The sequence below is a fragment of the Tachypleus tridentatus genome, chromosome 9 (assembly GCF_004210375.1).
Source record: "Tachypleus tridentatus isolate NWPU-2018 chromosome 9, ASM421037v1, whole genome shotgun sequence".
Classification (NCBI taxonomy): domain Eukaryota; kingdom Metazoa; phylum Arthropoda; class Merostomata; order Xiphosura; family Limulidae; genus Tachypleus; species Tachypleus tridentatus.
In genome coordinates this window covers 34489810-34621613 of record NC_134833.1, presented here as the reverse complement: position 1 = coordinate 34621613, position 131804 = coordinate 34489810, and the positions used below count along the sequence as shown (strand labels likewise).

The 131804-nt window shown below is 34.7% G+C and overlaps 1 protein-coding gene across 1 annotated transcript; it reads right to left on the bottom strand.

Moving 5' to 3' along the window:
• Window positions 1-11016: 11016 nt before the first annotated feature.
• Window positions 11017-109859, bottom strand: LOC143225039 (aminopeptidase N-like). The gene is made up of 20 exons (XM_076453705.1): window positions 109057-109859; window positions 64832-64987; window positions 58263-58371; window positions 53648-53768; window positions 50192-50346; window positions 47973-48086; window positions 44619-44753; window positions 44288-44353; window positions 44026-44091; window positions 42669-42844; window positions 37664-37758; window positions 29176-29306; window positions 26684-26739; window positions 20161-20308; window positions 19682-19761; window positions 18704-18817; window positions 17354-17521; window positions 15353-15496; window positions 14462-14543; window positions 11017-12029 (listed from the first exon to the last, which is right to left on the bottom strand). The coding sequence occupies exons 1-20, from the start codon at window positions 109683-109685 to the stop codon at window positions 11880-11882; spliced, it is 2895 nt and encodes a 964-aa protein (XP_076309820.1). The 5' UTR covers window positions 109686-109859; the 3' UTR covers window positions 11017-11879.
• Window positions 109860-131804: the final 21945 nt, after the last annotated feature.

The window sequence follows — 131804 nt, the reverse complement described above, 5'->3', positions numbered from 1 at the left end:
ATTATGCTTGGCATTTACATATTGTACGTGGCGTTATATATTATGCGTAATACATCCATTATGGTTACCACGTGCATGTTATGCATGGGATTACATAGTATGCCAGCGTTACATCGTATACATATGCGTTACTATGCTTAATGATACATGTTAATGCATGGGATTACGTAATTATACGGCGTTACATTGTTATAGCAAGCGTTACATATTATACATGGCGTTACATATTATACATGGCGTTAGCATTATGCATGGCGTTACATATGTTGTTGGCGTTACATATTATAAATGGCGTTACGTATTATGCCTGGCGTTACGTATTATGCCCTAACATTACGTATTATGGTTGGCATTACGTATTATACATGATTACATGTATTATGCTTAGCGTTACATCATACCCTTAGCGTTACGTATTATGTGGCGTACGTAATTAATACATGGGATTACGTATATGCCAGCGTTACATGTTGGTACGCATGGCATTACACATGTTATGTTTTGGCGTTACATGTGCATGGGATTACATGTTATGCAGCGTTACAGTAATTGCATAACGTAATAAATTATGCAGCAGGCGTTACATATTATGCTTGGCATTACGTAATTATACATAAGGTGCATGTTATGGCTTGGTGATGCGTATGCTTGGCGTTAATATGTTATGCATGGGTTACGTAATTATGCTTACCGTTACGTATTAATACATGGGATTACATATTATGTTAGCGTTACATATTAATGCTGGCGTTACGATTTGTTTTATACATAGCGCTGACGTAATTATGCTTAGCGTTACATGATTATGCCTGACGTTACGTATTATGCATGCAAACACATGTTATGCTTGGCGTTACATATACATAGGATTACGTATGTTGCTTAGCGTTACATGTTATGCATGCGTTATGTTATGTAGCGTTACATGTTATACATGGGATTACGTATTATGATTGGCGTTGCTTATTATGTACACGGCGTTATATATTATGTATGGCGTTACGTATTACACTGGCGTTACATATTATGCAGCGGCGTTACACATGTTATGCTGGGCGTTACATATTATGCATGGCGTTGGATGTTATGCTTGGCGATTACATGTTTTACAGAGCGTTACATATTATACACGGCGTTACGTTAATACATGGCGTTACGTATCGTACATGGGATTACATATTATGTAGCGTTACGTATAAACCTGGCGATTGCGTAATTGTACGTGAATTGTTATGCATGTGGCGTTACATATTATACATAACGTTACGTATTATGCTAGCGTTACATGTTAATGCATGGGTCGATAATTATGCTTGAGCTGCATATATGCAGCAGCGTTACATATTGGCGCATGGGATTACATATTTTTACTTGGCGTTACATGTTATGCATGGGGTTACATATTATACTTGGCGTTACATGTAATTATGCCGCGTTACGCGTATGTAGCGTTACATGTTAATACATGGCGTGGATGTTAATACATGGCGTTACATGTAGCAGCTTTGCATGTTATGCTGCGTTGGCGTGATTAACGCAGCTTGGCGTTACATGTTATACGGGTTACGTATTATGCATGGCGTTACGTATTATGGCGTTACATATTATGCGGCGTTGGATGTTATGCACGGCGTTACATGTTATGCCAACGTTACATATGTGCGTGAAACGTGTCATGATTATGGCGTTACATGTTAGTACATGGGATTACGTATACAGTAGCGTTACATAATTACATACCGCGGATTACATGTTATGCTTGGCGTTACATGTTATGCATTAGCATAAACATGTTAATACATGGCGTTACGTATTAATAAAGATTACATATTATGCTTGGCGTTACGTATCATACATGGGTTACATGTTAGCGGCAAAGTTATTACATGATTATGATTAGCGTTATGTATTATGCATAAGGTTACATGTGGTTACTGCGTTCATGTTAATGCATGGGATTACATGTTAATGTGGCGTTACGTATTATAAGCGGCGTTACATGTTAATACCGGGGCATTGTTATGTTAATATGGCGTTACATATTATATGCCTGGCGTTACATGTTAATACCAGGAAACACGTATTATGTGGCGTTTACATGTTATGCATGGGATTACGTATTAATCGCCAGATTAGCGCTTACATTTGCATGTTAATATTTTGGCGATTACGTATTAATGTAGCGTTATGTTAATACATGGGATTACATGTTAATATGGCGTTACGTATTAATGCATGCAGGCGTTACATGTTATGCTTGACGTTATATTAATGTACATGTTATTACGTATTATGCTTAATTTACGTAATTATGCCAGCAGCGTTACATGTTATGCATGGCATTACATAATTATAGATTGGCATTTACATGACCAAACCTGGCGTTATATTACATGTATTAATACATGGTGTTACGTATTTTTTGTGGCATTACGTAATACCCCGCCAACGTTACTACGCCATGTTATGCTTGGGCGTTACACGTAATTATGCGTTGGGATTACGTATTCCTTCGCCATACGCAGCATTACATATTAATGGCATGTTACATACGTTATTGCTTGGCGTGTTACGCGTGTTGTGGATCGTATTATGTAGCGTTACACATGTATGCATGGGTTATGTTAATGCGTGAGCGTGTCGTATTCGCCAGCGTTACAGCATGTTAACTTACATGGGATGCATATGGCCGCTGGCGTTACATGTAATTGTATGGCGTTACGTACTAATACACATGGGATTACGCGCCCCGGGTCCTTGGCGTTACGTAATTATACATGGCGTTACGTCATATAATGCTTGGCGTTACGCGTATTATTACATGGGATTACGTATTATGCTTGGCGTTACGCTGTTAATACGCTGGCGTTACGTGATTATGCTAGGCAGTTACATGATATGTATGGCGTTACATGTTAATACATAGCGTTACGTGTATTCAATAAAGCGATTACTATCATTAATTACATATGGCGTTGCATATTAGTATGCGGCGTTACATGTTATTTGTGCATTAAGCGTTACGTGATATAGATGGCGTTACATATTATGCGCTGGCGTTACATAATTATACATGACACGTTACGTATTATGGTTAGCGTTACATATGTTGCATGGGATTTACATGTGTAATGCGGCCCAAATCGTATGCATGGCGTTACATGTTATGCTTGGCATTACGTATTATGCAGGTTACGTATTAATGTGGCGTTACGTATTATGTACATGCGATATGCAATGTGGCGTTACGTGTTACCCATGACATGAAACGTATTAAGCGTTACGTATTATGTAGCGTTACAGCGTGTTACGTAAGACGTACGTATTATCCAGGCAGGTTACGGCGTAATGCTAGCCGTTATGTATGCGCATGGGATTACGTATTATGCTTCATTTACGCCATTATGCATGGGTTACGTATTAATGCGGCGTTACGTATTATGCATGGCGATTACATATTATGGCATGCGCAGCTGACGTAATTATGTATGCGTTACATGTAATACATGGCGTTACGTATTATACGTTACTTATATGTATGTGGCGTTACGTGATTATGTAGGCGTTACATGTTATGCATGCCAGCGTTACATGTGTAATGGCGTTACGTATGCTTGGCGTTATATCGTTATGCATGGGATTACGTATTATGCTTACCGTTGCAATGTAATACATGGGTTTACATATTATGCTATAGCGGTTACATTATCGGTATGGTTAGCGTTACATATTATGCTTGGCGCGATTACATGTTATTATGCAGCGTTACGATGCATATGCTGGACGTTACCATGTTATGCGCCAGGGTTACGTATTACAGTATGCTTGGCGTTACATAATACGCAAGGCGACGTTACATATTTATGCAATGGCGTTGATATTAGCCTTGGCGTTACGTATCGTATGCATGGGAGTTACATGTTATGCCAGTGCGTTTACATATTAGTACCTGGCGTTACATATTATACATGGTTGATTACATGTGGCGTAATGATCATGCGTTACATATGTACTGATACAGCCTTATGTTACATGTTATTATGCATGGCGTTACGTATTATGCATGTTAAAATTTTGCCGCAGCGTTACGTGATTATGCGTTACGCACGAGCGTTACATATTATGCATGGCATTACGTATTTTGCATGGCGTTACGTATTATGCAGCATGGGTTACGTGTTATGCTTGGCGTTACATGTTATACATGGCGTTACGCGCGTATTATACTGGCGTTACATATTATACATGGCATTGGATGTTATACTTACCGTTACATAATTATGCTTGGCTTTACATATTATGCGTGGCGTAATCGTATTATGTATGCGTTGTGCGTTATTGTATAACATGGGATTACATATTATGCATGGCGTTACGTAACGTATGCTGGCGTTACATGATTATGCATGGCGTTGGATGTTATACACGGCGTTACATATTATACAGTAGCGTAATATGTCATATGTATGGCGTTACGTATTATGCATGGCGTTACATATTATACCGCCAGCGTTACATAATTATGCATGGAATTACGTATTATGTGGCGCGTTACGTAACGTTGTATCGTACATAGCGTTACATGTTATACATGGCCCAAAATTTAATGGCTTTACATGTTATGCATAGCGTTAGCGATTACATGTGTTAATACATGGAGTTACGTATTATGGTTACACCGTTACGTATTATGCATAGCTTACATTATTATGCATGGCGTTACGTAATTATGTTTGGCGTTATATGTTATGCATGGCGTTACATATTATGCATGGGATTACGTATTATGCTTGGCGTTACGCGTATCGTATGCATGGCGTTACATATTATGCTTGGCGTTACATGTAATACATGTTACGTATTATATGGCATTACATATTACATGGGATTACGTTATATGGCGTAATATGGCATTACGTATTATGGTTGGCGTTACATATTATGCATAAAGTTACATATTATTAATTTGGCGTTACATATTATGCATGGCGTTACATATTATGTTTGGCGTTACGTATTATACATGGCGTTACATATTATGCGCCGGCATTACATATTATGCTTGGCGTTACATATTATACATGAGCATTACATATTATACATGCATTACATATTATGCATGAGCATTACATATTATGCTTAGCGTTACATGTTATGCTTTGCGTGCATGTATAATGCGGATTACATGGCGATTACATATTATGCATAGCGATTACATATTATACATAGCATTACATATTATACATAGCGTTACATATTATACATAGCATTACATATTATACTTAGTATTACATATTATATTACGTTTAGCGGCATTTATATATTACGTTACATATACATGGAATTACATATTATACTTAGCATTACATATTATACATGGCATTACATATTATGCTATAGAATTACATATTATACATTATTATTATATACTATACATGGAATTACATATTATACATAGCATTACATATTATACATGGCATTACATATTTATGCATGGCATTACATATTATACATCATAGGTTACATATTATATTATTATATTTAGAAATACATATTATACATTACATACATATTATACATAGAATTACATATTATACTTAGAATTACATATTATACTTAGCATTACATATTATACATAGAATTACATATTATACTTAGCATTACATATTATACATAGCATTACATATTATACATAGCATTACATATTATACATGGCATTACATATTATACATAGCGTTACATATTATGCTTGGCGTTACATATTATACATGGCATTACATATTATGTAGCGCATTACATATTATGCTTAATGCGTTACATATTATACATGGCGTTACATGTTATACATGGCATTACATATTATACTTAGCGTTACATATTATACATGGCGTTACATATTTATTTTTACGTTACATATTATACATAGCGTGTCATATTATACTTGGCGTTACATATTATGCATTAGCATCAACATATTATAATTAGCGTTATATATTATACATAGCGTTATTACATTTACATTAGCATTACATGGCATTACATATATTATACATGGCGTACACATAATTATACATAGCATTACATATTATGTAGCGATTATACATATTATAAATAGCATTACATATTATACACAGCGTTACATATTATGCATGGCATTACGTATTATACATAGCATTACGTATTATGCTTGGCGTTACATATTATACACATATATAGAATTACATATTATGCATGGCGTTACATATTATGCATGTAGCGTTACTATGTTAATGTAGCATTACAGTATGCTTGTAGCATTACATATTATACATAACATTACATATTATACATAGCATTACATGTTATACATAGCATTACATATTATACATAGAATTACATATTATACTTAGCTTTACATATTATACATAGCATTACATATTATACATAGAATTACATATTATACTTAGCATTATATATTATACATAGAATTACATATTATACTTAGCATTACATATTATACATAGCATTACATATTATACTTAGCATTACATATTATACATAGCATTACATATTATACATAGCATTACATATTATACTTAGCATTACATATTATACATAGCATTAGATATACATAGCATTAGATATTATACTTAGCATTACATGTTATACATAGCATTAGATATTATACATAGCATTACATGTTATAATAAGCATTACATATTATACATTTTTTTCTGAATCTATATTAACTTCACTTTAATTTTATTTGGTTTTTACCACTGCAATTCCATATTCCATAAAATAAATTTTGTTCCCTCGTAATCGCTTTATCCTTTTCATTTCTAATAAATCTAGTTTAGGGTAAGTTGTTAATATTAAGATGTTTGAGGTATGTTTTTAGTAAGAATTGATAATTCGTTTCATTGTTTGTACGTATGTATATTATATGTTATATTTATCTAACATGGATTGGGGACAATGAAGTATACAGATATGCAATGTTCATAAACACAATCATAGTTATACATACCCTATTTTACATATCACTGTGTATAATTTATTATGCACACCCCATATTTCATATTCCTACGTATATCTTAGTTATATCCGAAATGGTCAGATGTGTTAAGGCGTTCGACTTATAATCTGAGAGACGGGTTCGAATCACCGTCACACCAAACATCCTCGCTCTTTCAGCCGTGGGGGCGTTATAATGTGACGGTCAATCCCACTATTCGTTGGTAAAAGAATATCCCAAGAGTTGGCGGTGGGTGGTGATGACTAACTAGCTGCCTTCTCTCTAGTCTTATTACACTGCTAAACTAGGGTCGGCTAGCGCAGATAGCCCTCGTGTAGCTTTGCGTGAAATTTAAAAACAAATAAACAGTACCTTAATTACTGTTTTGGGTTAAAATTAACCCAATCTTTCGTATTTTGACATTTCTTTTCCTGTATTCTAACTATGGAGCACTTATTTCTTTCTTAACGTTTACAGTTTGTATGAGTTTATTTTGCTGTAAAACTACACAATCGTTTTTCTGCATTATATCGAACCTAGGTTTTAATAATATTTTCACACAAAGCTATAAAAAAAAGATTACGTTCGCATATTCTACCATAATTTTCAATTGATAGTCCAGAGACAAGACACTTAGTTAACAGAACTCACAGTAAACTCTTAAGATGCTCTTGTATGACCGGTTAGTAGCACTTAACTTAAGATGCTCTTGTATGACCGGTTAGTGCACTTAACTTAAAATGCTCTTGTATGACCGGTTAGTAGCACTTAAGTTAAGATGCTCTTGTATGACCGGTTAGTGGCACTTAACTTAAGATGCTCTTGTATGACCGGATAGTGCACTTAAGTTAAGATGCTCTTGTATGACCGGTTAGTGGCACTTAACTTAAGATGCTCTTGTATGACTGGTTAGTGCACTTAACTTAAGATGCTCTTGTATGACCGGTTAGTGCACTTAACTTAAGATGCTCTTGTATGACCCGTTAGTGCACTTAACTCTTACTCTTCCTGTGCAATAGACCCAAAAGTGCAGAGTTTGTTTTTCGTGGCAACGATCCAAGAATTGGGGCTCTTGGATTCATAATCGAGGCACTCTGACTACGAGACTATGTGTGGTTCTAGTGTAATTTAAAATAAAGGATATGATGTTGTTCATATGATAAAAGTCTGTGATAATGTCTGGTGAAACCTTATCCACAGTAGAAGCAGTTTGCGAGTATATACGATAAACCTTGTTCAAATTACAATCTGCCATCATATTTGATATAACCTTTTCCATATTACAAGTAGTCTGCGATTATATATGATAAACCTTGTCCATATCAAAATGAGTCTGCGATTATATCTGATAAAGTTTTTGTCACATATGTTATAATAAATACGAAATAAAAACCAATAATAACAAACACAGTAATAAAACCAAATAAAAATACTGATTTCCGGTAATTTTACTAAAACAAAACTGGTACAACTAGATGAGAAATGTATTCATATTAAAGTAATAGAAGCACATAATTTGGAGTGCATATTATTTAAGAGTATACAAACATTTAAGCAGTAAATTATGACTTCTTGCAATGTCCGACTGCAAGTGATGACGAAAGGTGTAAACAAAAGCAACGTACATTACAAGCATCTTTTCTGGTTTTACACATATAATAGTTTGGATAGGTTTGAATTTCGCGCAAAATTACGCGAGAATTATCTGCGCTACGCGTTCCTAATTTAGCAGTGTAAGACTACAGGGAAGGCAGCTGGTCATCATCGACCACAGCGTGTAGTGGGATTGGCCATCACATTATAACGCTCTAACAGCTGAAAGAGCGAGCATGTTTGATGGGATGGGAATTCAAACCTGTGACCTGCAGATTACGGGTCAAGCGCCTTATCGACTTTGCCATGACGGGCCCGCAAATACAGCAGATGCTGTTTATTGTTCGCTATAAAGCACAAAAACACACAAAGGGCTATCTGTGCTCTGCCTACAACGGATGTCAAAGTCCAATATAGCAGAAAGCAATTACTAAAACTTACTTCCTTTAAATTTCTTTGTTTGAAACTAAGCACAAGGCTACACCATGGATTATTTGTGCTCTACCCGCCCCGGTTACTGAAACCTAGTTTCTAGCGGTGTGATCTCCCGCTGGTGCAGTGGTAATTCTACGGATTTACAACGTTTAAATCAGGGGTTTGATTCCCCTCGGTGGACTCAGTAGATAGTTCGATGTGACTTTGCTGTAAAAACACACACACACACACAAACTAGCGGTGCGAATCCGCAGACATATCACTGTGCCACTGGGGGGCGGGTCTTTCTATAAAAAATGTTGTTATTGTATTTTGGAATTAATTGTTGAGTAAGTATTAACCTACACAAATATGTAATTTGTTTGTCATGTGAATATTTGTTTTCCTCTGGTTTCTGCTCTTCCAATGATATTTTTACATATTATCTTGGAAATAAATGGTTTCGAATAGGAAATATTAACATTATTTACTATTTTGTAATACAAACTAAAATAGTTGGCAGCAAGGATATCCCCAAAACTATTTAAAGTGAAAAAAGAAATTTCTTTTCAAAATATCGTTGATTAAGAAATGTAATTACATTCAATTAAATATGTAATTAATTAATTAATCCATCGGAGTTTCGCACGTAAAATCTGTTTATGATTCTTCAAATTAGTTTAGTTGCCAATGATATGATACCTGGCTATCATTCTAGACCGTTTTTATATGTTCTCATTGCACTGGAGTAATCCCTTACCATTTTAATCACATGTTCCAGATATAATATTTGTATATTTTTCTCCATAAGCATTGGTTAACATCCATGAAGTAATTTTGTTTGTTTGTTTTGGAATTTCGCGTAAAGCTGTTCGAGGACTATCTGCGCTAGCTATCCCTAATTTAGCAGTGTACAACTAGAGGGAAGGCAGCTAGTCATTACTATTCACCACCAACTCTTGATTCTACTCTTTTACCAACGAATAGTGGGATTGACCGTCACATTATATCGCTCCAACGCTGAAAGGGCAAGCATGTTTGGAGTGACGGGGATTCGAACCAGCGAACCTCAGATTACGAGTCGAACGCCTTAACCCACCTGGCCATGCCGTGCCCAGTAATTTTGCAGCATTTCTCTTGATACTTTAGAAGAAATAAAATACGTAGACACCATAAGTATACGCGTGCTTTATTTTCATGATACATGGTACAGGAAAAAAAAAAAAGAAAGATTTTTTTTCAGACATAAAATCGTAGGGCAACATATAAGACTAATTACAAGTCGCTAAAGTATTGTACAAGGCTGTTCCAACTGCCCGGAGCAAGAAATATCCTAATGTTGAAATCTCTATGATATAAATTTTAGGTACATCGGTACACAAATTGATCAACGGTTTTACGCTAGATATGTGGCTCCCTCTCTTGACAGAAATTAGAGATTAATTTACAGTTCCTATGCGTTAAAAAATTTAAACTTTCTTCGTAGTTGAAGCTTCAAATAAAACCGTTTTGGAAATCCAAGGTACAGGGCACAGAAGCTAAGGAGCAAGTAGCTTAATTTTTGCTCATATAGAGAAAGGATGTAATATAATTATATTAATGCGTATATATGTGCGTCTACATACGTACTGTAAGATACACTTACATGATTGATACAATAACTTAAAATCTAATGTTTAAACCTAAAACGTGATCTATATAATTTTTGTGGATCACGTATGTCCATAGTGGAAAGTTTACGCAATCAACGAATGTATTATATTCAGTTTATAGACACGTAACGTACTGCGACCAATACAATCTAGAATTATCCTGGAGAGATGAGTATATATACAAGTAACATATTATCTAAAATTTATTATGAAAATGTGAATCGTTTTCATTGGATTATCTATTTCTTTAGCTCGAAGGCTAATGTGTAGATAGTAAGCAGATAATCAAATTTAAAGGCTTTATTTTTGTTGGACTTCCATTGGTCTTTACATTAGAAGAGTTATTTCTATTTTAAAGGCTTTATTTTTGTTGGACTTCCATTGGTCTTTACATTAGAAGAGTTATTTCTATTTTAAAGGCTTATATTTTAATTGACTTATACTCTAGTGTGTAGATTAAAAGGGTATTGTAGTTCTGAATTATGAAACATAAAACAACGTTTTATATCACGAGAAAAAGACAGCTTGGCACGATGAAATATTCCAATGTGTAATTTGAACGTAAATATGACTTTGAAAAGAAATTATATTTTTTTAAGACTGATGATTTTCTTAAGAAAGCGATTGGTGATAAAAAAATTAAAGAAACAACTGAATCTACCAATTGTAAAACGGCTTGACCATAATGAGGCTTGCCTGGATGTCTCGAAATATCTACTCATATGTTATGTGAATGATATTGGGTCAATATCCAATGTCATCATATGGTTAGGAGTGGCTGAATATTTAAGATTTAATTTCTCCTTTAAGATTTCTCGTGTTATGTGTTATTAAAATACAAGTTTTAACTGACCTATCATATCAGAAGCTTTACAGAAAAGGATTATATACACAGATGATAGGAAAAAAAACCACGTGAAATTATCCAAGAGAGCAAAAACAAAAAACGACAACGTTATAACTCCAATGTTGTAGTGGCTTAATCTACCTTTCAGCCAATATCAGATGTAACGTGACCAGTTTACCTTGAAAGGTTACAAAGAAAATAATGACCTGCACGTTTCAGATATACTTAACTATTCCACCGAATACCTGGAAATGTTTTAAAGTTTTGGTTTTCCTTTTTGTTATTGTTGTTCAGAAGCATTGATTTTCTTCTGGTTTAGATATAATATTCCTGTGTATGTATGACATCACCCAAATGCGTAGTACTGAGTATGAGGTTATAAGGATATGTTATCGAGCCAGTTGGCAATAATCTCGAAATTGTCTTTCATCCACTGGACATTGGCCCGGGCTTTCTCGATCGCCTGTTTGAATGACCGATGCGCCGTTCCCAACTTGTCCTTATGATTTTCGTAAAACTTCACGAGCTGAAATAAGGGGTTGGGGGAAAAAGAAGAGATTATGTTATGTCATCTCAGTGAAAGAGTAAAACAGCAGCTAAGCCTACAGAAAGATGTGTGTTATTTACCTTATAATAAGTACTTGTCATGTATAACTGTCGGATGAGTTTGTGAGAGATTAGATATACCACCTAAAATACGAATAATAAATAATTACAGTAAATAATTGATGATTATGTGAGTATATATATATATTGTATATGTATACTGTATATATATATATATACCCACATATCCTTTCTCCAGAAGAACATAAATCAGTACAACTAGATAATATATGGATTATAGTCTATTAATTGTTATTTAGCGTATATATGTTATATAAATATATCCTAAGCAACATCCCAAATGATGTTTTCATAAAAAAGAAATGGTACCACGTTCTGTCTGGGAACATTTCTGGAAAAATGTTCAGTTTTATGCAGTAAAAAGGTTCCTTGGCATTTACGTAATGTTCAATGTTAAAAACTCACAATTGAAAAACAAATTATTATTTTATAGAAATTTTAAAAATAACACTTTTCCAAAATTATCAAAAATGAACAAAACCGATGAGATTTGAAAAGAGTTTCATGTACTACATATGTCAACGTAAATCACTGGGTCATCTTCAGGAATATACTCTTCAGGAAAAACACAACACATTTTATATAATTACCAGATCACCAACTTATATTATGTTCACACCATCTACCGACAATATTTCCCATCAGGGCCATCATCCTCATTCAAAAATTTAAATTTACTTTTTATTACATTTACTTATATCAATATATTCACGTGTACTCAAACTAATTAAATTTCCAGGTTGTAATAAAATGACGTGTTTTTTCTTTCATTGAACTGCATGTTTAGTTTCACTATTATATTCTGCTAAAGATGAAATAATAATATTATTGTTTTGTGTGTTTGTTTGTAGAGCACAAAGACACGTTTAAGAAATATAAAACAGAGGACTGTCAGAGACACATTTCTGAAGTATAAACGCGTTGATTGTAACTTAATTAGATGATGAGAAATATCATTGGCCATATCGCATATTATGTTTGAAAAATATTTTCAAATATTCAAATATTAGGTTGTCCAGAAATAAATGCCGTTTATGATCTGCTAAGTTTAGAAGAGTATAAACCAGTGTTGTAAAAGATGCTTTAATCAAAGCAAGTAACATCTGCTTTAATACTCTTTTGCTAACATGTAACGATGCTGTTTATGTCCCTCCTGTAGAAATCAAAGTTTCTATGATCAGTGAACTCCCTAAAAGCTTCTTCTGTATCTGCTTGGCTTTGAAAGCGTTTATCGTTCAAAACGTTGTCAAAGTGGTGGAAAAAAGTTAAAATATGTCGGGGAAAGATCTGGCGAATAAGATGGATGAAACAGAACCTCGATTCCCAATTCGTTCAATTTTTGGAGCATCATCCTTGACAGGTCTCATAACGCCGATTTAGTTGACCTTCACTCAGCTCATGTGGAACCCACTTATTCAACTTTTTAGTCTTTCAAATCGCACTCAGGTGGTTGGCAATGTTTGATTTATTTGTGCCTAGCAAGCACACCTACTGTTGTGCAAGGGTCTGTCTCAACTGCTTCCCTTAACGTATTTTTATCTAAGAAAGGCTTCCTTACACGACCTTCGTGGTATTCAAGACTTGCATCTCCATGTCAAAACTTTTGGAACCAACGCTCAACTATATGTTTAATAACAGATCCATGGTTGGTTGATGTTCCATGTAGTTTCGGTAGTTTTTCGTCCAAATTTGAAGTCGTAGAGGAGAGTCAGACGAAAGTCCTTCTTATCCATGCTGTCTTGGGGGTTGCAAAACTTACTCTGAGTAGAGTTTAAACAGCAAACAATTAAGACACCTTGTAAGTGACAAACGTTGGATTAAACCAACGATAAGTTACTCAATATTCAGCTTCATTGTGACAATTCCGATATTTATTTCTGAGCAACCTTATATTATTTGAACTATTTATTTCATACAAAGTGTAATTATTACAACTTAAAATACATTGTTAATATCTGATCGAAGAAAACAATGAGTTTTAATTTATGGGGACACATATATTACCAAGTTAAAGTGCACTGATATTGCTCTTTGATCCGGACCAAGTATTCAACATATCTACAATCCAGTCAACTTGCTTCTCACTGTTTCAAATATATAATCAAGGAAATAAAACAGATTTGTTTAATACCAACATTGGAACATTGAGCACTCCTTTTTCTCTCTTTTCTTTTTACTTTCTAAAGAAATTTTACAAAGGATGAGCGAATTAAATCATAGAAATATCAAATGTGGATAATATGTCGTTGTTGGTAATTAAAGGGCTAAAGAAACTTTGTGTCTATCTTAATACCATTTTTGTTCGCAAAACACCATAAATTTAAATCTTACCTGATCTAATTCAAACGGAGTGTTAAGAGAAGACGTAACAGTTTGTACGAGACTTCCAAGGGAAAAAAAGGATTTTCCATAGCTTAAACAAAAAGATAAAAACAAACTGCTTTACTTCTGTGGTCTTTGACTGGTTTCTTTAGATTTTTCAAGCACTGCTATTTAAATTTGAGTTTTCCTCAACATTCCAGCTCAAAAATAACAGAAACTTGTTTTGTTGTTTTGCTTTGCAATGGAACTTTGTCAAGATCGATGACTAAGAATCAATATTAGAGATAGAATATTATTGAAATATATAATTGGTTAACCATAACTTCAAGTCATTAAGACAAAGCAGAAAGAAAATGGCGGACGCTTACGTTTTGTCCGGACAGAGTGTTGTTATGTTAAAAAAAAAAACGTTTTTTGCACATGCAAGTAACATAATTGTAAATACTCATTTAAACATTTCGATCACTTTCAAAGAATTTCATACCAATACTAATTTTATTGGAATAATTTGACTTTTCGCAGTATAGTTTCAGAAACAAAGGGAATACATTACAAACAAAACTAAAAATGAATAAACATGCTTAAACGTTGTCTTAAACATTACCCACAATTCCACAGTATTGAGGAATTGAAGTAAGTTTTAAAAGAAATAAATATTTTCATAAGGTACTTCATGAGATGTTAAAATATCTGAATAGTTCCACATGAGGAGATATATTAGACATTGTTTTATCTCTTTTTATATGCTTATAATACATAAAATTAATATAATTTAATCTAAAAATAACTTTGCTGTTATAAACGTCACAATAAATTATCGCTTATTTGTCGCACTTGTCTTGGTCCATTAACGTATTTACTTGTGATAGAAAGGCATTTTTTACGCTGGTTTGTACTTACATCTCTAATAGCGTGTCCCACTTGTCTCTGAGATAGTTGAACGCTATGTCTCGACCGTATATGTTAGAAGCCACAGATCGAAACACGTAAGTTCCATCCTGACGTTTGATTCCGGAACTTTGGTTCAGAGACCACTCCAGATACCTGATATGGGGAAAAAAGGAATTAATAATTACAAAAACTGAAACAAAGATGTACAACAACTAACACTATTGTTTGTTTGCTTTTCAGAATTTCCCGTGAAGCTACTCAATGCGCATGCCCGTCTCTAATTTTGGAAAGGTAGAACAGAGAGAAAGCAGCTATTCAGCAATACCCGCCACTATGTAACTCATGGGTTATATTTTTTCTGAGTGGATAGTGGGTTATTTAACCCTCACTTTATTTTGTTGTACACTCACAGCCCCAAAATGTGGAGAGAGTTTGGCAGCAGTGGGTCACGAGTCATGAATCCTCTTAATACACCTGATACTTAGACTTACAGTCATTAGTTAGGGTAAATGTTTCACACAAATAGTGAATGAGATATATTGTAGTTATGATGTAAAGGCTCTCACAGTAAACTACTATTATATTTGTTTAAACTCCTTTACTGATGGGCCCGACATGGTCAGGTGGTTAAGGCATTCGATTCGTATTGCTGAGGGTCGCGGGTTCGAATCCCTGTCGCACCAAACATGTTCGCCCTTTCGCGTTATAATGTGACGGTCACGGTCAATTCTTTGGTAAAAAGTAGCCCAAAAATTGGCGGTGGGTGGTGATGACTAGCTGTCTTCCCTCTAGTCTTATACTGCTAAATTAGGGACGGCTAGCGCAGATAGTCCTCGAGTAGCTTTACACGAAGTTTAAAAAAAAGCAACAAACCTTTACTGATGACGCAAATATCCATGTTTTATAAATAATACAATTAGACAAAAAATTGAAACATAATACACACTCTCTAACGTGTTGTTAAACATTCAAGATAACATTTGTGTTTGGAACCACTTAGGTAATAAAGATATAAAAGTTTTGATTGCCAATCAAATCGGTAAAAAACTGAATAATACTAAAAAAAGCTTGCATTAAAATCTAAAAGAACTTTGCATTAAAATCTATTTAGATTGCACCCAGTGGTATGTCTACACATTCACAATGCTAGGAATCAGGTTTAGATACCTGTGATGGTCAAAGTACAGATAGTCCATTGTGTATCTTTGTGCTTAACCTCAAATAATATCTCTTTGGATTAAGGATAAGACGATAAATTAACAAAAATATATTTTCTGTAGAAAACTTCTGATTTTAATTTGTTAGTAATAAGATAATTTATGAAACATTGTAGAATGGACGGCAACTGCCTGTTGTGAAGTTTGTTTGTTTGTTTGTTTGTTTTGGAATTTCGCACAAAGCTACTCGAGGGCTATTTGTGCTAGCCGTCCCTAATTTAACAGTGTAAGACTAGAGGGAAGGCGGCTAGTCATCACCACCCACCGCCAACTCTTGGGCTACTCTTTTACCAACGAATAGTGGGATTGACCGTCACATTATAACGCCCCCACGGCTGGGAGGGCGAGCATGTTTTGGCGCACTCGGGCGCGAACCCGCGACCCTCGCCTGTTGTGAAGACACAAATGTAGACGATGACGTTTCGAAAGTCTCCACAATTGTCCATTCATCATGAATACTCTGACTAAACAATCTATCAAAGAATAAGATAACTTATTTCACAACATGGGATTTATAGTATACAAAAAAAAAATCAAACTGAAAAATAAAACATTTGCGTATTAAATTTAATTTCAACCATTTTTAAACTTAAATAACACTCTTTAAAAAGCGTTTAGCTGTTAAATTGTATTTTTTATGGCGAAGCGTAACCTATGATGTTACGAAACCTGTAATTTAAATCATAATTTGGTAAAAATATTAAATGGAGTAATTCAGATTTTATTATCACAAGAAAGACGCTACAAACATTTCCGTTTTAACAAGCTATTTCCCTAAAAACTAATATACTACCTTGAAAGCAGCCATGGTTCACGTGCGCATGCAAGCGCCCTCATTAATTTATCTCTTTCCGACGCAACCTCCTCTTCCAAGTATCTCTCCCAAGTGAAGTCCCACGCCTCTTGTCCTCCATATTGTATCGCAGTGCAATAAACAACGCTTCTCAAGTTTGGTGGAATGCTGAAGAGAAATACGACGTTCTTACGTTTCTCATTTTCAATTAGTGAGGTAAAAAGGAAAACTAGACAATGAAAGAATATTTAAGGCTTTGCACTAGCTACATATAAACATGCAACGTTTATTTAGTCATGATATCAATAGAGTTGTAGCTGAAGTTCCAGTCCACTTCCGTAATGACAGCAGTGCTTATGTAGCCACGACACTAAACTAATACTTCAGAATTGTACCAGAAACGCTAGGTCATATTCATTAACACTTCAAAATTATTTACAATAAAATATCATAAAGTAGTGATAATTTGAGACGTTTGTTCTATGCGTTTCAGTAGGTAAAACAAGCACTTAACGTAAATGTCATATCAAATCAGTGCTTACAGTGCATGCCATATTGATTTAAGGTTAGAAATATTAAAGATATTTCTAACTTATTGTTCAACTCCGTAAGTTAACTATGTTTGTTTAAATAAATATTATAGATCTTACATGATACCTTAAGAATTATATGTCACAGCGAAGAGACATCAAAATGTTTCGGAGTGTACAGTTTAGTCATGGCTAGCATCTCTAATAGCAAGAAACCAACAAAGTATAGCAGCAAAATGACAATCCTTAAGTCAATACAATGTGTGTGTTTAGAGAGTGAATTGTCTACGTGATGTTAGAAACGATGTTTTATTCCTATTAAGCATCACTGTCATTCTTCCATTATTTTCATCAGATAAAACTACTTAATGACTGACTTGTCTGCAGTTGTTTGTTATATTAAATTCTTAAAATATTTACTTACATTGTTAGGTTATTATAGTTATCCATCCATTCTTGAAACTTATACTTACAATATTATGTCATTTTAGTCACCCTTCTTATTTTGTAATATTTACTTACATTGTTATGTCACTGTAGTTATCCATCCATTCTTGAAAGATTTACTTACGTTGTTAGGTTAGTTCAGTCATCCTTATATTGTTGTAGTATTTACTTATATTGTTAGGTCATTTCAGTCATCCTTATATTGTTGTAGTATTCACTTACATCGTTAGGTCATTTCAGTCATCCTTATATTGTTGTAGTATTCACTTACATCGTTAGGTCATTTCAGTCATCCTTATATTGTTGTAGTATTCACTTATATTGTTAGGTCATTTCAGTTATCCTTCAATTTTTTTTTAAAATATTTACTTACATTGTAAGGTCATTGTAGTTATCCTTCCATTCTTGAAACTTGCGTTTGGCGATTTTCACGCATTGCGGGTGCCCGTGTTTACAAGTCCACCCCAGGCTATTGATTCGATTGTACCTAGCGAGATACAAGTTATTAACAGGGTTATAAGTGATTATATTAAATTCATCATCTTTTGTGCATGCTATTACATAAGAAACTACGAAAATTCGCGAGTTTCAAGCTCAACATAAAACATTATATGATACCTATGAACGCAGACATGATAAGTATAGTGACTGGGACGATATAATAAAAAGTGAAATAGCTGTTATTTTGAACTTAGTAACAAGCATTCGTTATATATGTAATATTTAGTATTTATGTATGTAAGAACTGTAAAGATAGAAGTTCTAAATGTACCAATACGTTTTCTGTAAATATTAGTTTAATTGTATATACTTTCTAGTTAGATAATTAACTACAGTTTTTCAACTGGATGTTTAATTTTTCTCAAACTTACTCAAGGAATATCTGCACTAGCGTTACTTATATAGAAATGATATGTCACACATATACATATATATGTATTACTCAGCACCATCCACCGTCTTTTCTTGGGCTATATATATTAGAAAAGTAGAATTGAATATCACATTACTACGCCCCACAGCGGATAGAGCGAGCATGTTCGGTAATGGGATTTTAACCTTTGACCTCTATATTCTTTAACCACCAGCCAATCAAGCCCATCGTTGGTTGATGAGGTTAAGTGATGACAATGCAACAAAACATTTGTGTATCCAATGACGTTTGCTTCAGTAATTTAACCTATTTCCATTTTAAATTCGTACACTTTAGTCATATTTTCACACCGAACAATAACGTGGAAAATTTAAAGAGAATAACCGGAATATTCAACAATATCTCGCCATGCTTTAAATTGAACTATAAGTTACGTTTCAATACTTTATTATTATAGAAACGGTTGTGGGCACTTACTGGATGAGTATGCTTTCCGATTCGTCTTCTTCCCAACCCAATTCGTTGTACATGGAGCTTAGTTGTCTCAGGACGTACTTCTGTATTGAAAATTAAGTGTTTTAGTGAAGTAAAACACCACAATTATTGCAATACTAAATATTTCAGTTGTCAGGTGTACATGTCTAATTATGTCCGTATTATGCATATAACCGAATTAAAAATACATTAGTTCTGTCTTATTGCAAGTCACGTCCGGTACTTGGTTATTAGATAGCATTAGTGTCATAGAAGGGAAAGATTCGACTGACAAAATTACCCGAAAATTAGTTTTATCTCCATGCAAGTCAGATACTGTATCATATTATTAGCTAACAGTAGGATTATGGCTGAATGAAACGCGCGTGACATCAAAATTTAAATTTTAGAACATGATTAAATAAAACTTTAACATCTAATTGTTATTTTACGACTGGCTGTATTATTGTATTATTCTTTACCTCCCATTTCCCATAGATGGCACTGCGTGACAACATCATATCAATGTACGACAGGGATTCCAAAGCTGCGTCCCATGGTAGATAATCTCTCTCTTTATGAATGTAAAGAGTCGTCTTCAAAGCTAAGTCGTACGGTAGCAAGCCGGCTCTTAACAAAGTAAATTAATTTAATTAACAAATAGATCGATCAAAAAACAACTAATTTATTTCCAACTTAATTAAGTTTGTATTTACATATATAGTAGAGACGACTGATGCAGCCATCAAAAAGAAGACAACACCGATACCAGTCTTTGCAATGATGAACATATCATTTTTACAGGTACAAAGAGAATTAATTTCAACGAAATACCCCAAGATGTTTTTTTAAACAACTCGTTTCAGAGAATTCTGAAAAGTTAAAAAGTAACCTATGAAACAAACGTATTCAATGATACAAAACATCAAAATATTAAATGTGCCATCTTATTATTCAATATTCATGAGTACAACCCAAAACAGGTAATAACCATCACACCAGATACAAATAAATTTAAGCCAATTTCTGTATATCCCACAAAATCACATGAAAATCAACTGAACAACATGTTGCTACAGCTCAAAAGCAAATACAATTTCTGAGTACATTTACTCTTACGTACAGAAGATAGAATGCCGTACACCAAAACCATACGAAACTCTAAAACTACACAAGCCCAATTATTCTAAGATACTTAACGTCGACCTATGAATCATTCAACTACAACCTAGTTTAATATATAGCGCGAGTATTTTCCGCACATGTAACATCAGCAGAATCTTTCTTTCAAAGACTCCTTTGATTTCAAAACTGTACCAGATCAACTAAACCAATAAGCCTTAAAAACTAGCATTGACGTTGTGTCTCTCTTCACTGGAGTTCCCACCACTAACTTAAACCAACACCAAGGAACAGTTTACATTTGTACTAATTATTCCTTAATCTTAGCTAACATATAACAGATTAAATATTTACAACGACCCTTTTTATCTTAAACCTATCATTGCTGTCGTCTCCACAACACGTGATTAATAATGGCCGCTCTTTCATATCTCATTCTCAATCTGATAAAGAGGTCAAAACGTTGTTACTTGTTTTGTGCTTTTCAAATAAAAGTATTCTATACCCACTCATAATTCACCCCTGGCAACCAACTATAAACTATTTTAAAACTTACTACCTCTAAAACTAACATGATGGTCAATGATCAAAATTACATACAAATGAATTATTTATGTGTGAAAAATCCGGTTTTACCCATTCTAACCAAACTTTTTATGATACAGAATAAATCTCAAGCTATCAGGTCAGCTTAACACCCACCACTATATTGGTACAGATGTGTAGATGATACATTTACGGGATTCATATCCACCGAAAACACACACAAAGTTCTTTCAAGCATATTGACTCCATACACCCGATTATTATATTTATCAATGAATACGAAAAAGTGCAACAACTAGTATTTCTATGCCTCAATATCATAAGACAAAATACATAGTTTAAAATAAAAATCCACAGAAAAATCACTCATACTGGACTGTGCATTTCCTGGAACCTTGGCACATGAAACAACACGAAAACTCAACATACTAGAAAACTTAATAAACGTAGCCAAGAAACTTTGATCACCTGACAACATTAACGAAGAAACCAATCAACTAAAACAAGGCTTTATGAACTTGAATAAGTATTCTGCACAAACTGCCGAAAAAAACTATTCACTGACACTACAATCCTACAACACTACACAAATTGCACATTCCGGATACTAACGACAAAATAAATCATATTTGGAAAAAAAAAACAACTCATAACCAAACATAAATTCCAGTAAAAACTAAATTAATTGAAAATCCAGAAACAAAATTATAATCTACACTATGTACAAACTACTCTGAGAAACATAATAACAACATTATATATAAAATACAATGTAACACCTGCAATGATTTCTATATAGAAGAAACATCCTGAAAAATGGAAGCCAGGTTTAATGCACATAAAATAATTACCCTTCCATTTTTATGAACATTGTGTCACAAATAACATGCGAAACACTATTATATTGAGTAAAGAGACACAGTAAACAAACAAATAAATTAAAGAAGTGTTTTTTGGATTATGGCCGAAAATATTTTATTAGTGCAATAAAATCATTTTAAATTCTAGTTTTATGGTGCATTAAATGACCTAAATTACGCGTATTTTTTAATTTCTTACATACGATTATTCTTTATAATTTATTAATTACTCTTTATTATTTATTTTCTGGTATGTATTAGCTTCACTTGGTTTCAGAAATCCTAAAAAAATGATAGTTAGTTTAATAGCCATATTGATTTTAAACTATTTGTTTTAATTTTCGCCCAAATTTTTAAGCTACTCTTTTACCAACGAATAGTGTGATTGATCGTCACATTATAACGCCCCACGGCTGAAAGGGCGAGCATGTTTGGTGGGACGGGGATTCGAACCCGCGACCCTCGGGTTACGAGTCGAACGTCTTAACCCACCTGGCCATGCCGGGCCATTTAAACTGTTATAAAACATTAAGATTATCGCGGACTCATGAAATTATTTAACGCAGTCAGAAAATAAAATATAATTTTATAATTTTTACCCGTAAAATAAAATTCTCTTTCAAGTATCTGAACAAAGTTTTATTCCAAACACAATGACTTCCATACCAAAAAAAAAGAAGAAAAAAACCTTTGTTGATACCCCCCTGGTGGCACAGCGATAAGTCTGAGGACATTTTTACGCTAGAAACCTGGTTTCATACTTCTAGTGGACACGACACTGATACTTTGTTGTGTTGTTTTGCGCTTAATTATAAGTAAACAAACTTTACTTTGTCGTGCACACATCTGCATTACCCACTAATGATATTCCTGGTCATTATAAAGAAATACCTATTTAAATCATACGTTAAGCACCCCACTGGTACAGCGATAAGTCTACGGATTTACAACGCTAAAATTAGGGGTTCGATTCCCCTCGGTAAGCTCAGCAGAGAGCCTGATGTGGCTTTGCTATACGAAAACACACACACATACACATTATATGTTAAATAAACTTACAAATTTCCTGACTTTTAATGGGTTTTTTTCTGGTTCTCTGTGTATTTTTCTAATCTATCTAAACGTGTACACATCCAAGTCATACATACAAATATGTAGATATAAGAAAGAGAAAATTGGATTTATTTTATTTATTATTCTAAGTATAATGTTAAGATAAAAAAAGAACGTGATAAGAGCAACCATGGACTTCGTGTCGCTCTTCACTCCGAACCAAGGTCATATATTTTATCTTCGTACATTACCCACTGATACATTAGACAGTTAATACAAAAGGTAATGTATGAATGTCATAGATAAAGTACTAGGTATAAATATTACATTTGATATTGATAACTTAGTCTCTTAACCATTTGCAAGTAAAGTAATTTTTTTATCAATGTTTATGTCAACGTTCCATATTTTGTAATCACGTATCTGAAGGGTATATTTTCACAAAATGTTTTCTCAATTCAATGCATACACAGGGAAGTGGTACAAACAGAAAGAGTTATTGTATTTGTTTGTTTGTTAACCAGAAATACACCGTTGTCGTCAATGGGTTATACAACTAATTGAAAGACTTCTTTCTAAAGCTCAGTTGTTTCTAAATTTAAAATGAACAGTAGAATAAATGCTAAACGTTAACACAATCCTCAGCCTCAAGGGGCTACTTCTAACTTAAAACAGGATTGACAATCAGTCAGTCATAACATAACTACCCCTGAAAGTTCAAGTCTGTTTGGTAACTCCAAATCTCAGATCTTCAGTCCACTGCCTTAACCATAAAGTGAAGTTCGGGCCAGAGGGCTTATTTGTTTTCTGTTTAACCTAATACAGCTACCCAATGGGCTATCAATGCTCTACCCACCGTGGGTATCGAACATGGCATTTTTTCAGACTTCTTGTAGAGCATCCGGAGGAATGGGGTAGTAGGTCAGGGAAGTTATAACTGTACACTGATTATGTGTATAAAATCCTGATTAATACACAACAGTTTCTTGTTATGTGTTTCTCTGACACTTTTTCTTTTAACAACGATGTTTTCTAATTTGATAAACAAATTTTTCATGTAATATAACAGTCACATTTTTTCAAAACTTCTAAACAGTTGTTGACAATTGGGAAGAGGGTGGTAATTCACTATGATACACAAACTGTGTCTGTATCATGTGTTTTGTATGCTATACTTTGGCTTTAAAGTCTAGAAATTAGATGTTTATGTACATTCAAGAATCGAACGATTTTTTTAAAAAATCTCAGTCAAACACGGCTATTGGTCAGCGTTTTAAACAGAGGAGCTGAGATTGGGTAATTTATGTTACGTTATTGTTTTTCAAACAAATTTAAATCACTTTGTAAGTATGTGGGTGCGTTACAAGAGTGACGGTCAAATCCCACTTTTTGGCCTGACAGTATCATTCCAAAGTTGGGAGTAGGTCCAGTCTATCACTTCAAAATTAGGGATGACTAGCAGAGACTATCTTTAAATTAATTTGCGCAAAACTCAACAAGCAAATATTTAAATACAACATATATGTGTATATATATATTTGTTTGTTTGTGGAATTCTATACAAAGCTTTGTTTTTTTTTAAATTTCGCACAAAGCTACTCGAGGACTATCTGTGCTAGCCATCCCTAATTTAGCAGTGTAAGACTAGAGGGAAGGCAGCTAGTCATCACCACCCACCGCCAACTCTTGGGCTACTCTTTTACCAACGAATAGTGGGAGTGACCGTCACATTATAACGCCCTCACGGCTGAAAGAGCGAGCATGTTTGGCGCGACGGGGATGCGAACCCGCGACCCTCAGATTACGAGTCGCACGCCTTAACGCGCTTGGCCATGCCGGGCCACCACACAAAGCTAATCGAGGAATATCTAATCCAGTCTTCTCTAATTCATAGCTGACTATTGAGGTCCTCTTTTATCAGGAAATAATAAGATTGACCGTCACATATAACACCCCATGGCTGAAAGTATCAGTGTGTTTAATGACTGAATTCGAACTCGCGACACAAACATTGTGAGTCGAGTACTACAGCTACTAAACTATACCATATATGGTTTAAGACAAAAAAAAAATCATGTTTCGTTATATTACCTTTATGTTCTTCTAAGAAAGTTAATTTAAGAGTTTTGTTTCAAAAAAAATAATTCGTTATTATTCAGCTTAATAAAAAACAAAATCATGATACTGATTTGAGCTAGGAGTTTAATTTATTACCTTACGTAAGAAAGTACTTGTAACTAGCTGAACGAAACGAAAGTAGTTCAAAGATAATGAATTGCATTTCGAAGAAGTTCTGCTACTTTCATCGCAACCAAATGTGAGAAACGCTGAGAAACAAATGTCTCACAGTAATCAAATGCAGTCTTAATCAGGTCGTAGATTTTAGAATCTTCTCCAAAATAATTAGTGTTTTCATGTCACCACGTGACCCATTTGTTGGTATCTGGTATAAATGCTTGTTTGTTTTAGTTTAAAACTACACTGCGTTATCGGCTGTGACAACTGTGGAGAACCAATCCCTGTATTTTAGCGTTATAAACCTCTAAACTTAACAGTTGGCCCATCTTTGAACAGAGTAAATATACGAGCAATACTTAGATATAAATAAACACACAAGTACAAAGGAACCATTTTGTATTCCATTCTCCTTTAATAAAGATTCCAAAAATGTATTTTTTTTTTGTAATTGTTAGGGAGGAGGGAATAGTGTGTGTGTTTTTCTTATTTAACATCTTGTAAAGATCCTAAAATGCTAATTTTTAGACTTGCTTCTCTAAAGTAAATTATTGTTTATTAATAAAGTTTGATGTTAAACATACATTTAACGCGTATGTAATATACACCTTAGTATAGAGGTGTAAAGATGTTGTTTTGAATTAAGCACAAAGTTGCACAAAGGACTATCTGTGCTGTGTCCACGACGGGTATCGAAACCCGGTTTTTAGCGTTGTAAGTCTGCATACATACCGCTGAGCCACTGGGGGGGGGGCTAGAGGTCTAAAGTGTGTGTTTTTCTTATGTCCTTAAACATGTAACATAGATGATATTTCGTGGTTATTTGCTAGTTCCGTCGTTTCAGTGTCAACGCTAAATAAATTAAAAGTTCACCAAAATACAATTAGAAGATATATATGTTTACTGAAGAATTATTTCAGGCTTTATTTGTTAAATAAAAAATAAATTGGAAGATACATATATTTGAAAAGAAGTAAAAGTCAGTGAAATTTAAGTACACGAGCTTTCTTAGCCTTAAATTTTTTACGTTCTATGATTTTACATCAAACTAAATAGATATTAATTGTTATAATGTGCAAATGAAACGGTAAGCTAATAATACTGACATTTTATGTCCACCTTTAAGAAAATAATTTATGTACCTATATATATATATATATATATATATTAAAATATAAATACAAATTACCTGGCGAGGTCCATAGCATCGTCCATTAACTGGGCCCTATTAACAACATGAATGATCTGGAAATAAATACGTAGAATCATAACATGATATATCTACATGCAAATTATAGCTTATTTCTATGTGATCCAATACTTTCACCCGCCAGTAGATAAACAAAAGGATAATTCATTGCTTTTTTATATAATGGTTTTATTATTTATTAAATCAGCAGCGAATTTGTAATACATTGTAATGAAACTAAAATATTTTAATTTAAATTTGATATTGTGACCAATCTTTATTACTTTCAATAAACTTTCACATAACAATTATAGTAGTCCACAAACTGACTAAACGGCTCGGTAAGAGACCCCTAGGGGTTCAGATATAAACAACTGACCACAAGATATGCAGCCAGAGAGAATAACATGCTATTAAACTCTGTTTAATATAGACATTGACGCGGTTGACTGTCACTTCTATAACGCACCCACAGTTGCCAATGTGAAGCATATTCAGGAGCCTTGTATTTTCGATCCGCAGTATGAAAGAAAAACTTGTCACTAGGTCACACCCGGTGCAACTTGTACGTACTAATATTTTCAATCGTAGAATTATGTGCAACTGTCCATTTCTCTCCAGCGTAATTTGTCTTTTCAATATCCGAACATTCAAAACATGGTATGCAGATTTAATAAAAACACGCACTTAAATAGCGTGAACATCGAAATATCTGATAATTATTACATTAAAGAAAAGAATTTGTTTTTTAGCGCTTCAAATATCCATTCACTCATTTTCTGTGAAATCTTGTGTTACATTTCGAACATATGTGTGACATTACATAAAATACAAGATGCACAGAGACAAAGTGTACACGTATCATAAAATGTAAGAAAAATACCCTGTAATGCAATCCTAAAAGTTAAGTTCCATTAATATATTTTTTTTCGTCTGAAAAGGAAAATTTTAGTTACATCAAGAACATATACATATTGTTATTCCTTATGGCATTTTACACCAACATGAATGATAAATTACTACAATAATGCCTATCATATTTTTGACTAATTCACTCTCAACTGGTTCCTTGTGACTTTCTAATAAAAATAAATAAATTTATTGCGTTTGAAGTATATTTGTCTTGCTCCATACCACAACTAATTAAACCGTCTGGGCTACGTAGCTGTAATACTAAAAAGAAAGATTAAGTTACTTAATACGTAATGCTTAAACTCTAAGAGCTTGAACATTTTTACATGAATTGAAATATTTAAAACATTTTAGTAAAACTAATGATAAATTGATGGTGATGTTTGTTCATACTGCCCTCTTCAAATGGATTTCACGTTATATACTGGTAGCTAAAACTACATTTTATTTCCTGTTAGAAAATCGCAATAGAATATCTGTGATGAATTCTTTAAAATAACAATTAAACGCCTTGTTTCAGAACTAAATAAAAACAAATACATGTTGATACATGATTTTTGGAACTCCAACTAGAAGGCACTCTATAAATGGTCAATGATATCCGATTACCTAATGCATGGAGCTTGCTAAGACCAGTGTTGCTACTTTATAGTTTCCCTCTTAATTGTTTGTTTGTTTTGAATGTTGCGCAAAGCCACATGAGGCCTATGTAGCTAGCCGTGCGTTATTTAGTAGTGTAAGACTAGAGGGAAGGCGGCTAGTCACCACCACCTACCGCCAACTATTGGGCTACTCTTTTACCAACGAATAGTAGGATTGGCCGTTAATTTATAACGTTCTCACGATTGAAAGGGCAAGCATGTCTGGGGTGACGGAGATTCGAACTCGCAATTTTCAGATTACGAGTCGAGCGTTCTAATCACCTGACCATGAAGGGCCAGTTTCCTTGTTAAACGTCATTTACCTTCATATCCCAAATATTAATATTATAAAGTACAGACCAGTCGAAAAACAACTAGTCAGTAGCACTTTTGAACAAAATAACTGGATTAGCTGGCACTATTATGGCTCACCAACACCTGAAATTGAGAAACGTGTTTTACTACATGAAAGTTCAAACTATGGAGCTTATGATCCACATCAAGACACGTTAGCCACTAAGGCCACACCCGCCCATACAGTAATGTATTTAGAAATGACCCGAATAGGATCTTCGTTCAATATCCGTAGTTGCACTTAAATTGTAATGGTTTGTCGCGTTTTGTATCCTAATTGAGTTGTACAACCAGTACAAGAAAGAGACGACATGAGAGAAAAAAACAGAAACTACTAAGAGCCTTTTGACCAAATACGAAACAATCACTTTACACTTTACTAATAAAACTTTGTCGGTGAAAGGTTCAAGCTTTGATGTGATTCGTTTTACAGCTAGCAATTAAATTATGGTAAGGATCTAATCATTTGTGCAACCATGAGGTATGTTGCTGGTATTCACTATGGCAAAGCTAGATTTTAACAACTTGATAAAACAATGTGTGACTTGAATAATCATTGACTTGTTTGTATGTGAAAATACGTACCTCATGGTCCTTCTCCAGTTGGTTTATCACAAGTTTCCAGTTATGAACGTCGTAGTTGACACGATAGTACCCCACTTCCTGGATGTTCACTATTAGCCAATCATTCGGTCCTGGTAAATCTCTCATAGTACCTTTTTGAAAATAATAACACATACCCTTTCATAGGAATAATTACAATTTCATAAATTTAAGAAAGAAGAGATAGTGACCAACAGTTGAGCAAGTGTGCAAATGTAGTTCATACTTATGTTTATTTTCATTATAACCACTCAAAAAAAGACTACCAACAATGAATACCACATTATATGTCTTGCAGTTATAAGCACTGGAGTTTCTTTTGTACAAAATAGTATTAATATTTATTTCATTTCGAAGTACGTAACTCTTTGTTGTTTCGTAGCAGGCCTACAATACGAAATGAGCATAATAGCATTTTAAAAACAGTTTGTACTTGGCATATTCTGACTTTTAGTCTTGACGCACAAACTGTAGGTCACTAGATAAAAATTTGGCATCAAAAATTCATCCCCATTCAACAGTGGGAGAATTATAACTTGATAACCAGTTCAACAATTGGTAAAGAATAGGCCACTTGTACTATTGGTAACAAGTGCTGTCATCCACTCAGGTACCTTTAACAGCGTTTCCTTAAACGATACAATTTGTCTGTCTTTATACTATTTATGGTAGGCCCGACATGGTTAAGTGAGTTAAGGCGTGCGACTCGTAATCCGAGGGTCGCGGGTTCGCATCCCGTCTTGCCAAACATGCTCGCCCTTTAAGCCATGGGGGCGTTATAATGTGACGGTCAATCCCACTATTCGTTGGTAAAAGAGTAGATCAAGAGTTGGCGGTGAGTGGTGATGACTAGCTGCCTTCCCTCTAGTCTCTAGCCCTCGAGTAGCTTTGCGCGAAATTCAAAACATTTGTAAGATGTAAAGTTTTGAATATACGAGACGCAATTTGGCAGTTAAAGTTCGTTAAAGGGTAATAGGTATAGTGTGAATTCAGTAACATTGCTTGTATGTTGGGTCAGCAGTTATCTCCTGGATAACATGTTGATCGATCGTTTGAGTTACACAATAACACTGTACACATTTCGTATTTTCAGCTTAGAAGGTGTTATAAGGACGACAGTTAATCACGTTGTTCGGTTAAATTTCTTTTGAATTTCGCGCAAAGCTACACGATGGCTATCTGCACTAGCCGTCCCTAATTTAGCAGTGGAGGGAAATCAGCTAGTCATCACCACCAACCGTCAACTCTTGAGCTACTCTTTTACCAATGAACAGCGGGATTGACTGCCATATTATAACGACCCCACGGTTGAAAGTGCGAGCATGTTTGGTGTGACAAGGATTCGAACCCGCGACCCTCGAATTACGAATCGAGTGCGTTAACCACCTGGTCATGCCGGGTACTGTTCGGTTAAATGCAGATATCTAGAAAAATATGAAAAAAATCGTTTTGTGTTCCGCTAGTAACAAGAATTAATCAGGCAAGTTATGATAGAACATACACTATAAGCCTTGCTTCCTCATAATATTTTGACGCCATATAAAATGTTGCACACAATAATATATTACTTTTATTAATTTCTAAATATTTGTGTTTGTAGGCGCAAATTGTGCTCACTCAATTTGTTGTTGTTGTTACTGTCCTGGTATTTCAAAACATTAGTGTTATTTCATGAAACGTAGAAAATTCTCATGAAAAATAGAGTGATATGTTCATCTTCATTTATGTCCTACAGATATTTCCAGATGCTCTTATTTTTATGGAAATTTTAATAATACATGAAATCTAAATAAATGCGTGTAAAATCGGTGCACTAAGGTAGACTGTTTTAATTTAATTCTAATTATGGTAGACTGGTTTAATTTAATTCTAATTATGGTAGACTTCTTCAGATGAATTCTAACAAAGGTAGACTGTTTTAGATTAATTCTAACTGAGGTAGACTGTTTCAGTTTAATTCTGACTTAGGTAGACTGTTTCAATTTAATACTAATTATGGTAGACTGTTTTAATTTAATTCTAATTATGGTAGACTATTTTAATTTAATTCTAATTGTGGTAGATTTCTTCAGATGAATTCTCACTAAGGTAGACTGCTTCAGTTAAATTCTAATTATGGTAGACTTCTTCAGATGAATTCTAACAAAGGTAGACTATTTCAGTTTAATTCTAACTAAGGTAGACTGTTTCAGATGAATTCTAACAAAGGTAGACTGTTTCAGATTAATTCTGACTAAAGTAGAGTGTTTTAATTTAATTCTAATTAGGGTAGCCTTCTTCAGATGAATTCTAACAAAGGTAGAGTGTTTCAGATTAATTCTGACTAAGGTGGACTGTTTTAATATAATTGTAGCTAAGGTAGACTGTTTCAGTTTAATTCTGACTAAGGTAGACTGTTTTAATTTAATTCTAATTATGGTAGACTATTTAAATTTAATTCTAATTATGGTAGACTGTTTTAATTTAATTCTAATTATGGTAAACTGTCTTAATTTCATTCTAATTATGGTAGACTTCTTCAGATGAATTCTAACAAAGGTAGACTGTTTGAGATTAATTCTAACTAAGGTAGACTGCTTCACTTTAATTCTAATTATGGTAGACTGTTTTAATTTAATTCTAATTATGGTAGACTTCTTCAGATGAATTCTAACAAAGGTAGACTGTTTTAGATTAATTCTAACTGAGGTAGACTGTTTCAGTTTAATTCTGACTTAGGTAGACTGTTTCAATTTAATACTAATTATGGTAGACTGTTTTAATTTAATTCTAATTATGGTAGACTATTTTAATTTAATTCTAATTGTGGTAGATTTCTTCAGATGAATTCTCACTAAGGTAGACTGCTTCAGTTAAATTCTAATTATGGTAGACTTCTTCAGATGAATTCTAACAAAGGTAGACTATTTCAGTTTAATTCTAACTAAGGTAGACTGTTTCAGATGAATTCTAACAAAGGTAGACTGTTTCAGATTAATTCTGACTAAAGTAGAGTGTTTTAATTTAATTCTAATTAGGGTAGCCTTCTTCAGATGAATTCTAACAAAGGTAGAGTGTTTCAGATTAATTCTGACTAAGGTGGACTGTTTTAATATAATTGTAGCTAAGGTAGACTGTTTCAGTTTAATTCTGACTAAGGTAGACTGTTTTAATTTAATTCTAATTATGGTAGACTATTTAAATTTAATTCTAATTATGGTAGACTGTTTTAATTTAATTCTAATTATGGTAAACTGTCTTAATTTCATTCTAATTATGGTAGACTTCTTCAGATGAATTCTAACAAAGGTAGACTGTTTGAGATTAATTCTAATTAAGGTAGACTGCTTCACTTTAATTCTAATTATGGTAGACTGTTTTAATTTAATTCTAATTATGGTAGACTTCTTCAGATGAATTCTAACAAAGATAGACTGTTTTAATTTAATTCTAATTACGGTAGACTTCTTCATATAAATTCTAACAAAGGTAGACTATTTCAGTTTAATTCTAACTAAGGCAGACTGTTTTAATATAATTCTAGCTAAGGTAGACTGTTTTTGTTTAATTCTAACTAAGGTAGACTGTTTCAGTTTAATCTGACTAAGGTAGACTGTTTTAAATGGTAGATTGTTTTAATGTAATTATGGTAGTCTTATTCAGATGAATTCTAACAAAGGTAGACTGTTTTAATTTAATTCTAATTATGGTAGACTGTTTTAATTTAATTCTAACAAAGGTAGACTATTTCAGTTTAATTCTAACTAAGGTAGACTTTTTCAGATGAATTCTAACAAAGGTAGACTATTTCAGTTTAATTCTAACTAAGGTAGACTGTTTCAGATGAATTCTAACAAAGGTAGACTGTTTCAGATTAATTCTGACTAATGTAGCTGTATTAATTTAATTCTAACAAAGGTAGACTGTTTCAGTTTAATTCTGACTAAGGTAGACTGTTTTAATTTAATTATGGTAGTCTTATTCAGATGAATTCTAACAAAGGTAGACTGTTTCAGATTAATTCTGACTAAAGTAGACTGTTTAAATTTAATTCTAATTATGGCAGACTTCTTCAGATGAATTCTAACAAAGGTAGACTGTTTCTGATTAATTCTAACTAAGGTAGACTGTTTCATGTATATTGTAGTTAAGGTAGACAGTATTAGTTTACTTTTAACTAAGGTAGACTGTTTTAAATGGTAGATTGTTTTAATGTAATTATGGTAGTCTTATTCAGATGAATTCTAACAAAGGTAGACTGTTTTAATTTAATTCTAATTATGGTAGACTGTTTTAATTTAATTCTAACAAAGGTAGACTATTTCAGTTTAATTCTAACTAAGGTAGACTTTTTCAGATGAATTCTAACAAAGGTAGACTATTTCAGTTTAATTCTAACTAAGGTAGACTGTTTCAGATGAATTCTAACAAAGGTAGACTGTTTCAGATTAATTCTGACTAATGTAGCTGTATTAATTTAATTCTAACAAAGGTAGACTGTTTCAGTTTAATTCTGACTAAGGTAGACTGTTTTAATTTAATTATGGTAGTCTTATTCAGATGAATTCTAACAAAGGTAGACTGTTTCAGATTAATTCTGACTAAAGTAGACTGTTTAAATTTAATTCTAATTATGGCAGACTTCTTCAGATGAATTCTAACAAAGGTAGACTGTTTCTGATTAATTCTAACTAAGGTAGACTGTTTCATGTATATTGTAGTTAAGGTAGACAGTATTAGTTTACTTTTAACTAAGGTAATCTGTTTCAGTTTAATTCTCTGGACTGGTCAGAACTTCAGGTTAAGTTCATTTGAATCACCTTGATGTACTTTTGACTGGGATACAGGAAAAAACAAACGCGAAACCTAAAAAAATCTGGTCGCAACCATTTTTACAATACATGTAACAGTTTAATTCCCAGAAATTATACTAACAGTTTGTGACAAATTCATGATGTTAAAAACCACATGTGGGTTGAAGAATGATAGAGATATAAAAACACTATAACCGGAGTGCTTTCGATAGGTTGACCTTTCTTTTTCAGGGGCAAACTGGTTACAAACGTTATTAACAAAGTGCATGCTAGATTTAACATCATAGTTGAATTTATTTTCTAATAAAATGAGTTCCCAGAGGTGAAACGTAACAGTTTCTCTTACAGGGCGCTCCGTCTAAAAACTTTTGATGTTATATTGTACAGGGTGGCCCGTAACTCCCTACCCATCTTTATATCTTATGTATCCAGTGTATCTGTGTGCTGTCCCTCATTCTCGCTGCGCTCATGTACCCACGTATTTGTCACAAGACACTCTTCAAGTGTAAATGGGCTTACATCGGCCATGTTTCTCTGAAAAAAAAACACATTTATAATACATGCGTAATTGAATATAACATAATAACATATGGATGGGTAGAGACTTATGGGCCACCCTGTATATGACTATGTTAAGTAAGCCCACGTGAAGAAAGAATTATATTAATATTTAACCAACACGACTGTGGCAGTAACTCGCTTTATCCGAAAATAAAACAGGTGTATAATATTGCGAAACCATTATCATGTTTTGATATACAAAACTGAAATAATAGAATAAACTGGAATTGTTTCTATAAATATATAAATTATTTTACTACGTAACTTGTATACTCTGTATCATTTTCACCAAAGGCATTCGTTTTATGAAATTTGTGGATTATAATGTTGTTCGTTGATTACATACGTAAGATATGAATCTTCAAAATTGGCCAGTTTAATTAAGATATTCTTAGAGCTACTATAAATGATAATTATTTATTTCACATGAAATTAAAATAGTTGTTGATATTATTTGTCTTAGGTGTTGATTCTAGATGTGAAAATATGCTTTAGAATAAAGTTATTGACACTAAAGAAAACGTAGATAAAACACAAACCCTGAAAATGTAAATTTTATAATTTCAAATAATTTAAATTATTGGGTTTCTTGATTTATCAGTTATAATGTATAGTGATATATATTCATGTAAATTTAATGATGAGAGTTTTTTACTCTATTACAATTTGTGTTAGAACTTGCTCTAAATATATATATAAACACAACTATTGAGATTTTAAAGTATTTCTAACATTTTATTATATCCTTTACTCCTATTGGTTTGTAATATTTCGTTGGTGTTTAAATCATAACTTTATCTGTATCTAACCACAAAGAAGCCATATAGAAGGTATAGAAGTCATATTCAAATATATAATTTTCTCTACAAGTGGGTTTTCTCGTCATCTCGGAAGAAATTGACGTTAGAGAACGCAAATACCTGAGGCATTTATTAGAGCAAAAGTATTAATTAGGTAATGAATAACAGAAACACGTTTTCAGCGTATAAAATTACAAATATAACAGATTATGGGCTGGTTCTTTTTCCGCAAAGCCACACGAGAGCAATCGCTGTTGTCCACCGTGAGAAATCGAACCACAAGAGGAACGTTTTAAATCTGTAGACTTACATTCTCCTATCGGGGACAAAGGAAACTGTTAACTAGCCAAACTACATTAAGACACTCTTTAGTTTATAAATATTTATACTTAACTTGATTAAATAACATTTAATATTATAATTAAATTCATTTAAAAACAATTAATCATTATTATATTAAATTAAACTGTTAACTAGCCAAACTACATTAAGACACTCTTTAGTTTATAAATATTTATACTTACCTTGATTAAATAACATTTATTATTATAACGACAATCGATGCATCTGAGGTAAATATATTTTCACTTATAGAAAATGTGTACTCACACATCACGTATATAAATACTATCGTTCAAAAACAAGTTTGTTTTCACGGATTTGTTTTACTCTCCTACATTTCCTTCTTATTTCAGTCATTTCCAAGCCAACAAAAAAAGTGTTTTTAATAATTGTTCTCATATAACGAGACAGCACTGGTTTCAGTAACATAACACAGGCCGAGCTGTTACTTGCTGTGTTATATTACACAAAATTTGATGTGGCAGTTCCACGCTGAAAGTCACTATCAATGACCCAAGGGTAAATATAAGTTGTACATGTAAAGACATTATAAATACGACATTTTTATAATCGTGCACTGTGTGTGAGGTTATGACTAATGTTTCATATGTTGAAATTCAAAAATAATCACTATTATTTTACTAGTTTTTTTGTAAAACTGCTGTCCTTGAGACTTGGATGGTACCACTTCACGTAAGTGGACGGGAAGTTTTGTTTTGAGATTAATGTTTTGGTTGGAATTTCTTGTAAAGTTACACGAGGGTTATCTGCGCTAGCCGTCCCTAATTTAGCAGTGTAAGACTAGAGGGAAGGCAGCTGGTTATCACCACCCACCGTCAACTCTTGGGCTATTCTTTTACCAATGAATAGTGGGATTGACCTTTACATTATAACGCCCCCACGGCTGAAAAAACGAGTGTAATAATCACAAACTTCACTTTGATAATTAATTTACTTAAAAAGAGAATTATTACTGTTTAAGTATTACTGTATAACTATTACTGTGTATAGTATTACTGTATAAACAGAAAAATACTTTTGGAAAAAGTCCTTATGCTTTTTTTTGTTTATAATCCTTCAACCTTTACGCAATGACAAAAAATTAAACATATAATATTTAACTTATTTTATTGATTTCTCTAAATTTCTTCACAACTGCACATTAATATGGTGCAAAACTGCTTACATCGCATTGCTGTATCATAACTTTTTTAACATTGTGATAATTATAGGGTTAAATGCACCAAACAGAAGAAAGGATACATTTTCAGTTTTAGTTTAACGATGGAGAAACTTTCACAAAGTTAAATGAGGTAAATACGGACCAGTGAACGTTAACAACACTGAGATGGGAACGACGTTCCAAATAGTTAATATAATTTACCTTAAGTTTAGCATTAATAATGCCTACATCAAATGCCACCATTACGTTTCTCTAATGGGTTTTTCATCTTCTTATGTTGTGGCGTCTTGCTTTTCTTTCTTTTCCAGCTATTCATGTAAAACTTTACTTTTTTGCACTTAAAATTACTTTTGCTATGAAAAGTTACATAAAGACCTATTTTCTAAAACAATTTACTTTTAATCAGTGAAAGAAAAGACATTAAATCATTAAACAAATCGTAAAATATACTAGGTTAATTAGATTTACCACACAATGAAAGAGTTTTAGACAGCACAACAAAAGAAACTACGTCGTAAAAACTACTGACGATTGATTTTTCTCCTTTTTATAACCTTACTAAACTTCATTGCTACACATCTACATAGAACAAAATCGTAGGTTTAATTGTATCAGAGATTAAAAGCATTGTTATATAGGCTGAACCAAATTAGTAACTAAAAAGACATATTTAATTTACACATTTACCTAAGAACTATATTACCTTCAAATATTGGTGCGCCAAATAGATCATCGAATTCTGTATTAGGAATATGTTTTTCACAATGTTTATTTTATTATTATTTGCCTACCTGTGGCAGAGTGAAGCCACAGTTTAGTTGTGGTGTTTTCCCAGTCAGGATTCCTTGAATCTGTGTACGTAACTGGAATTTTCCACAGAGGTTCACTGAAAATATAAGAACATTTTAATACGTTATTTTGTGTTTCTGCTGACGTTCAAGGATTTCTTTTGTTTAAAGTATATCCAACGAACTGAAAAGTCTCTTAAAATAAATGATTACATGTCGCTCTATAAAATACGTGTAAAACGTGTAAAAGCACACTGAAGTTTACATTTATAAATTCTTATTTATATTCAAGTTTTATATCTAGAACTTGTAGAATGTGTTAAGCACATAAGATTTGTGGAACCATGATGTAATGTTTCAGGCTACTTTATTGGTGACTTTGAACGTGTGATTTTTGTATAATTTTTAACCTATATTTTTGTATCGCTGTTTCACCAAAATTATGCGTGTGTTTTTTTTTTCCGTTTTGTTTGTAATTAAAGTTACACATGGGCTATATATGATCTGCTTACCATGGATATCTAAACCCGGTTTCCAACTTTATAAATCCGCAGACATACCGCTGGGAGTCCAAAACATTGTTAATGTCAAGTAATGAGATCGTGGTTTAACGTCTGGAACTTTATTAAGCGTAGGAAGTGATTTGATTAATTTAAAACGCATGTTTTACGAAAGTGAATTATTTACACTGTAGACTGATTATATATTTATTAAAAGTCAACTAGCTAGTAAAGTTTGTGTGTGTGTTTCCAATGAATTACTAGGGTTACGAGAAGTACAGAAGGTACGAGAAAAGTGAGTAACTTGTTAAATGATAAGACTTAGCTTGTAGTGGAAGAAATAAAATGCTTTCCTCATATTTGATTTGAATGGATTTTGCACTCTTCTCTTATAATGAATAATCCAAAAAGAGCCCATCAATAGAAATCGTCAAAGTGGTCTTTCAAAACTCTTTTATTTTCTCTACAATCTAAATCATATTTAAGGTATGATTTATTCAAGCACTGTGGTAATGTCTAATTATTAAGAATATTAGAATAAGTAACGCTCAATAAAATATTTTTAAACGTTTTTCTCTGATTTTCTTAAAGTTCATTTTAGAGCAAAATTTTAGTTTAATACATATTAAACTCAATCAAATATGTTTAGAAGTAGCGTACAATTCTTATTCAAATTTCAAGTTAAAATCTGATACTTATATTTTGTTTTTAATTATGTACAAAGCAATATAAAGGGTGAGCTGTGCTCATAACAGGAAGTGAAACTCGGGTTTCTGGTGATGCAATTCTGAAGAATTGCCATTGGGAGGGAAGCAAATCTGGTGCAATAAATATTCTAGAGACTACTAGAAAAAAGGTGGAACACGAAAATTATAAATATTTTTTTTTAATTTCACAAAGTCTCTGAAAGTTGGGTGTAACAAACAAATTGAAAATAATTAAAAATTTATAGCTGACTCTCAGTATTGATTCCTGTTATTTAGTACAGTATAACTATTTAAATCTAACAATAATTTAGCCCTAGTTAAAATGTATGTATTTTTAATGTAGTACAACTTTGTTTAAATCTAACAATAAATTATCCTTAACTAGGATATATATTCTTAGTTTTATTGTAGTATAGCTATTTTTAAAACTAATTATAGGTTATACATAATTTGGATATTCATATTTTTAAGGTGACACAACACTCTGTTTAAAACTAATTATCAATAATTCTTAGTTAGGATATACATATTTTTAGCGTAGCATAAACTGACTATTTTTAAACTGACTATCAATTATCTTTAGTTAATACTTTCATATATTTAATATAGTACAACTTTATTGAAACAAAATATTAATTATCCTTACATTAGGATATTCATATTCTTAATTTAATACATTTTTTAACTTACTATGAATTATCCTTAATTTTGATGTTCATATCTTCAGTGTATTACAAATCTGTTTAAAACTATCAACCTTAGTTAGGTCTCGCTTATTCATATTTTATAGCATTTGAACAATTAATAATGTTGTAAAGTAAACTGGAAACGTATTCCCCTGACATAAGTTAATATTATATGATCAAATAATTAACTTTTCAAAGGTTAAAACAAACATATCAATACAGAATAACTGATTTTGACTTTTCATACATAACATTACAGAATGGTTAATTGAGAAATAAAAAGACGGATCTCGAATATAAAATAAAGTTGTCAGTTTTTAGCTCATTTTTTTCTATATGAGGTTTCCATATAAAGTAAGAACAAGATTAAACAGGACAATATTATACATCTTAAGACATAAAACGAATATTATGAAAAACTGGTATCCAGGTTGCACATACTCGAAGATACAGTGTTTTCATCACATGATGACCAATCTTATTTAAAAGACACGTAACGTCCTTGGATCATATTTTGCACGATACGGTTTATGGTAGGAGAAAGTGATACGAGATATTAATGTGGCTATTTAGATTCGTATGAGGCCTACACATCATTTCGATGAAGGTTCTAACATTTGAGTTTCATTAACCGCCAGTGAAATACGATAATGACGTCAAAGTATTTCAAATTGCAATGAAATAAACATCCAGAAGAAACTGTTTGTTTGTTTGTTTTTGAATTTCGCACAAAACTACTCGAGGGCTATCTGTGCTAGCCGTCCCTAATTTAGCAGTGTAAAGCTAGAGGGAAGGCAGCTAGTCATCACTACCCACCGCCAACTCTTGGGCTACTCTTTTAGCAACGAATAGTGGGATTGATCGTCACATTATTACGCCCCCACGGCTGAAAGGGCGAGCATGTTTGGCGCGAAGGGGATGCGAACCCGCGACCCTCAGATTTCGAGACGCAGACCTTAACACACTTGGCCATGCCGGGCCCCAGAAGAAACTGGTTAGATTATTATTCACAACACACAGAACTAAATAGTTACTTGTAACTACTGTAGTAATAATTCAGCTAAATATGTGTACAGCTAGCGAAAGATTGATTTAGTACAACGCTAAACAATTGGCAACGTACACCGTGTCGTTGCAAGGGAATGAACCACGATTTCTAGGGTCATAAGGGTTCAGGTTCGCTGTTAACTGATTGGGTGACGAAAACTGAAAGAAAAAAGCGTATTACAGGTATAATTTTGTGATATTTCAAATATTCCTTTTTTTGTTATGGGGCACTAAAACCGTATAAAGTATTAAAGTGTAGAATTTTAAATCTGAATGCAATACTATCGAAAGTATTAATTTTTAGTCAGTACGGTCAGAAAGATTAACTGCTTTTTTGTAGTACTATAAAATAACGGCCAATGCTCTTAAAAATTTGTTATTTTATATCCTATTTTTATCTTGTTTAACAGTAAAATATTATTATTGATAAACATTTGTATTGTCTACGAATTTATTACAGGCATCTGAGGTACTGGAAGCAAAACTATTAACAAATGTAAAGGCGTAGGATCATCTAATAGCATTATGAAAGGAAATGTTACTTCACGCTGAGGGAACTTCCTATACAATGAATATAGAAACAACGAAATATGAGAAAAATAGTTTACAAAATTACAGCAAATATCAAGTCCTTATCTCGATAAGATTTTGCATATCTTCAATCAATACTGCAGTTCTTTTTTAATACACAGAATGTCTTTAACTTTCAGAAACAGTTGAAGTTGTAGGTTGTTGTATGCAAAACTCATACCAAGTAACTACACTTCTTTAGTGTTTTCTGCAATCATCCGCCTACTCTACCTATTCTATACAGAAAATAAAATCCCCTAATACCACCTACTCTTCATATTTGCTGCATTAATAACACATTATGCCCGTGTTTTCCTGTTCTCATTGTTTACTTCGTGAAAGAGTTTTCACGTCAAGGGACCACCTACACAAGTATACGTTATTTTATTTCACAGAGGACATGATAGATGAATGGACTATCAGTTGGATTCCCTCATGGAAAATCGCCTCAGGAACTGCTGCTGAAAGGCCAAGAAGGAAAGGCTTGCTGTAGAAGGAATCGTCAAAGCTACAATATTTACTTAGAGGTTTAGCATACAAATAAGTCCAGGGTATACAAGAAGACCATCTATTGGAGGGTGTAAGGGTGAAGGAGAAGGGAATTGATGATTTAGCTCGACTTAATCTGCACGGTGGCTGTACTCGGGTACACATTATAATTCTTTGTTTTTTGAGGGTTTTTGTTATCCCTAACAGACAGGTAGACAAATAAGTAGACCGACAAAAAAGATTTGATGAACACTTACAGGCTGTTTGAAAATTAGACACAATTCAGTGTAAGTGAATGGATAATCTTTTCAGCACACAAACCAGTTTTAGTTATTGATTCACGTAACAAACAAAAACCATAAAAGTTTCGACCACGATGCGGCCTTGTGAATACACAGCGTAACAGGACTGTGAACCCTAAAATTTATGATTGGTGCAACAATGTGCTCTACTCTATGGAAAAAGTTTGTTTGTTCGCTTTGAATTTCGCGTAAAGCTACTCGAAGGCTATCTGCGCTAGCGATTCCTACTTTAGCAATGTAAGACAAGAGGGAAGGCAACTAATCATCACCGCCCACCACCAACTTTTGGACTACTCTTTTACCAATAAATAGTAGCATTGGCCATGATATTATAACACCCTCACGACTGAAATAGTGATCGATCGTATTTGATCTGACGGGGATACGAACCCGTGATCCTCGGATTACGAGTCAAGTGTCCTAGCCACCTGACCATGCCGAGGCTTTATGAGTGAAGGAACTTAATATAAAAGTCTAGTATTCAATCAAAGAGATTTCGATGGGTGCTTTTGGCCAATAACCTTCTCTTTTATCTATCACCTCTAAATCATGGACCGAATTTTCACTACTGTGTAGCTTTCAGTGAAAAAAAAAAAAGTTCTCTTATTGGATTCGTTTAGGTTTTAACAAATTACACCTCACTGTACATATTAGACATTTTCTGCTACAAAATTATGTACAAAGAAGTACACTACATTAAAACTCACCCGCTGACATCTTTAGGTTCTTCCTTCTCAAGCAAAAAACGATTTTGTGCAACTTCTGCAGTGCCAGCTTCATAGTCACGTGATACTGTAAGAACTGGATATCCGGTTTGAAGTGTCCACGAATCCATGACCTCTTTTACTTTAATCCTATCTTCCTCTCTTGTCACTTCTTGGACCTTTGAAACAACAACAAAAGGCTAGTTTTGTTACTGCATCCCTACTGGAAAACTAAGATGCCAAACATTTCGTCTGACCCTAATTCGTTGTTCTGGAAACATTTGTTGTTAGTGTTTTATGAATTTCAAGCAAATCTACACGAGAGCTATCTGCGCTAGCCGTCCCTAATTTAGCAGTGTAAGACTACAGGGAAGGAAGCTAGTCACCACCACCCACCGCCAACTCTTGGGTTACTCTTTTACCAACGAATAGTGGGATTGACCGATACTTTATAACGTCCATAAAGCTGAAAGGGCGAGCATGTTTGGTGTGATGGGGATTCGAACCCGCGACCCTTGAATTACGAGTCGAGTGCCTTAACCACCTGGCCATGCCGGGGCCTTGTTGTTAGTGAAAAAAAAGTGATAAGTACAATGCTTCCTTGTCTTGTATCTTTTTAGATTTTCGAAAAAGAGAATAGATCATACTTCAAAACATTTAGTAGGAAATAAATCAATCCTTGGTTAAGAGAAACTGTTTTAGTCTTTCACATCATTTAAATTTACATACTAATTAAATATCTTAAAAACAATTATCAGTAGAAAAATAATGTATGTATATTTCAAGAGAAGCAATTACACGATCTTAATAAATGAAAATATAATAAGTAAAGAGCTCTTTCACGAACACACTGTTAATTTTTGGCGTTTCTCGGTTTTCGAATGATAAATGTAAACAGAATTTTACTGTATACTGAAGGTTAAAAGTACCCACTAAGAACCTTGCATATAAATGTCAAATGCTGTAAATATGTTAAAAATGTCTATACACATAACTGAAATTTATTAAACTAAGATATATTTTGATGCCCATTGTTGCTGATGGATAACGTGATATATAATTGTTGTTCTTTAATGGTAAAATCGTAGAGTATTCTATCTGCGCTGTAACCATCGCGGGTATTGAACTCCGATTTCTAGCATTAATACATAATTGGTAAATAACGATATGTTTGATAAAAATCTTTCATTGAATGATTAAAAAAATTCTGAACATTTCTTTGTCAGTTTTGCATAGAAATTTTTAAAATATTTCTTACTATTTAAGTTATTCAGAATTTAATGATTCAGAAAGTTAAAAGAGGTTTATAATTCAAATACGTGCGTAATAAATTACAATTTTGTAACTTAAAAAAACGTACTTTAGTTAGATGCCACCAGAGGTCGTCCTGAACAGCATTGCCGTAGGCCTTTGTCCTCAAATAACTCTGAAAAATTTATAAAATCTTCTAATCAAACCTCAGCTGGCAAAATCTAAAACAAACATGAGTATTTGTATAGTAATCTATGACAAAATATTTTCGTATGTTACTGATAATGTATTTCAGACCGGGTATAATTTAGAATAAGACATCTGCAAAATTCATATAAATTAATAAAATATAACATGAAATGAAAACCCACCGTTAATCCCTTCCGAAAGTTGTGTTCACCAAGGTAATGGTTCATCATGCGAATAATAGACGCTCCCTTTTTCATGAAAGAAATACTTTAAGTGGGAAATTAATACATCACCTTCTTAAAAAATCAATTATAGGTATAGATAATTACTCATCATAGAAAAAACACTCTGTTTTGCCTAGTTTACCATTAAAAATTAATTTTCAGTGACTTATAGAAAACATGAACAATTCAAATGATATTGAGACATTTAAAAACGTTTTTGTAAAATTAATGAACACATTTAAACCTTTTGTCTCACAATAAATGACTGAAGTAATTGTTATTTTCTCACCTTTCCATAGGATATCCTGTCAAAAATCTCGTTGATTTCATCAGGATGATGAACTGGAACTGATATTGGATGAGATGTCTTTAAAGAATCAAGTTCCATTACATCCTGAACTTCATCCAGTACAAACTGCTGATCCTAAAAATATGTTATAACAGGTTACGCCATCTTACATCAACTGGATAAAACATTTATGATTCTTTTATAATATATACAACTTTCTTGTCACGTCTTTATGCCAGTAATATAACATCCCAAATACTATTCTATTGCCCACAAGAAGTTTTTCTTTGTTGTTGTTTTCGTCGTGCAAAGCTACACAACTATCTGTACACTGTCCGTGAAAGAAGACATTTGAAAATTAAAACTATAAAGTCAAATATGAATTTATTATAAACGTACTTGCAAATCACAGTGCTTAAAATAATTACCTGAAATAACAAGTTTTTTTTTAACATTCAAATAACAACTAAGCTAAAACAAAAATATATATACAGTATCTTACAAACATCGTTTGCTAAATAATTTAGATGAGTTGACTAATTATTTCGAATTGAGCACAAAGATACACAGTGGGCTATCTGTTCTCTGCCCACCATGACTATTGAAACCCGCTTTTTAGCAATATGAATCTAAAGACATACCGCTATGCCATTGAGGGGCAGTTCAGAAATATAAATCAGTGGTATAAACATTACATATCCGTCAAATTCTGTATAAATATAGTTCACTGTGGTAAGTGAAAGACAACTAAAACACCATATATATTTGTAAGTATTTATCAAAGCGTGTTGAATTAATAAGTGACCTTTTATCTACATTTCATTGATAAATACACATAAATAAAATATCGTGGGTTCTCATTTAACAGTTTAAGCTTGTAAAGTGTGTAAAAGTATCTATGTTGATAACGAAATGAACCGGGATCGAAGAGGAGACTCTGAACTTTTGTTTGTATGTGGATTGCAGTAGCTCGGTTAGCAACCTTTCAAACACAAGTCGTTGCAGAATGGCTACAAATCTCGCGAAGTGTAATCAGAAAAATATGATATCACTTATATCTCACTAATACAGTTGACCTGAAATTCCATGAAGGTATAACATAGAACATCCCCTCAAGATGATGCTATTTAAGAACATAGGCCTCAGACGACAAAACCGGCAGGCCTCAAATTCTTAAATGAATCAATATTTTCAGGGCAGTAACTGAAGAACAAATCAGCAAGCAAACAATGGCTAACAGACTTCATAAGGTCAGTATTTATGTCACTGACGTGCGTTTCTGTATAAACCCATAGGAAAAAAACAAACAAACAAAACGTCTTAAGCGCTATCAAGAACATACGGATTAGCCAATACGGGAATAGCAAACGTAATTTTCACAGTCGAATCATGCTTCACAGTGAAAACCTTATACAAGGTATGGAAAGTTGTATGAAACCAACCAATTCACTTAAGAGAGACACGCATGTGACGCACGACATACAGTTGCAGTCTTACAGCCATAAGCGCTGTCATAAGCAGGTGCGGTTTGAAAAACTTTGTTGTAATGGAATCTAATATGCGTTCCCACTTAGCTGAGCTGCTGAACAAATAACTTCCTGAAAAAAAAACAACTACTTACTTATTGATTATTTCAGCTTAATGAAACCACGTCAAAGCAGAACATACACTAGTATGTATGACTCTACACTTTATTAATATATGTCGATCATTTACTGGGCTGCAAGATTTCTGATATGAAATTAGCATTTGTTTCCATGGTCTCTAATAGTAGATATTGTAATATCAGATCACATGACCGATCACCTGACAATCGTTGTTTTGTATAAAAGTAACTGACAGCTCAACTGACAGTTCTTAAGAACAATAGATGTACCTTGTCATAGTTCGAATATAAGAAACCTCGATCAACTATCAAGTGTTTTGAACAATGTATCTCACTGAGCAAATGTTATTTCCACGTTCCTGAAACTAACAAAGATGTAAATGTAATTACAATCACTTAACTAAAGGTGAAGATATTCGATCATTTAAAGACTGGAAGGATCAGTTTAAAATTGTATTTGTTCTTGCATGTTATCTAACGAATATTCTCAGAATAACGAACAGAACCCTCTTTTACAGGTAAATTATTCAGCAAAAACTGTTCTTGTGTGGAATTACTACATCAATCAGAGTTAGTAAGAACAAGTGAACTGACTTACGTTTTAGTTTGAATAGGTTATTTTACTTTTCTTTCTTTAGTAGAATACGGGCGCAGATTGGCCCTCTGATAGAGTTCTGGATTTCTAAGCTGGCAAGCAGGATTCGAATCCGCAAGATATAAGAATAATACACAGCTTCGGGTGTGTTATAAGAGTAAAAAGTAATTATCATGGAAGTGATGGTAGTTAGTAGTGTGCTGGTTACAAACTGACCTTTCTCTGGTCAGTTGGTCAAAATTGTGGACAACAATTATGGACAGTCTTGGTAATATTGTCATACATACAAAATTCAATACAAATTATTGAAATATTTATTTTCAGAGACAAACGTAACACCTTCCTAATAATCAACACTAAATGTTCAAAATGGCTGAAACATTTATAAATAGCAGTTGTTTATCATCTAAAATGTTGACGTACTTTGTCTACGCAAATAACATTTATATAAATAGGGAGATCTTCTAATCATAGTGTTATAAAAGAAAGATGTCTTTTACCCTCAACTTTTACAAACTCATAGTGATGCAAGACTTGCTTGTTTCTTCGTTTTTGTTTGTTTTTTTATTTCGTGCAAAACTACACGAGAGCCATCTGTGTTAGCTATCTTCTATTTAGAAATGATTGAGGTCGACACCACTCGTCACCAACGAATAGTGATATTCACCGTTACATTGTAACGACTCTACAGTTGAAATGGACAAGCTTATTTGGTGGTGAGATTCGAACCCGGGACTTACAGATCCCAAGTGATGTGTCCTTCAGATCAGACCTCAAATAAAAATTAGTTTAATTCTTAGAATCGCGAAATGTCTCGTGACATATGGATAATCCACTTTATAGTTCTAGTGTTTGCTGAATTCTGATTCGTCTACTCTTTTATATTCATTTTATTATCGTGTTTATTCTAGAAAGTTCTCGCCTGCGCAGATAGCCCTCGTGTAGCTTTGCGCAAAATTCAAAACAAATCAAACTAAGTTATCGCCTTTTATCGAATAAAATCCACCCTATAAGGATATTGCCTGAAATTTACATAGAGTCTCTTCTATTATTGAGAGACATAAAACAAACGAACTATTCCTTAACACTCTTAATGTATATATCCAATTTGTGAATGCCTCTTAACAAGAGAAATTCGATGCATTAACTTTACCATGTTCCAGGCCTTTTCTACAGATTTGACACCTAAGTACTCCACATAACTAGCAAATCCTTCATTCAACCAGAGATCATCCCACCACTTTGGAGTAACCAGATTGCCGAACCACTAAAATGCAAACGAATATTCCAAAAATAGAACGTAAAAAAAATTACATTTAAAATTGTAAACATTTGTTAAAAACCTTAACGAACTAAACAGTAAATTTTAACAGCAGAAATATCAAGCTATCTCAATGTTTATTTCTACAACTAGCTCTATATATTCTACAAACATTGCGAAAGAAAACACAGTTTACAGTTAGGGTGGATGTGAAGATATCTTACAAAGCCAAGCTTTCATTCTGTCAGGAATATATTTCGTCCGTTTATTGTTTGAAATGCAAACTTGTGTTGTAGTTGTAACGGTGCCAAATTTCACCTTTTCTAACCAGCTGTGATATTTTATCGCCAGTTTAATAACGGTTTTTACAGTGGGCAGCGTCGGCCCTAAACTTAGAAACTGTATTTTAGTGTGGTTCCTCTGAACCAGATAGAAGATTACAACACTTAACACTTTAGTCTGATTTCTATTTACAGTTTCCTAGACTTTTAATTAACAGATAAGCCTAAATTGCGCGAGTAAGTCTCCGAACTGACGTATTTGTACGAAAATGCATGATATTAAAAACGCCAATTTCGATACTCACGTGACGCCAAGTTAATCAGAAACCTCGCCAACTGCTTTACATAAAAATTACAAGCAGTAATGTGAAATTATCACTTTTGAAATGTAAAAGCTAGTCCAAAAGTAATTTGTCTCTAGAGCTGATGTATTTTCTAATAGCTGTCTCTAACCATATTGAAATGTAAGCAATGATATTTTGGAAGATATTCTGCGTTTCTGTACCGAGAATTGATTTAAAATGTTAACTTGTTATGAATTAAAATCAGTCTAATTGGCTGTAAAACTATAGTTTTATTAAAAAAGTTAAGAAAGTTAAGCCTCGAAAGTTAACGGTGATTTTTAGGTGAATAGAGCAATTAACGTATTAACGCCAGTTGTAACAGGTAAAACAAATCTCCGTATTGTAACACAGTTGCCTTATTTGGACTAATGATTATTTTATTACGTCTGCAGACTTTGTTGTACCGATTACATTAAATTAAAACACCCAAAATAGAAGGTATTTTTCAGAGTCATGTATACAGATCTCACTAACTCTTGGTTCTCATGAATTACTGATAGTATTCAACAAAGATTAAAATTTATTAACTCTTTGACATGTCTTGTAGACATATTTATTTAAACTTTGTTAGATTTAATGTCCAATAATTGTAAACACACCTGCAAAGCTCATTAATTTTTTTTTCTGTTTAAAGCATATAGACATACCTGACGGGCTAGCTCGTGGGACACATGCATACAAACATACCTGATGGGGAAGCTCGTGGGACACATGCATACAAACATACCTGATGGGCTAGCTCGTGGGACACATGCATACAAACATACCTGATGGGGAAGCTCGTGGGACACATGCATACAAACATACCTGATGGGGAAGCTCGTGGGACACATGCATACAAACATACCTGATGGGCTAGCTCGTGGGACACATGCATACAAACATACCTGATGGGGAAGCTCGTGGGACACATGCATACAAACATACCTGATGGGCTAGCTCGTGGGACACATGCATACAAACATACCTGATGGGGAAGCTCGTGGGACACATCCATACAAACATACCTGATGGGAAGCTCGTGGGACACATGGATACAAACATACCTGATGGGCTAGCTCGTGGGACACATGCATACAAACATACCTGATGGGGAAGCTCGTGGGACACATGCATACAAACATACCTGATGGGCTAGCTCGTGGGACACATCCATACAAACATACCTGATGGGGAAGCTCGTGGGACACATGCATACAAACATACCTGATGGGCTAGCTCGTGGGACACATGCATACAAGCATACCTGATGGGGAAGCTCGTGGGACACATGCATACAAACATACCTGATGGGCTAGCTCGTGGGACACATCCATACAAACATACCTGATGGGGAAGCTCGTGGGACACATCCATACAAACATACCTGATGGGGAAGCTCGTGGGACACATGCATACAAACATACCTGATGGGGAAGCTCGTGGGACACATGAATACAAACATACCTGATGGGGAAGCTCGTGGGACACATGCATACAAACATACCTGATGGGCTAGCTCGTGGGACACAACAGTTGCGACACGTTGTTTATTACTTGCAGAAGAAACGTCGTGATCAAAGAGCATGGTACTTTCCCTGTAGGTGATAAGTCCCCAGTTCTCCATCGCTCCAGCGTTAAAGTCCGGGAGGGCAATCATATCTGCGAAGGATTAAACCAGAACTCATGATTAGAATAAGTGAAAGAGCAAACCAAAGAACCATAAGCGTTACTTCCACATACATGTATAATGTTTAAATTTACGCTAGTTTTTCAAGAAATCAACATCGTCCGTGTACCTGCACGCCATCTGCATCTCGATTGTTGCTTTTAAGTGATAGGTTTAACGTAAGAGTATATCTGCTTTTAATTCATCTACGAATAGTGTGGACAAAATAACACACCAAGATAACAGATCAAATCTGTCGCCATATTAGTATTTTGAGCCACACACCAATATATCTGGAATATACTCATCACTGCAATTACGGGAACTTTTAAGCGTTAAGTCAAAATCATTACAGTAGCGTAGAATCCATTCGTGGCGCCACGTTATATGTAAAGTAATAGAATGATTACGCCTATAACGGCCTCTCAACATGTTCAGTTAACGGTGCAAAGTGCAATAAATGCACCGCTTTCAATTAAGTTGAGTCACTTTAGTAGATAATATAGGAAAAGTTGCTTTAAAAGTATTTCCGTGATGGAAATAAATGGCCTAAATTTATTCCCTTCAACAATATTCAAGGAATTACAAGACACGAGAGCGCCTATACTACAACACCGAATTTACTATGACTAGACATTTACAATTGTCTAAGAAATCCGAGATTATCTTATACTTGAAAGACTTTGAAGGTCTATATTATAGACTCTATAGGCATGAGATATATAACTATCACACAGCTGGTTTTCTTAAGGATTCCCGTTCATACGAATTTTATATATACATATATTTAAAGGAAGTGCAATCATATCAAGGCTCGCTAGGCCTAACTGTATTTTGCATTAGTATTTTATTGTTGTGGCTCTTGTACCATAGCTGTTGTTGTTGTTTTTCTCTTACTCTAAGGAATATGTTACACTATCTTTACCAATCAATGTATTAGTTGAAGACTTATCGTCATATGATATTTTTAACACCAACAACAGGATTTGGTTAAACTTCGCATCACGTGAAATTTTGGTATGTGTTCCACATAGTGTAACCAGCCTTGTGAAATCACGAGTCTCAAAGTTCAAAAAACGTACTTGCAATATCCTCTGCAAAAAAACAACAACAACAACAGTTAAAAGTTGAATACACAGTTAAAAAAAGGTGTTCGCATCCTTTGATGCACTAATTGTGTATTCTTTTTATATGTATCGCGATGTTTTCAAAGCGATACTCTCAAACACGTTTCACATAAATACTCTGTAGTTATGATACACGCATCTTACAACCTGCATAATTCGAAATTTATAGCTTCCTTCCAGGATTCCGTTTATCATTTATTTGAAGATTTGTCATTTCCAAGGCACGTGTTTCAGCTAAAAGAAAAAGCAAATTCGTGGTGCTTGTTCAAGGTACTTTGATACTTATTATATGAGCAAATACATTAGTATATCAAAAATGATTTAAAATACTTACGTATGAACAGTTTTCTTAATGAAGAAGAATATATTCTGTATTCTTGGTAAATACCAATTTGAAATGGTAAATGGTTAAGAAAGAAATACATTATATTTTTATCTATTTATTATGCGTGATAAAGCCGTAAAAATTACATTTGAAATAATGAAACGAACAGTGTATTGATAGAAATAAGTATTTAGTTTTCAACTGTCTGACAGAAGAGTAGAACTCAGAAACTAACGTTACAAAGTGATAAACAAACTTTCATCATGTCTAACTGGGTTAATTGTGGTTGTAGATTTTGTTTGTTTGTTTGTTTGTTTTGGAATTTCGCACAAAGCTACTCGAGGGCTATCTGTGCTAGCCGTCCCTAATTTAGCAGTGTAAGACTAGAGGGAAGGCAGCTAGTCATCACCACCCACCGCCAACTCTTGGGCTACTCTTTTACCAACGAATAGTGGGATTGACCGTCACATTATACACCCCCACGGCTGAGAGGACGAGCATATTTAGCGCGACGCGGGCGCGAACCCGCGACCCTCGGATTACGAGTCGCACGCCTTCCGCGCTTGGCCATGCCAGGCCATGGTTGTAGATATTTAGTTTTAACTCACAATAGTAATTTACTATGTGTTGTTTCTCTAGAGAAAAGTCGATAATTATTAATATACTCTGCATGTTCTGCAGTAATTTAAATATGATAGACAAAGTATCACAATGAATATACATCCTTAAACGTATTTACGAATTATCTTATTACAAAACTATATAAAGACAAATGAAATATTCATATAATGGGATAAACAGGGATTTATTGGCTTTGTAGACTAAATGGAATTTGTGTTTGGTAATTTATTTTTATTAATTCATTTTTGTTTGTTTAGAATTAAGCACAAAGCCATACAATGGGCTATTTGTGCTCTGCCCCCCACGGGTATCGAAACCCGGTTTTTAGTGGTTTGAGTTCGCAGACATGCCGCTGTGCCACTGGGGATCTATTAATTCATTTCAGAATAGCATAGCATCAATACACTACGTATATTTTAGAGGCGTTCCGTACATCAGATATATTGATTTACTGAATTGAAAAATCATCATGTTATCAAATTCATCTTTATCTCTTTTCATTGTTGGTTGTGGACACAAAATTTGATTATATTAAGTCTCTAATTTGTTGTAAGCCATAAAACTTAGTAACCGAAACGTTATTTATATTTCTGTTGATGGTATTTGTGTGTGGGGGGTCTTGAATAGCAAATTTTCCTTTCAAAACTTACAATCGTGTAAGATACTTGTTTCATATTTTCGAGTTTGGTTTGGTTTGAATTTCACGAAAAGCTACAAGAAGGGATATTTAGTAGTGTAAGAATAGAAGGAAGGCAGCTAGTCATCACCACCCACCGCCAACTCTTGGGCTATTCTTTAACCAACGAAAAGTAGGATTGGCTGTCATTTATAACGTCCCCACGGCTGAAAGGACGAGCATGTTTGGTGTGACGGGGATTTGAACCCGCGACCCTCGGATTACGAGTCGAGTGCCCTAGCCATGCTGGGCTATATTTCCAGAATCTTCTAAACAAAACGGAACAAATAAGTGTTAATTCGAAATAATGTTTTGAAATAATAATAAAAACTAGTGATTTATTTATATTAGTAAAATATTATGCACAATATTAACAACCTGGTTTTATTTTATATCTATTATGTCAATTAATAATTGATAAATTAAATGTTTTGTTTTAAAGTAGATTATTCCTTAATAATGTGAAAAAAAATCCAGTTTTCACAAAATAACTTGTAAATAGAATTTTTGGGGATTTGCTTGGTAAAACAATTTATATACATAACCTGTTTTTGGAAGAGGATATGTAATTCCGAAGTAGTCTTGAAAGAACTGTAGAATTTTCGGACCAATTTCCAGTGCATAGTCAGCGGTATCCAAAACAGACGGTCGGGCCCACACTCGAAACTGAATTATAGCAGAAAAAATAAACCACAGTAATTAGCCATTGAATGTTTGCAGTATATTAGTAGTCGAAAATTCTGAACATTGATATTATATAAAGTGAAAAGGTTACACTTTGCTTTTGAAATTTATTAAATAATAATGTTGCAACCCAATTAATTGAATCGTAATTAGAAAACACTCGGTTATTTATTGTTCGTTTGTTAATACGCCTCCCAGACTTCGTATCAACGTCTATATGATAGGCACACATCTGAAGACCATGGAATCGGTTGAATACAAAAGAAGGATACATAACAGAAAGGCGTTTCACTTTCGATTTAGCTCACGGATCCCCAGTGGACATGTAATCATTACAGTTATAGCTTATGCTGTGGTCCGTAATAACTGATATCTTCCGTCGATGTTGATATTTCAATTGAAAGTGATGGAGCAAATAATACACGCATGTCACACACGTGTCTACATGTTTGGAACATCAAACAGGAAACTGATCTTCAATGTGTTGATAGAGTAGAAAGGCAGTGTCGTTCAGTACTCCAAGCCAACGCAATACGTATTTGAACTTACTTACTAAACAACTTGTTGATGAGACAAAAAAATTGTATCTCATTGTCTCCTGAGAGAGAAGATTGGTAAGAAAACTCAATCATTTGACTTTTAAAGTTATTACAGCTTAGTCACTTAAATATTAAAGAAATAAGAATATGACATTTGTAGATTTTTATTAAAAGTTAACTTAAAATGATGTTCAACCGTTTGTTTTAAAGTTAAGCACGATGGGTTAGCTGTGCTCATCACGGGTATCGAAACTCGGATTTCAGTGTTGGAAGCCCACGGACATATAGCTCTGCCATTGGGAGATACGTTAAAATTACAACATTAACTTAAATTTTTTGAAGGAAAGAAGTCTTGCAAAAAATGTTTCTGTGACCCATCAACCCACCATCACAAGGAATGAAAATAGTATTGGGGAAAACACTGATATCTTGCTAATTTGCGTAATGCAAACACATTGACCAATCACAAGACGCACATGATGCTGCCCCCTTTCATCTCTCTCTACAACTCATGTACTCGCATCTCTATTTAGAGTTAAAGTTAAATTCTTAAATATTTCTAACTATTGTATTATATTTAGTTCGTATATTGTTTTCCATTATATATCACCAATTCGATATTGCAATTAACATCGTGAGAACCAGGGTTGTTAAATATAAGTTCTGCTTAAGATCGTTTCATTTATTTTTCCATAGCTGAATTATGTTCTGTAAGTTCTGTAAAGCGGGTAGTAGTAACTGAATAGAGGTATTGACTGTCATTCTTATAAAACACTCACAGCCAAGAGTTGAAAATCTTTCTTCGGTAACAACACGATTCGAACCTCAAACCTTCGGATTCTCCTTTCGATACACTAAGCATAAGGCCTACATCTGGCCAGATGACGCTATAACCTTATTTGAATATTCATAATCAGTTGTTCTGTAGTCACAGCACTGCCCTACAGGCTTGTTATTAATTTTAGCTGTCTTTGTCTTCTCTGTTTGTTCGTTTTGAAGTGCTACACCATGGGCTACTCCCCGCTGTGTGACTATGGTTATTTAAAAAAAATAAATGTTAAAATTATTATGCCTTATTTGTTATACTTTCGCTTCAGTGTTCAGAAATGGGATGTTTCACACCCACACATATATATTAGCAAATAAAACAGTAATTCTTTAAATCTGTTATATTCATATAAACTATTGTTAGTGCGAGCAAAAAAAGAGTCTTGCTTTTGCTTTATCATCCTTATCATATACTTTTTGCTGACAAAATATGTTTAAAGTTTATTCAAAAGAAACTGAAACTCATTATCACTAGTTTAATAGCGAAAAATAAGACAGAGTTTGATAATCATTTGAACTAAAAGTCCTGTCACACTTTCTGAGAATACTCTTTGGGATTAGCTGAACAAAACGAATGTTTTCTGATTATAATGGATTACCTTGTGAGGAGCATATTTTATCTATAACTCTAACACGTGTGTGTTTGTGTCTTTTTCTTATAACAAAGTCACATTGGGCTATTTGTTGAGTCCACCTTGGGGGGATCTAACAAGTGAGAGAAAAATCAAGGAACGAGATCTGTTAGAGCCATTAAAGTCAGTTATAAACAGACCTGCGAAATGAATAAATGGTACCCGGGTCCGAAGTCATCACGTGATTAATTTGTTCCGATATAACATACACATAATAATAACCTGAATAACTGGTTTGTTCGTTTCTTCTTTTATTAATAAGTACTTTGTTTGTTTTACTATTAACTTGGAGTTTCGGAAGTTTATTTATTGTTGTCATAAACTGTAACCACCAACATTTTACTATATTTAACATCTTATAAACAGTCCTAAAATTCCCTACAGTGGCACAGTGGTATGCCTGCGGACTTATACCGCTAGAAACCGGGTTTCAATACCTATCGTGGGCAGAGCACATATAACCCTTTGTGCTTAATATCAAACAACAACAACAGTTCTAAAATCTCAGTTTTCTCTCTAAAGAAGATAACGTATATCAGTAAAGTAAAATTATGCATTCAAAGTGTAATAGATCTTTTAATATCTAGGACTACATATAATTTATTGAAGTTTTTAGCCAAATAATTCAGATAATATTTCGTGGCTATTGTCGATCACGTAATTTGTTCGACTATGGATGTTGTAAACATAACTAACGTCAGTGCACGTGGATACACTAAAATAAACAAACAGAATTAATGTTGATAATGGTTTGGTTTGTTTTGAATTTCGCGCAAGGTTACACGAGGTCTATCTCCGCTAGCCGTTCCTAATTTAGCAGTTTAAGACGGCTAGTCATCACCACCCACCGCCAACTGTCGAGCTATTCTTTTACCAACGAATAGTGGGCTTGATCGTAACAATATAACGCCCCCATAACTGAAATGGCGAGAATGTTTGGAGTGACGGAGATTCGAGTCCACGGATTACGAGTCGAGTGCTTTAACCACATGGCCGTGACGGCCAGGATTTGATAATAAGAAATCTGATGCAAGAAATATAGGTCTATTAACTTTCGAATGAACAGAGTTTTACCTCAGTTACTCATAATAAAGAAAGCTTATAATTATTGACAATTTATTAATTTATAACGAAGAAAGAGACTGATACTAATGACTTGCTAGAACGTAAAAGAAAAAAAAATCATATAGCTCAATTAAGAAGTTACTATATTCCCATTTTATCGTGTAAGAATATTTAGTTTCGTTTTGATATAAACACAAAAGAAATTGAGCGATTTCAGGCTTTACTAATTATAAAAGGAATAAATTGAGAAATACACGTATTGGATCTGATACCTCAGATGTATGAAAAGAAATAATACTAACATTTGTATGATTGGCACATATCTGAAAAACTCAAATTAAATTGGATACAAAAAGGTGGTAAAATATATGAAAAAAGTTGCTTTTCAACTTCACTCCCAGCTCTCCCATCTCCATACGATCAGAGGAGTTAGAAAGTTCGTTGGAGACTACTGTAACGGCTAGCATCCACCTGTCTTGGTATTTCAATAGAAAATAATCAATACCAATCATCGCAAGAGAATCCTACGTCAGTTAACGTGACTTAGTTTCTGGAGTAGATTCGACAGTTTTTCAGGAAATCATTGCGTTAGTAGGTATTGGTTTTAGCGAAAATAATAAGTACAAGCGCAGAGTACATAGAAGCAATTTATAAGATTACTGCATTGAAATACAACAAAATATAGAGATTGGAAGACGTTTTATTAAATTCTAAATCACATCCAATAAGATTTTGTGATACACTTTCCAGTGACCTTGTAGCCAGTAAGCAAAAATTTATCATAAATAAAATACGAAGCATACAACAACACATGAAATAGAAACTGGAATAATACATTTGTAAGTCAGATTGTGTAACTGATCCAAGTAACTAATAAAACGTTATATATATATAACATACTTGACAACTTAAATATATTTTGTAAATATTTTAATTTTCTAAGATAATTATCTGTTGCAGGGATTCGTATTTCAACATTCGTAAACAAATAAACGTGGAATTATTTATTCAAGTGGCTTAAGAAGAATATTTTTTTTAATTTCGCGCAAAGCTACACGAGAGCTATCTGCGCTAACCATCTCTAATTTAGCAGTGTAAGACCAGAGGGAAGGTAGTTATTCACCACCACCCACCCCCAACTCTTGGGCTACTATTTTACCAATGAATAGTGGGACTGACCGTAACATTATAACGCCCCTACGGCTGAAAGGTCGATCATGTTTGGTGCAACCGAGATTCGAACCCGCAACCTTCAGATTATGAGTCGAGTACCTTAACCACCTGGCCATGCCAGGCAGTAAGAGCAAAGATAATTAGGAAATTAGGGTTATTTTTTTTGTACTCAGATTTCTGTATCTGGAGATATAATTTAATGACGTCTCAATACAAAAGACTCAATTATAACAACATACCTCTCCACCAGGTGTTGATTTCATACTGAAGTCGCTAAGAATGAATGCCAGAAGATATGTAGACATTTTAACTGTCTTGCTGTAAATGTCAGCCTCCCATTCATCGCCTCTATAATGAACAGTTCACTGGTTATTTTACGATAAACATTTATCAGTTGTAATATGTACGGTAATTAGTAATTCAGAATTTTACTTTTCTGTTACCTATATATAGTAATATTAAACCTATGAAAATATATATGTTTACTTAATTTTAGAACCACTCTGACAGTTTTGGACAAGATTAATTATTATTGATTATTTGGAATTAAGCACAAAGCTACACAACAGGACATCTGTGCTCTGCCCATCACGGGTATCGAAACCCAGTTTGTAGGGTATCAGTCCGCAGACATACTGCTGTGCCACTGGTGAGCTTTTCGACAAGAAACTCTAACATTTTCAGATAACCTATTCACCCCTCTCCACAGACCATAAACAATAAGGATATTGTAAATATCTGTAAATTGTTCCAAACGAACTGATCCAGTTAAGGATGCTTAAAAACTATGAAACATTGTAGCTTTGTGATTAATTACAAACAAGGAAACTTTTTTGATTTGTTTTGAATTAAGATATGAAGGTATGCGATCTGTTCAGAACCATAGTGTAAAGAAATGACGTAGGAAGTTTTCAGTCACAATTTAAATCTATATAATATTGTAAAAATTAAATTGTTACTGCAGTATAATAAAACAACATTAACAAAATGATGGAAACGTTTGTTTTAGAATTTCACGCAAAGCTGCTCGAGGGCTATCTGCACTAGCCATCCCTAATTTAGCAGTGTAGGACTAGAGGGAAGGTGGCTAGTCATCACCACCCACCGCCAACTCTTGGGCTACTCTTTTACTAACGAATAGTGGGATTGACCGTCACATTATAACGTCCTCACGGCTGAAAGAGCGAGCATTTTTGGTGCGACCGGGATTCGAATCTGCGACCCTCAGATTACGAGTAAAACACCGTAACCCACCTGGCCATACCGAGCCATTGATGGAAACGTAACAGTGAAATAAGTTATTTTTTCAATACCAGAGAAAGATGTCCGACCAGAGAAAACACTGTTAATTGATTATATAATCGTAATATATGTATTACTCATGATAAATTGGACTAGACTAATTACGGTAACTATTAAGTAGGTACATTTATTTTGATAAAGAGCAATCGCTGATAAAAAAAATTAGCATTTAATTTAATATTTTATAGAATAAAATTACGATTTCAAACCTCTTTTTTTGGAAAGGAAAAAAATTTTTGATAAAAGGCTTAACATTGCTTTGTTGTTTCAAGTAACTTGGCTGTGATAAAACTTAACTTTGTAGCGTAAACTGAAAGTGCACTTTATCTTAGCAACCTCCAAACGTATGTTACAGACTTTTAAGTATCGTTGAAGTTCGTAACTTAGAAAACTAAGAATGAAGCAAATTTAAATATCCATACCGAGTGAATCTGTAAAAATACTAAAGGCTCATAAACAAAAATTATTGAACAGTAACAATTATTGAAATTCGATTGTTTGTTTTGTAATGCTCGTAAAAAGCTACGAAAGAGCTATAACCACATAACAGTCCCTAAGTCTGAGTTTATAAAGAGCTATAACCACATAACAGTCCCTAAGTCTGAGTTTATAAAGAACTATACCCACATAACAGTCCCTAAGTCTGAGTTTATAAAGCACTATAACCACATAACAGTCCCTAAGTCTGAGTTTATAAAGCACTATAACCACATAACAGTCCCTAAGTCTGAGTTTATAAACCACTATAACCACATAACAGTCCCTAAGTCTGAGTTTATAAAGAACTATAACCACATAACAGTCCCTAAGTCTGAGTTTATAAAGAGCTATAACCACATAACAGTCCCTAAGTCTGAGTTTATAAAGAGCTGTAACCACATAATAGTTCCTAAGTCTGAGTTTATAAAGAGCTATAACCACATAACAGTCCCTAAGTCTGAGTTTATAAAGAGCTGTAACCACATAACAGTCCCTAAGTCTGAGTTTATAAAGAGCTATAACCACATAACAGTCCCTAAGTCTGAGTTTATAAAGAGCTATAACCACATGACAGTTCCCAAGTCTGAGTTTATAAATTTAGAATGAAGGTGACGAGTCAGCGGCACTGACCAATAATTCTAAAAAAATAGTGGGATTTGACAGTTTCGCTTATAACGTATCCAACTTTGCGAAGCGCGGCAATTTTTAAGCAAAACTTCCAAGAAACCACAAGCCCTGTATTTCACAGTTAGGACATTTTCACATGTAGGTCACGCCTGGCCATTGAAATTTAGAAACCAAGATTCGTAGCTTAGATCGTCTATGATAGGAAATGATGTCGTCTGTTGCAGGTTAACTACATCCTATGATAGGAGTGTGAAATGATGTCGTCTGTTGTAGGTTAACTACATCCTATGATAGGAGTGTGAAATGATGTCGTCTGTTGTAGGTTAACTACATCTAATAAAATATTTCAATTAGCAGCAGAAATGAATCATGTCCACTGGGTTTGATTAGTGTTACAGTTAAGACGTGTTATACGTGTGGCGAATAACGATTTGTTGCTTTCCTCATCTGTGATAAAACTAGTGCCTATCACCAAGAAGTGTAATCTTGGCTACTTTAATAATCCAAGAGATTATGTTCCTGAAAGCTGTTTGTAGAACTAGGGATCAGACGACGTTACAACACACTCACATGTATGTTCGTGAAATCAATAAACTCGGAGAATTGGAACGTCGTATAATTACAGTCCACCAACATTTTTTCTCCAATTTAATAACTTCCATCTACTAACTGCTTATTATTCATGTCTTTAAAACAAATATTAAATTACTATTTATGCTGTGTATTGTATGTGTAATATAGAAATAGATATTACTAGGATCAAGATCTGGAGTTTAGTTATTAATTAGTATCTAACTCCAAATGAAGAAATGAAAATTTTTTGTTGCAGTATGTAACAAATAGTGCGTTATATACATGGGAGTATTATGGCTCCACCTTTTGAAGTTCACTGGTTCGTTTTATGAGACAGTTTTTAAGACAGTGTACTTTGTTTTGTGTTAAAATCTGATGGTATCCGAGTCAGTACAAAGCTGATTATAATAACATTACAAATAACAGAGATAATGGTACAATAAGAACCTTCAATCGGGGGTAGTGTTGAGGTTAGCATGTTGGATTGCGGTTCTAAAAGTCCTGAGTTCGAAACGTCACGCCTCTGCTGAACATGTTCCACACTTTCAACTGTGGTTGTATTTTACAGTCACTTCTGTTATTCGAATAAAAGAGTCGAACAAAGTTGTAGTAAGAGCGTGTGCTACTGATTGTCTTCTCTGTAGTCAGTACTTTAAAATTAGTGATAACGATACCTTTGGTTTAATTTGTAAACGTATTAGATGCCCTTCAGTCTGAAGATTCAAGTTTTAGTTCTAAAATAAATATTTCGAACTACGCACTTGAAAAGTAAGGATTTGAAGTAAGTTAAATGATAAAAAAGTACAATTTTTCTTTCTTTCGGTGAGCAATAAGATGGCTAAATAGATAGATGCTTTGGTACTATTTCTAGTTTGACGTAGATAGCAGCCTTGACTTCTTAGATTGAGTGTATACCATTCTAAGGTTATTTAAATGTCAAATATAATAGTTAGTTTACCTTTAATGAGCACTAACAGATGAAACATATGATGTATACTTCATTATCTTGAGTAAAACATCATTCAATATTTGCTTGTTTGATGAATTTCACGCAAAGCTATTCGAGTGTTAGCTGCGCTCGCTGTCTCTATCTCTGATCTAGAAGTAATAGACAAGAGGGAAGGCAGCTAGTCAACACCACTCACTACTAACGCTTAGGTTTACTCTTTACCAACAAAAATTGGGATTCATCGTAACAGTAAAACATCCTGCCAATAAAAACTACAACCTGCAGATAGCCTTTTGAGCGCCTTAACCTCCGGACCATACCAGACCGTCACTCAGTGAAAGACAGCATGACTCTAAAGAATTGTTAGATTTTCGTAGAACACGAAAAAAAAAACAGCCTGAAAAACATTACACGAACAGAAGGGTAAAAAAAGAAAATAATTCAATGTGACACCAGGTGCCACAACTGCAAAGGTCGTTTTTTTTCCGCCATCTCCATATGCACACGTGTCATGAGTTGACTAACCACAATTAATTAACTGTACTAGCCTATCGTGAAAAATCGGTTACAAAAGGCAAAAGGCAGCAGGAAAAATGTGAATGTGCATACTTAGTACCATGTGCTTCACCCTTAGGAGAAAGTAGCAGTTTGTCTTCTAGTGATTATTTAATCATTATGTGGAGTGCAATGGACCATGAAACCACCATAAATCACCATCAAGTTCTACTCAATCAATTAAATGTTATACTGGATTCTACAACTAACGTTAAGGCTTTCTTAGATGAACACACGAGTTCCTGTTAAATTGACCAATCATGCAACATTGTAAATACAAGATTTTTGATTAAACAGATAAAGGCTCTTCATAGTCAAATGAATTATAGACATTGCAGTTAATTTTATATATTGTGAAATAATTTATGTGACATAAGAAAAACACTGATCTTTTCTTTGTTATCAGACGGCAGACGAACTAACGGTCTTTAAGACACTCACAGCTGTACGTATATGTTCAAAGATGAATTGATATAAAACACAGTAACTTTGTCAAAGATACTTGGAAGATAAAGATAAAACTGTACGTAGATAAAACATTAAGATAAATTGCAGAACTACATAAATATAGTTCTTTTCATATAAAGTAGAAGAACTTGATCGATTAATAGAAGTGACATCGTAGCCCTACAACGTCAGTTTCTCCAATAAAATACCTATTCCAAAAACTGTTAATTCTGAAATAAGTTTACTTTTTCCACATATTATATCCTTAAACAAGAATATTTCAATGTAACTGTCAAATTTCTTTGTTTAGAGGTTGTACTGTCTGTGCTGTGCTTAAGTGTTCTTTTTTCAGGAGTGAGAGGAAGTTACACTGCTTTTTGACCAAACGTGCGTATAAATTTTGTTAGATTTGAAGTTAAAATAAATGTTGGCTTGCGAAGAAACCTGAAATAAAGAGGTCTGGATAAGTGTGGTACACACGTATAACAAGTGTTTTATATCTTCTTGTATAAATATAGCAGTTTTCACAAAACACGTTGGTCAAGAAGGTCATAAGGTTTCGTTTGCTCTAGCTACCTGTTGTTCTGTGTCATTCACTTAGAGTAACACTTTTTATCTTCTCATAAGTAAGATATATATAAGGCTACTTATAGTTTGCAAGTTTATACAGTTAAATGTCTACCAACAGGTAGGTACTCTCTTTGAGTATTAACCTCTTTCATATTTCATTTGGGATAAGTAGTGTCGTGGGTAGTGATAATCACTCTACACAATAATTTAAGTAGGTAACGTGAAATTTAATCAGCATACAAAACGATCCGATCAGATTCTGGAACAAAGGTTTGGCAAGGGTTAAGCTTGGCTACGATCAAAAATGGGGAAAATATCTTCACACCTTACTCTCCAGTTGAGGGAACTGTTTCTTTGTGGTAAGTAACTTACATATTTTCCTAATTTTTTTATTTCTAGAAAAAATTATATATTTGTATTCATTCCTTTTTTACTTTCCAAGAATTTGGTTATTATAGAATACAGAATCACTTCCCGTTAATCTTGAGGGAAATCAGTTGTATCTGAAAATATCAAATAATGATGTTTTCAATACATATAGTTTAATACATATCTGACTAAGTAAAGGTATTTTGTTTACACAGAAGATTGTCAAAAAATGTTCAGATTAAAAATTAAAGATATTTCAGTGTTCTAAGTGATGAGATTTTGATATACGGAAAAAGATTCGAAATGTCACGATAAGATGTTTTAAGCTATATTTTCACTCGAAACAAAATCAAGTACAATATCAAGCAAAAGTTCCGAATTTTATGGGCGAATACATGTTTCCCTGATGTGAAAAGCCTAGTTCAGAAAAGTAGCACAGAGTATGCTAGAGCTGTATGATTAGTAAAGAGTTGTTCTACTGTTACCTCTGAATTTACACATATAATAACAGGTCACGTGAAAGTAAAATTCTTAACGAGGATTTTGAAGGTAATATGGGTAATTATATGATATAAAGCTGATCTTATTTTACACGATTTACTGAAAGTTTTCGGTGCTATACTGACACATAGAGAGACATAAAAAAACGAATAATAATAAGAGATCTGTAATCTTCTTGATGTAGAAATGTACTAGTCACATACTGAAAAAAGCCTGACTATTCTTCTGGCCTGTCAAGTTACAAGAATACAAAAAGACAACGTTAAATTGAATTTCACGTTTCACAGTTACAGCCATAAATCCTAAAACTTCAACTTTATTTAATAAATAATCGAATTCCATAAGTTCACGTGTCTCGCCTAGAAAATATTAGAATTTTTTTTATCATTTTAGGGTTTTGTTTATAAACTGAATTGTTTCCTGAATAATTCTTACCTTGGTTCGGTCCTCAGTTTTGGCATATTAGACAAGGATGTCATATTCTTCCAACGAATCAAAGTTATATTAAAAGTGGACTTGAGTCCAGGTTCATCAAAACAAGGAAAGGCTCTTCTAGCATCTGTGGGCTGAAACTGTGTCGTCGCTAGCCAACTGTAAGAAACACAATGTTTAGTGTTAGAATATTAACTGATTGTTTTGGAATAACCACAAAGCTACACTTAGCACTATCTATACTCTGCCCACGACAGGTATCGAAACCCGGTTTCTAGTGGTGTGACTCCGAAGACATACCATCGTGCCAGTAGTAGGCATTCGGTATTTGTAACAATTTATATGTACATATATTTAAAAGTTATTTTAATCAGCATGGTACTTAGAGCAAATGAGATAAACTACATTAATTATAAATGTCTTCACATTTCTTTAGATATGTCCATTACATTGCTATATTCTTTTCATATTTCTTAAATAGGATCATTACACATCTGTTTTTGGAATCCAGTTGTTCCATTAATAGAAATCACGTGAAGCAATGAGTACTACCAACTAGTTGCCATTCCACTGAGTTACAGTTCTTTATTAGAAATTGTGTGTAAACCATATAAATGGGTAAACATTGTGCAGGCAGATACTATACATATTCTACTTATGTTTATTAAACTTTATTTCGGGTTTATGGAAGACACTACAATAAAACAGTTGTAAATCCTTTCAATGTACTGATAGAACATACTGAAGTAGGTTTTTGATAAATCAGCTTATTGAGTGACATTGCCATTAGAAAGGTGCACGTGTTGTGGCTGTCACATTCTAAAAGTTAAAAATAATCAAATCGTCTTAAAAATTGATTTACATTCGGCATATGGCAAATCAGAGGCTTGTAAGAAACCAGTCAGTTTAAGTGTGATTTATGTCTCTGTCTTCTTGCTGAACGCTTATTGTATTTCTGTAAAAGCCTCTGCTTAGAATCTACCATTCTGAAAGTAAAGAAATTGAATTCAATAGAGTACATCCGTTTCAACCTACTCGTTGATTTGGAAAAGCTAAGAAACTATGGAATTTAATGTACTGGAAATAACCACATAACTTTCAAGTGAACTGCATGGGCACTAGCACTCTGTAGTCTATTGTTTCATAATCAATATATGTGAATGTGTGTTATAGAAGTTGGCCCCACATCCGTGATGGTATTTCCATCTATTCTCAATATAAATCTTCACAAAGGAAAAGTTTTTTCTGTCCTTTCTTTTTCATTGGAGAAAAGTTAAAATAAACCTGAAATTTATTATTTTCTTTCGTTAAAAAAAGTTTTGTTTATAAGTGATAATGCTGTAATAGACTTATAGCATCGATGTATTTCGCCTTTACTTTCCATTTGTTCTCTCTAAAGTCTCAGAAAAATATGAAATCACAAGGATGTAATGGACATTTTGTTCACTTATACAACCGTTCACCTCACCCCGTCAAAGATCTTGGTCTTATGAACATAGAAGACGTAAAACGTTTTCACCGATTGGCAAAGTAAATTCATTAATTAATTCTTATTTGATGTGAAAGCTTAATTTAAAATTATTTTAAGTAGTATTTTAACTCCATTGTCGGTTTTAAAACATTTAGTGAGACTAAAGAACGTAGAAATGATTAAAAAAAGTAATCGTTAACAATGAATGTGAGAGTTATCCACCAATCACAAAGTCCTTTTCAAGTCCAGACATTATTTCATTAAACAGTGTCTAATATTTACGACCTCAGTACAGTCATACATTTTTTATTTCACTACAGCCCGGCATGACCAGGTGGTTAAGGTACTCGACTCGTAGTCGGAGGGTCGCGGGTTCGAATCCCCGTCACAATAAACATGCTCGCCCTTTCAGCCGTGGAGCATTATAACGTGACGGTCACTTCCACTATTCGTTTGTAAAAGTAGTCCAAGAGTTGACGGTGGGTGGTGATGACTAGCTGCCTTCCCTCTAGACTTACATTGCTAAATTAGGGACGGCCAGCGCAGATAGTCCTCGTGTAGCTTTGCGCAAAACTCAAAAGCAAACATGTAACTACAACAAATTTTGAACTTTGTTGTCAAGTATACCGCTATTTTTCATCTTACATAAAGTGAGAAAAGATTAGTTCAAGGTATGTCTCAAGGTGCAAGGTCATAAAAAAACTGTTTTTATTATGAATTCCAGAGGGTACATGAAAGAAAGTGACTTGAGTAGAAGTACATTTTCGATAAATTATGAATAAACGTAGCAAGAACGCTTATTTAGTTTCAAATTAATAAGTCTTATAGATAATATACCTAATGTAAATTAGCAGGAAATGTTAATTACCATAGCCGTAACCTAGACAATTAGTTATTTTTTAAATTAATCGGATTAAGTTATTATCATCCAACGTAATGGTTACAAGTGAGCGTTCGTCACCACGCTAATTGAAATTATATTGTACACACTTAGAAAATACCAAAAACAACTGGTATTAAAAACATACTTAATTAAGTAGTAACAAATGAGGGAAATAATACAGTATGTAGTAATACTAGGAGGACCATCTTTAGCGTTGGTTATGTACGACCCATTTGGTCGATAGAGTTTTGTGTTGTTTTTTTAATTTCGCGAAAAGTTACAAAGACAGCTATCTGCGTTGCCATTAATATATAGAAATACAAAAGGAAAGCAGTTATTAGACACCACCCGCAGCCTACTTGTTGGGGTACTCTTTTACCAAAGAATAGCGGAATTGACCATGACATTATAACGCATTCGCAGCTGAAAGGTCGAGATTGATCAGTGAACGGATTCGAACCCGTGACACTTTCATCTAATGTCGAGTGTTATAACCAGAGTACGAAAGGCCTGGTACAGTTCTAGTTCATTGAAATCCAAGTCTCGCAAGTTTTATTGTTTTTCCATAATGTCATTCTAACTAATCGTTTCTTATTAATTTATTTAAAATTATAAAGTGAAAGTAGGTTGCTTACCATGTATATAATCTGGATATGGCTTTCGTAAGATAGAAAAATAAAACAAGAAGAACGTGTAGGAAAAAAATTACATATGCAGAATTCCCGTGTAATACAATTGTCGCTTATTTTCATTTCAAAATAGAGTAAAGACGGTTTGTTTGTTTTTTGGAATTTCGCGCAAAACTACTCGCCATCCCTAATTTTTTTAGCTACTCGAGGGCTATCTGCGCTAGCCGTCCCTAATTTAGTAGTGTAGGACTAGAGGGAAGGCAGCTAGTCATCACCACCCACCGCCAACTCTTGGGCTACTCTTTTACCAACGAATAGTAGGATTGATCGTCACATTATAATGCCCCCACGGTTGAAAGGGCGAGCATGTTTGGTGTAACGGGGATTCGAACCAGCGACCCTCGGCTTACGAGTCGCACGCCTTAACACGCTTGGCCATGCCGGTCCGAATAAAGATGGAAAAAAAGTCTTTTCTTTATTAGTAGTTTGATTAATTAGTGAAGCTAAGTGCAGTCCATTTGTCGCATATTTTCTACATTCGAGCTAAATGGTATAGCTTAAAATAACGGTTATTTTGGATAAGAGAACATCGAACTTTATTGCGATTAATTTAATTTATTTCATTAATGCTAATCGAAATGCTTATTAGCATTTACAACCGTACCTCCCCCTCGGTGAGTCCGCAGATAGCCCAATGTGGCTTAGCTATGAGAAAACACACTTACAACCGTACCCCTAATTCATCAAAGCAGTAAACAGACGTGGTTACTTGATTTGTATTTATAACGCAAGGTGCTACTAGTTACCGAGGAAAATAAAAATTGAAATGAAACTCCAAAACTAAGAAAATTTTTATCAACATGAATGGTTTATTTGTTTGTTTCTTGACTTTCGCGCAAAAATACACGAAGGCTACCTGCGCTAGCCCTCCCTAATTTAGCATTGGAAGACTGGAGGGAAGATAGCTAGTCATCGCAACCTACCGCTACTCTTTTACCAACGAATAGTGGGATTGACAATCACGTTATAACGCTCCCACGGCTGAAAGGGCGAGCATGTTTTGTGCGACAGGGATTCGAACTCGCGACCCCCAGATTATGAGTCGAGTGCCTTAACCACTTGGCCATGACAGGCAACATGAATGGTATTTACAACCAATACACACACACACATATTTATATTCATATTAATATATGTGTATATGTATGTAAACTAAGTCAAATATGCAGATGAAAGAGAAGGCGGGAAGAGTGAGTGTTTTATATGATACTGAAGTAACCAACCTAGTATTAAAATGTTTGATGTGGTTCTAAGTTGTTCCTGTTGAATCCAGATGCAGTTGAACATAACTGTTTATCTCGCATAAGTTTTTTGTTTCTTCTTCAGAGTCAAGTTCAAACAGGTTTATTCGCTGAACCGCTTTTACTTACCTGTAGGGCCCTGCATGGCCAGGTGGTTAAGGCACTCGACTCGTAATCCGAGGGTCGCGGGTTCGAATCCTTGTCACACCAGACATGCTCGCCTTTTCAACCGTGGGGTCGTTATAAAATTACAGTCAATCCCACTATTCATTAATAAAAGAGTAGCTCAAGAGTTGACGGTGGGCGGTGATGACTAGCTGATTTCCCTCCAGTCTTACACTGTTAAATTAGGGACGGCTAGTGCAGATAGCCCTCGTGTAGCTTTGCGCAAAATTCAAAACAAACAAACTTACCCCACGATCTAGATATGCACTGCAATAACACCATCTATTCCATTAAAATTACAATAAAAATTGTATCGTACATTAAATAACATTCGGTTATGCCTTACTCAGAATCTTTGGTGTTAAACGCAAAGCTACACAACTGGCTATGTATGCTCTGCCCACTGCGTGTGTGGAGTCTCCGATTTTTAATGTTATAAGCTCTCAGGCTGTGATTCCTGAAGGGTGTTTAATTATCTATTGTTGTGTCATGCCGTCAATCGATTTCTCAAATGAATTTTTTATAGATTATAACATTCACTATACTTTATATGTTTGATTGTTTCTAATAAACTATCCATATTGAAGGTAAACCTACTGGTATATACATAAACTTGTGCATTTATTTGGTGCTCTTTACTGTACATATTGATTGCCACTGGCTTATGAACTCGCCAAAACTTTGGTATCAATTTTAGTCATTTCTTTCCTTAAATAAAGTTGTCTTTATTAGAAATAATGCTGTAGTATTCTTATATCATTAACGTATTTCGCCTTTACTTTCCATTTATTCTCTCTACAGTCTCAGAAAAGTGTGAAATCACATAGTTACGTTTATGGAAATGAAGACGTGGCAGGTTGGGCTTTGGCAAATTTTTGCTACTATTTTGAATGTTACATCCAACAAATTCTTAGTTTTAATTGGAGTTGCGAGTTTGAACAATCACGGTAAAAGTATCGTCTGAAAACATCGTAACGACTAAACTTATTACAATCTGAATTAATAATCGTTTGCATAAATCGAGCGTTAAATCGTAAAACTTTCGTCGATAATAAAGATATTAACGTACGTGCACTCTGGAGTTTTGATACATCCGTACTTTAAGTACCTCTGATCGACTGCCCCTAAAAATAGGATAATAGAAATAACAGGAGTTTCTTCTGCCACTGGCAAAACAACTTGATGAAACTTTCCAGAAATAGAAACTCGGAAAGTAAAAAAAACAGGGAAAACTGGCAAGATGGAAAAGGGAAAGTTATTTTCAATCAAATATGAACGATATTGGTACTTTCTTTTACTGCAATGTGGCGAATTTGTCAAGCGAATGATCCGTAGTGCAAGGTAAACAGAAAGTTAAGATTAATTCTTTTATTGGCGCCACTCTGGTCCATATAATGTACGTTACACCGTTACGAAAATAAAACATATATATTTATTTCCTTTTACTCAAAAAACAGACAAGAGGTAAAAAAAGTGCAAGAGTTTGTTTGTTTTGTTGAATTTCGCGCAAAGCTACACGAGGGCTATCTGCGCTAGCCGTCCCTAATTTAGCAGTGTAAGACTAGAGGGAAGACAGCTAGTCATCACCACCCACAGCCAACTCTTGGCCTACTCTTTTACCAACGAATAGTAGGATTGACCGTAAGATTATAACTCCCCCACGGCTGGGAGGGCGAGCATGTTTGGCGCGACGGAGTTGCGAACCCGCGATTCTCAGATTACGAGTCGCACGCCTTAACACGCTTGACCATGCCGGGCTAAGTGCAAGAAAAGAAGTCGCAATTGAAATACCGATGTTTCAAAAATATTGTTTACAGCGATTGAACAAAATTTTAATAATATGAGATATTATTTCCACTCTTAGCACAAAAAACATCTCGAAAACTCATATTTTTAAGGTAACTGTACTATGTATTTGTTCTCTTTTTACTGTTCGCATAAAACTACTTGAAAACTGTCTCCTCTATGGCCCGGCATGGCCAAGCGTTTTGAGGCGTGCGACTCGTAATCTGAGGGTCGCGGTTCGCATCCCCGTCGCGCCAAACATGCTCACCCTTTCAGCCGTGGGAGCGTTATAATGTGACGGTCAATCCCACTATTCGTTGGTAAAAGAGTAGCCCAAGAGTTGGCGGTGGGTGGTGATGACCAGCTGCCTTCCCTCTAGTCTTACACTGCTAAATTAGGGACGGCTAGCACAGATAGCCCTCGAGTAGCTTTGTGCGAAATTCAAAAACAAACAAAACAAACTATGTCCTCTAATCTTATATGTGTGTGTTTTTTATAGCAAAGCCACATCGGGCTATCTGCAGAATACACCGAGGGGAATCGAACCCCTTTATTTAGCCTTGTAAACCCGTAGGCTTACTGCTGTGTCAGCGGGATAATAACCGTTTATCACTCCATAGGGCAATTGACTGTCACGTTATAATGCTCCCACGGATAAAATGGTGAGCATATATTCGGTGTGAAGGGGGTTCGAACTCACGACGATTAGATTGCGCGTCCAGCACCTCTAACCACCTCGTCATATCGGACCAAGAAGTAAATTTTCTAAATTCATAAGTATAAAATTACAATGAAGATATGATTACCTTATTAAACCTAAGTTATTGTAAGTATAGAACCCAGATCATAACTAAGGTTTACTTGTCTTAAGCTGTTATCTTCCCAAGAGATTAAGATTTAATTTTGCAGATTATGAAGCTACAAATCGGGTTTCAGTATCTACGGTGATAAAAGCACGTATAGCCCATTGTGTAGCTTTAGCTTATAAAATAAACAAACAATTTTAAGCTGATATGACATCTTTTACGTCCAGTATTACTTCTCTTAGTTTCGTACGATATTAGAAAAATATTGCTTAAACCTGTATGATCGCACTGAAGGAAGAATTGAGGCTTTACTATAAACATAGAGTTTTAAAAAAAATCCCTCAAGCTTGAACTATTGTTGTGTGTCTTAGCTGTGCAAACATAACTTTTACTGCACTGCTTTACTCTGTCAGATTTAAACCTGTATTATGGCGCATCTCTGCTTTACTAGATATATATTTATAGCACAACTGTACTGCACCATAAGTTTTACCAAATTAAATTAATAATGTAGTAAGTGTTAAGAACGACATCTGATAAGAATTTTGAGCAAGGAAATAAAAATATCATCGAACAACTACAATCAGTGTGAAGTAGCTTTGAAACAAAATGTATCAAAATTATATTTTGACATTGTTTGGGGTTTTGAAAATCTATTGAAAGGGTACGTAGCAGTTCTTTCACACACAAAATATTCAAAACCTCAGGTAATAAAGGTACGTTCAGATTGGAATTACAGAATTTCTAAAACTTAGTAACATTGGTAAACAAAGGAATGTAGATCAATTTAGAGCACCAGGACTATATGCAAAGAGACTGAAAACAAGTCGTACCACAATCATGTGATGGATCTTGTTTTGTTTGCTTGTTTCAGGGCAAAGACATGTTAAACTCTCTGTTGTGTTCACCGCAGAGAATCTAACCTCAGGATTTTAGCGTTGCAAGTCCATAGACTTATCACTGTCACGCCGAGAAACCCTGAGGTCTTTTAACAAGTGAGAGATCACGTACAGAACAATCACTGGCAAAAGTAGTCCTCCTGTCCTAGGCAACATAATCAACAAGGATTTCCGTCTGAAAGAAGGAAATAAGTCATATGTAAACAATTTTCTTCTTCGATGTACACATGTTTTTAAAACGTGACATATCTGTAAAAGCTGAAGAATGAAACGGGTATCCATTTTATTCCATACAGAAACATACCGCTTGGCTAGCCAGACGTATAACCAGTGGACTTCTGTGTGGTGTGAGGTGTTTGTTTTTTAATATGTCGTAATAATGAAATTCTGAAATTAAATAATAAATGACATTTTATAACTACGACTTGTAGAATATAAGCTACAGATTTAAATGAATTGCTATCCTATTACTCACTAAAAAATCGGCCCGACATGGCCAGGTGGTTAAGGCGCTCGACTCGTCATCTGAGAGTCGCGAGTTTGAATCTCCGCCGCACCAAACATGCTCGTTCTTTCAGCCGTGGGGTCGTTACAATATGACGGCCAATGTCACTATTCGTTGGTAATATAGTACACCAAGAGTTGGCGATAGGTGGTGATGACTAACCGCATTCCCTCTTGTCTAACACTGCTTAATTAGGGTAGCTAGCGGAGATAGTCTTCGTGTAGCTTTGCGCGAAATTCAAAAACAAACACAAAAAATCTCTAGTAAATGTTAACACTAGATTAGAAACACTTTTTTATGTTAGCAAGTACTTCTTTGCATTTGCTCAAAACAAATTTTATGAAAAAGACTACATAAGAACGAGTTTGAGTCATAAGATATTATCGAATTATGTCAATTGCAATTACAACACCTACTCATGGTATTACTTCTAAGATATTTCATCTTCTGTTTAATTAAAGTTAGTTCTATATAATTTACAAACCATACGAATAGCCTTCAAAGGAAATCAATTCCAAGCATCGTTAATATATCAAATTTAAATCGAATGTCATTTAAAACAAACAGATGGCGTGTTAATTAAAATCTGTGAATTAATTACACAAGGCTTTACTGCAGCGTCCTATCTGGCTTGCGAATAATACGTTTGATCATCCTTTTAATAGAATTTATCTTTGCGTGCAGTTTAAAATGTCTCGCTTTTTAGGATACACAATACTGGAAACTAAAAGAATGGACGAAACAGACATTAATTTCTCACATAAGTTATTTAAATATTGTTTTCGATAAACACATTTTATTAGAATGTTCACATACAGACTCATTTAAGGGGCATAGCTACCATTAAATTAATAACAATTTACTAATTGCAGAGTGCGTTCTTAATTCATGGCGGTCGTGTTTGTAACATGAAACAAAACGTGACTTAAGCACATGACCCGTATTCGACGAAACAGTAAATGTTTCGGTAATTCTCAAGCAACTTTAAATAGAAACGTTTTCTATAGTTCCACCTAGATGTTTGTTGTTACTAAGCGCAAAGCTACACAAAAGGTTATCCGTGCTTTACTCATCATGAGTTTCTAGCAGGATAAGTCCGCACACTAACCAATGGGTGGTCGCCACTTAAAGAATTCCATTTTATTGATTGTTTGTTTTGGAATTTCGCGCAAAGATACACAAGGACTATTTGCGCTAGCCTTCCCAAATAAGTCTACAGTGTAAGACTATAGGGAAGGCAGCTAGTCATCACCACCCACCGCCAACTCTTTGGCTACTTATTTACCAACGAATAATGGGATTGACCGTAACATTATAACGACCCCACGGCTTAAAGGGCGAGCATGTTTGGTACGACTGGGATTCGAATCCGCGACCCTCAGATTACGAGTCGAACGCCTTAACCCACCTGGCCATGCCGGGCACTTGTTATTGAAGTCCCAAAAACTTATATAATTAAACAAGCAATGATCTACACAAAAAATAGTTTTAACTGCAAACTCTAATCTAGTTTCTACAAAAATATATTTGTGTTTCTTATCCGATATTTGTTAAAACAACAAATAAAGTTTGTATTATTTGAAATACTTACATGTATTCGATTTTTATCTGTCATATTATAAAGCAAAAATATTTATTTAAAGCTAAATGTTTTGTTTCTATTGAGTTTAATATTAACTTTCAATCAGAATAAACTAGCTCGAAATTCAAAATAAACCCGGTAATAGGTATAGCTAGTTAAATATACTGTTCTTACTAATACATATTAGGATATGTTGTTCCATTAGTTGAGTACCCTGAGAAAATTCAGTGGTTACGAACAGACTCTCAGTCTTACACAGTTCTGTATCTTATATATTTATGATAAAGTTACTTAGGACATCTGCTGCTGTCCCTAATTTCTAATTGCTATACTAATGTTAATTGTCATGCTCGGGTTTCTTTTAAAAAAAGTTGCATTGAAATTATCAAAAATATGAGATTAATTAGACATATTTATAATTTATATGATGTACAAAGTTGTAACTGATGGCAGATAAGCATAAGCTGAATTAATGTTTGTTTTTATGATATTTATAGTATGTTTTGCATACGTATCTATTAAGTATAGTTCAATAGTAGCTTTCCTGACAGCTTGAATAATTGCACAGCTCCATCGTATTCCATATAATTTGAACAGTTTGCAGTTATTTTTTTAAAACAAGCTCTTACGGGATCATCAAAATGAATATTTAACGTAGTTATAATGTGATAGAGTACGAAAGTGTTCTAAAGATTATAGTATAATTAAAACAAGGTTCTATCATAAATAAATACATTAATTGAGAAGTAAGCACTCAGAGTACTTTCCGAAATATTTGTGTTCGTGGCTGTATATAAATATCCTCATTGTGTTCGTGGTTGTATATAAATAACCTCACACTTACGATAGCTGAGTTTCTTTCGTTGTCATATCTGACTGAATATCATGAGTGAACCATTCAATTTGTGCAACAAAACAAAAAGTTATGTTACAACTTCTTACAGAAAATAGTTTTAGTTACGAATAACCAAATAAAGAAAGTTTAAAGCATACAATCGTTGGCTGTTTTCAAGAAAGTTTTGAAGAGTCTGCAGAATGCGTGCATTTGGGCTTGCTTTATTATGGATAAATATTAAGTACAGTACCCATGTGCTGACTTACTTTAGTATAGATAAATTTTAAGTACAGTATCCATGTGCTGACTTACTTTATTATAGATAAATATAAAGTACAATACCCATGTGCTGGCTTACTTTATTATAGATAAATATTAAGTACAGTATCCATGTGCTGACGCACTTTATTATAGATAAATATTAAGTACAATACCAATGTGTTGGCTTACTTTATTATAAATAAATAGTAAGTAAAGTACCAATGTGCTGGCTAACTTTATTATAGATAAATGTTAAGTATGGTATTAGTATGCAAAATTTGGCCCAACATGGCCAAGTGATTAGGGTGCTCGACTCGCAATCTAAGGGTCGGTGATTCAAATCCCGATCACTCTAAATATGCTCGCCCTTTCAGCCGTGGGGGCGTTATAAACTGTCGGTCAATCCAAGTATTCGTTAGTAAAAGAGTAACCTAAGAATTAGTGGTGGGTATTGATGAATAGCTTCCTTCCCTCAAGTTTTGCACTGCTAAATTAAGGATGGCTAGCGCAGATAGCTCTCGTGTAGCTTTGCGCGAAATTCAAAAACAAACAATTCCATACAATTATTACTTTTTTTTTTACACACTCGAATATTCACAAAAAAAACGATAAAGAAAACATTTTAAGTGTTAAGCAGAGACTGTATAAACTCGTATTCATGAAAGAAACTGAATAACATTTTGTAGTTGGTTAAGTTAACCAGTAAATTTTACTGAGTTAACCATAATGATGAGCATAGAGTTACAGTATGTAAATAGTGAGAGGGATACCCCAATCTATTGTTGTAACTCCTCCTAACCTGGAAGTGTTTGTATGTAGAAACTTTATGTCTACTTTAATTTATGAGTTTGTCTTACTCGAATCACCTTTACAGCTTTGCAGTTTTGTTCAGTATTACTTATGAGTCTCTGGATTGGATTTGTCCAATCCTTCGTAATGACGCTTCCCAGCTGATCCAGTATGTCTGAGTAGACGTGAAGTACATCTCTTAATATGATTACAGTTGTTTTCTGCAGCGATCAGGTCCTTACTACGGTATTTTCTGACTGGGAGTAACAAGTTCACTGATAGAAATAAGTATTACTTTCTCTCGAATTGAATTAGACACCAACGAAAATTCGGACAATGGTTATAAAAGCCTATAAAGAACAGCATTCAAAGCATCATAGTTAATTATTAAAGACATCAATACGCCATCACAGTAAATTCTATTATATTCTATCAGACAACCGTTCCGAAATGTTAACTTGGTTTAGTTGTCCAATTTTATCTGTGCTGAATTCTTGGTCGCGAAGAAATGAGTCCCATTTAGCCAAATAAATTTTATTTTCATAACATTGGTTATGGTGTTAGACGTGGTATATGTTGGTTAATTAAGCGTTGTTAATGCTACAGATAGGACGTCAGAAGTTAGGGTGGTTATATATAAGGGAACTAAGATTCTAGATTGGATATGTTGGTTAATTAAGCGCTGTTAATACTATAGTTACAGCATCAGAAGTTAAAGTGGTTAGGTATAAGGAAGCTAATGTTTTAAGAATTGTATTCATGAGATATTCTAGGAGTGATAGTGAGGTTTTTAACTCAATTTGTTTTTACTCCTACTCCTATTTGGAAGTGCTGCCACCGCACTCGTTGGACCAGACATAATCTCAACCAAACGTTACTGAAACTTTATGACAGCGGGGAAGAGAACATATGATTATTAACAATAACAAAGAGGTGAAGGAGGGCAGAAAGACAAAAGTCGCTAATCTTATATTTTAAACAACTGCTTATTAATGTTGAGTTTTCTACATATTTTTATTGGCCTGGGCCTGTACAGAAATACGGCACACCTTACGAAAGTGATATGGCCCGTTATGGCCAGGTGGTTAAGGCATTCTACTCAAAATTTGAGGGTCGCGAGTTCGAACCCATGTCACACAAAATATGCTCTCCTTTACGACCGTAGAAGCATTATAACGTGACGATCAATCTCATTATTCGTTGGTAATAGAGTAGCTCAAGAGTTGGCGATGGGTGGTGATGACTACCTTCCCTCTAGTGGTGTTACTCTATATGGATCATCACATTTTGTGGTGTACTTATAACCGAAGAATTGTCAAAACTGCATTTCTTTTGGCGTTCTGGTACGGCCTAACGTTTTGGATGTGCTCGACCTTCCTGTGAACCGCAGGATTGAAACTTGGCACAGAGCATGCCCATCCTTTTAGCCATGGGGATGTTCTAATGTCATAGTCAGTTTCACTAACCGTTGGTAAAAAGAGCAGTTTAAAGGTTGGTGGTTGGTGCTGACAGCATGTTTCCTTCTCTGTGGTTGGGAGTTCAAAATTAGGGACTACCGACAGAAAGCCTTAGTAGTTTTGCATTAAACAAACAAATCAAACCAGTTTTCGGGGGTACTCAAATATAATATCTGAATTCTTATTTTATTTGTGTAATTAATAGCGAATGTATTGGGTTTAAATAGCACAAACTGAAAAAAAACAAACTTAACACAACAGGATACTTTTATTTCGTATTTAATACTTACCTTATAACAGCTGAAGTAAGTTCACGTGTACAAATAAAATTATTTTATGTAATAAGTCTGATAGGTGTTGTTTTTCTTTAGAAATAACTCATACCAAAGTTGTTATTTATTTTTCGTAAGTACTTAAATTTGCTCTAACTGTACAAGTCATTCATGGCACTTACAAGCAAGCACGTCAAACAACAGAAATTAAACGTTGCTAATCGTAGTGAAGACAGCAGCTACCAAATGTTTAGCCAAGGACGGTGCCACCATCAGAGGGGCACAAACCGTTGACCTTAACATCCTTTTCAAACTATGGTCAAACGCTGACCTCGCATTACGAAGCATCACCGTAGACTTACCTGCAGTTGAACAAAACACCAAAAGACATGTAATGAAAGGTTTATATGCATTCCAGGGTCAAAGCAGAACAAATACACTGCGAACTACCACGAAAAGAACATTTCATTTACGAAAACGGAACTACTTATTTCAAGCACTACAAAAATACACCAACTATCATGGTCAAAGTTTATACACACACACAAGAATCACAGGAACATATAGAGTATATCTGAGGTTTGTATTATATGGTAACAGAAAGTTCTGGTCGAAGAAGCTAAAACACCTGTTGTGGTTGTAACTGGACTGGCATAGCCCGGTGGTTTGAGCGCTCGACTCGTAATCTGTGGGTCGACCATTTTCACTCTTTCAGCCGTTGGAGACGTTATAATTTACGTTCAATCTCACAGTTTGTTGGTAAAAGAGAAGCCCAAGAGTTGGCGGTGAGTGTGAAATTAAAAAAGAACCAGTTTTCTCTTATTTGACACTGGATATTTATTTACTTGGATGTGCAATATAGGAGTTCGTAAATAAGTAAGTGGTACGTATAATTGTAATAATATATTTTTTAAATGTTCTACAATGTGCAATGTGATATAATTTTTAAACAAAGAAAATTGGTTTATTTTTGTTTGTTTTGAATTTTTGCGCAAAGCTACACAAAAGCGTCCCTAATTTAATAGCGTAAGACTAGAGGTAAGGCAGCTAATCATAACTTACACCCCCACTCCTGAGCTTTTCTTTTACCAACGAATAGTGAGATTGGCTGTCTCATTATAATACCCCCACGACCGAGAAAACGAACATGTTTGGGGTAATGAAGATTCGATTCCATAACCATCATATTACGTGTCGTGCACCCTAACCACCTAGCCATGCCAAGCTTAGTTAGTAAGAGAAGAGTCATCCGTAATATCAACCACATCGGCAATAAATTAATATTCATGGTCATCATCCTCACAAGAATAAATAAAAATTACAAAAAGAAATCTCGTCAAGTATTTACAATAATAACAATCAAGGATATTAGTAGAGCTACAGCTGACCATCACTTCCCCTCTCCCGCTAGTACAGTGGTAAGTCTACGGATTTACATCGCGAAAATCAAGGGTTCGATTCCCCTAGATGGACTCAGCAGATAGCCCCCATGTGGCTTTGTTACATGAAAAAATACAAACAGATCTATAAAGACCTAAGTTATGATGCCGAGAAGTTGATCATTCTAAGTATTGTGGCGAAAAATTTTATTACATTTCAAATGTAAAAAAATAATACCCGCAAGCGCAAGTTTACAGACTATTAACAACCACAACAGACAGATGTGTTTAAAAATTCATTTGTTTTGCACAGTACACACGCTTTTTTTCGCTTTTTTTACTACAACTAAAACTTTATAAAACTATTGTACAAGTAGCTAAGGCTGGTTAAATACAATTAAAAAAAAATATATATAAGATACGTAAAGACATGGGCATCCCCTGGGGAGTAAGAGAAGACACAATTTCGTACTACTTTAAAATTCACTCGGGAAAAAACTTCGACCTTTCCTGGAATAATTTTTGTAAAGATGGTATTTCATCACATACAAAGCAATTTGTAGTAAATATATGCTAGGTATAACGACTCTACAGAAGACACAAATGTTTGTATTTGATTGTTCGCAGTTAGTGGGCAAACAAATATTTGTATCCAAAGCGTCTAACGAAGAAACATTCGAAGATAGCCAAACACGTAGCGAGCTTTTTGGATCTGTCAAGTAGCTTTACTTGATTTATGTTTAGAGAAACCATATACATTTCCTCTCTAATGGCGACTCCTAATGTATACCTGAAAGAAAAAAATATATCATCAGATAAAATTCGGATCACAAGTTTCTTTCCTTTTGGTTTATTTTAGCCTTTGGATTTTCAATGTACCATAGAAGTATGTTACCTGGAATAATCGTTTATGGAACAATGTAAAAGTTTATAAGTGGTAGACATACGATTTATCTCTCAGCTCATATCATGTATACGAGAATGATAATGATCTTTAAAATGGCATATATTGTTTTATTAATGAGAACTCGTATAAAACACCAGGGAATAACGTGCATAACTTAGAATACTAAAATATTCTCTTGAATTTTCATTAGTTGCAATTATATGTCTTTATGGATGGCACGTTTCTCACGTAATCCGCTTAACCAAATCATGTACCTAAATTGGTGTAGTCTGTGTCCTTGATCAGTGATGCGTTTCACTGAAATTGTGTCAGTCTAAAGCTAACCGAAATATTCGTTTTTCCTCCAAAGATTAGTAAATTTCGATTTATTTAGTGAATTAAATCATTTAGACGTGACAACCAACTAGTTCAATGTTAAATCATTTAGACGCGACAACGAACTGGTTTAATGTCCAATAGATGAAGTTGCACAGTACAGAACTATAGCCCAGAAACAGTTAGGTTTTCTTAAGTTTAAGAACCTCTATTCCTTTAGCGTGGGAACTCCATGGCAAACTTCAATATTCGAATAATTCAAGTGCTCAAATATTCTTATGCTTATGTTATAAGAAGTAATATAAAATAGCACACAGTGCTTTTATGGATGTTAAGAAATGAATGAAGCTTCTGTATAAAAAAAAAAAAGTGTGTTTATTTCACACATGTTACATTACAAGCTACAGCCCGGCATGACCACGTGGTTAAGGCACTCGATTCGTAATCTGAGGGTTTTCAATTTCGTGCAAAGCTACACGAGGGCTATTTGCGCTAGTCGTCCCTAATTTAGCAGTGTAAGACTAGAAGGAAGGCAGCTGGTCATCACCACTCACTACCAAATCTTGGGTTATGTTTTTCACCAAAGAATAATGGGATTGACCGTCACATTATAACTCCTACACGGCTGAAACGGCGAGCGTGTTCGGTGTGACGAGTATTCGAACCCGGAACCCTCGGATTACGATTCGAGTACCTTAACCACCTGGTCATGCCGGATCATAAAATCTTCAAAAAACTTTGTTTGTTTTGAACTTCGCGCAAAGATGTACAAGAAATATCTGGGCCATCTGTACCGAGTTTATCAACGATAGGTTAGCGTGACGGTTAGTTATTCACCACCCGCCGTCGACTCTTGGGCTACTCTTTTACCAACGTATAGTGGGATTGATCGTTACGTTGTAACGCCCCCACTGCTGAATGAGCGAGCATGTTTGGTGTGACAGGGATTCGAATCCGAGACCCTCAGATTAAGAGTCGAGTGCCGAAAAGTCTGGCCATGCTGGGCCTTTTTACGAAAAGGTTTCCAAAATATTCATAATTCATTACGGAAAGAAACGTAACAATTGATAACAATATTGTCCTGCACGTGAATAATTCCTGTTTAATATGAAGTTTCGGTTATTTGATAACATTTTCAAACTGGCATTTTATTGAAATTGTTTATTTTATTTTGAAAGAATGTCATAAATAGATTTTCTTTACTTGCCACCCATATTATGACAAAATAATCGTTTTAGTTTAAATGAAAATATTTTAGTTTCGTTGAGAAGGAAAAAAAAACGTTGCAATCAATAATCAATTTCATTCATTCATAGTCAATATTCTTGTAGAAAATAATATAAGACAATAGGTATATTTGTAAAATGGTTGTTAAATAAGAAGCTTAATTGGTTGAAATTTAAAACTAAATTGTAATCAACAATTAGGGTTAACATTTTAATTAAAACAAGATCCAAATCAAACTATGTTAGTACCAAACAGTACCAGGGTAAAGTGATTTGAATGCTAAATTTTATGAAGGATAGTGTCGTATTTATATGTACATATATGTACATTTCATTATTAAAGCACAATTAATATAAGGTTGGTAGGTTTAACAAGCATAAACACAGATACCAACGATGTTGGACCCTGTAATAAGAATCGATGTTAAGATAAAACAATTTAAATAAATGTTATTTGTAAAATAACGTCGAAAAAATTATTGTTCTGAATAGAAAAAAATAGTTAACATTAGGAAGACACAAAGTAATTATGTAATATATAATATAATGTAATATCTAACAAATATTACTTTAAACATGCAAAATATATGTATAAACTATATTTGTGTTGTTGTGATTATATCTAATTTTTATAATACTTTTAATTTTTCCAAACGATTTGGTTTGTTTTGAATTTCGCGCAAAGCTACACGAGGGCTATCTGCGCTAGCCATCCCTAATTTAGCAGCGTAAGACCAGAGAGTAGCCAGCTAGTCATCACCACCCACCGCCCAGCCATGCCGGACCATTTTCCCAACGAAAAAAGAATTTTGTACTTTTAAAATAAGATTTTTGAAAGCACTAGACAATGTTTTTCTTACGTTTATATTTTACCACCAAATGAAAACAAAAGGTGCTTATTTATCTTAAGCTGCTAAACACTACTTATTTTAATAGTGCAAACAGTATGAAAATAGTAAAATGGTCAGGAGTAAGAAAACATAATTAGTTTCGTTGTTTCGCTATTTTTGTTTACAGTTTAAGAGGAATCTTAAGATAATATATTGATAATGTAGACTTACTTTGAGTGTATTGTGCAGTTCAGAATTCAAGGAACTGTTTTTGTGTGGGTAGTTCACGTTATTTATTGAATACTCTCACGAAAACGTTTCTCGGTTAAAAACACCAAATTGAAAGGTTATTTTATTTTAGTATTTTTGTGCAAACAATAAGTTTTTAGTGTGTTTTTCTTGAGTCCCGTACCAGTTAAACAACTTGGCACTTTTTGTAATAGTTAAGTATAATTAATCTTAACAGAGGCACCTGTATCATAAAAAAAAATAAAGAGATGCTAGAACAGAAAGTTGTGAATATATTTTAAGGGGCTTAATGATTTAGTTGCTAATAAGGTTCTATGTTAAGCTCAAAAACAAATGGCAAGTTTTTCCAAATTCATAAGTCGCATAAGGTGTGAAACTTTACATATTTTAAAAATTATAAAACGGTATTTAGTTGACTGATCAACGAAGAGTCAAAAGCGGAGACATACATATATATATATACATATATATGAACACACACAAACACGTACACACTCTTTTTATATTTATAAAATAGCAAAACTTAGTCATAAGTTAACTGAAACACCTGAGTAAGGATGGATTATCAGCACCGTATGCCAATATTCATAATTTGTCCTTCAAATCTAGTATTTTAAATTTTAAAATGCCAACCATCACATAAGAGCACTTTTTTTTTCAGCATTTTTTTTTCTTTCCTGAGTTGGATCATATTTGGTGAGGTATAATGTTTCTAATATTATTTTGGTTCTATTTACATAAATTTGCTATTCTAAAGTAAATAATAATATATTACAGTTTTATAAATATAACTATTAAACGTGAAGATGTATGTATACCAATAAGTTAGGTGTATAAATTTAACAGAATTTGATTGTTTTAAATTTCGCGCAAAGATACACGAGGGCTACCTGCGTTAGCCGTCCCTAATTTAGCAGTGTAAGACTAGAGGGAAGGCAGCTAGTCATCACCACCCACCGCTAACTGTTGTGCTACTCTTTTGACAACGAATAGTGGGACTGACCGTCACATTATAACGCTCCCACGGCTGAAAAGGCGAGCATGATTGGTGTGACCGAGATTCGAACCCGCGACCCTCGTATTACGAGTCGAACGCCTTAACACGCTTGGCCATGCCTATAAATTTAACAGAAACGCAAATAATGAAAAGCAACTGATATATATGTCAGGCAGTGGATTTTCAGAAAATGATAAGAGTAACTGATATAATCGTGCTTTCCTTGGGAGAAAACACAGTTTAACCTGATGTGTTCGCTGGCAATAGCAAATAACATTTTGACTAAATCGAGTCGAAGTACTTGTGAGTGGATAAAATAATCCATAGACAATGAAATTCACAAACAGTGGTTTGAAGCTTATAATCTGGCACGCCCCGGTATTCACGACGCTCGACTCCCGATCTGCTGGTGATGGGTTCGAATATCCATCGTTCTTTCAACAGTAAGAGTTTTATAATGTATCGTTCAATCCCACCATTCGCTGGTAAAACAACAGCCCAAGAGCTGGTTGGCGATCGTGTTAACTGCTAATATAGGGAGGGCAAATTATAGAGGAGATGAGCGCCACCGGGTAAACTTGCCCTGAATTCAACAACGATTCATTACCACCTAATTGTCATAAGAGGCTTCACGACTTTAAATATAAATTTGGCAAAGCTAGTATTTTATTTGGTTATGATTTAATGTTTTCAATCATACTGATTGAAGTATTTGGAAAAAAGCAGTTCCACTCGATAATGTTTTAAATATTATTTTAGTATAAGTCGCAACTAAAATTCATAAAAGTAAAGATTTTTTGTTATAAATTTTGCGCAAAGCTACTCGAGGTTATCCGCATTAACCGTCCCTAATTTAGTAGTGTAAGACTAGAGGGAAGGCAGGTAGTCATCACCATCCATCGTCAACTTTTGGGCTACTCTTTTACCAAAAATGAGTGGAATTGACCGTCACATTATAACGCCCCTACGGCTGAGAGGGAGAGAATGTTTGGTATAACAGGGATTCGAACCCGCAACTCTCAGATTACAAGTCGAGTACCTTAATCACCTGGTCATACTGGGCGCGAAAATATAAAAGCAAGAAGTAACATCTGAGCGTTATGGCTTCGTAGTAGACTTTAACTTATACTAAACTTGTATCTGAGAGTAGTGGAGCAGGGAGTGAGTAGTGAATATTTAATGAATTTCAATGCAGAAGCTGGCCTGTTTTGGTAATTTGTGCCAGTAGTTTCTCTTTTGCTGACACAAGGAGCAGTTAAAAGAATGAGGTTGGACTACAACACTACTATAAGAAAATGCCATGGTAATGATAATGCCAGAGAAGAGGTGAAGCATAAGACCTGATAAAGCCTGAAGAATCAGGATGCTCACAGTTGAATGGGATACATGTGACATACACATTAGTACATGAAAGCCTGTAGACGTGTCTCTTGACCGCAGCAACAGATCTCACACTGTTTGTAAAGGGCATTTTAAAACAGAAGGTTGTTCCAAACAAGTTGTTTCAACGTGAGTCTACACTTTAGACAGGGTGATAGATTCTGTTGTAAAGAAGCTACTGTATTCAAAGATATACATGTTCGTTGATTCTTATTTACTGCATAACGCCACGTTCTATTTATCACAGCTGTGCTACGACTTCATGCAAGTCTCTTTGTAAATGGTCCTGATACCTCAAGTTAATTCATATTCATCTGTTTTACTCGTCTCGAATCTATCTTTATAATATGGGTGTGTGAATATTTTACGTTGGCACGAACTGTTACATACCCTACTAAGAGTCATCAATTTTAGGTGACACCACGCTACCTATTTAACTTCAAACAACGGTAAAATTTAGTTTTGATAGACTCCGTTCTACCGCAACTTTACATCGGCATTAATAGTCACATGACTTATGAGCCCGTATGCTCAAAATCGTTTTAATATAATGTTCTTTCCTACATATCCAGAAGAAAAAAAAGATACTTAGGTCACATCACTTCTTAAAATACTTTTAATGAAGTCTACTACAAACTAAACATTTTGATTTTTTTTTTATTCGTTATATCTTTAGGGAATCGATGACTTTTCATAATTATGTTTGTTTAAAGTTAAGCACAAAGCTGTGGAATTGAGTATCTGAGCGCTGCCCACCACGTCTGTCGAAAACCCGGATTTTAATGTTGTAAGTCCACAGACATACCGCTGCGCTAGTAGGGGCTTCCAAATTATGATTCTCCATATGCATATATGTTTGTGTGTATATATATACAAATATATATAAACACATTTTACAAAAGATCCAATATTTGAGCTTTAGTTGTTTGTTTGTTTCTTACATTCCATTGTTCATTTGGTGTGTGATCCTACGTGCTAACACTTAACGAAATGTCATCACGTTATCAAAAATAGAATGAAGAATAATTCCAGAATATTCACTAATAGATTTTTAGGGTTCCCACTTGTTATGTTCGTATTCTGATAGAACTGAGACAGGACAGAGCGAGTGCAATTTTATCATGTGAATATTAATTTCCCGCCCGTTCGCCGAGATAACTTCGTTACATCAGAATCGTACAAAAATGTCAGGCCGTTGTAAGAAGTACATTTATAAAATGAGAGCAAATAATCTCAGGAGGAAACCTTGGCGCTCAGTTGCTCATTTTTAATTTATTAACACATTAATATTTCATATCAAGGAGATGGAAGAAACAGCTGTTGTATATTAGTGAGAGCCTAAGTTTTATTCGCACTTTTCCACTTTAATTCCAAGTGACTTGTTGTGCAAACGTTATAAATATAATTATTGATTTGTGTGAAGGCACAACTTCACGTTTATTCTTAAAACGAAAAGAAAATGTAGAAAGTGTTATTACATATGCGTTATTATTGTACATTGCTAATTTTCTAGGAACCATTAATGACAGTAATTGTTTTTTGACACAAAATGAGTAATGGCCTGCTCGTAATTCTCACGTGATGTTGCACCAAAGAGGTCCACGTGGTTGTATAATTAGCTTATAAGATCTCACCAACTGAAGGAGCAGTTTCTTTGCCACCTGCGTGTTGAGGCCCATTTAAATCCGATCGATTGTGTGAATATTTCAGGTGTGCTGCCAGCTTGCCAAGATCAATTAGTATACACTTCCCATTCCCTGTATCTTCCCCATTTCTTCCCGTAGTGTCAGCAAGACAGTTCTATCACACTCTAATGTACGCCGTAATAATAATGAAATACGAATAGCATGAATATGGCGAGAGACGAAAAGGCTTGTGAGCTTTCAGAAAGCACGTGTTTAAATGTACTCTAGCGTCTGAATGGGTGTTCTGCTTCAAGTAAATTTCCCTTCTCTATAATCTTGCATCTATAGTACATTTATTGAAATCAAACCCTCAGTTTATCCCTACAGATCAGGCAACTTCTCTACGTTTTGTTACAAAGTTGTTTTATTGGAAAGAATTATTAGCACGGTAAAACAATGGAGAACTGCTACTGCTAAACACTGCACAAAAATGGAGAACTGCTACTGCTAAATACGGCATAACAATGGAGAACTGCAATTGCTAAACACTGCACAACAGTGGAGAACTGCAATTGCTAAACACCGCATAACAATAGAGAACTGCAATTGCTAAACACTGCACAACAGTGGAGAACTGCTGTTGCTAAGCACTGCACGACAATGGAGAACTGTTACTGTTAAAAATGGCACAATAATGAAGAACTGTTAGTGCTATAACACTTTCAAAACATTTTATCTAAATAAAGCCTTTATAATAAGTCTTCTCCGACATCGTAAATTACTGGTTTCATGCAGAAACACCTTTGTTTAGACATCTTTATAAGAAGAATATATTCAAGGTTCGACGTTATATTCTTCTGGTACAACAAGAAAAACAAACACCTTCACAAAAATATGAACTTTGTAAAACGTTTGATGAAGAAGAAATAAAAGTCTCATAGTTAAATATTTTGTTAATATGATTAATTCCATAATATTCTCTCTGTATAAATATAAATATACAAATATACACTTCAAAACAAGAAACACAAAAGGGATATTTTTGTTATTTTAAAGAGAAATATATGTAAGAACGTTATAAGCTCAGAGTATGTGATGTTACACGTGTTAAGGCACTGATTGTCAGACCAAAATGACAATAAAAGTTGTGCACTTTGAAAACGGAGGAAAACATCGGATTTTTCGCCAAAACGCATTCGTGTCCAATAAATTTGTTTGAGAGATCTGCATGTTCTGCAAGTGCAACATGTGCAAAAGCCCTATAAAAGTTACGGGTTCTCGGTTTCCATAGCTCAGTGTTAAGCCACCGACACGCAATACGGTTACGCCAAGACTGACTGAAGCACAACGCAACAACGCCGTTGGTCGCTTGGAAGCAGGCGACTCTCGATCAGATGTTGCCAGAGCTGTGAATGTCCACCCAAGCACCATCACAAGGCTATGAAATCGTCACCAACAACATGGATCAACTCGTGACCGTCCACAATCTGGCAGACCTCGTGTGACCACGCCCGCACAAGATCGCTACATCCAGTTACGTCACCTTCAGGATAGGACCACCACTGCGACGTCTACTGCCTCAACCATACCAGAGCTGCGTAGGATTTCCGATCAGACCGTACGCAACCGTCTACGAGATTCTTAGGCCCCATGTGCAACCCATCATGGTGAACGTCAACGACGTTTTTCAACATGACAACGCCCGTCCTCACACAGCCCGACTCATCACTGTTTTCTTGAGACACCACAACATCAACGTTCTTCTCTGGCCCTCCAGATCACCAGATTTAAACCCCATCGAACATCTTTGGGACGAGTTGGACCGATGTCTGCGACGGCGACAACCTCAACCGCGGACTCCACCTCAGCTTGCAGCAGCTTTGCAGGCTGAGTGGCAGCCATTCCACAGGATATGATTCGTCATCTCATCGCTTCCATGGGCAGGAGGTGCCAAGCAGTTATTGATGCTCATGGGGGCATACTCGTTATTGACGTTGAGTGACGTTAAACTTCAACTAGTGAGCGTGGACTTCGCCTTTGCAGACTTTGGATGTTCAGCAGTGAATGTGCAAAGTTTCACACATGTCATACAGAACTACCCGGAATAAACTTGTTAACAATTTGTCTCAAATTTTGCCTTTTGCGTTTTTTTTTTTGAAGAGTGGATAACTTGGAGTTTAACGATCTTAAAATAGTTGGAATTTCTTCTATTTGTTTAGCAACAAATTAAAGAAAAATGAATTTTACGCTCTAGATAATAATTTGTTTGTTTAATTTTCAGTTGACATTTCATCGCTGTAATTTAAGTATAACTAAATTATTGTAATATTAGCCTTAGTGAAGCCACAATGACAAAAATGTTGGCTGAAATAAAGTGCTTCTTTTTTACCGTTACTATACGGAGATTAAAACTTTTTATTTTGTCTAAATTTAATATCAAAATGACTAAATCCTTTTAATGTGGACTACAGGTTCTGGACAGTTGTTATAATTATTTAACTCAATTATTATTAACTGCAGATAACAGCAAACTATACACTTACTTAGATCAAAGATTAAAAAAAAACAATCCGATAATGAGCATACCTAATTCCATAAACGGCCCGGCATGACCAGATGGGTTAAGACGCTCGACTCGTAATCTGAAGGTCGGAGATTTGAATCCCCGTCGCTCTAAATATGCTCGCCCTTTCAGCCGTGAGGGCCATTCTAATGTGACAGTCAATTCGTTGGAAAATAGTGGTCCAAGAGTCGATCTGGGTGGTGATGACTAGCTGCTTTCCCTATAATTTTACACTGCTAAATTAGGGACTACTAGCACACGTAGCCCTCGTGTAGCTTTGCGCGAAATTCAACAAACAAGCAATTCGATAAACAATTCGTACGGTTCTGCTTACAAAAGCTATAAAAATTTCCAGCACACATTTCAAACTACAATGGTCGTTTATCATTCAGCATTTGTTTTGTTAGACCGTTCTGGGTTGGCTATTAAGTGATACAAGGTTTTTGTAACTGTTGTTGTTATTTTAATGCAAAACATCACGGTGAGTATGAATAAATGTACGTGAATGTTTAGTTATTACATCTGGCAACAATTTCCCTGAACAAAAATTATTGAATACTTTCTCTTTCTCACAATATTTTAAATTATAACACCCTTTTATTTCTTTAATTACTTTTATTTACCCTGTCTGATAACACTCATAAACACACTACGGCACATAGCAGACCTGTTTATTTATACTGTATTTTAGCCTAGCATGATCTTGTGGTAAAGGCACACGACTTACAATCTGTGGGTTAGAATTCTTGTCAGTGATTATGATTTGTTTGTTTGAATTTCGCGCAAAACTACACGAGGGCTATCTGCGCTAGCTGTCCCTAATTTGGCAGTGTAAGACTAGAAGGAAGGCAGCTAGTCATCACCACTCACCACCAACTCTTGGGCTACTCTTTAACCAACGAATAGTGGGATTAATCGTGACATTGTAACGTGCCCACGGATGAAAGGGCGAACACGTTTGGTGTGGTGGGGATTCGAACCCGCGTCCCTCGGATTACGAGTCGAGCACCTTAACCACATGGCCATGCCGGGCCCACTAATTATGCTCGTCCTTTCATTCCTAGGGGTATTATAATGGTAAGATCATTTCCATTATTCGTGGATAAAAGAGTAGCCCAAGAAACGACAGTAGGTGATGTTGACTTGTCACCATTCTATCACCGCTACATTGGTGAAGACAGGCTTTTGGTGAGTTCTTCGATAAATTTAAACGAAACTAGTTTTCATTTTTATCAAATTTGTGAAAACATTTATTTCCTGTATTTTTTATCAGTTTAAATCGGTTATTTCAGAAAATGTCCCTGAAAACGTTTACTATGGACTTTTAATCATCTCAAAACTCGGACGAATTCGGAAATCTTTTATGTTTAGTTTCACATACTTATCTTTAATAACAAACAACATTTGTTTTGATAATACTGGGATCAGTATTAGAACCGGGAGTATGGTAATTCAACGTAACACTTTATTTAATTGTACGCGTTGCAACTGTTCAAAGCAATGCCTGTAAAGATCCTGAAACAACTTTTCAAAGAAATTTCACCCTTGGAATTATAAATCACTGCCAGAAAGCTAATACTGTCACATCCATTCAATCATGTCCCTTCTAATGCTTAGAAAACATTGAAAACTATTATGAAATTGTTAGAAATATACAGGAAGACCAGAATACCTTAATATACGAGTCACAGAATTAACGATGGTAAGACGTAATTACTAAAAGTTTTAGGCCTAATCAGTTTTAGGCGATTAACGTAGTAAGTGCGTCTAAATACCTTTTGAATTAATGCATCTGAGATCTGGTATATGGAAAATCTACTTTGATGTGCACTTGATAATTAGTAGCAATAAGATAAAATTGATCATTTGACCTGCCAACGAAGGAAATGTGACCTAACTGAATCTTCTCGTCATATAATGTGAAAACGACTAACAAATTATTTGCAATTGCTTGACTGTGACTTTCTTTACAATGATCGCAATTCCTAGAACTATTGTAATATTTAGGATATTTTAAAGATTTTGTCAAGGTGATGTTTTATGTTACTATATGCTAAACTTGTTATGGTAGATTATATGCATTGGAGTTAAATATCAGACAGTAAAATAAACAAACAACCACGCTTTGAAGTCATAAGCGTGTAGCATGTTTTTATGGTACTGGGACGTGAATTCTGGAGTCGCATATACCAATGTGGCACACCACTACCTAGGCCATGCTCGGGGCCAGCATGGGTAAAAGGGCGGGGATTCGAACCCGAGACCTTCAGGTTACGCGGTCAATCCCACCATTTGCTGGTAAAAGACTACCCCAAGAGTTAGCAGTGGGTGGTGGTGAATAACTGCATTCCATCTAGTCTTACACTACTAAATTAGGGACGGCTAGCGCAGATAGCCCTCGTGTAGCTTTGCACGATATTCAAAACAAACCAAACCAAGCCATGCTTGGCCCGCATATATCTGAACAAAACACTTTACTAAAGCTACTAAACTCTGGAATGCAAAAATCTACAATTAAGATGATTGAAAGCTCGATATCCAGTGGATATTTTTTCTAACTATGGAATCATGGGTATTCCTATAAATAAATGTATTTGTTTGTTTGTTTTACTTTCGCGCAAAGCTACACAAGGTCTATCTGCGCTAGCCGTCGCTAATTTAGCAGTATAAGACTAGAGAGAAGGCAGCTAGTCATCACCACCCACCAGAAAGTTCGGGGCTACTCTTTTACCAACAAATAATGGGATTGGCTATCATATTACAATACCCCCACGGCTGTAAGAGAGAGTATGTTTGATGTGACGGGGACTCAAACCAGCGACCCTCAGATTACGAGTCGAGCGCCCTAATCACCTGGTCATCCAGGCGCATACACAAATAAATGCTCCAGGAATCGGGAGATTATAATATAGCATGTTGATGTTAATATAATATATAACTTTTCATATTACTTTAAGAAACTACACCAAGAATGAAGTAGTGATCAATTTGTATCTAAAGCACTCTGAAACAATCCCGCTGTATGATTGGACTTTTACAATGAAAACGAGCACCTAAAATCATTTTCTTATATGTGTATTTTTACCAGATAATATATATATTTTTTAATTCCTAACCTCTCATACAGGCAAATTGGTAACATTTTTTATTAGGAGTAGGATCACTGAAAATCTATCTTGGAATTTGGTTGTGGAATTGATACTCAACGGAAACACTAATGATAAGGGTAACACATCTTTTTATCCCAGGATATTTAGTATGCTGCAAGACGTATCTACATAAATATCGAAGTATCAATGAATATTAGGTATGCATTAAAAACGTTGGATAACTAGCACTGCAGTTATAAACAGCCTCATCATTCGAAATACGTTTACAAGATACTGCATAAAAATAAAATATCGGGTATTTAACTGGGTTTGGGTTTTCATATCGATTTCATACAAATGGAAAACTTAGTTACTTTGTGCACACAGTGGAGGCAATAATTTTCTTCACTGGACAGAATGCAGAGGAAGGGTTAATTGTGCTTAACTCGCCCCAGAGACACAGCGGCATGTATTTGTACTGATAGAAACTAGATTTCGATACTCGTGGTTGGCAGAGAACAGACAGCCCATTGTGTAGCTCTGTGCTTTACAACTGGTACTTCAACTGTATTTTTGTTTAACTTTTTACTGGATATAAAATGATTTATTTGGTTTACCTGTCATCCCCCCCATGTTAAAGTAATAACTGGTTAGATTCACTTTCTCAAGATTTTCAACATGGAAAATTCTTAATAAAAGAAATATTTATTCCGAAAATATATCAGATATTCTTTAAGTTTTTGCACCCTTATATTTGTTTGTACTTTATGATAACTCTTGGGTTTTTTATTGTTAAAATTCACAGTTATTTTTCACACTAAAATCCAAAACCAACAAACTCGTGAATCGAACAATTACCTTTATTGTAAAGCAGCTCACAATGATGTCAGAAATGAACATTTCTATGGTGAATGACTTGACAAACCGGATTTGTCTATTTCAACAAAAGAAGATAATTGATAAAAATTGGTCGATCTTTCCTGCATGTACGATAAGACAGCCAAACAGAAGTAAATACATTCCATGTTTTCACGGGTGTTCTCTGTTTATAATTGCAACCTAGAGCTCAGGTATTCTAGGAACAAGCAAATTTTACTCTACATAAGTGAATGAGTACATACAATAGAGTAACAAGAAAATATAAGTCGTTTAAACAAGAAAATATAAGTCGTTTAAATTCCTTTAGGAGCTAGACCTACAGTGTGTTTATGTTAATACTGAAGGTTTTAACTTTAAAAACTGGGTTTTGATATCTGCGATGGGAACAGTATGATGACCCATCGAGTAGCTTTGTGGTTGAAAAAAAAGAAACATTTTTTTTTTTACAACAACGAACTTTAGAATGTTCAAAAAATCTAATATTTCAAACAAATGGTAGTTATATAATTATCGTAATTCATATATCTATACTTCTGCGTTAGCGAAAGTTATTTCGATCAGACATTTTGAGAATAAGCCATGCAACATGATGGTTATTTTCTACGTAACATTTTTGTAGCTTAAGTTACCAAAGTTTAAACCCCCATAAGACCCGTATTTTCTTTCCAGCAAATATTTATTTGTCCATGTTTAGCAATATTATCCGCACTCACAAAAGTATGGTTTTTATTTAACTGGAAAGGCTTGCTTTTATTTTTTCAATTTCGGTCTGTTTGCTTATCTCAATAAATATTATTTCTAGACAAGCAATATGTGACAATAGTTCAATACAGAAGTAACATTAAACCCGTTTTCTGAGCTTCTGTTTCCAAATGTGTTTATTTATTTCCACTATATTCCTGTTTCCAAGCAACACTATATATTGCTATTTCTGTTGAAACGGTCTGAGGGATAATCCAGTGTGTGTACGCTGTTGAACGTTTCCCTGTTGCCAGGCAACTACAGTTATATTATTCCTGTTTTTGTGTGATTATAACCAACATTATAAAAGACGTAACATATTATTTTATTGCTTCTATTTTTATCTAGTAATATTTTACACTGTCTATATAGAGATGACTCGGATTGTTCATCGAAATGGAATTTTGAATATTCCCTCAATAGGTTATCAGAACTTTACAATACCATACTGGGTTTTCTTTTATAACAAAATCTGACAGATTCGATTCATAAGTTTTGGGAATCTCTGTAGGTATTAATTGCGTTGACGTAGTTTGTAACTGAGTATCCGTTTTTATAAGCTGTATTAATAACCAGTAATAACTTTAAAAAAAAATTACAATTCCAGTGTAAAGGATATTATTAATACCCCCTTCAAGTTAGCTTTCTTACAGACATTTGTTGATTCTTGAATATAACTTACAGGTTGAAACAGGAATTTACTGCCAATAATAACGGCCCGGCATGGCCTAGCGCGTAAGGCGTGCGACTCGTAATCCGAGGGTCGCGGGTTCGCGCCCCGTCGCGCTAAACAGCCGTGGGGGTGTATAATGTGACGGTCAATCCCACTATTCGTTGGTAAAGAGTAGCCCAGAGTTGGCGGTGGGTGGTGATGATTAGCTGCCTTCCCTCTAGTCTTACACTGCTAAATTAGGGACGGCTAGCACAGATAGCCCTCGAACAATAAGTAAACAATAAATATTATAGTTGGAAACGCATTGAAAAAGATGGCAAAATATTTTGATAACTCAAATTATTTTGTATAAAATATTATTATTCAGTTTATTCACGTTATTAAAAAAAAACGAAGGATGAGGAAAACGATAGCTCTCATTGGTCAGTTTATTGTAGCTTAAATAACACCCTTTTATTTAATCAAAATAAACTAAACCCATTTCATATAAAATGAGCTGAATTGAAAACATTGTTAACACAAATCACTTTCTTGAGTCTAACAAGATAACAGGATGTACCTTCACCTTATAACGCACTCACTGTTCGAAAGACGAATATGTTAGTTACAGGAATTCGAACCCGTGACCTTCAGACCGTGAGGCAGGCTGTTTCACCACTCGGGTGTGGCAGACCTATATTAATTAATGTCAGCGAAGTGGAAACACATTATAATACATATATATGTATATAATACAACTTTCTGATCAAATATAAAATAGTAGAAATTCTTATGAGGAAAATAGTATTTTTAACGTTTTTCCAAAGAATTTCACACATACTTTTATTCGAAATTTTGCAACCTAAAATTTAAATGCTAACAATTCTAAATCAGATCATATGGATTCTTTTATGTATACAAATTCAAAGCTGTCTAGTAAGATTGTACTAAATATCGTACAACTTTGTTTCAGTACTTCTTGTGAAGAAGAAAACAATCATAATAGACCAGTGATTCCACTTTGGTCGTGAGAGGAATATATATCAGATTTTATTTACAGCGATTTCATCTTTAATCTCTAACAAGTTATGTGTAAAATCAAAGAATATGTGGTAATATGTCAACCATACCACATCTGCAACATACAGTGCCGGCGAGACCTTACACTAAGTACCAGGACTCATCAGGCCGGCTGAAATATAACAGACACTGCAGTGGAAGAGGCAGTATTTATATTATGAACAACAACTGTTATGGTATGAAATAGATTTAAAAAGTGAATTTTAATTACAGCTTGCTTCCTACCGTATTCAGCTGACTACCCACGGACATTCATTCCTTTTGTACGAAATTTCAGTAATTATTCATCCACCATTTTCTAATATATGGATTATCCAATGTATGGAACTTTCCTCACTAATAACTGGGCTCAGTATGACCAGGTTGTCAGGGCGCTCAACTCTCGTAAGCTGAGGATCGCGGGTTCGAGTCCCTATCACATCAAACACGATCTCCCTTTCAGCTATGGGGACGTTATAACGTGACAGTCAATCCCGGTATTCATTAGTAAAAGAGTAGCCCAAGATTTGGCGGTGGGTGTTGATGACTTGCTGCTTTCTTTGTAGTCTTACACTGCTAAAATAGGGACGGCTAGTACAAAAATTGAAAAACAAACAAACACTAATAACAAAATGTACTCATAATCTTAAAATGTTCTTTCATCTTATGTCTTTAAAAAGTACGCACTTCCAGTAGAGGGCGCAGGTAGATAGCCATATTTTTATTTCTGCTAAAATATTTAAGATGTCGTCTGAGTAATGTATAGAGCACAACAACGTTATATACGTTATTATTTCAATTAGGATATTTTATTACAGGCTGATGGCTATAAAACAGTTATAAAAATGGTCGTACTTATATAATCCCTGACATTAAATCATGATACAACTTCTTTCCGCTACAAGTAATACACTTAATAGATGTCGCTTTACCATAAAAAGAGAACAACCAGAGCAGTAAATGTATTGAAACATATTTTTCATTCTGTTCAGAAATCGAAGATCTGCTGCGCTACTCAGGATGAGAGGACAGGAACTAACAATTAGCTGTACTAATCTTTAAAATTATTAGATCTAAAGAATCAATGAAGAAAGAACGAAAAGCATTAATAAATAAAAATCGTAGAATATAACACATATTTAAGTCATTTTTGCTTTTCAACTCTCAGATTTGACATTTCGTGTATGGGCCCTTCGTCTTATTTGTTGTTAGGCGCAAGTCTACACAATGGGACGCGTGGTAACAATTCGGAATACTGGTGAGTTATAAACAACACCGACTGAGGTACTAAGGAAACCCACTCGTGCAGTAAAAGTGCAACCTATAGAAATTGCGTAATATAATAATTAGAAAGGTGTTATGAAGTTTGGTACTGCGCGAACTATTTTGGACAAAGCATTATATACATGTAATAAATATTTAAAAAAATAACCTTTCGAATACGAGAGATAAACACAGATTTGGGTTGCGAAAAATCACCAACACCCATACATGGTACTAAAAATTAATAACAGCATTAAAATGAAAGAGTGCTAATTAAAAAAGGGAAAATAATTCGAACAGCACCTTCAGCAAAAGTAAAAGAATTCAAATAACACCTTCAGAAAAAAAGAAGGGGAACCTTTAATTGAACTTAATCACAAAGCTACACAATGGGACATCTGTGCTTTGCCCACTACGTGCACAAAAACCTAGTTTCTTGCGTTGTAAATCTGCAGACATAATGTAGTAGCACCTTCAGAAATAACTGAAAGAATGTCAAATAGTAAGTGCAGAAAAGAGGGGAGAAAGCTGAAGTAGCATCTTCTGTAAAAAAAGGAAAAATATTGGAGTTTACTCACTTATGTCTTTGTTCTGAATAAATCGGAACGGAGATATGTCAGATTGCGTAAAGTATAGGACAATTTTGATCAACAGAGAAACGAAATAACACCGTATATTAAATACCACATATAATGTATAGGAAAAAAATTAAAACTATTTGTTATATAGACTTATATTACATTAATGAAGCTTAAGATATGAATATGTTTTGTTTCTTTATTAAATTTCGTACATAGCTCCTAAAGGGCTAACTGCATTACCCGTTCCTAATTTTGAAGTGATAGACTATAGAGACGGAGCTTCGTTAATAGCTCTCGAACCTGCGTTTGGGATGCTGCAGTCTGATCATATACGATTTGTCTGTTTCTTTTACAGAGCAACCATGATCTCAAAATGTGAAACGCATTTTTACAGCTACGGGATGTGAACTTTTAACCCTCGGATTCACAGACCGAGCGAGCTAGCAAGATAGATCACGTTCGGGCTTAGCGTTATAGAGATAGAAGTGGAACATATTGAGAAGTTAGTTCAGTTTGGTGGTGGATATTTAGATCACTCCCTCTGTATTACATTACCTATGCCTTCACAGATTTCTCATTATCTCCGTTGGTCCTCGCTCCATCTAGTGGCTCAGTGATAAGCCTGCGGGGTTAAGACTCTTAAAAAACAGTTTTCTATACCTAAGGTGAGCAGAGCACAGTGTAGCCGTGTGCTTAACGACTACCATATCCAACCACTGACCCTCGCTTATTCCAAATAAGAAATTCCAAATTCATTAAAGAAATGTTTTATGATATGGAATCATTAATATAGTGCTTAATAAGAATATTCATTCACAATAATGAAATGGCAAACTGCACCTTAATTTTAATGCACAATATGGCGTGTGTGTGTGTTTTTCGTATAGCAAAGCCACAAAGGACTATCTGCTCAGCCCACCGAGGGGAATCGAACCCCCGATTTTAGCGTTGTAAATCCGGAGACATAATGCTGTACTGGTGGGGGACTCACAATATGGCACCATAGCTAAACTGACCATGTCAAGGTACAGAAACTGTTGTTTTTTTTTATACATCGTATGACATTCAAAAATATGTTGAATATTCTCACAGCTCATATGATAAATCAAATTGAAAAGTTTTACTGTGGTTTAGTGGGGGAACAAAGAGCATAAAAATAAATCATAATATTTTGTTATGTAAAACAGAATAAAGCGCCACCTGCAAAATTTATCATTTTCCCTTTTTTCTTACTTCATTCCTTGTTTGTAGCAACTACAGTCTTAGAAATTAATAATTATGAAAAACATAAGTTTTCATTGAAAACTTAAGAACTACATTTGTTGAATACGTTATATTAGAACAGTTTTGGAGCCTAACCATGCTGTTACAGTCACATGTCGCCACATCCGGTCATGCTGTATATGACGACCGTACATGTTGGCGTAGTTTCCACTGCATAAGGATCTGTCATAAAACTGTCATGTTCAAAACGTTCTCCTTCATACTTACCTTTCATACTTGGTATGCAAGAATCTGTCTCAGCAGTCTGATCGAACATAAACCCATGGGTGTTACGTTTTGTGACTTGATCAATGTGTCGTAGAATAGAGTAGCATGAATACCGGCTCCGTTCTACACATGTGGCGATTAAATAGATGTGTCGTTGAAGAACTGACTTGTGTCACTTTTCATGGCAGAGATCCTTCCTGATTTTGTTGCGCACTGAATACTTTTTTTAACCACTGACCTTGATGTTTACGCCTTCTCACGTGATAGAAGATGCTGCTCACTGCTACTACGGCTGGGTCCGACTAATTGCAGGTCACTTTCAGAACGGTACTGGTACTCTAAGTTGATCCACGCTCCTTTATTTTCAAATATTACTAAGTATAAGGGATATCTTCATCTTTGAAGTGTATATCCCAGATCTGAACGCCTATTTCTGATCTGAGTATACTGGTATTTTGCATTAAAAGGGCTGTTGCATACACTTCCCCAAAACGACAACTATTCAGTAACAGTACACTACTTACGCTACGTCAAACAATGTCAAAATGTAGTTTAGATACATTCCGTTCCGCTGCGGCTTTATATGTGGTTGTTGCGTGAGTTGCTTATTTGCGTATATTCTAAATCAGTTTTATACAGCGTAACCAACCCTCTGTAATCTCCCGCTGTCGTTAGTTACTTATGCATGTTATCTGCAGGCTTTTAAACATATCAAAGCTAAGCCTAAATAAACATGTATAATCTTTAATCTACATTAAATCAATGATGGAAACTTCACTGTAGTGTACTGGACTACCATAACTTGGATTACTTGCGTAAACGTCTAATATAATTTTAGAAAACGAATTTCTTAGTTTTCCTACCACTTGACTTTTGCAGAAACGCATAAAACACTATAAATATTACTGTAAGTGCATTACTCAATAAGGACTGAAAGTTGGAGCGTAACAAGATGGCGTCTTTGCTGGATTATTAGATCTAATCTTTCCAAGTTCTTATTTTTACATTTTTAAGTTGTCTAAACATATAAATTAGAAATTAAAGTATACTTTCCATACTCTGTTAATCCAGGCGTTACGTGATTGCTTCAACACAAGATAAGTTAATGTGTGTAATGTTTTAAAAATAAACCTCTTGATGCAAACATAAGACCCAACGATCAATCTCTCCTACGATTATTTTCACCATACGCAATTAAGAGTCTTCCCGCGGGACAGAAGTAACTTTACGGACTTATAATGCTAAAATACGAAGTTCGATTCCCAATGGTGGATACAATAGAAATCTCTATAACAAACAAACAATCAAATATAATTAGCAAAAGTTATAATATGTATTCAAGCAATTTCAGTACTTTATTGTAACACTTTAAACTGTTCATTTTCATCCAACCGATTTCACTAATAATAGTCACTCAGCACATGGTTGACTGCTTGTTTCTTCTTCACTTATCCTCTAGTTTCTTGTTACTATATAGTTCAGAATTAATCCAGTGTGCAGCAGTTATTGAAACAGTTGCTTCAGTACAAGCATCCTGATTGTTGGAAGCACAATCCTATTTCTTCTGCGTTCGGAATCCAGGTGCTAACCCTCAACCTGTATTAGTTTACAATAGCAGCCTTTTTCGAATGTAAATTACCACGCACTCAAACTTACAATCAATACGAACAATGTCTTATGGTCTCACTGTGTTTCATCTCCTCATTTTTTTTAAACCAGTTTATCGTGAACAAGAAGAAATATGTAAGATTTAGAAAGAGACTTCGAGGTGCCAGAAATTTGTTTAACTTAGATTTCTCTTTTACACTTATAACGACTGTATGGAGAATGTGCATGGCTATTTGCCAAAGAAAACAACGTGATCCATCTCTTCCTAGATTTTTTTTTTCTCGCCTGACATTTACCCTAGTGTACAGTTTCTTATCGCAGTGGAAAGAATGGCTTGATTCTTTACTTTTTATGAACGTTTAGAATACGGATCGTGAAAGCTGTCAGTTTTCAAAAAAATGTCCTTGAATTAGACGCCATAAACGACATAATGTTCATTCAAGATTTAGAGAAGAGAGAAAGCTTTTTTATTTAATTTATAATTCTAAAACGGTCTAGTGACGCAAAACATACAGAACATCGTGTTCTGGATCAAATAACTAATAAGATGTATTATTGGCGAGCTAAACATGTAAATTTACGTATTTTAAGTTTACCAAATTTTCGATACGTGTATTGATGTTTGTAATTAAGCTACACGATGAGCTATCTGTACTCCGCCATCCGCAGGTATCGAAACCCGGATTCTAGCGTTGTAAATTCGCATACATACCACTGTTGGATAGATTTTTATGTACATTTTCTCCTACGGAAGCCACATCGAGCTATCGGCTGTGTCCTCCGAGGAGAATCGAACCCCTGATTTTAAGCATTCTAAATCCGAAGGCTTTTCGCTCTCCCCTCAGGGGACCCAAATTTAGGAGAAATTACATGAAAGACGAGTCAGATCTAGTTGATGGAGAAAATAAGTTTATTTTTTTCGTTAATATTATGTTCATTTCCAGTAATAGGAGACAATATATTTACTGCAACTTCCTTAAGATCTGAGTTGTTTATAATTCATTCACCGTCGATATAAACACAAACTTGGTTGCAGTTACTCGCAAAAATCTATTAGAGGAAAATTACACTTAATGTTAGTAACTACAATCCATGAATTTACTCCTTGTTACACATTACCGTCATACGTATACTCAGCCACTGTGTTATAGGCTAAAGAGCGTAAAATTAATCCTCATTACATATTATTGTACATATTCTGGTTGGCTTAGTTGTTAGGCGTTTATTGCCGCAAAGCAACCAAGCCATATGCGTCAAACAACCAGTAAAAAAAACCGTGCACATTCTGAGTTAGTGTTACAAACTAGAGCAAACGCACTTAACCACAAGGCTTTCGATGACTGTAGTTTTAAAGTATATAATGCATATAGAAAACTATAAATAAGTAATAAAAAATTTATTTCTCATTGTCCAATCCAACTAATGTGTTCTGATATTGATCGAAAGGATTAGATGAAGAGAGGTAAAATATTTTCTAAAATGCTATTTCGTGAAAGACAAAGAATACATCTGATGTGTGCCGGTTTTACGTGACTGTGATTTTGAATCCGAAAATGGAAGAAGAAAAAGGAATGAGATAAAAGAAAAAGATATTTTGAGTTTGAGTGATTTTCGTCATAAGTTTTAGGAGTTTTGGAAACTTTACCCTTGAACCATATTAACATCGTAGCTAATTCTAATACTACAAGCTAAAGTAAATAAACTTAACCTAAGCCTGGCATTGTAGGAAACATGTGCTAGTCCATTAATTAAATAATACAGTAAATATTTTCAACACACCGAGTTGAACTATTTTTCTACAAAGCTTCGTCTCTTTCTTTGTTTTTGCTTTTCAATTTTCCTACAAACTATAAGGATCTACCTGTGGATAGACGTTCCTGTCTTTTAGCTGATAGAGTAAAGAGGAGATAGCCATTAAAAGAATCCATCGCAAATTCTTGTACTTCTATTATCTGAACAAAGTATCCGTCACATTTATAGCGCTGGTACAGAAATGAATCTGCGGATTTACGACGATCAAATCAGGGGTTCGATTCCCCTCGCTGCACATAGCAGATAGCCCGATGTGGCTTTGCTATGAGAAAAGACACGTAATCATGGTTTACGGTGTGATAGACCACGACTTTGTATCAATGAAAGGAGAAAAATAAGTCATCGAATTCAAAATTGTAGGACGCTAACAAACTAATTTCCACTGTATGAAAACTTCGGAAAGTTTTACTCAAATATAATAAAAGAAATATAGAGAAGCAAAAACAAAAATGAATTTATATGTCTTTAGTTTGTTCGGCAGAACAACAACTTATATTCACTAGGAGATAAACGGCAAGAAGCCCGCGTCGCGCTAAACATGCTCGCCCTCCCAGCCGTGGGGGCGTTATAATGTTACGGTCAATCCCACTTTTCGTTGGTAAAAGAGTAGCCCAAGAGTTGGCGGTGGGTGGTGATGACTAGCTGCCTTCCCTCTAGTCTTACACTGCTAAATTAGGAACGGCTAGCACAGATAGCCCTCGAGTAGCTTTGTGCGAAATTCTAAAACAAACAAACAAACAAACGGCAAGATCAAAAACAAGTATGGTTCTAGTAGAGTCCTCCTAATTTTCAACTTGAGACCAAAAAAGAAAGGCAACCAATAGGAATACCCATCCACTACTCTAAATCAAATAGCGAAATCCATTGTCATTCTTAAAATGAAACCCTAAAGTTGAGAGTGTGAATTGTGTTTGGTGGCTCCATGTCTTGACAGTCGAAAACTATTAGGCTATTCTCCGGGTCCCTATTTCGATACTATAACTGCAAGGCTACTCTCCAAATTCCTATTTCGATACTATAACTACTAGGCTACTCTCCGAATTCCTATTTCGATACTATAACTGCTAGGCTACTATCCGAATTCCTATTTCGATACTATAACTACTAGTCTACTCTGGATTCCTATTTCGGTACTATAACTACTATGCTACTCTCCGGATTCCTATTTCGATACTATAACTACTAGGTTACTCTCCGGATTCCTATTTCGATACTATAACTACTAGTCTACTATCCGGATTCCTATTTCGGTACTATAACTACTATGCTACTCTCCGGATTCCTATTTCGATACTATAACAACTAGGTTACTCTCCGGATTCCTATTTCGATACTATAACTACTAGGCTACTCTCCGGATTCCTATTTCGGTACTATAACTACTAGGCTACTCTCCGAATTCCTATTTCGATACTATAACTGCTAGGCTACTATCCGAATTCCTATTTCGATACTATAACTACTAGGCTAATCTGCGGATCCCTATTTCGATACTATAACTACTATGCTACTCTCCGGATTCTTATTTCGATACTATAACTACCAGGCTACTTTCCGGATTCCTATTTCGATACTATAACTACTATGCTACTCTCCGGAGTCCTATTTCAATACTATAACTACCAGGCTACTCTCCAGATTCCTATTTCGATACTATAACTACTAGGCTACTCTGCGGATCCCTATTTCGATACTATAACTACTAGGCTACTCTACGGATCCCTATTTAGATACTATAACTACTAGGCTACTCTGCGGATTCCTATTTTGTAACCATAATTACTAGGATACTCTCTGAACCTTTATATGTTAAGGAAATTCATTTTTTAAAATTACTCCTGTCGAAATTAATTGAATCATTATGTGAAACCATGAAGAGAAGACCGGTTTATAACTCACTGAAATCATAGGAGAGAAGGTTTCTCACAAATATTTCTTTATATTGGATTTATTTTCTTTGAAACAGAAAAGGCGTGAAAGGTTTTAAAACATAATACTTAACAATTATTATTTTGTGACAATGAACTTACAATACCCATTGCTTACTATCTTCTAAACATGTGTCTAATATCGTAATGAAAATTTTTGTTGCATATTTCATTTTTATTACAGTTAAATAAATAAATGTCTGTTTGCAATTAAGCACAAATCTACATAAATGGCTATCTGTGCTATGCCCACCACGGATATCGAAACTCGGTTTCTAGCGTAGCCAGTCAAAAGATATACCACTGTGCCGCTGAGGAGTGGGTTCTATGTGAATGCAAAGCTGCACAACTGTTTTTACTATGCCCATTACAAGAAGAATCACGCCTCTAATTGTAGCCCTCAACCTTGCCTTTGGTTATGTCATTTTAAATAATTTCATTTAACATGCATTCAGATTTCGACATCTCGTGTGGTTTCTGTATTTTACGGTACGTGCCAATCCTTGAGAGAAAAGTATTTTCAAAATCTGGTCAAGATCAAAGGCATTCAGATATCTAGAATTACATCAGCGAGGTAGGTTTACAGTGTCTGTAAATATCAAGTCAGCTGCAACTGAAGAACGTATACATTTTTATGATTAGAAGACGTTAAACGAAAGTTTAATCCGTTAATGTCACAAACAATTTATCAACACATTTGATGCGACATTTATATCTGTTAAAGTTCTTGTTACCATGGAGGATTCATAACCAACAGCAACCTCTGGAGATATCCCTCTCTTGTATAGGGTACTAAAAATTTAGTTTACTGTACTAGAAGAGTCTGTATGACGGTGTGAATTGAAATGTATTTCTTACGTACATAGATATCCTCAAATACGCCACTTTTTTTTGCGTGTGTTCGTACAATTCTGTTTTATTGGCACTTTGAACAAAGTGGATATTGGAGAAATCTCTGATGTGCTACCATTGTATTTGTTGAGAAGGTGAGCGACGTTTCCAGTTTCATACGGAGCTCAACAACACTGCTCAACTTGCGACTAAATGCAGGCGCAATCTCTTAGAAGTAACAGACAGCACAGCCCTTCCAGCAACAAAGCTCTTTTGATAAATCCAGTTTTAAAATGAAGCGTGTAATACGAACGTGTGTTTGGAACACATTCTGTGTAAGCAGCAACTACAAATATATCCCCTGGCAACCACGTCAGGTTTTGATTGGGCTAGTAATGAAATCGATAGGCGAACTGTTGGGTGTTAAATAGGTTTTTTTTTTTGTTGTTAAGAAATTATTTTATAACGACAAAAAAATCAGTGAGAAGAACTTGTTTAATTTAGTTCTTTAAAAGTTGTTGCAAAATAAACATCAGTTTTGTTAATCATTTCAGTTTACATGTTTAAAATAAACTTACCAAACGGTAGCACGAGAAACATATTTATCTCTGTTTTTCTGTCGTTCTGTTTGTGTGTTTTCTTATAGCAAAGTCACACCGGGCTATCTGCTGAATCCACCGAGAGGAATCGAACCCCTGATTTTAGCATTGCAAATGAATAGACTTACTGCGGTACTAGCGGGAAAAATTTTTTAGCTCATAGCTCCGTCATCTCTTGACCAATTTGAGACCTAATTTCAATTTTGGACAAAGGAGGTTAAATCCTAATGAATGATGTATTTGACCGTGTCCAAACTCTCATATAATATTTCACTCTAATGCTGCAAATATTAATTTCAATTTGAGGGTGGGTTTGTAGAGATCCTAATGAGTAATAAAACTGAATCAGGTATATGCGCGCCTATCACGCTTGGTACTGCTGGCGCACGAAAGTGTAGTTCACAAATAGAGAAACAAAGGTCTCATAAATAGTTTTACTCTAATCATGCCTGAAAGAATTTCAAATGCCACGGCTATTGAGGATTTTCAATTCATCAACTTCTTACTGGAAAAACACCAACAGAAAAATAAAACACCTGAAATCTGTGGTGCAAACAAATTTAAAAAAAAACTTCGTTTGTTTATCTCATTCAACCTGAAAATATTGTTAATAAATGTATAAGTTATAGTACTTCTGCTAAAAGATTTCTTCTTAAACATGTAAAGTATTATGGAGTTCTTCAAACTATAGAACAAACGATCTAAAAGCTCAGATGCCTTGGAAAAGTAATTTTCTTTATCTACAACATTAACGTACAAAAAATAACAATCACTCTTCAAACAAATACAATAGTAAAACGTCAGATAATAGGCATTATTACTTTGTTCATGACCTAATGAACTAAACCAACTTAATCCTACTAAATGGGGCCCAGCATGACCAGGTAATAAAATCACTCGATTCGTAATTTGAGAGTCCCGGGTTCGAATTCCCGTCACACCAAACATGTAGTCCTTTCAGTCGTAGGGACGTTATAAAGTGATGATTAATCCCACTTCTCGTTGGTAAAAGAGTAGCCCAAGAGTTGGTGGTGGGTGGTGATGATTAGCTACCTTCCCTCTAGTCTTACACTGCTAAATTAGGGACGATTAGCGCAGATAACCCACGTGTAGCTTTGATAACAATTAAAATGATGTTTTTTATTTTGTGCTGGGATACGAAAGAAGATTTTCTATGTATTCGTGTGTAATTGCGCGTATTTGTAAAGATGTATTCTCTATTAGGTTTGAAAAGAAAAAAAAAAATGAAAGAGGATAGGTCGAATACCAGTTTTTGTTAAATCAAAATAATTTTGATAATTCTGATAATAGGAAGCCAAAGAACCAATCCGCTATATCGTGACGACAGTCTTCTCAAAATACTGTAAAAATAGTAAAACTATGAATCTAAATGAATCTAAATTTGAACACAATTCCAAATGAATGTTACAGCATGTTGTTACTTCCTCGTGCCTTCAGTAATCTGTGTACTTGTCTGCTGAGTACTTTTAGGCAATTAATTAATCTTAATTCATAATTAATAAAAACAGTAACTCGAATAAACACACAATTAGGCCTAGGAAGTTCAATGTTTTTATGTTAGTTTCAAACATTTTCATAAGTTTTCTTCTTACTGTTGTTGTCGTTGTTATTTTGGTTTGTTTGTTATTAAGCCAAAGCAACGCAAAGGGCTATTTGTGTCTGCCCTCCACAGGTATCGAAACCCAGTTTCTAGCGATACAAATCCATAAGGAGGACTCGTTATTTCAGAGATGCCCTTAAAGCCACACAAGAGCTACCTGAGTATAGCTGTCTGAAATTTTGAAATGATAAACTAAATGGAAGGTAGCTTGTTAACAGCACACCCCGCCTGCATTTGAGATATTCTTTTTGGAAGCATAGTAGGACTTCAGAGGCACCCCTCTAGCACACTCACAGAACAAGAGCGTAACCATGAATCCTCGAATTTACAGCCCGAAGGCACTAATGATGGGCAATACCAAAACTTGTTTTTATGATTACTAGCATAATGCATACATGACAATCTTGAAATATGGAACGAATTTTAAAGTTAAAAATTACTTGCTTAAGACAAACGTAAGCAACAGAGAAAACAAAACTAATTAAACACCCTCGGTTAAAACGGTTTTAACCATTTTATTGTAATTTTATTTCAAAATCGAATCAGAAATCACCCTCCATGTCTGTTAAACTGAGAAAAATTGCGCGACGAGAATGACCTGACGTCGTAGAACAAAAACAATAATTTAATTAATTCGGTTCATATCACTTCAGTCTTGCATGTTTTTCACCCATGCGCATAAACAACGTCAACAAATATCTATTTACAGTTCATTAAATACTCAAATAAGGATATATATATATGTATATATACCTCACTATTGAACGTCAAGAAACAGCTTTGTAGAAGTCAAAATATTCATCTTTTTAACTCTCTGGCATACAGATTTTAACGAAGGGAAGTTCATATACAGAAAGTACGTAAATAGCGAAATGTCATTAATTATTTTCACCATAGAAATCACATGTGTAAATATGCTGTAAATTACGTGTTAGAGTTTTCAGTAAAAACACAAAAACTTACTGTTGCTTTCCGGAAGTGTCCGTGTAAGAGCTACGGTAGAAACCGGCGAGGTCATCATTAAGGTTTCCCCTGAATTTCATAGAAACTGTGTAATTTGAATGACGTTTTAGACTTTTATCCAGATGTAATATGTAAAATTGACGAAGTTCATCTTGACTTGTAGTCTTTACGTTCAGCACTAGGCTACTGTCTGAGTCCCAAAACTTTATGGATTCTGGATGGATAATGAGGTCATTGATATGAAGAGAAACGTTCGTGGTAGGTTGCAAACAGTGGATTTTGACCTGCACGTCTCCGTCAAATGTGAAGTTGTTGGGGATCAGATACGGTTGGAGTTGGACCGAATAGTGGATTGGTATGATGCTTGTTGGGAGCAGTACATACGGGTAGGTTGTCACTCGTGGTTCGGACGGGCTGGAACTATTAGGTAGGGCCGCTGACTCAGATTCGTAAGCCGGACATGGTCCTAGGTAGCCAACAAGCAATCCCACTGCAACTGTGATGCTAAGAGCTATCACCACAAGCAAACCCACAACCCAGCATTCCAAAAAATAGCCCTTGCGCTGCTTATAAACCACGGAACCGTCTGGAGCGTTCGCGCTCTCTTTTCCCTTCTCTGCGGAGTCCATGACAAGTTCTTTGACTCTTCTGACGAAACTATCTTTATTCCTTGTCGTACTATTGATCCCTTCGCGTGACGGAGGCGCTGTTACCCTCGCGGCTTAACTGGCTACTAGTAACTTTAGTTCGGGTTAAAGTTCTCTTCCTGTTTTGGCAAGCGTGTTACACCAATTAGTGCATGTAAAATAGTGCAAATAACTAAGTACGTGTGGTTCATTATACACAGATGTAACCATAAAAGCGTATTTTGCAATCATTACAAAGAGATGAATTGCACGTGCAACTGAGATAGGAACCACTCGTTTTAAAGAAAAAAAAATGTGGTAGTGGAAAAATATGTTGATAAATAAAACACAGTCGTTAATACCTGTTTTATAACATGACGAACTCAACCACTACAGTGCTTGTTACTGTTTCAGACACTCCAATAAGTAATTAGTGACGTTGTTCAGTCTGTACACCAACTACTAGTCACAACAGGAAAAAGGAATCAGAGCCGAAACCGTGTTGTTACCTGAATAATTAAAAAAACAAAACATCTTAGATAACCTACATATGAGTTGTACATTCATAACCGTAAAACTTAAAAACAAGGTATATATTACTTCACTTTAGATCTTATGAAACTAGATTATTAATATGCAATAAAACCATAAAAAGTTACTGTAAACATGCACGTTTTAAAGTAAATAACTTGATCTCTAAGTGATAATGCACATTATTAGAACATCTCAAATAATCACGCTTTTAAGGAAAAAAACCCATAGCAACTTTAATATTTGAAAAGGTCACCATGTAAAAATACCAGGTGATAATGGCATAACCAGGTGGTTACGGCGCTTTTTCACAATAAGAGGATCGCGGGTTCAAATACACAACGCACCTTTTCAGTCGTGTGAGCATTATAATGTAACGGTCAATTACATTATTCCTTGGTAAAAGAGTAGTCCAAAAAGTCTTGGTGGGTGGTGATTAGTAGCTGCCTTCACTGTTAAATTATGGACAACTAGTGCCGTTATTCCTTATGCAGATTTGCTCAAAATCATAACAAATCAATCCAATATTTGAAACTTTATCTAGCATATGTTTAGGGTAAAACACACGCAAAGGGACAGAAAAGTAAGAAACTTAATTATATCTTATTCATTCAGCATATGTATATGACTTATTCATTCAACATATGTATATGACTTATTCATTCAATTCACAATTTTACATTATTTTGCCCCCCGCCGAAAAACTTTCTGTGGACAAGTTGGGTTTATTTCGGCTCAAGTTAGGTATGCATATTTTTTACGTATATTTGTTATCAAACACTTTTTAATATTTACCCTTTTTTTTAAAACTCCTGAAGAAGAACAGTCGATTATTTGAAAGTGCCCGAATTTCTGGGTCTTTCGAAATGTGCTTACTTATTTCATAAACATGTGTACCAATTCTTTCGCGTAATTTATTTTGAATATTTGCACAATTCTATATAAGTCTCATCTGCGCTAATTAACAGCGCACTCCGCCTATACACTTATACTGTACTCACGAGCCCCAAAATGTGGAGCGTGATTGGTCAATAGCATGTATCACATCCAGGAGTGTGCTTGTAGGAAAATTCTCACAACTTAATGATCCAGAATTAGTATTTATTGTCTTGAAAATTTAGAGTTATTAAGTTAAAATATTAAGCCTAGAATTATCGATAGAAACAAGGATCCTGTCGCTTTCTCAGGCACATTTTTCTTGCTAGGATAGATTTTTTTTACTGGGCTCATGACTTTGTTAGTATTAAGACCTTTAATACCAACTGAATGTTATGACAGAGAAAACATAAGATGTCTTTTGCGTAAAATAAACTACCCAAGAACTAACTGTACTAGTCAACATTGAACAGGTAGTTTAGATGGAAAGCAGGTTGTCAACACACCAACAACAGCAAAATCTGGAGCTATCTTCGTTTGATAAAATAGTTTGATCTCATCACCACTTTAATAATTTACCAGCGGTAACGAGACGCGAACCATCAACCTTCGGATACATAGCTTTGTAAAGTCAGCACCAGGCAACACCTAGCGTCCTCTACTGCCGTTTTTTAGCGGTTGTTGTAATGAATTTAACACATTGTTGACTGTTCGAACCTGTGAAATAGCATTATGTTCTGTCTGAGAAATTGGAAATGTTTTCGGTCTTAAAACTGGACCAATATGCTGGTCAACGAAGTTGGTCAATGGGGAAAAAGTTATTTCCATTAACTGGATTAACATTCATCAGATATGTTTAATTTCATTAAAAAAAAAAAAAGGATATATAACAAACACAAATACATATAGGCTTAGAGAAACTTTGCAACTGTTAGCAGAAGTGTCTGTTTATTTTGAAAGTTTTGAATGGTGTGGTATTATGAGAGCTTTAGTTTCAATTAGTTTACGTCCAGTTAACCAATGTTCATTTTACATTACAAATGTTCGAAGGAATAAATTGAGGAATAAATAAATATTCAAATACCAACGACATCTACATTCGTGTTGCAGGCTTAAGGAAAAAGGGAGAATTTCCTGCTTTGACAAAAGTGTTTTAAACAGAACATATTTAATTATATTAGAACATATTTAATTATATTAGAACATATTTAATTATATTAGAACATATTTAATGTTAAGTAATTATAATAGATGAGGAAGTGAGGACAATAAATAATTACCAAATTCTGCAGTTATTGGATAATTACATAAAAATAAGTCTGATAATTATATGGGAAAAGTCGATGTGTTTATGTTAAAGTTAAGGACAAATCTGCTTGATGGGCTACCTGTGTTCTACTCACCACGGGTATCGAAACCCGGTTTTTGACATTGCAAGGTGGCAGACATATCGCTGTGCACACTGGAGAGCGAAATAAGTCGGATAAATACGTAGAAATAAGTTGAATAAGTATGTAGAAATAAATCAGGAAATTGCTTTGAAATAAGAATTGTCGAATATGTCGTAATCAAAATATCTACCTAAAACTAAAACTAAACTAAACTAACGTGGCAGGGGTTCAGTTTAGAGAGAGAGAAATCCGAAGAGTTCTTTCTCCAACTGGGGTGTTCAGGAACTTTGTAGTTCCTCTTCGTCCCCTTTCGTGGATTGTTATTAGGATTAAGTGGTGTTTTTTTTTTTTATTATTATTATTTTAATAAATTAATTATCGTTATTATTCTTGACTTTTTGGGTGGGGAATGTCTCACTAAATGGTCTTTTGGGTGGAGGCAAAGGTAGCAGTGGAAAGAAGGAAAGGTCGGGACCTGGGGTAGATGTGAACATGAATGTAATTCATTCAAGTTCAGATCAAATCAAACGGCCCGATTCTGGGTCTGGCAAAAGGTTGCCTGGGCTGGGATCTAGAAATCCAATGCCTGAAGATTTTGATGTGGGGAAACAGGAGTACCCGAGAAAACCCACTTTCACACGACAGGCGCCGAAAGTTTTGCCTGTCGTGTGCCCTGTACCTGAAAAAAAAAGGAATTCATGTTAATAACATAGTTTTTATGTATTTAAACTCTTTGTTGAGTGGATTGTGATTCTTGAAATATGTTGTATGGTGATATGTATTTTGTTGGTGCACTTGATAATTTGTGTAGTGATGCCGTTAGTTTGTTTCTGTTTTCTGCTTTTCGATAATATTTCATAGAAAGTTCTGTTATTCTATCTCTTATAGTTGGTAAATTACTAATTTGGTGTAGATAATTTGTTGGTGTAAAAGATGGTAAACTGAATGCGGATTTTAATATTTTGTTTTGTTGCACTTGGATTTTTTGGAGTGTGTTGTTTGACATGTTGTATGTTACTTGACATCCGTACTCTATTAGTGGACGGATGTAAGCCTTGTATATTTGTATAATGGTGTTCGGTGCGCATTTTGATTGTTTACCAGTTATAGTCTTTAGATATGAAATCCTTTTTCTTATTGATGAGTGTATATTGTTTATGTGTTTTTTCCATGTTAGTTTTGTGTCGAAAGTGACGCCAAGGAATGTGATGTTTTGCTCATGTTAATGGTTGTGTTTCCAAGTGATAGATTTATTTTTCTAGATTTTTTCTTTGCTTCTTTAGTTTTCTATAGAAGGTGATTGCTTGTGTTTTTGTCGGATTTAACACGACCCTCCACTTGTTGCTCCATGTTGAGACGTTGTAATATCTACCTAAATTCACTAATGTCTATTTAAACTGCCTATCTTTCTGACACCTATGCACGAAGAGATGTAAAGTTACATCAACATTGTTAACCAACATTCATGCCGGAAGACGACGGACGAAACTTCCGAAACTAATTTCCCTTCAGTGAAGTCTTTTGTTACTTAGTTTTTCTTATGTAGTTTCGTAATGTTTTTCTTTTTATCTCCTACAGACAGTGTTGGATTATGTCCTTACCATATTGTGTATGAAGTCATATTCCAATCCTATTTGGTGTAAAAAAAACATACCCGACTTTAATAAAAAGAATTAGACCAAAAGCAGAAAATTAATAGTAATTTAACTTTAACAGTCATTGTTTCCTAACATCAGCGAATTTGCAACATATATTAAAAAATCGTATGAATTACATACCTTTTCACATATTTTGGGTCCACACCTCACTGTAACACGTGTTTAGACTTTGCAATACCAGTTCATCATAACTCCATTTGTAATTTCTGGTTCATGTTTGTTCTGTTGTTGTTATTCCTGTTATTTTTTCTTTGCTGTTACTTTACGGTATTTTTCGTTTAGATACTAAACTTACCTAGTATTTCTAAATTATAGTTTCTTTTCGCGTTCGTGGTACTCATTTTTGTGGTAGGTGATGTTAGCGTTGTTTCTCATTAACCAAGGGTGACGTATTGAGATACAATGTGTTCTTAACTTATAATTTTTTTTTTATTGTCACTTTGTTTATAGGGGCCCGGCATGGCCTAGCGCGTTAAGGCGTGCGCTTCGTAATCTGAGGGTCACGGGTTCGCGCCCGAGTCGCGCCAAACATGCTCGCCCTCCCAGCCGTGGGGGCGTTATAATGTACGGTCAATCCCACTATTCGTTAGTAAAAGAGTAGCTCAAGAGTTGGCGGTGGGTGGTGAGAACTAGCACAGATAACCCTCGAGTAACTTTGTGCGAAATTCCAAAACAAACAAACAAAACTTTGTTTATAGGTGTCATTTAAACAGTGCATTTACCTGTGGTTTATTTTTTGTTTATTTTTACTTTAGGCGCAGGATAGCCAAGAGGTTAGGGCGCTTGACTCACTATATTAGGGCGCAGGACCGAGTCCTCATAAAACCACACATGGTCGCCATAGGTGGGTTACGGTTTCACGGTCATCCCTGTTTGTTTGTTTTTTCGTTTTTTTCTTGCTGAAGAGTTAGCAGAGATTTGTGATGACTAATTGTTTCCCTTTAATTGTCTTAACCGCAAACTTAAGGACGGCTAGCGCAGATATCCTTCGTGTAACTTTGCGTAAAATTCAAATCAAACTTTCAATTTTGTTTGTAGCTGTAGCACCCTAATACGAAACTCTTTTCCCTGTGCATTTTCAAACATATTTCACTGGCCAGGTGGTTTTTATTTAACATTTATCTCAATCCAATTACAGAGATCAATATAAATTATCAATATTATAACTGAGTGGTCAATGTTTTTCAGTGTGACGAAAACATTTGAGACTATTAATATTGACTAAATGAGTTATCGTATAAAAATTAAAAGTATGTGAGGTACTAGTCCTCTGGAAGCCCATGTAAGAATATTTTTGTACTCTTCGCCGATCTTTCTAAAAATACACTAATTATTTATTTCCACAAATCAAGAAATACACCAACACAAAGTGTATTGTTATGCTTCTTAAAAAGTCAGTTCAACTCACCCACCAGCACCAGTACACTGGTTTGTCAATCTTAAATAATGTATACTGTGCATGGATGGTGTTTAGCAAGTGGACCTGGTATGGCCTGGTGGTTAGGAAGTCTACCTCCTGATATGCCAGTCTCAGGATCAAAACCTGTCAGTAAACAATATCACCCTTTCAGCCTTAAGGGTGTTATAATGTAACGGCCAATCCTATTACTCATTGGCAAAAGGTAGCTCAAGAGGTAACAGCTAGTGGTTTTCACTACTAATTTCCCTCTAGTATATAATTTCGAAATTAAAGACGTTAGCGGTTTCACCTCTCGAATCACTCTGCATGAAATTGAAGAAACAAAAACAAATTAGCAACTAACTAGCGCACGTGTGCCTATATAAAGCACCTAGTTATTTGTTTTTAGAATTTCTCACATGGCTACGTGAGAAATATCTGCACTAACCGTTTCTAATTTAGCAGCATAAGACTAGAGAGAAGGCAGCTAGTCGTCACCACCCACCGCCAACTCTTGGACTTCTCGTTTACCAACGAATAGTGGGATTGACCATCCATAAAATGCCCCGACGGTTGAAAGGATGAACAGTTTGGTGTGACAGGGATTTGAATATACGTTTCATCACTAAATAATTTGGTTATTTCTATTTCCTAGAAAAAATTTCATATTCAAAAAGTCCCCTCGCATGAAATCAGTTTGTCTTCGAATATACAAGGCTAGAATCAAAGGTTAGATTCCTCTCTGTAGAAACAGCAGATAGTTCGATGTTGCTTTGTTAGAAGACAACATAAACACGTATTAAAATATATTTTACCACCAAAATGTAAATCCTATCAAAGACCTCGTAAATGAATTTATGCACTAATAAATAATTGTATTAAATCACTGGCGTAATTTGAAAAATGGTTTGTAAATAATTCCCATAAAATATCACATATTTCTTTTTAAAAGTACGCTTTGGACTGGAAATACCTTATTATTTCTCTCAGTTTTTGTTAGTTTGATAGCAACAGTCGATTTGATACGGAAAACATCCGAAGTTGATTACTGAAAGAATTAGACTGAATTGCTAAACGAACTGAGTGCGCAGTGACGTCTTTCAACAAAATGCCGACTTATGCAGGAAGTAGGTTTACAAATCACGTTAATTATATATATGTTCTTACAATATTTTAAAATATTTCGAAGACGTCTTTGGTTCTTTTTGTTTAAAATACGTAGCTAACATTTAGATAGTCTGTGCCTTTGTCTTGTTGCTGTATATCTAATGAATACAGAAGGAAGAGAATAGAAACATTGTATAATAACAACTTGTCTAATAATTTTCTGCTCTCTCGTTTTTGATGGTTAGGGCACTCGACTCATAATGTTGGTTGCGGGATCGAGTCCCGTCCTCGAGAATACATGTATTTTCAGCCCTGGGGATGTTATAATGGCGGTGGGTAGTGTCAACTAGTTGTCTTCCCCCCAATCAACCTCTTCAAAATTAGTGACGGCTAACGAAGATAATGGTGGAATAGTTTTGCGCGAAATTAAACTAATATATTCTAAAAGAAATCAAGTTAATAGCATTCCACGAATAAACGTTGATAAAAACAATCCTAACAAAAAATCGTATAGAATTGTCAGTAGAGCAGAGAGTTCACATAAAAGCTTTACGTGATGCTGGTTGGACTCTCCGACACATTTCTGTAGACTTTAAATGCTCCCCAGTCACTGTTAAGCTCACACTAGATCGTGAGACCAACACTGGTAAATTTTAAAATAGGAAGGAAAGAGGCAGAATACCTAAACTCGACGATACTGATGTAGCCTTCAGAACTAGAAAAAGATTACCACTGATCTCAAGCATGAGATAAGTGACCACGTATCAAATGATAAAAAAGTGTCTCGATCTACGCTGTAAACATGACTCAAGGATCTTGGAATATTTGATTGTGCAGCAGTTTAAAAACATTTACTTCGGTCTCCAATTATTGTGAAAAGACTGAAATTTGCTACAAAATACAAAACTGGACTAAAAATGATTGAAAATGAGTCTTATGATACATCCAAGTTCCAAATATTTGATTCAAAGCGTAGGTTGTACATCCGGCGAAAGAAAGCTGGGGGAATACTTACCTCAACACATAACACAAGGGCTGTCTTGCTAGTCTTCCCTAATTTAACAGTATAAGACCAGAAGAAAGGCAGCTAGTCATCATTACCTAATGCCCACTCTTGGGCTAGTCTTTTATCAACGAATAGTGAGATTGTCTGTACATTATAAGGCTCCCACTGCCGAAAGGGAGAGAAAGAAGGTTTGGTGTGATAGTGATTCAAACTCGTGATCCTCAGATTACAAATAGAGTGCCTTAACCACCTAGCCATGTAGGGCCTCAAAATAGATGGAATAATGGACTAGCACAAGTACCATCATGGTATATTCAGTGATTTACATATTAGTAGTAAATGTTTCTGCTACCAAGAAGATAATGACCCCAAATACTTAGCAGAGAAGGAAGCTGCTGGAGTCATTCAAATGATGCGCTGGACCCCACAGAGCCCTGATCTCAACCTAGTTCAGCAGACCTTGAATCTGGCAGATCAAAAACTTGACAAATCAAAAGTTACTTTCAAAGAAACCTTATGACATTGTATTAGAGACGTTTGGAACAAAATCCCAAAATACAGTTGATAAGAAATGTTACAACAATACCTGAAAGACGGTCCGCAGTTATTAAAGCAAAAGGATTTGGTTATTTGTAATTAAGCGCAGACCCACACAAAGAGATGTCTGTGCTATTTCAACCACGGGTATCGAAACGCGGTTTTTAGCATTGTAAGTTCTCAAATGTACCACTGTGCCACTGGAGAACAAGCAAAAGAAGGCACACAAAATATTAACTATTTGCTTAACTCAAGAACTTTTACTGAGTTTCTGTTGGCCTAGTTATGAAATTTAATAAAATTTTGATGTCTTACCTGCAATTTACCTTCCACAATCTTTAAAAGCAGTCGGAAATGTATTTTTTGACTTCGTCCTAACACTTTTGCACATGTATTATATTTACGAACTATATAAATATAGTCACTTACATAGCGTCTAACAGAAAATAATCACCCTCATCTAACCCGTCTACAATATCAACCAATTTACTTAAGTAGCTGGACCCCCTCCCCACAAATACAATATCTAAGAGAGAAAGAGAGAGCAACTGAAACTCATAACTCCAAATAATTTCACTTATAAAATAAATTACTGGCTCAAACTCGTCACACATGTTAACTTAGCTTAAATAACAAAAACATGTTTTTCTATTACATGTTCACATTCATTTTAACTCCTCATTTATGTTAAAAGCTGTTATAAATTGTAAGGTACGTCATCTTATTGAATACATTTCGACATGAAGTAATATGTATGTATATGTACGTAACAAAAATTCTTTTGTTAGAATACACTCATATGGTGCACTTTTCTTCAAAAAACTCTCTCAGCAGCACAAGTTGGCAAATATGAATAGAGCCATTACAAGTATTGAATAGCAGAATTCAAGATAATAACCCGGATGTTAATCTGGCAATCCTGGAATATGAACATAGATTGATGAAGTTCATCAAAGAACTACAAGTACTACATATAAACGACTGCCTCCTAGTCTTAAATCTTGTCTTTTGAATAATGGTTGAACTTAGATCTATCGTTAAGTGTGCCCAGCTCATAAGTACGTTCTCTTCTTCATGGAATTATTTTTGATATTAAGAATATTTTCTCATCCATGGAACGAAAGGCTGAAAATGACAGTTATTTTTCTACAACTTCTAATAAATAATAGAAAATTGAAATGTTTTTCATGGACATGATTTTCAATACTTTTATAAATTTTAACTATTATTAGTTTATTACTAAATCAGCCAAGAAAGATGTTTGTCGAATCGTGCAGGATTTTGGTTTGTGCCAAACTTTTCGAAAAAAAAATCACTTATTCATCCAATTACGTCACTTATTCACTGTTAAAATTTCGTATCTTATTTATAAATACATCCATTCTTGTTGAATTTACTCACAGTGTTATTTTACTTTCACTTTCTTTGTTTGGTTTTAAGCACAAAGTTACACAAGGGGATATGTTTGCTGTGCTTACCAAGAATCCCCGCCACACCGATCATGCTCACTCTTTTAGCGAGTTATGGTCAATCCCACTATTTGTTAGCACGAGAGTAGCCCAAAAGTTGGCAGTGGATGGTGATGACTAGCTGCCTTCCTTCTAGTCTTACACTGCTAAATTATGGACGGCTAGCGTAGATAACCTTCGTGTAGTTTTGCGCGAAATTCCATAAACAAACAAACAAGCACATGACTAGAATATCGAAACGTAAAAATCTGTTCTTATTTCAGGATGTAGCCCAAGTCCTACACTCCTACCAGTAGATTTTATTAAAGAGGTATCTAACAAGTGCTAATAGTATGAACTCACTAAAACGTTAGTAAAGCAAGAAAAACGAAAACTGTTATTTGCACTTGCTGTGGTTTCTGGTTCAAAGTTGCTCTTGTTTCGTTTCTCAATCGCTGTCTAAGACCGACTTTACATTCGTTCTTTCTGATTATGACGTTATCTTTTAACATGTATGGTCATGCTGGTACATGCCAGAATGCGAAACTTACTTTCCGTAGTTCATGTCTCGGTAGCGCCTAGGATGAGGATGAAGATGGGCTGCGACGACTAGCCGCCTTCCCTCTGGTCTGTTTCTTCATAATTAGTGACATCTAGTGTACATAGTTCTCACGTAGCTATGTACGAAATCGTAAAACAAAGAAAAACATTTTTTTTTAATTCCTGCGATGTAGTCTTTTCGTTATTTCTATACGTTTACACATACTAGTTAGAACAAATAACATTAACCTGTTGACTGCCAAGTATCTCAGCTGCTACGGTAACTCCGAACCAAGTTCAAAATACAATTCTAATGCTTCTTTATTTTGTAACTTTTTCGTGACGCCGTTTTGGATCGAAAGTGAAACAATTTGTAAGTAGGTCAAATGCATGTATGGTGCTGACATCTAGCGTTGAAGTTAGGTATTATTGAGAACGTGGCACTGTGTTACCGATCGGCTTGGACGAGTTATCTCATCTACGGCATTGTACAGGTTAAACTGATGGCTGTTTATTCCATCAGACCATCTGTGACCAATTTGTTAGGGCACTCGAAACTTGAGTATAGCGGGTGTGAAATCTTATATCACCAAATATGCCAAGAGGTTGTTAAAACGTGACGGTTAATCCCACTATACGTTGGTAACAGAGTACAGCAACGTTTGGCAATGCATTGCGATGACTAGCTGTCTTCCATCTAGTCTTACACTGCTAAAATATGAAAGGCTAGCGCAGATACCCTCCGTGTAGTTTTACGCGAAATTCAAAATAAACTAAAATTCATTCCATCTCACCGTATGATACCAATAAAATAAACAAGTATACTAAATATATTAGGTTGAGGAATAATTCGTGAGCGTTTTTAAATAATTTCATTCAAGCATTACATGCAAGACTATACAATACTTCAATGCATGAACACATTAACCCAAAACATTTATTATGATACTTTATTTCATGTAATACCTAGGTATATAGTATGCATTGTTTTAAACGAAATTGCAAAAAATTAAATGCGAAAAGCAGATGGTGTCGAAAATGCTCGATTTTGTCCACTTGACATTCCATTTAATGAGCTGAAAATGAAAGCAAAAATTAAAGACATATGAAAATCAAACACACCATCTATTAGAGCAAAAAAGTATCTACCAAATGACATGAAATATTTTGCGAAAGCGTTTCATTTATGAATATATTAATTTAACTTGAAAAAACGCTCACGATCTATTCCTCAACCCAATAGTTATAAGTGACAGTAATATTTCACTTCGCTCATAACTGTCAGTGTGTTTATAACGTTTTATAGAGAAAAAAAATATCAAACTCACACATATAATTGTAGAAGGCAAAATTATATGTTCAATCAGAAAACCATTATATCCCCGTATCGCAGTTTCCGTAGTGACAAATTTCTGCGAAACTTCACACCGAATCTACACTGACACGCGAATTTTTGCCTTTAAGACTACGTGTAATTATGCCAAAGACACAAGTATACAAGTTTTTTTTAATAACTATTTTTATGAAAACTACTATTAATTACGTGGTGCGGTTCAAATCTTGTAAAACCTTGGCTTGGAACTCTTTAATTTTTGTTAGTCATCTTGTCAAAATTCTTAGAATTGCCTCTTCTTTTAAAGATGGCGTTTTTTATTTTGAAGTGGAGAAATTATTGTTTTACCAATAGACATGAGACGTTGCCTCTGAATGGTTTGAAGCGTGGGCGACTGTTCTAAGTGCTTCCATGGATGACAGTGGAGGCTTCTTTCTCGTTTCCTTAGGATATACGCCATGTTGACAAAGTCGCTATACAAATATCCTACAGACTTAACACGCCCACTATAGTATTGCAATGTTGATTGGCCGGAATATATGAAGGTACTAAATATGTTACCCCATTGTGACGACTCGTATATGCAGCGATTCACTATGGTATCAGCAAACGAATTTCGTCTTAATCCCATGTACAGTTACAGTAAAGATATAGGTAGTTTGAATACCTGACAAAGTATAATAGTACATACGACGTAAGTGTATAAGTTTCTCTCGTACATGTTACGTAAAACTTTCTAACGTTTCAAGTATTTTTGTATTTTAAATTTGTGCCATATCATTACCTTAAAAATTAGTTCTCCGTCTTCTTATTTTTGCCTTTTCTTAAATTATAAGTTCAAAGATTGCTTGTTTTTAACAAAAAAAAAACGAAATATTATTATACAAACTTTAAATATTATCAGATCAACAGAATGTAAACAGGATATAATTATAAAAAATCAACAGAATGTAAACAGGATATAATTATAAAAACATCGGTAACTGTTAATCTCAATTTTAAATTATATTGGAATGCTTTATTAATTATTTATTAATATATTGACCTGGCTTATTAAATAGGTACTCCAGCAATGTGAACCCGAATGTTAATGGTTTGCGTCCCTTTGCTGCAAATACATGCTTCTCATTTTGGGGTCGATAGCACCCCTTGAGAGTGGTGGTCGAAACTCGCTACCCAATCAAATAAAAGTACTAATGGCGGATGTTGTTGATTGTCTTCGCTTCCTTCTAGTCCTCATAATTAGTACAATATAGGTTTTTATGTAGGTTTCCTCGAAAATCCTCAAATAAAGCATTATTTTATCACCTTCCTGTATATGCTTATGTAGTGTGGCTTGAACTCAGCTGTTAAAAGTATGTCTAGATCGAGAAGTTTACCACCTGACGTGTAAACAATTTCAACACGAACGTGAAAACCTAATATTTGTCTTCAGTAACAGTATTATATGTTTCTATAAGATGATTAAAGATTTCATTAATTCAGGAAGTTATTATTAAGGAATCACATCATATAATTCTGATGTCTATGATTCAAAATCTTAATCATAGGTTTAGAGAAAACAGGTAATTAATTACATAACATTCTTCAAAACGATTTGAGTCCTCGAAGTCCATTTTTATAGCAAGTTATATGTGGTAGTTTTGTGTACAACATTATGATGAAAGTTATACGTTAGTCGGGCGACAGTGGTTACAATAACAATAGAAGCTCATAATAAGGGTTAAAAATCCATTTCTTGCTCAATTTATATTCCACGTTTCATTGTAGCCACAATTCTTCACCCATCTTCCACGTGCTTATTTAATTAAACTTCATACTTGTTTCAAACAACACTGTAAGTTTAACGTCTCTCGTTTAATTACAATGCATAACATTCTAGCGTTGGTTACCTTAAACTGTTAAGTTACTGTAATTACTATTTATTTATAACGTACTGAACCATTCATTTAATTATTACACATTTTCTGACTAGCTTGATATATTGATTGAACCATTCATTTAATTATTACACATTTTCTGACTAGCTTGATATATTGATTGAACCATTCATTTAATTATTACACATTTTCTGACTAGCTTGATATATTGATTGAACCATTCATTTAATTATTACACATTTTCTGACTAGCTTGATATATTGATTGAACCATTCATTTAATTATTACACATTTTCTGACTAGCTTGATATATTGATTGAACCATTCATTTAATTATTACACATTTTCTGACTAGCTTGATATATTGATTGAACCATTCATTTAATTATTACACATTTTCTGACTAGCTTGATATATTGATTGAACCATTCATTTAATTATTACACATTTTCTGACTAGCTTGATATATTGATTGAACCATTCATTTAATTATTACACATTTTCTGACTAGCTTGATATATTGATTGAACCATTCATTTAATTATTACACATTTTCTGACTAGCTTGATATATTGATTGAACCATTCATTTAATTATTACACATTTTCTGACTAGCTTGATATATTGATTGAACCATTCATTTAATTATTACACATTTTCTGACTAGCTTGATATATTGATTGAACCATTCATTTAATTATTACACATTTTCTGACTAGCTTGATATATTGATTGAACCATTCATTTAATTATTACACATTTTCTGACTAGCTTGATATATTGATTGAACCATTCATTTAATTATTACACATTTTCTGACTAGCTTGATATATTGATTGAACCATTCATTTAATTATTACACATTTTCTGACTAGCTTGATATATTGATTGAACCATTCATTTAATTATTACACATTTTCTGACTAGCTTGATATATTGATTGAACCATTCATTTAATTATTACACATTTTCTGACTAGCTTGATATATTGATTGAACCATTCATTTAATTATTACACATTTTCTGACTAGCTTGATATATTGATTGAACCATTCATTTAATTATTACACATTTTCTGACTAGCTTGATATATTGATTGAACCATTCATTTAATTATTACACATTTTCTGACTAGCTTGATATATTGATTGAACCATTCATTTAATTATTACACATTTTCTGACTAGCTTGATATATTGATTGAACCATTCATTTAATTATTACACATTTTCTGACTAGCTTGATATATTGATTGAACCATTCATTTAATTATTACACATTTTCTGACTAGCTTGATATATTGATTGAACCATTCATTTAATTATTACACATTTTCTGACTAGCTTGATATATTGATTGAACCATTCATTTAATTATTACACATTTTCTGACTAGCTTGATATATTGATTGAACCATTCATTTAATTATTACACATTTTCTGACTAGCTTGATATATTGATTGAACCATTCATTTAATTATTACACATTTTCTGACTAGCTTGATATATTGATTGAACCATTCATTTAATTATTACACATTTTCTGACTAGCTTGATATATTGATTGAACCATTCATTTAATTATTACACATTTTCTGACTAGCTTGATATATTGATGCTGCCAACACTGGTGATTTTGTATTTCATAACACGTGGAATTTATAACGAACTTTAAACCATTGTTTTGATCTCTTTTCATTGCTTTTCTACGCACGTCTTGGTGTTGATTAATGACTCGCGTTCTCAGCAGTCCGAATTTCGGCCGTATACCAAGTGCATTCATAATACTATAGAAAACTACAGTCGCGGTAATAACTGTATTACTATTCTTACGATGATATACAGAACTTTTGTACAGCGAGATATGCGTCATCATCTCATATAAAACGAAAAGTTATATGTTGAAGAATTTAGGTTCGCCAGCCTCAAAATTTTCCTGACAGACAGACAAACAATGGTCTTTTTACCGTAAATTTACGGACGTTTGGAAACCCTGTTGAATAAATCTGTTAATTTTGTGAAATCACGGAGAAAAAAGCAAACAAAGGAAATCTCTGTTAACATCCTTGTAAAAATCTATCGAACAATGTGGGAAAAAATAATTTGAAACTATAATTTGAAGTGACATCGTCTTATAATTCTTCATTGAAGTTTAATTTCGGTATCGAGTGCAACGTATTGAAGACAGTATGACATATAACGTATATATATAATGCCTATATATATATATATATATATATACACATATATACACACATATATATATATAATATATATATATATATATTTGCGGAAAAAATATCTATAAGAGAAACTTTCCACGTGCAGATTCCAATGGAAAATTGTCTGGTATCTTCTGGACGCAGTTCAGTCGATAAGGGATCATCTTCACAACATGAAGACGTCTTATCTGTGATGTAATTTGAACTAGCGAAAGGTAAATCAAGCCACGTGTGGGTTCTGCTAACTATTGTGCGTGTTAGTGGCTTGAAGATAGCAAGAAAAACTTTCTGGGCCTGGGATCGTCAGATGACGTACATGTTGTTGGAAAAGAAGTACATGCAAGAATGTATCCTGTCTTACCGGGGGAAGAAGCAGTTAGGGAAGAGAACTAATTATTTGTTGGGTTCTGAGCTCTGCTAACTCGCTTCATGCGATGAAACCACGACGACAATCTTCAGTTTATAAACAAGGTCGATAAACGACGCTTTATGGCGAAAGCGATAAATTCAATCACATAATAAACAAAAATCGATGTGATAAAAATATTCAGCGAACCGTATTCTTCTTTTTCTCAATATGGTTTAGAAAACCTAGATATTAACAACGACTTCTCTAACGATCTCGATTTTCTCTTAGGCCCATACTGACATTACCGTTAAAAAAACTAATTTGATAAATATTTTAGTTCATAGAGTATAGAAACTTACCAACTCTTATGGTATTTATTCATGATGAAATTATCAATATTTGAAAAAATATATATACTGCCCTCTAGCGCTCATTAACAGAAGTATTCTTGAAGATATCTGTGACGTTTACAGCTCAGAAATTCCCGACCTCAAAATCCCTAAATGTTTTATCACCTTGGTTCAGTTTCACGACTGACTTCTTTCACTGTTCCCACAGCAACTAGCCAAACAACAAAGTCAAAAACATTCTGTAATCAACTTATCCTGAAGTCAGCCTCAGAGTACTCGTGAAACTGAACAATCGATGTACATTTTTGTCCTGTATGAAGACAAAATACCTCCTTCAAAAAAACTGGCTGGTAGTATACAAATATTTGTGTTCTTCCTGCAGACAAGTCTGTGTTGGGTCGACGACTGAAACCATAGCTACCAGAATCAAGGAACATGCGCATAACAAGCATTTCAATAACTCTGAAATTCATAATCACCTAAGCAAAGATTGTAACGAAAAACCGAGTAGTGAACACTTCAGAATAACAGACTCAGCAAAAGGAAGCACTCCTAATTCGTAACCTACAACTTAAGCTGAACAATCAACTATTTACGTCACTGCTAACTATGCTGAATTAATCGTGCCTGAGATGGGCAAAAAGTGAAAACCTCATTCAGTAAGCAAGTGTTAACATGTATTGAGATGGAGGGGAAAAAAGTCTTAGTGTGTGGTATTCGAGCCCGAAGTGAAAGAGAGATAAAGTCTAGAAATAAACAACACAAATTAACTTTGTGATGCAAGACTTGACTGACGAATAGAAACAAAATAGATCAGCAAAGAAATGTTTGTGAACCTGTACAGAAGGTTATGTAGACATCCTATTGAACTGAGAGAGTAAAGGAAAGACAGCCAGTCAACAGCACTCAGCTGACAGACGTCCTTAATATTGAACTGAGAGAGTAAAGGAAAGACACCCAGTCAACAGCACTCAGCTGACAGACGTCCTTAATATTGAACTGAGAGAGTAAAGGAAAGACACCCAGTCAACAGCACTCAGCTGACAGACGTCCTTAATATTGAACTGAGAGAGTAAAGGAAAGACACCCAGTCAACAGCACTCAGCTGACAGACATCCTTAATATTGAACTGAGAGAGTAAAGGAAAGACACCCAGTCAACAGCACTCAGCTGACAGACATCCTTAATATTGAACTGAGAGAGTAAAGGAAAGACACCCAGTCAACAGCACTCAGCTGACAGACATCCTTAATATTGAACTGAGAGAGTAAAGGAAAGACACCCAGTCAACAGCACTCAGCTGACAGACATTCTTAATATTGAACTGAGAGAGTAAAGGAAAGACACCCAGTCAACAGCACTCAGCTGACAGACATCCTTAATATTGAACTGAGAGAGTAAAGGAAAGACACCCAGTCAACAGCACTCAGCTGACAGACATCCTTAATATTGAACTGAGAGAGTAAAGGAAAGACACCCAGTCAACAGCACTCAGCTGACTCTTAGATTGATGTTCTCTGACCGATTTGTGGAATTCAACAGTCACTCTCTTTTTCTCTTCCACAGTCCTAAAGCTCGAAGAGAAATCTCTTGGCAATGAGCCTTTAACCACGAACTCTTGACTTCACATTCTGAGCAGGTTAACTACTATCTCTACAGTCCTTTAGTACATAAAAACTAATGTTTACACAGCGCATATATATATGCACCTATTTTCGTTGTTTTTTTTTTTCAATCTCTATGGGTTGTTCCAAATGTTTAACCCCTATTAGTTCATATTTTGATATTTAATTTCGATTCCAAAGTAAACAGTAACGTCACTATAGGAGTTTTCTTTTTATCTTTTTACTCGAATAGTGAATTTCAGATCTGGAACCAGAACTTTCAATTTCATCAATTTCAATTTACTTTTACTGAAATTTTATCTGTATGCAAATATTTTGAATGCAAGAGAAATACTACAAGAATTATACTTACCAAGGAGCTTCAGATGAGAAATTCGTGAATCAGAGAATAACAAGAGGAACTATACTAACAATTAACGAGACACTAAAATGTACGTCAGAAGAACGTATAATAATTTTACAGAGCAAACATTACGTAAAACTACATCTAGTAAAAAAAATATTTTTACAGTAACACGAACGTAGGACTAAATTTAGCAAATGCTACGTATCTAAGCCAAAAAAAAAAAGATTCCTCTCTATTTCCACTAGCACGTACAAGTAATAACCGGGTAAAACGTAGGGAAATTAATGTGAAAAAAAGCGCGCAATTGTAAGAAAATCTTACCATGGGAAGAAAACGTATGATGGTATAGTCTGAAAGCGTACTAATAAGAACAATCAAAAGCAAATTTCTGACAACAGACAAAGACAATCATAATTCTGAAATGTAGATATACTCAAATAATGATAGATGAATAATGTCTAATGGGTTGTACCACCAACACCTGGCCAAGCGTGTTAAGGCGTTCGACTCGTAATACGAGGGTCGCGGGTTCGAATCACGGTCGCACCAAAAATGCTCACCCTTTCAGCCGTGGAAGCGTTATAATGTAACGGTCAATCGCACTATTCGTTGGTAAAAGAGTAGCCCAAGAGTTGGCGGTGGGTGGTGATGACTAGCTGCCTTCCCTCTAGTCTTACACTGCTAAATTAGGGACGGATAGCACAGATAGCCCTCGAGTAGCTTTGTGCGAAACAAACAAACAAACTTTTTTTTTCCAGTTCCAGGCTCTAGCTTATTTCAATTCAATAAAACACACACCTTTTCAGTTGGGCAAAACAAGAGAAGCACACTATCACTGAATAACGGGATTTGACTGCCACTCTTATATCTTACTAGGCCCGCTATGGCAGTGTGCTCGACTCGTAATATGAGGGTTGCGGGTTCAAATTCCAACCACACCAAACATGATAGTCCTTTTAGATTTGGAGGTGTTAGAATGTGATGGTCAATCCCATTATTCGTCAGTAAAAGAATAGCCCAAGAGTTGGCGGTGGGTGTTAATGAACAGATGCCTTCCTTCTGGTCTTACACTGTTAAATTAGAGACGGCTAGCGCAAATAGCCCTCGTGTAACTTTGCGCGAAATTCAAAAATAAAACAAACAGATTCTCATGGCCTGAAAGTACAAAAAGCGTTTATTTGCAGCAACTGATAGTGAACCATGAACCTTGGATTCACATTCCAAGCACACTGCCTGCACGAAAAAGTCGTTTTCACACAACAACAAATTTAAAACCTAAAATCCGAGAAAGAAAGTTATTAAAATAAATTTTAGCTTTCACAAATATTTAAACTTTGAGAAAATTAACCAGTTAATCAAATTTGTACAGAAAAACGTTTCGACTTTCTTAGATCATCTTCAGGTTAACAAAGAGAGTTGCGAAAGAAGGTCGAAACGTTACTCTACATTTCATTTCAATTAAAGCGTTAATACTTATACCAGCCGTCTCGAGAATTCATTTGACTATGGTCCTGCCATCTATAGGTATAGAAACACACTAGACGTTTGATGCCAACAACTATATAAAGCACTTAGATGACTGCAAACAAAAGGAAATTCCGTGAACAACCAGAATACTATATAAAACTGTTTATGATTTTGAGGACTGTGATAATGAGAGCTCCTAGAGTAGAGTAAAACAAACTAAACTTGGAAAACTAGGGTAGACTGAATTTAACTTATAGCAAGAGAGTGGAACAAATTTTACTTGGAGAAATAGGGTAAAACAAATTCAATTTAGAGAAAGCAAATATAAATAAACATCTTTGAATATGTTAATCATGTGATAATTAACCAATGCTTTTATGTTTCTAAGGGATTTATGGTTTGCCGACTTAAGGTTCTTATGGGTCCTGGTGCCTATATCTTTTGAAATGAACCCTTCTAAACAAACATAGATTAATTAGGCACATGAAAAAATGCAAATATTTCACCCTCATATGATAGTTAAAAGAAAATGTGTCTGTTTTTAGATACAACTATCATTACATTTTATAAGATTTTCTTTGATGTATTCTACATCTATTTCTCGTGAATAAGATAACAATAAGTTGCAAGTGTTTTTTTTTAATCCCTGCCTCAGACCAAGGTTCTCAGTGATCATTTCAGAGAACCTACCCTCGTTTAGCCATGGTTTTGCATCATTTCTCATCTTGAGAAACCCCTCTTCCCAGTTGCTCAGAAGTAAGTTTTGACTTATGACGCTAAAATTCTGTTTTCGACACTCGTGGTGGGCGCAGCACAAATAGTTTGTCGTATCACTTTGTGCTCAAAAACAAACATATCTATGCTTTGGGTCACGCCCAAATGGAATTATTGTGCAGCTTGGTATAAGTTGGTATAATCTAAGATTAAGTTCTTCCTTGACTACGTATAACGAGAACGATCACTGCAGTAGGTATTCAAGGACTGTGGGATACTGCATTAGAGATATAGTGTGACTTGAAAGTGTGTCACAGAAGCAATTCTTGATCCTTTTAATTGTGAATACGTATTATCTGTCAACTACGGCGGTACTAGAGTCTTAAAATTATTCCATAGAATGAAGTTAGTGATATTGTAAAGTCTGCAGCACAATTAAAAGGTTTGTGTAGAAAGTAAAGACTTTATATTATTTGTTCTGCAATAGAGTTTGAGCTTTTTTTCTGTAGTCCTTATGTTGTTTATTATCCTTAAAGCAAATACTCCCGTACTGCGAATTGAGCACTTACTTGTCAGCTCCAGTTGTTGTATTCTAATAAGAATATCCAAGTGACAGCCTCAGGAAGAATGAGGATATGAGAGTATACTCAGAAAATCAGGTTAAACAAGTGTGTGTCAAGACGGTTTGTTTGTTTGTTTTTAATTTCGCGCAACGCTACTCGGGAGCTATCTGTGCTTTAACTTCCTGTGCCTTTCTATGTAGGGAGGAAGTGGTTGCAACCTGTTTAGAAAATTAATTAATAATTTTTAATAAGTTGTTGTTTTTAAATTAAGCACAAAGCTACACGATGGGCTAATAGTGCTCTGCCCACCACGGGTATCGAAACCTGGATTGTAGCGTTGTAAGTCTGCAGACATACCGCTGAGCCACTGAGGGTCTTTTTAATAGATAGTCTTTCTGTATTACATCCATATTAATGATGAATCTATTTATGTCACATAAAATCGCATTAACTGGCCTGGCATGGCCAAACGCGTTAAGGCGTGCGACTCGTAATCCGAGGGTTGCGGGTTCGCGCCCGCGTCGCGCCAAACATGCTCGCCCTTCCAGCCGTGGGGGCGTTATAATGTGACGGTGAATCCCACTATTCGTTGGTAAAAGAGTTGGCAGAGGGTAGTGATGACTAGCTGCCTTTCCTCTAGTCTTACACTACTAAATTAGGGACGGCTCGGTGCAGTGGGCTAACAACCTACTCACTTAAACACATGTTGAAGAATCCGCAAGTGATTGCGGCCCTATGTTCCTTGATGAAATCGAGTGGTGAATGAATGAATGATGAATG

Excerpts from the sequence above, each read along its gene's own strand:
- LOC143225039 (XM_076453705.1), bottom strand. The coding sequence starts at position 109,685 with ATGGACTCCGCAGAGAAGGGAAAAGAGAGCGCGAACGCTCCAGACGGT. Across the intron at positions 15,497-17,353 it reads GAACCATGGCTGCTTTCAAG|GTATCTGGAGTGGTCTCTGA; the intron begins GTAGTATATTAG and ends TCCCCATATCAG. Across the intron at positions 12,030-14,461 it reads CTCCGTTTGAATTAGATCAG|CTCGTGAAGTTTTACGAAAA; the intron begins GTAAGATTTAAA and ends CCCTTATTTCAG.